Source organism: Corythoichthys intestinalis, chromosome 3, assembly GCF_030265065.1.
Source record: "Corythoichthys intestinalis isolate RoL2023-P3 chromosome 3, ASM3026506v1, whole genome shotgun sequence".
In the NCBI taxonomy this organism is placed as follows: domain Eukaryota; kingdom Metazoa; phylum Chordata; class Actinopteri; order Syngnathiformes; family Syngnathidae; genus Corythoichthys; species Corythoichthys intestinalis.
The window spans coordinates 63,736,033-63,880,211 of record NC_080397.1 but is presented as its reverse complement, the minus strand read 5'-3'; the positions used below and the strand labels follow the sequence as shown (position 1 = coordinate 63,880,211).

The window sequence follows — 144,179 nt, the reverse complement described above, 5'->3', positions numbered from 1 at the left end:
CGATTCCACAAAATAGACTGATCCGAAAAGCCGCTGTGGGTTCGACGAATAAAAAAAAATAGACGGATCCGAAACCAATATTGCAGACGCGGTGGGACCGTCGGATCCAGAAAATAGACGGATCCCTTACTTTACTGAGGATCCAGGAAAAATGTTCGGGCGCCAGTTGTAACGCGTGGTGGGTAGGATACGTGCATACAGGAACCAAAAAGGGGGAGAAGCTTCCACTTGTGCACAATTATTCACTAAAAATAATAATTCCACCTCGACCACTCACTTCACTCCCCTTGTTTCCATTTGACTGGAAATTGCATCCAAAAGCAGCACATCGTGGCATTTTACTTCGCGAGTTTAGGCAGCAATAAGCAATTGTTGAACACGCTACACATTTGGAAAGATCCCAATGACTGCGAGCCCGCAAACCATGGCGCCAACTAACGGTCAAAATATGTAGTAAATATTACAAAATATTGCCATTGATTTAACATTTTAGGTGTTTCTAACAACGTATTTTAGTACAAGACAACAATTGTGGTTTATTAGAGCCTACATGTATTTAAGGTAGAGGATCACTTAAACAAAAACGTGTAAGACACAGGAAGCCTACCATTTTAGGCTCATTTTGCCCCTTTCCAGCGGTGCTTCATTGATGAACTGCCAGATTTTTTTCTGCGTATCCAAGACCAATAGATGACGCCATCCCTCAAATATTTTTTCATTTTGTAAATTTCATGTGCCTGCAGTGTGAGGTGGCATTTGCTAGGGTGCGGCAGCTTCAAATTTTGTTTGAGGACTTGAAGTCGCGCCATTTGTCTCCATCGCTCCTCCAGGCGAGAGCACTCACTCTCTAATGCTTCCTTGCCGTTTTCATTTTCTCTGAAAGTGTGAGAGCTTTTAGCGGCGTAAACGCTCCTAAATGAAAAGGCATCTGCCGCTTGTTAAAACCAAGAACTCTCCCTCGTCAGTGAGACAAGTGTGCGGATGCCACATCAGCACTTTGCACACCAGCTACGCCATCATACAAGGGCGTAGGTTTGGTCTCAATATTGGTAGGGACAGGGATATAACAGCATAACCTGCATGTACACTTTTTGCAAGGGACGGGACATTCATAAGACCAAACATATTGGGTGAACGGGGCTACATTTCTCACCTAATTAATTGATAGGCTAAATGATTAATGCAAAATAAATCTGTATTGACTTATACTAACTTTCAAACTGCAAATTTATAACATCTTAATCTGATATCTTTTCTTAAATCTAGTCGTATAATTTTCTTCATCTTCTGTAACCCGAGTGTCAGCACCACCCCGCGTTCCGCTCCATCTATGACCAGGCTGGGCCTCGAACCCGCGCGCCACAACGATTTGACTCGGCAGGCAAGGACGGTAACCACTGCGCCAATAAACTCGAGCCAACGGTGTAGCCGTTAGCGTCCTTACATGAAGGAATCGGCGGGGAGGTTTCAACATTCCCCAACGGATACAATGTGTACCCGTTACAACTAGTTAACAGATTAATGGGTCAGATTATTCCATTTACTTGAAGTAAATATTACCATTTGTTGTTGTTAAGCCCATACATCTAAAAGTTGGTCATTTTTCACTTAAATCAAGAAGAAAATGCTTTCAAATAATATTTTGAACAACATCTATTCTGGAATTGAGAACATTTCTGATTTTTTTTTGGGATGAAATATACTAACTTTTTGCTAAAATAAGTGTTTTAAATGGCTAGCTGAAAATAATCTTTTCTTATTAAAAAAAATCAGGGTAAAATTTGCTTGAAGCACTGGCAGATCATTTCACTGATTTCTAATAGATTTACATTGAATTTAACTAGTTTTAACCCCTTCTTGCCAAATGTATCACATTTGATACACTTAGAATTTCATAATTTTGAGACTAATTCAGAATTTTGAAATATCTTTCCTCAAAAAAAAAAAAATGGATGCAATTCAACTCGTGCATCTGTAGTTCCATTAGAAAAAAAAACAGGATTTAGCAAGGTTTATAGATATTAGAGCACTTAATACACATATTTTTTTCTTTTTCATAAATTTCAAAAAAATCAAGACCTTATTTTTCAAATTTTGTGATTCTGTGACAATTGCTTCATATCGCAGGTATTAAAGGGTTAAAGAGGTGTGTTTTTGCAGTGCATATGTATTGGTTCAGGTGATACACCGTTGGATTCAAACATTTGTTTTAAAAAGCTTGCCACTCTAGTTCGAGAAATTCACACAGATTAATGTCATGCCAACTCTGATACAGGTTGGACTTTCAGTAAAAAATTAGTAGTGTGTTCACCACCCCCACAACATTGATGTATTTTTACATTAAACCTACAGTGGCTGCTGCTGGTGGAAAATAACTTCGAATAATCCTTGTCTTCAAAGGGGGCGGAGGAGGTCCCATGTGACTGGTTGTGACTCAGTGTGTGTGCGTGGGGGGTTTCAAGTCATCAGCCAATCAAACGTGTGTGTGAGGAAAAAATGGGACTGGCACATTCAGCAAGTGAAAAGGGGTCAGGGTAAGTCTGAACCTAATGAAAGTAATTCACTTTATAATGGTAGGGTCGATTCTATCCTTACAACATATGGCAAGACAATCTAAATGACTTATTTAACTGAAGTCTTTATATAATGGAAATAAAGTTGCTTAAAAGTTGGTGGGGACAAATTCAGCATCCTGAAAAATTGCTAGTGTTATGTCCCTACCGTCCCTATGCAAACCTACGCCCTTTCCATCCTTCCATTAAGGTGGGATGACTGGCAGTAGGGATGGTGATTGTGTCGTTAACACTTTTGTTTTTGTCAACAATAAAAAAAACATTTCATCGATGAACAATTTTTTTTGACGATAACGAGCTCGAAACGTGTTTTCGTCGGACGAGACGAAAATGGGCAATATTTTCCGTCATATGTTCACAATACAGTTCTGGCCAAAAGTATTGGCACCCCTACAATTCTGTCAGATAATGCTCAATTTCTCCTAGAAAATGATTGCAATTACAAATGCTTTGGTAGTAACATCTTCATTTATTTTGCTTGCAGTGAAAAAACATAAAATAGAATTAATGAAATCATTATCATTTTACACATAACTCCAAAAATGGGCCAGACACAAGTATTGGTACCCTCAGCCTAATACTTGGTAGCACAACCTTTAGACAAAATAACTGCGAACAACCGCTTCTGGTATCCATCAATGAGTTTCTTACAATGCTCTGCTGGAATTTTAGACCATTCTTCTTTGGCCAACTGCTCCAGGTCTCTGCCATTTACAGATCTCTCCACAGGTGTTGTATGGGATTCAGGTCTGGCCACTTTAGCGGTCTCCAGTGCTTTCTCTCATACCATTTTCTAGTGCTTTTTGAAGTGTGTTTTGGGTCATTGTCCTCCTGGAAGACCCATGACCTCTGAAGGAGGCCCAGCTTTCTCCCACTGGGCCCTACATTATGGTGCAAAATTTTTTGGTAGTCTCCAGAATCATAATGCCGTGCACACGCTGACGCAGTCCAGTGCCAGAGGCAGCAAAGCAACCCCCCAAACATCAGGGAACCTCCACCATATTTGACTGTGGGGACCGTGTTCTTTACTTTGAAGGCCTCGTTTTTTCCCTTTAAACTCTATGTTGATGCCGTTTCCCAAAAAGCCCTACTTTTGTCTCATCTGACCAGAGCACATTCTTTCAAGACGTTTTTGACTTCCTCAGGTAGGTTTTGGCAAACTCCAGCCTGGCTTTTTCTGTCTCTGGGTCAGAAGTGGGGTCTTCCTGGATATCCTACCATACAGGGTGACCCAAAAAAAAGTTTACACTGCCATAATACAACTTAAATGCCATGTTTATTCATCTTAGAATTAGAATTTAATCACAAATTATACATCATTGTAAAGAACATGTACAGTACACTCTATTTTTCAATGTGTCCTCCCTTAAGTGTCACAACAGCCTCCAGGCGCCTGCGGAACGCTTCTTTATGTAGGATGCTGTCATCTTTTCCCAAGATCTAAGAATGGACCTCTCCAAGGCTGCCACAGAAGTTTGTGGCTTCTTACAGGCACTGTCCTCCACAGTTGCCCATATGCTATAATCCAGGGGATTGAGATCTGGACTCTGGGGTGGCCACATATCAACTTTTTGGTCCGCACAGATCGGCACTTCCAGACCCAGGTTTTCATGAGGCTGTTCCAGTATCTTTCAGCTTCTTTTTAACTTTGTAGACTGCACATCTGGATATTCTCAGATTTGCTGCAATCTCAGTAGGTGTCAGACCGGCACGCAGCAATTCAGGTACAGCTAAAGTTTTCTTCATTTTCAGCAGAAGCACAGGAATTGTAGAGACGAGAGATTACCAGCTGCATTGAATAACTTAAGCATGACAACCTATTTAGATATGTTTCAGTGGCTTTTAAACAAGCAGTCAACTGAGTGTAAACTTTTTTGGGGGTCACCCTGTAGAGTCATTAGCCACAGTACTGTGGGCTTTACACTTATTGACTGTTACTGCGCACGGTAGACACACTGCAAGTGTGATTTAGTTATTGCCACCACCTGTTATGTGCCACAGGTAAGCAACAGGTGCTGTTAATTACACAAATTAGAGAAGCATCACATGATTTTTCAAATACTTTTGTCCGCCCTTTTTTGGAGTTTTGTGTAAAATGATCATGATTTCATGAATTCTATTTTGTATTTTTTCATTGCAAGCAAAATAAATGAAGATAATACTACCAAAGGATTTGTAATTGCAATCATTTACTGGGAGAAATTGAGCATTATCTGACAGAATTGCAGGGATGCCAATACTTTTGGACAGCAATGTACTGTTGCCAAGAGCGGCGACATCGTCCGGAGGCGGGACGAGCGGCCGTCAATCGTTTACAGCAGCCGAGGCACTTTGTATCATAATAGTGACGGTCATCACCTATGCTTGGATCAACACATTTGCTGTATATAAGACAGGAAAATGGCAAGGACAATGAGTCGGACAACAGGCGGTCCGATTGGGAGGCCAAAAAACCAAGCCGTTTAATGTCGTTGAAAGCAGTGCTAAAGCAGAATCAAAGCACCCACATTAGCTGATAACCTGCAGCCTTGATGTAGAACAAGCAGGGAGCAATTTAATCACAAGTAGGTGCTTGATTAACACACTTTGCATAAAGACACGGAGTGGGAACGCACACCATTGGCAGTAGGAAGTGTAAAAAGCATGTCGTCAAGGCTGCCTGTCCCTCTTCTTCCTCTTTTATCTAGCGCTGGTGCTTTTGTGCCACAGCCAAGGACTCGGGGATGTGAAAGTAAATAAAGTCAATGCGCCATCTTTACATATGATACACGCTTTTCACTGAAACGTATTAATGCAGTGAGCTTATTCATCATTCAGTGCCAGTTGTCTCCAATTGAAAAGTGTTCAAAATAAAATTATGTTTCTTGATTTTAGAGTTCTTTCCCTTCCAGGTATGAAATAATAATGCACCATAGACTTCATAATTGTATTGACAGGTCACACAACGCCTTCAAGCAGGGGGCCATCCCATTTTTAATTAAAAAGTTTGATTTTAGCAATCCTTTTTGTGTTTGGGCCATAATATGGGTAGGACATTTGTGTCTAAATCATTCAAGCCCCAAAAACGTTGCTTCAAAAAAAAAAAAAAAAAAAAAAAAAAAAAAAATCTAACAAAGAAAAAAATCATTTGAAAAATAAAATTGCCCTCTCCTAATTTTTTGTTGTTGTTGTAAATAATATGCAAAGCAAATGACCGTCTAAGGTGGTAGTCGCATGATCTGTTCGAAAAATAATTTTGACCCATTATAAAAATATCTTTCTTTTTCATTTCATTCATTTTTATTGTTTGCTTTAATGCTTTACAACCTTTATATATAACATATATAGGAAAGTCAATTACATGCAATGACACTTTTCGGCCACCAGGGGGGCCGAACCCTGCCCCCCCCTTAAACTCCACTTATGGCCACACCCCTCTAGTGGCTTGGCGGTGAATTACAGAGCAACGAGGCAGAACTATCGAATGCTCATTGATGCCGTTGTCGTTTCGCCGTCACCGCAACGCAGTCGCATAACTCAGGCTTAATTTTGACTCTGACTGGGAGTGATTCCCAATGACGGCGCCCCCGTATGCGGCACATTCACTTCTCAACGTATAGTGACGTGATGTGTTGACGTCAGGTAAATCCCCATTGAAGGCCCGTGTACCAAGCGAAGCCAATCTACCGCAAGCCGCCAGTGTATGGAGACGCAAAGCTTGTTTGTGTGTCAAAATGAAGAATCTACTCCAGAAGACTTTGAGGAAGATGCGCCGAGAAGCAGAACCAGCCGAGTGTTGACAAGATCCTCCGCCGAGCCTAAACGCGGCGGCACTGGCGGAAATGTACGGCCCGCCACCTTGCTGCCAGTTCCTTCCCCTTTGTCTTTCAAATGTCCGCTGTGCTTCTTCTGCCTCGTGGCTGACAAATAGGCTTTAATGCTCATCGAGGATGACGGAGCGCAACGTCTTTACACGTCCCTACAGATGCGCTCGGGTCACATGTGTCACATCAGTGCACATGCACAGATAAATACACAGTTTGACATAGTGAAGCTCAAGACGAGACTCTTGGTTTGTGAAAATTCATCATCTAAAAGGTCAAAATGCAAACTAGAAATCTGTTCTTCATTTTGACTTGCTCAGCTATGGGAGAATCATATTTAAAACAAGAACTTGGTTTCATTTGCATCATGCCTACAGTGCTGGCCAAAAGTATTCAAAAGCAATTCTGTCAGATAATGCTCCATTGGTCCCAGAAAATGAATGCAATTACAAATGCTTTAGTAGCAGGGGTGAAAGTGGGCCAGAACGGTCAGGAACGCAGTTCCGGTATAAGATTCAGGGCCAGAACGCAGTTCCGGTATAGGAATTATAGAGTAAGAGCATTCCGGCCCTAAGATTCAGGGCCGGAATGCTGTTCCGGTACACGGTGCTTTGATTCCGAAAATATGACCGCAACTGTCAAAAAGTTATGTAAAAAAAAAAAAAAAAAAAAAAAAAATACTAAGCTGCCACAAATGCATTTCAGCTCCAAGAAGAACAGAAACAACAGATGGTGGCAATTAGCCACCAGACTCACCGCTGTTCCAGCAATACTGTCTGGCAACCGTTGAGCGGATCGAATTTCTAGGGCGGCGCAAGCGACAGTAAACAGATAGCGAAGTGGACCAATCAGCGACGTGTGGACGTGATGTTGGTAAAGCGACAAGAAACTAGCGCGACTGGAGAATGGAGAAGTTTGTTCAACATGGCTAGCGTGAGACATACTGTTGTCAATGACTTGTGTCGATGTGTTTTTGCTAATTTAAAACTGATTTTACCGCGGACCGGAACATATTCTCACTCTCCAGTTCGCCATCTGTGTTGTTGTGGAGACAACGTCCGACGCGCAAGAGTGACATTGCTCGTTAAGAAGACCTCACGCAAATAATCGAATCTGATTGGTTGATTACAAGTCCATCTCCAAAGACCTCAATGTTCCTGTGTCTACCGTGCACAGTGTAATCAATAAGTGTAAAGCCCTTGGCACTGTGGCTTACCTCCCTAGATGTAGACGGAAAAGAAAAATTGACGAGAGATTTCAACGAAAGATTGTGCGGATGGTGGCTAAAGAACCTCGACTAATATCCAAACAAGTTCAAGCTGTCCCGCAGTCCGAGGGTACGACAGTGTCAACCCGTACTATCCGTCGGCATCTGAATGAAAAGGAGCTCTGCCCAGGAAGACCCCACTTCTGACCCAGAGTCATAAAAAAGCCAGGCTGGAGTTTGCCAAAACTTAACTGATAAAGCCAAAAATGTTTTGGAAGGATGTTCTCTGGTCAGATGAAACAAAAGTAGAGCTTTTTGGGAGAAGGCATCAACATGGAGTTTACAAAGGGAAAAACTGAGGCCTTCAAAGAAAAGAACACGGTTCCCACAGTCAAACAGGGCGGAGGTTCCCTGATGTTTTTGGGTTGCTTTGCTGCCTCTGGCACTGGACTGATTGACCGTGTGCATGGCATTATGAAGTCTGAAGACTACCAACAAATTTTGCAGGGCCCAGTGTGAGGAAGCTGGGTCTCCCTCAGAGGTCATGGGTCTTCCAGCAGGACAATGACTCAAAACACTCCAAAAAGTACTAGAAAAAGGGTTTGAGAGAAAGCACTGGAGACTTCTAAAGTGATGAAGTGAAGCAATGAGTCCAGATCTGAATCCTATAGAACACCTGTGGAGAGATCTGAAGATGGCACCTGTCAACATTCAGTGACCTGGAGCAGTTAGCCAAAGAAGAATGGTCTAAAATTCTAGCAGAGCATTGTAAGAAACCGGAAGCCATTGTTCGCAGTTATTTCGTCTGAGAGTTTTTCTACCAAGTATTAGGTTGAGGGTGCCAACACTTTTGTCCGGCTCATTTTTGGAGTTTTTGTGTAAAATGATAATGATAATTCAATTTTTTTCCCATTCTCTTTAGTGTTTTTTCATTGCAAGCAAAATAAATGAAGATATTACTACCAAACCATTTGTAATCGCAATCATTTTCTGGGAGAAATTGAGCATTATTTGACAAAATTGCTGGGGTGCCAATACTTTTCGCCAGCGGTAAAATAGGTAAGTTCTGAAAGTTGTCGTTTTTGCCACGGAGGTCATGCTTTGCAATCTCTGGCTATCTTCTCCAGTGTTTATTTTTTTCTTTTGGATTTTTCAAAATGGACTGTTACACAAGCGCTCCATTTTGCCAAAGCGCTCGGAGGGCTCCATGATGACGACCGGAGTGAATAATGTGCTCTAATTGACAGCTCCTCTGGCCGCCGGTGTCGGCGTGTTTGTCACTTGGGCGTCATTTTAATGGAACACAAAGACCCAGAAAAAGGAGAACACAAGGAACAGAAGAGCAAGAATGAGAAGAACAAGCAGGAAAACAACAAAAACAACAACATTAATAACAAGAAATTAAACGGACTAAGAATAAAGGATCATCACGATAATGCGGCTTGAATTAGCCTGATTGGAGCTTTCTTGGATGACTAGCGCACCGCACGTAACACGTCACCTTTGCTCATTAATATTCATGCTGTTAGCAACTGTTGCTAGGCGGGTCAACCTCCCATTTGTCCATAATAGTAAATAGTGTACGAACGAAATGTTTAATGAGCTAAACCTACTAATTTTTATTTTTTTGTATTTTTGTGTCTCATCTGTATCTCATCTGTGTATTTTGGCCTAATCTGACCAAAGCACACGGTCCCAGTTGAAGCTTTTTGTGTGAGACCAAGGGGCAGTTTACACGGGGACTCTCCGAGAAGACGAAAAATTTCACATTAGCATCTATATGGTTCCATGTTTCCGTTTCCATTCGAACGATGTCGCAATTCCGCGCGAAAACGATGTAGTATTAATGCCGGGCCCTAGTGGGCAGTGTAGTTTTACAAGGGGGCAGCCAAGGACGCACTTCCTTGACAACAACATCCATAGACCGGAAACAGCATATCCGCACACTGATAGCCATGGCGACCACTGCCACGCGTTTTTTGGTTTTGGATGGATGAGGAAGTAGAACTTTTACTACGCGCAATGTTGGATTATAAAGCTGCCTCAAAAGGTACAACAACGCAAACATTTGGCGCACTACACAAAGGACAAGCCAAAGTTCTGCCATGTTTGTTGTTGTGAATGTTTAGTAGCTGAGACTGCGCATGCCCAAAGTGACGTACGGGTGCGAGTGCCTACGTCATCGAAGCGAAGGCGGTTTTCATTCATATGAACGCGCTGCGACTCTCGAAATCGGATTCTTCCACTTTGGAAGCAGGATTCAGAATTTTTCGTCTTCGCCGACATCATATGCACGCGAGGCGAGTCCGCAACTCAGTCATTGCGTCTTTGTGTCGCAGAGTCGCCATGTAAACTGCCCCTAAGATTGAGCTTTTGATATATGTTAAATATTGCTATTGATCCTGAAAATATAGGTGATTATCTCTGCATTTGGTGATTTTTGTGCATCTGGTGTAAAATCTGAGAATTTTATAGCCATTTTAAGTTTTGTTATACTTACATAAAAAATAATTAATCGGGATTTTATTAGTGAACGACTTTGAATTAGTTAATGCCGCTGCTCATGGAGACTCCTATTTGGCTAAGGTAGGTGCCGATTTTGGTTTTAGGTCGGTAGCAGCTTTGCTTTTGTCAATAGGTTATGAAGTCTATGGGCTTCACCTTGCTGGCGTTAAACTGGTCTCTTGGACGTACGCGCAAGTTGATCCATTCTTCATTTTTTCCTCCGAGTTTTTGGTTTCGGGAAACGTATGAAGAAAAAACCCTTCATATGTCGTCATGTCTAGAGTTGTTTCTACAAGTTCCATGGCAGCAGCAGTGTTTGATCGGCATGTTCTTTTATGAATGAATGAATGAATTTATTGTCATTCTCATCATCATCATCATAATCATTGACAGTTTCAGAGTGTGGAATTTGCCCGAAAGAAAGACGATGACAGACAAAGGAAAGACGGGAAAAAGCAAATGCTTATTGATACCCGTCCCCCAACAGCCCGGGACGCACAGTCAAGCATGTTTGTGTTACAGTCCAGTTATTATCAGTTTTTTTGTTTTTGTTTTGATTTTTTCACAAATCATTCAAAAGTCACTGATTGCCATGGAATTTCACATATTGTCAATTTGAGTGGGTTCATTGTATCAGTTGATGTCCAGTTTAGCTTATTTCTATATAGCTTAAACTTCTCCTCGCAGGCCCTGTCCTTGGGAGATAAAATACTCATACAGCGCTGTTTTCTTTTTGCAAGCGTTGATAAGCGTCTTGGTCATCCAAGGTTTGTTTTGCATTCTTTGTCTCGTGGGTTTGCATTGTAAACATCATTCCAGTCTTGAGTTTAGAGATCTTTTTTCATGTTTTCATTGTTTTGATCAGTTCTGATTCTTTTGTACACTGTCTTTGTCGGATTTACGCAGTGGTTGCGTGGAGTGTAGTTTGTGAAGATAGGCAGATGGTCGGTGATATCACAGCAATGTTGTATCCGTGCAAAATAAAGTCAGTTCCTTTGTTTTCATTAAGCCAGGTTTCTGAGACGGCAATAACATCAAACTTGTTATTGAAGCTCTGTAGATATTCTTCAATGCTTTCAAAATTTTTGTATAGACTCCTGGCGTTGAAGTGGATTTGTTTCAGCTTACCGTCCACATCCATGGAATTGTAGTACTGTTCCGCTGTGTAGTACTTACAGTTGTTCGACATGTTATTGTAAAAGTTGAGGTCAGGATCAAGATTATCAGTTGGGTCATCATGGTACTCATCAACCTTGTCATCCAAAAGGTGGTAACAGGTGTCATCATTAATTTTCGAATGAGGTCAGCTCTTCCAGGCTTCTCACGTCTCTTATCTTCATGTCTTGCGACTTGACAAGGATTTTGCAATCAGAGACCCAGGTGCTGGCAATTTTCCCCTCTTTTTTGAGCTGACGTGCTTTTCTCGCTATGTGGGCATTTCGGCGAGTCAAGCTGTCATTCAGAAAAATCTTTGTTCCTTTCAGGCGGTGGCGCTGGTCAAGCAGGGCAGCCTTGCTCTTGTGGTCTGCCAACTTCACGACCACCGTCGCAGGTCCTCTCCCCCCAGTTGGGAGCAGAAAGCAGTGGCGGATGTCCTGCGGGTCCACCTGTATTCCAAATTCTTGCAGCTTGGCAATTGCCTGTTGAGCCACAGGTGGGCTTGCGGCCTCGTCATATGATCTGGGCGTCAGTTGTAATCCAGAGATGATGAGATCATTTGTGCGTCTTCCTTGGTCCAGATCATCAGCCAGAATTTCCAGCCTTTTGATGCGAGCCTCCTTCTCCTCAACCACTTGCTTGAGCTTCTCGTTTTCAGCGCGCATCAGCTGTAATTTTTTCATGACTACCCGATTCTGGCTTTGAATCAGGTTAGTCAGAGAAGCCTCCAGGTTGGTCAGAGAGGCCAATATTTTCTGGATGGAGGATTTGACTTCATCCAGTTCCTCAGGTTTCAGAGTTTTCCGAGTCATACTGGAGTCGTATTTTTCAGGCTGGTCCCGGCCCTGAGTGCTTATCAGTTAAGATAGGAGCGTGCTTTCAGGAGCTTAGAATGTGCGTCTGTACACTTCGATCGGTTAGACAGCAATGAAAGATGAAAGATTACTGGAGAAAATAAGCAGAAATAACATGGATTGTATGCAAGGGCGTGTCTACAACGACCCACTTCCGCGTTACGATGGCGACGTCGCGGTCTAAAAATAGCATTCGTGTGGTACGCTATTGCGCTAGTGTGGTTCCGGCATGTTGGCTAAAAGATCAAATTCCAACAGTGTAGATGCTATGACTGTTTATTTTGTTCGTTTTTTTTTTCCAATTATTATTTTGTGAACCGTTTTTGTGTTTTATTTTTCATTGTGTTTGTTTGTGCAACTGTTTGTGCTGCTGCCTGTCTTGACCGTGACTCTTTTGTAGAGATTTTTCATCTCAACGAGGCTTTTTCCTGGTTAAATAAAATTAAATATTGAAAATATTCTATTCTATTCTCAGGTTTAGATCATCTGGGATGACCAATATTTACGGACTTAATCCCTTATTATGGTTTTGCACAGAAACAACAAGTATCAAGTGTATTATTTGTTAATCTCATTGTTTTGTTTTTAGCAATCACACAAATTAACGTGACTCAGGATCGCCTATGTTCAAAACATTCTACATATCAATGACCAAACTAATGTCGTTTCCTATTTTTGCTTCAAATCACTGCTGTCTGCAATTAATTTCACCGACTTGCTAAGTGGGAACTCGGCGAGCAGCACGTGGCCAACGGTTACCGTGGGTTGCCATGGACTTAATGACACACTCACAAAGGGCGAAGAAAGACGTGCTGTGGCAAAACAAAGGAACCTAACTCGAAATTGCTATTTGCATGGCGAATGTTGGAAATATTTTTAAAAAATTGACGACAGCAGACGAAAAAGGCTCATTTGTTGGTTTAGTGTATGTTGAATGCCTCCTAAACTCCAGCTGTTTTCCCTGTGTTCTCTCATTTCCCGGTTTGCCTCCTCCCGTCTTCCTGATATGAAATGATAACAGAAGACGTCGCCGCTCGCCCGCGTTGCAATTTTTGCAATCAGCCGCTCGGCGTGACACTCCGGCTCGACGCCATTGTTCCGCGCCGGCGGAATCGTCGGCTTCGACCGCTGATGAATTTATGCGGCCTCTCTGAAAGCCCTCTGTGGAGCGGCAGCGACTAATAAGCGCACACAGGGAATCAATCAACAGGATGCTTGTCTAATCAAGATGTCATTGAGGTGGCCTTTGGAAATGCATTTACTGTATTGTTGTTGCATTGTTCTCATGATGAATTATATATGTGATATTTAAATATGACGACATTAGGTGCGTTTTAATCCAGAAATAGGTAGCAGCCACACTTTATCAAAGAAAATCCACTCTATGCCACATAGGAACAGTTTGACAGTGTGCAACTACATCTACACTGCTGGCCAAAAGTATTGGCACACTTGCAATTCTGTCGGAAAATGCTCAATTTCCCCCAGAAAAAAATTGCAATTACAAATGCTTTGGTAGTGATATCTTCAATTATTTTACTTGCAATGAAAAAACACAAACCAGAATGAATTTAAAAAAAAAATCATTATCATTTTACTAGGGCTGTCAAAATTATCGCGTTAATTTTTAAAATTAATCACGTTAAAATATTTGACGCAATTGACGCACATGGCCCGCTCAAACAGATTAAAATGACATCAGAGTGTAATGTCCGCTTGTTACTTGTTTTTTGGGTGTTTGGCGCCCTCGGCTGGCGTTTGGGTCCAACTGATTTTATGGGTTAGTACCATGAGTGAGCATGGTGTAATTATTGACATCAACAATGGCGAGCTACTAGTTTATTTTTTGATTGAAAATATTTTACAAATTTTAATAAAACGAAAACATCAACAGGGTTGCCTGTCAAACGATTAAAATTTTTAATCGAGTTCATTACAGCTTAAAAATTAATTAATCGCAATTCAAACCATCTATAAAATATGCCATATTTTTCTGTAAATTATTGTTGGAATGGAAAGATAAGACACAAGACGGATATATACATTCAACATACGGTAGATAAGTACTGTATTAGTTTATTATAACAATAAATCAACAAGATGGCATTAACATTATTAACATTCTCTTAAAGCGATCCATGGATGGAAAGACTTGTAGTTCCTTAAAAGACAAGTTACAAGTTATAGAAATTTTATATTAAAACCCCTCTTAATGTTTTCGTTTTATTAAAATTTGTAAAATTTTCAATCAAAAAATAAACTAATAGCTCGCCATTGTTGATGTCAATCAGTTGGACCCAAGCACCAGCAGAGGGCGCCACACACCAAAAAAAAACCAAGTAGCAAGCGGACATTACACTCTGTCATTTTAATCTGTTTGAGTGGGGCATGTGCGTTAATTGCGTCAAATATTTTAACTTGATTCATTTAAAAAATTAATTACCGCCCGTTAACGCAATAATTTTAACAGCCCTAATCTAAACCCCTAGCCACAAAAGTGAGTACACCACTATGATCGAAAGCCCGCAAACAGTTTGCTGAAGACATGTCAACATAGCATATGGATTACTGGAACCATGTCCTACGGTCTGATGAGATGGGCGGGCTTCCTTCAGAAGAGGCTTCCTCCTGGGGTGACAGCCAAGCACACCAATTTGATGTAGATGGTCTGAGCACCTCCACCTCTTCAATCTCTGCAGCAATGCTGACAGCACTCCTGTAACGAGTCACATGACATTTTGGAGGGAAAATGACTAGCAGTACTCAATTTGGACATTTAGGGATGTACATTTTTTCATACGGGTGTACTCAGTTTTGTTGTCAGGGATTTAGATATTAATGGCTATAATTTGAGGGGAAAATAAACTCTACTATATAAGCTGCACAAAGACTACTTTTCATTGTGTCAAAGTGTTCTCCCATTAAAAGATATGCTTAAATATCTGCAGAAATGCAAGGGGTGTACTCACTTTTGTGATACACTGTAAATCACACTTGCAGCCAGTTAAAATGGATTGAAGTTGACTCAACCTCTGTCCTTGTGTGTACTATATTGAGCATGGAAAAAAGAAAGAAGACCAAAGAACTGCCTGAGGACTTGAGAAGCAAAATTGTGATGATGCATGAGCAATCTCAAGGCTACAAGTCCATCTCCAAAGACCTGAATGTTCCTGTGTCCATCGTGCGCAGTATCATCAATAAGTGTAAAGCCCATGGCACTGCGGCTAAACTCCTTAGATGTGAACAGAAAAGAAAAGTTGAGGAGAGATTTCGATTGTGCGGATGGCGAATAAAGAACCTCGACTAACATCCAAACAAGTTCAAGCTGTCCCGCAGTCCGAGGGTAAGACAGTGTCAACCCGTACTATCCGTCGGTGTCTGAATGAAAAGGGACTCCATGGTAGGATACCCAGGAAGACCCCACTTCTGACCCAGAGACATAAAAAAGCCAGGCTGGAGTTCGCAAAGACTTAGCTGAGAAAGCCAAAAAACGTTTTGGAAGAATGTTCTCTGGTCAGATGAGACATAAGCTCGTGCGGTGGCGTAGCTCAGTGGTAGAGTAATTGTACCCTAACCCAGAGGTTGTGGGTTCGTTTCTCCGCCCTGATGAACACGTCTAAGTGTCCTTGAGCAAGACACTGAACCCCACGTTGCTCCTGGTGCTGCGTCTCCAGTAGGTGGATGGTGAGATAGTGTAAAGCGCTTTGAGCACCTAGAAAGGTGGAAAAGCGCTATATAAGTGAAACACCATTTACCATCAGCAAAGCTTTTTGGGTAAAGGCATGAACATAGAGTTTACAGGAAAAAAAACAAGGCTTTCCAAGAAATCAACATGGTCCCCAGAGTCAAACATGGCAGAGGTTCCCTGATGTTTTGGGGTAGCTTTGCTTCCTCTGGTACTGGACTGTTTGACCGTGTGCATAGCATGATGAATCTGAAGACTACCAACAAATTTCGCAGCATAATGTAGGAGCCAGTGTGAGAAAGCTGGCTCTCTTAGAGGTCATGGGTCTCCCAGCAGGACAATAACCCTAAACACACTTCAAAAAGCACTAGACAATGGTTTGAGAGAACGCACTGGGGACTTCTCAAGTGGCCAACAATGATTCCAGACCTGAATCCCAAAGAACACCTGTTGAGAGACCTGAAAATGGCACGCTTCAAATCTCAGAGACTTGGAGCTGTTGGCCAAAGAAGATTGGCCAAAAATTCCAGCATAGCATTGTAAGAAACTCATTGATGGATACCAGAAGCGGTTGTTCAGTTATTTTGTCTAAAGGTTGTGCTACCAAGTACAGTGGTACCTCTACATACGAATTTAATTCGTTCCAGGACCTTGTTTGTAAGTCGAAATGGTCGTATGTCGAGCAGGATTTTCCCATAGGAATACATTATAATTCCATTAATTCGTTCCAAAGCCTAAAAACATACACTAAATTCTTAATAAATTCTGCTGGCACTGTTACAAAAGGCAATTAAACATAGAAAAACAAATAAGTTATAAATAAATAATTCAGAATAATATAATAATAAGAAGAAGAATTAATAATTATTCCTGTAAATAATGTAACGAATCGGATTCTAATATGGCGGACACTTTTTACTGTCCCTGAACGCACCGCGAAGCTGACGTCTCAGTGAGATAGGTCGGTGCGGTAGAGATAATACTTTCGTTTTCTTGAGAGCAGTCAACTGCTTAAGACAATGGGCGTTTTGTGTTGGATAAGTTCTTAAATAAATGATAAAAACGTGACGAAGCTGGCGATTTCCTTGGCAATGTTACCACAATAATAATTGTCACCTTAACTTATAAATAGTGGCGAACGGTGGTCGGAAGAGGACCATGGAGCTGTATTGTTGAGCCAGTTCAGGGACGCGCACCCCAAGCTCATATTTTTCTATAACTTGCATCTTCATTTCAAAGGTAAGCATCACTTTTTTCCTTGTTTCTCCAACTGTATCAACTTTTTTTGAAAACTGTGTTGATTTCTCACACAAGAAAATCCACCGTGCGTTCGTTTGCAGTGCTGTCATGTCGTCGTATTTCGAGCAACTCGTCGGATGTAGAAACAAATGGCGGCTCAAATTTTACGTCGGATGTCGAAAAGATCGTGTGTCGAAGTGAACGTATGTAGAGGTACCACTGTATTAGGCTGAGGGTGGCAATATTTTTGTCCGGCCCATTTTTGGAGTTTTGTGTAAAATGATAATGATTTCATTAATTCTATTTTGTATTTTTTCATTGGAAGCAAAATAAATGAAGATATTACAACCAAATAATTTGTAATTGCAATCATTTTCTGGGAGAAATTGAGCATTATCTGACAGAATTGCAGGGGTGCCAATACTTTTGGCCAGCAGTGTAGGCAAACTGCAGCTTTTGGAATATGTAAAAAGGTTGTCCGCCCGACTGCCTGCCTGAGTGCTCCACTGTCCAACAAAGCCAAGGCAGCCCTGTGTTAGGTTTTGTGTTTGTTTTCTCCTAGTGTGACTTGTCTCTGTAATTGCCCATTGATTTCACCTGTTGTACCAGCTCCTAGTGTATCCTCCAACCTGAATCCTCCTGTGCTCACCTGCTCCTCGTTGTCACGTTAACCCTTGTCTGCATGTGTGTATATAAGCTCCCATTTTCTTTTCACCCTTTGTTGCGTCATCGTCAAAGTCTATGTCAGTGCCCATGTGCTCGTCAGCGTTTGTTCTCCACAGTTTTCGCCATCCAAGCCCTTGTGTTCCTCAGTAAGTTTTTGATACCCAGTCTTTTGTTAGTAACAGTTTTGTTTGCCTCTGAACTTTCTTTGGATCATCCCAGCCTTTGTTTTTGTTGGCTTTCATCAAATCATTTTTTGCACCGCCTCGCTTCCCTTTCCCTGCAATTGGGTCCACACACCACCTGCCTGCCCAAATTCCTGACACCCTGCCCTGCAAACACTCAAGATACTAATTGGAGCAATCCAACCTTGTTGTTATGCGAGTGTGAATAGACCCTACTCACGTGACGTCACAGCCACGCCCCCGCGCCATGTTGTCCGTATACTCGTCATGTTAATGCATTAGCGCTTCGTAAATTCCTCCTATTATGGCGTATTTTTCTGCTCGTTAACATTAATAATCAAAATGGTGAAGTCATGTGTGGCGGTCGGTTGCAAAAACAGAGAAGATAGACGGAGAGACTTGAAGTTTTACCGTATTCCGAGAGACCCGGAGAGGAGAGAGAGATGGACTGCTGCAATTCGACGAGAAAACTGGGCTCCAAACGACTACCACAGATTAAGCAGTAGTCATTTTATATCTGGTAAGATGCATTTAATATATATTTAGAGGGTTTTGGGCTGACAACCACAATTAAGATCATTGCTAGGCTAATCGCCGACAACATACACTCAGACGTTGTGAATGAACTACCTGAAAATATATAATTATAAGGGGATAATCAGACAGTTGTCATACAATTAATTTACAATTTCACTATTGAGGTCAAAAGCCAAAAAATAAATTCAACTAGGGACAATCTGGAGTAGTGCTATCGCACTTCATATTTATTACATATTATATATGTACTTAGTGAGAGTGCTATCGCTAAACCATATAAACAGTAAAAGCCCTAGCTCCATTGACAAATGATATGAAATACATTTGACTTGACAGTGGATGTTAGCAAGAACAAAAGATTTTGAATTGAAAATTTCGTAACTCACCTTCCCGAGCACACGATAGATTCCTGCCGAATTTTCGTGGATGAGGACCTGCTTCACCCAACCAGCAACGAAGTATTTATAAGCCTCCAAGCTCTTAAAGTTTTTTTAAACTTTCGTGAGAATAGGCTGATTTTGTGTGGACAAGATAGTTGTAAATATCAGGGTAGCTAGCAGATGTCAGGCAAAGACAGCGGCTCGAAAAACATCGATTTAGGCATCAAATATGGATCTGGCGAATGGATAAACTGAAGCGTTTCCACATAACGCCTTTTATGCAACGCATCCAATGAGTTTACAGCGTCAGATAACACCGGGGCTTCCATGAATTGCTCTATAACTTGCACGACTAATTGAAAACAATGATAATAAGTCTAAAAAATACGGACAATATGGCGGCCGGATACAGCGACACGTCATTTTGTGACGTAGGTGAGTAGGGTCTATAGGAATGACTAATGAGGACCTCAGTGCTCACAAAAGATATGCTGATTACGGTCAGATGACCCTTCTCTGATTACAAAAATCATTTGTATCAACTGATCCACCCTTGGTAGTTCTAGTAGCTCTGTGCTGAGTGATCATCAAACAGCAAATGTAACTCATAGCGTTAGAATAGCACTAGCATTAAGCGTGGCGAGCGTCATCTTTTAAAACTTTTTCTTTTACGTACAGCTCAAGGCGTCCAGGTGGGTATAATTGATTTAAAATAATATACTAAGTGTGTATTATCTAGGGCTGTCAAACGAATAAAATTTTGAATCTAATTAATCACAGCTTAAAAATTAATTAATCGTAATTAAAAGCAATTCAAACCATCTATAAAATATGCGATATTTTTCTGTAAATTATTGTTGGAATGGAAAGATAAGACACAAGACGGATATATACATTCAACATACTGTACCTAAGTACTGTATTTGTTTATTATAACAATAAATCAACAAGATGGCATTAACATTAACATTCTGTTAAAGTGATCCATGGATAGAAAGACTTGTAGTTCTTAAAAGATAAATGTTAGTACAAGTTATAGAAATTTTATATTAAAACCCCTCTTAATGTTTTCGTTTTAATATAATTTGTAAAATTTTCAATCAAAAAATCAACTAGGAGCTCGGCATTGTTGATTTCAATAATTACACAATGCTCATGGTGCATAAAATCAGTCGCACCAAAGCGCCAGCAGAGGGAGACAAAAAATACAAGTAACAAGTGGACATGACACTGCTGTCATTTTAATCTGAGCGGGGCATGTGCATTAATTGCGTCAAATATTTTAACGTGATTAATTAAAAAAAATAATTACCGCCCGTTAACGCGATAATTTTGACAGCCCTAGTATTATCATAAAGTATGTGCTGTCCTTGTAGACGCTACAATATGTGCTCACCTGTCAATGTTCCTTTGACTTTGTTGGAAACAATTTATTTTTGGACTAAAACTTTTGACTTGTTCAAACAAAAACATTTTGAGTTTTTGTCAACGACAACTCGACGAAGACAAACACATTTTCAAAACTAGAAACTGCAATTTCTGGAGAAATTACTCTGAGTCTTTGCTGTGTCGGGATACAGATCTTAGCCCCGCCCAGGGCTATCAATAGAATGGACAAGCATGCCAGTCAAGGGCATTAAACAAAGTAAATGCCATTAGAAATGATTGGGAAATTTGAACGTCCATGGCTGTCAATGGCAGCACCCTCCATAAGCGACAATGGAATGGGGGACGTTTGGGGGACACGTCCTATTGATATCTGGTCATTTCCAATTGATTTGGGGACATTGCTTTTTTTTCCCCATTGAAAATGAATGGGAAAAAATTTGGATGTCCATGGCCGTCAATGGCATCGACTTACATGTACTTACACCAAGTACATCGGCATCATATAGAATGGACAAACATGCCCGTCAATGGCATTAAAGTAAATGCCATTAGAAATGAATGGGAAACTTGGACGTCAATGGAATCGAGTTACATAGGCATTAATGGAATCCAAGTACATTTGCATCAATAGATTCGGCCGTCAGTGGCAACAATGCAAAGTAAATTCCATCGGAAATCCTATTGGAAGTGAATGGGAATTTTTTTCCATTAGAAATGAATGGAAATGTTTTTGTTTTCCGGGTAACCGTAAATTTTTTTTTCCAAATTCTGTATACAATCTTTATGCCCCTCACCATCCTGTCACACTTAGACAAGATGAGCGGACTCAGATGCAGAATTCAGTCTTTTAATAACTTAAAATGGTCAGAGGCAAGTACAAACTGAGGGCGCTCCAGGAGGAGGAAATAACGGGCTATGAAACAAAAATAATAAAAACGAGAAACAAGAGAGCCAGGCAAAATGCACTGGAGTTTACAACTACAACAAAGGAGTATGCATGAGGCACAAAATAACAAAGAGCTATGACAAAAATACTATGAACAACTTACAACTTAGAGTATCTTTGCTATGGTCTGGCTTTGGTGGCAACGAAAGACGAAGACACTTTGGCACAAGACTAGGGAGTGACAAACAATTTAAGCACATGAGGAATGGGGCACAGGTGGGAACAATAGCTAATCATAATCAGAGACAGGTGAGACAGCAGGAAGGGTGAGTGGTGGAAACAGGAGGTTGAGCCTTCAAAATAAAGCAGGACGAGACAACAATATACCAAGACATGACAACCCACACCCATGCGTGACAGAACCCACCCCCCTAGGACCGGATCCCAGACGGACCAGGCATCTCAGGATGGTCTCTGTGAAAGTCTGCGATGAGGCTAGGGTCAAGGATGAAGCGGGAGGGCACCCATTGTCTCTCTTCAGGGCCGTATCCCACCCAATCAACGAGATACTGGCGACCCCAGCCCCTGGACCGGACCGCCAACAGCCACTTGACCTTGTAAGCAGGACCACCATAAATCTTCATCGGGGGTGGCGGGGGTGGAGTTGGCAGCACGGCACTCTCCACCACGGGTTTCACCTGGCGTGCGAGGAAGGCGCAGTCGGACGGCCGCTGGTCCCACCACCTTGGAGATGGGGAACGGACCAACAAAGCGGGGTGCTAACTTCTTTGATGAGGCTCGAAGAGGGAGGTCCCGGGCGTTGAGCCAGACCCGCTGCCCTGGCTGGTAGGCAGGCGCCGGGCGACGTCGACGGTCCGCCATTCTTTTCATTCTGTCACGAAGCCGGCGCGGGCAAGGTGGACCCAAATGCAGGGAAATGTAGGCGAGGCAGATGAAAGGTGCAAAAATGATTTAATTGAAGCCAACGAAAAACAAAGTACAAACAAAGGCTGTGATAATCCAAAGAAGGCTCTAAAGCAAACAAAAACTGTCACCAACAAAAGACTGCTTTTCAAAAACTCACTTGAACACAAGGGCTTGGATAGACGTGAATACTGTTGATGAGAACTTGACATGGACTTTGACGTTGACATAGACACTTACATTGACAATGACACAACCAGGGGTGACAAGAAACTGGGTCTTTATATACACACGCAGACAAGGGGTAACGAGACGAGGAACAGCTGGGTAACACAGGTGGATGTAGATTGCAGGATACACTGGGAGAACACACACAGGTGAAATCAATGGGTAATCACAGAGACAAGTCACACTAGGAAAAACCCAACACAAAACCTAACACATCCCAGAATTCTCCCACCTCTCGGCCACCGTAGTTTGGGCTGCGTGGCGCGCAAAAACGCAGAGAAGAAGATGGTAAAATTTATAATAAAGTTGCAGAACAACACTATGTTGGCCTTTGCCAAGGCAAAGACCCAGGTAATTACTAAAGTATGACTAAGATGTAAATTAAAAGGGCTGCCAAAAAGTACACTGGATTAGGATTTAAATTGCTGCTCACAAGATTTTGTATCTCAACGTACTGTAAATTCCTCTAACTTTGCACTTGAGTGAAAGTATCGTCTATTATCGTTTCTAAGAGGCACTCCACACTTAAACTGCATCCGTGCATAGGAAGCTGGTGGGAAAAGTTTGGGGTGTGGGTACGCTTGCTATAGAGTGTGTGTGTGTGTGCATTTGTGTATGAGGGGATTGCCTGGCTGTTGCTCTTTGTTATGTGTCATGAAGAAAGTGGAGTGCAGAGGAGGAGCCAACGGCCAGGAGAAGCCCCTGGGGGAGGTTTGTGTCAACCACATGCTCCGGCTGCTTCTCTTTGTTATGCTGATGCCTTTCAAGACGCTCATGCAGTGTGTGTGTGCAGCATATGACAGAGAACATAACTGTCAGGGGTTTTCCTTCTGCTTATTCTACATACAACTGCTTCAACATATCACCTGGAGATACACCAAAATAAAATATCTTGTCTGAAGCTGAAGACCGAAACACAGAAACAGATTAAAGTAGTCTAGTAATAAATGGAGTCTTGAAAATTCAGCCGCGGTAGCAATTTTGACTTTGGCAAAAGTTGCTAAAAACTAAAGCTGATATATCTGGCCGATTTATGGACTTCTTCCCAATATCGGCCATAGGTAGATTTCAAAAAAAAAAAAAAAAAAAAAGGTCGATAACAAAGGATTTTGATCAGATATCTTTGTGGCAACTACAGCTGCCGCTGACGGTAGGACCCCGATAGTGTAGCATTTGCGTTATCATTAGATTAGCATAGCGAGTTGGCAAAGGAAATGGTTACATACATATACATACATCTTATTGAATAATAGTAGTAGTTTAGACAGTTCCTGATTTAGTGCCGTTTTAATTATAATAGTTTACATGCATTTTTCAAGATGCGTGCTGTGTAATATTACTTCAATGTCACTTAACAAGGCAAAAAAATTATACACTGCTGGCCAAAAGTGTGGGCAACCCTGCAATTCTGTTAGATAATGCTCAATTACGCAAAGGATAATGGAATTTTTAAAAAATCATTATCATTTTACAGAAAACTCCACAAATGGTCCGGACAAAAGTATTGGCAGCCTTTGATAAATCATGTGAGGCTTCTCTAATTTGTGTAATTAACAGCACCTGTTACTTACTTAAGGCACATAACAGGTGGTGGCAATAACTAAATCACCCCTGCAGCCAGTTAAAATAGATTAAAGTTGACTCATCCTCTGGCCTGTGTCCTTGTGTGTACCACATTGAGCAGGGAGAAAACAAAAGACCAAAGAACTGTCTGAGGACTTGAGAAGCAAAAATGTGAGGAAGCATGGGCAATCTCAAGTCCATCTCGAAAGACCTGAATGTTCCTGTGTCTACCGTGTGCAGTGTCATCAATAAGTGTAAAGCCCATGGCCGGAAAAGAAAAATTGACGAGAGAATTCAAAGAAAGATTGTTCGGATGGTGGATAGAGAACCTCGATTAACATCCAAACAAGCTGTCCCGCAGTCCGAGGGTACGACAGTGTCAACCCTTACTATCCGTCGGCGTCTGAATGAAAAGGGACTCTAAGGGAGGATACCCAGGAAGACCCCACTTCTGACCCAGAGACATAAAAATGCCAGGCTGGAGTTTGCCAAAACCTACCCGAGAAAGCCAAAAACGTTTTGGAAGAATGTTCTAGGGTCAGATAAGACAAAAGTAGAGCTTTTTAGGAAAAGGCATCAACATAGAGTTTACAGGAAAAAAACGAGGCCATGGCAGAGGTTCCCTGATGTTTTGGGGTTGCTTTGCTGCCTCTGCCACTGGACAACTTGACCGTGTGCATGACATTACAAATTTTGCAGCGTTACGTAGGGGCCCAGAGGGAGAAACCTGGGTCTCCCTCAGAGGTCAAAGATCTTCCAGCAGGACGATGACCCAAAACACACTTCAAAAAGCACTAGAAAATGGTTTGCGAGAAAGCACTGGAGACTTCTAAAGTGTGTCCGGACCCAAATCCAATAGAGCACCTGTGGAGAGATCTGAAAATTGCAGTTTGGAGAAGGCACCCTTTAAATCTCAGAGACCTGGAGCAGTTGGCTTCAAAAATCTAAAATTCCAGCAGAGCATTGTAAGAAACTCATTGGTGGATACCGGAAGCGATTGTTCGCAGTTATTTTGTCTAAAGGTTGCGCTACCAAGTATTAGGCTGAGGGTCCCAATACTTTTGTCGGGCCCATTTTTGGAGTTTTGTGTAAAATGATAATGATTTGATGATGGGTACCGGGGATGTGCCCCCTGGTGTTATACCGTGCACCCCTCCAGGCCCGGGGTGTGGGCCGTGGCCCTGGGTTGGCGCCTGCGCGGTGTCTCCGCTCGTCCGCGTGTTTGGTGGGGCTCGCGTATGGCTGGATGTGATTGGCTGCGTTCGGGTCGAGGGTCCTGGAACTGGCGGTGGGGCGGTTGCCAACGGGCTTACACTCATAAGAGATTCACACGATTACCGGGTTCTAGATCACAGAGCTGGTTTGTGTACATTCTACCACTCCCAATCACTTAACTTCTAGACTTCCCCACCCCCATTAATAGTTAGTGCAGGCGTTCAATGTATTTCTTGTTATTGTTTGTGTTTCTTTTGTTTCTTTTCTTCTGTTCTCCCATAACCCTTTCCTGTTTGCTGCTTGGTCATTATAAACAAGGTATGTTGAATGATCACAATGGGAGTAAGTCATACTCTCAATGTGAAACATTAAAACTGTTCAGACCAACCGGACACTTAGACTTCCATTCTCCATGTCAAACAGCTGAACAGGACAGGTTAAAAAAAAAAAAAAAAAAATGGTGGGTTTCCATCATTGCGTGTGGGCGGAGCCGGACGGCAACATTTGATGTCTTGCCAGAAAAACTGAGGGTGGGTTACCGTCGCTTCATTAGTCCCCGGCACCTGGGGAAGAGCGTAAAGAAGCTGGAGGGACAAGTGAAGTGATGATGTGAGCGAGAGGGGTTTGTCAAAGAAAAGGATAAAAGGAGGTACAGCCCCCCACCCTCTCTTGCCTGGTGTCCCTCCCTCCTTTGACGTCACTGGCTGAGGGACACAAAACAAGCTACTTGCCGCGTATCTCTTCAGTCCGCGTTCACTTATGCAGGCATACTGCCACGCGTGCGATCGTCTGATCAAACCTGAGACCGCCACGCGCACAAACACCACTCGCGACTAATTGGAATTATACCCATTGAAGACGGGAGCGATCTCAACCTCTCTCCGTTGCCTACCAGCACCCCTCATCTGGAGAACAATACCTCCACAACGTAGTGGGAGGGTGGGCTTTAGTCCCACGTTGACACACTGACCCGGGAGCGAGAGAGGCGGGTTTCAGGACTTGGACAGCTCCCGGCGACGTTCCCGCGCACGCGGGATCATGCAGACGGCGAGTTCAGTCCAGTTTACTGTGGAGTCGCAAGAAAGGAGTGCCGCCATGCTGCATCAGAAGCAGCTCTTTGAGAAGTTCTGGAAGGGGACCTTCAAGGCGGTTGCCATGCCGAGGCCGGAGAGTGTTATTGTGGCCAGCATCATCGCACGCACGAGGCTGACCCGGTGAGTACGGGAAGGGAAAAGTTAGGGGTTAAAAAAAAAAGTTAAAACATGAGCTTGTTGCTTGGACTCTGCTTCAGTGTCTATGAAAACATGGACTTGATATTCTTACTTTTCTCAGGAATGAGTGTTGTTTTTCGCAGCCTTTTCATTTTTGTATTAGTCATATTTTAGTTGTTTCAAAATGACATTTAATGTTATGACAAAGATACGTTGGTGTAATTACATATCAGTTTTACGAGTTGCAACATTGGACATGAGATGTATATATGCCACCCAGGGGCGTTGCAAGTCACTCCCAGCAGCAATCCTTGACTCGAGTCTTGAATTACTTGATTACACGTTTTCATACACTATCCACGTTGACTGATATCATCAGTATCTTCACACCTTTCACTGACGAATGTATTGAAGCATTATCGCCACCTACTGTTCCGGAGACCTGAAATCTTGTTAATTTTTTAGACTTCGACAATAAGGGGGACAGTTCGCCCTAGAAGGCGTTTTCAGTCCCGTAAAACACCAATCACCGTGAATGGGGGCTATAAATCCCTCACAGCAGGGGGTGCTGAGGATCTTTTTTAGTGTTTCCCATCCAAAAACAGCAGTTTCGGTCCAAATACAGTGGGGCAAATAAGTATTTAATCAACCACTGATTGTGCAAGTTCTCCCACTTGAAATATTAGCGAGGCCTGTAATTGTCAACATGGGTAAACCTCAACCATGAGAGACAGAATGTGGAAAAAGAAACCAGAAAATCACATTGTTTGATTTTTAAAGAATTTATTTTTCAAATCATGGTGGAAAATAAGTATTTGGTCAATACTAAAAGTTCATCTCAATACTTTGTTATGTACCCTTTGTTGGCAATAACGGAGGCCAAACGTTTTCTTGTAATTCTGTTTCCACCCCATGCTTCACAGTGGGTATGGTGCAATTCAGTATTCTTTTTCCTCCAAACACGCGAACCTGTGTTTCTACCAAAAAGTTCTATTTTGGTTTCATCTGAACATAACACATTCTCCCAGTCCTCTTCTGGATCATCCAAATGCTCTCTAGCAAACCACAGACGGGCCCGGACATGTACTTTCTTGTAATTCTTCACAAGTTTTTCACACACTGTTGGTGGTATTTTGGCCCATTTCTCCATGCTGATCTCCCCTAGAGCAGTGATGTTTTGGGGATGTCGTTGGGCAACACGGACTTTCAACTCCACAGATTTTCAATGGGGTTGAGATCTGGAGACTGTCTAGCCCACTCCAGGACCTTGAAATGCTTCTTACGAAGCCACTCCTTTGTTGCCCTGGTTGTGTGTTTGGGATCATTGTCATGCTCATCTTCAATGCCCTTGCAGACGGAAGGAGATTTTCACTCAAAATCTCTCGATACATGGCCCCATTCATTCTTTCCTTTACACAGATCAGTCGTCCTGGTCCCTTTGCAGAAAAACAACCCCAAAGCATGATGTTTTCACCCCCATGCTTCACAGTGGGTATGGTGTTCTTCAGATGCAATTCAGTATTCTTTCTCTTCCAAACACGAGAACCTGTGTTTCTACCAAAAAGTTCTATTTTGGTTTAATCTGACCATAACACATTCTCCCAGTCCTCTTCTGGATCATCCACAGCAGGGGGACACGTCTGGCAGTGCAGGATTTGAGTCCCTGGCGGCACATTGTGTTACTGATAGTAGCCTTTGTTACTGTGGTCCCAGCTCTCTGTAGGTCATTCACGAGTTCCCCCTGTGTGGTTTTGGGATTTTTGCTCACCGTTCTTGTGATCATTTTGACGCCACAGGGTGAGCTCTTGCATGGAGCCCAGATCGAGGGAGATTATCAGTGGTCTTGTATGTCTTCCATTTTCTAATAATTGCTCCCACAGTTGATTTCTTTACACCACTAGGCTACTACAAAGATGGCGTTCAATTTCACCTACAGTTTGTGTTGGAGTTTTTGTATTGGAAATTAAAGCACCCGTGTATTATCATGCGAATCCCCGCAACTAGATGGCGCAATGACACACGAACGCATTTGAAAACTAAAAGGGCAAATAAGAATCGGTTTAACACCCCCCTTTCCACAACACTAAAATAAATTGCACACGAATACCCAACAGTGCTCTGCACGGCGGCAGCTCAACAGCAACAACTAACAAAAAGATGGTTACAATGCAAGCTTGTTTTACTTATTTGAAGACAACAAAGGACAGTCATCTACATTTTCAGGAAATGTCGCTGCTTTTGTAAAGAAAAACAAAAATGGCTAATTCTCTTCTTTTCCAATAGCGCCTTATTCAAAGTGACCCGGTAGCAAGCAAGGTTTTAGATGGTGTTATCAAAAAAAAATAAATAAATAAAAATGTCAACATTTCTATTTAATCCCTAAAGTGCCTATGACAGCATTATAAAAAAATCTTAAATAGCATTATTATGTGAATTAGAATCATATTTTGAGACGATTCAACTATATACAACAATTTGGCAAAGTGCAGATGTTGACAAATTAGTCTTTTAATCTGCCCTTTAGCCCCGCCTGTCATCATAACGCTTTAGCGTCCCCAGCTGGGCTGGGTCACGATTTCATCTGATTAAGAATTCAGCCCATTGAGGGGGAAATGTGAGGGGTGTACTCACTTTTGTGATACAATGTAAATGCCTGGAAAAACTGGGGAGGCAGACAGGCATTAGTCGCGAAAATCCCGAAGGTTTGAGGATTGTCTTAACGAAAATCCCGAAGTACAAACAAAAAGACTATGGACCAAAAAGGTAGTGATGGGGCCAGTGATACCAATGCGCTGGCGCTCGCGCCGAGCTCATGGACCAACCCCTCCGTCGGTGCGCGTATCGCTACAAGAAAATCACGTGACCGATGCATGGACTCATTGAACTGTGTCGACACAGTCATGACGCGGCAAACTGGTTCAAAAGGAAGCGCGTCTGTCAACGCGATGGAGCTGCTGAAACAATCTACATCTCACGGTTACTTCCTCGTTGTCTACATGCTGTGGAAATGGACGTAAGACAGGGAAAACACACTTGTCATCTTCCATTCAAAATACAAATAATTTTAAGGTAAATCTTAGTTTATTAGTGTGACGGGTACACGCGGGTCCGTCGTTTGCTTGGTAATTTATTAGAAATCTGTAATTAAGCTATAATTTATTTTTTTGTCCACTTCAATTTCTTTCTGATGGGCTATGGTAGCACTTAGATGAGAAAGTGGGGAGTCAAGGAGGCAATGCAACTGTAGATGAAATTGCAAAAGTGCAACGATGCATGGCTGTGCCGAACATGGCACGCAATGCCGATTTTCTTCAATACTGGAGGAGCCAATGGACATCTTATCCAAACCTCTTTCAACTGGAAATTCTTGTGCATACTGGCATCGTTGGTTCCATGCGAGTGTGTTGTCCACAGCAGGCTTGTTTAAAAAAAAAAAAAAAAAAAAAGTAACCAACTAAATTTTAAACATTTAAAAAAACTATGTTTTTGAATAACATTTTATCAGAACAAAAAGTCCACAGGCATTCCTTATTCACCCATTCATTATACTTACATTTTCACATTATAATATATGTTCACATGATTTAAAGATATGGTATAATGCAATATGAATGCAAATTTGATTTTACATGCTATGTCATCAATTCAGTGTCAGTCTGTCAAGTGGGTTGCCTGTATGGATTTTTATGTCCAGCAGGCGTCAGTATTCAATGACACAGTATCCACTGTGTCAACACAATGTTTCACTGTGTCGACACGCTTCATGAGGTCTGACGGACCCATCACTACAAAAAGGCCAAACAAATATCAAGAATACTAACAAAAACTGGGAAACAAGATTACCTACCGGGATACAGGAAAACCCGGGCATGGACGCAGAGCGTGAGGGGAACAGACGCTGGGATGGACAATGACGCATAACAAGAATAAACAGCACATGGGGATCTTAAATACAGACATGGGGTAACGAGACAATGAGGAAGAGGTGGGTGACATAAGAGGCAGCGGATTGGTCAACACACAAGGAGTAGGCCACAACAGGTGAAATCAATGGGTAATCACATGGACAAGACACACTAGGGCCCACAACCAAACTCAAACCATGACAGAGTGTGTATTATCATCACCAAGTTGGCAATGCCCTTGTAGACACTATAATATTTCAATGTTCATTCCATTTATTTTTGGACTAAAATACGACTTAGACTTAAAAGTATTTGGCCCGAAAGAATGAAAATGATCAGGGCTGCCACAAGCAACACTGGTTTTATCCAAGGCCGGAGCTTGACATGGTAATAATGGTGCAGCATGACAGTAATCGCTATTAAAAGAGTGTTGATAGATGGAAAGCACACTGACATTTGCACACTTCTGTACACGAACGTGTGAAAAATGACACGAGCCTTTTAATGACACAGCCATCGATTCCCTGAATGATGGGCAGTGCTTTACCGCTAACCCGTGAAATATGTCGACGCACGCGCCCGCTGGTGGAGGCGGGCTCTCTAAGATAGATGATGCCGGCTGTCGCTCACTAATTGAGAGCTCAAAATAATCGCAACTGACAAAAACAAATCGCTTTGTCGTCTCGAATTCCTTATTAATGTGTACTTTCTGAACTGCCACAGAGGGCTAAATGGAATTGAAGCACAAAAGAGAAAGACTTATTGATACGCCATGATTCCCCTCCCACTCATTCTTATTTGCCAGATAGATAAAACAAGTAGATGCTTGTAGACAATATTATTAAAATACTAGAGCTTCTCTTTCGCAGGTAAACCCCTTGGGGTCACTGCTGATTTTGATATCACATCACTTCCTATATATTTGGGGATATTTTAGGGTCACTTCCTTTTGATATCAGGTCACTTCATATTGATTCTGGTGTATTTCAGGTTCATTTCCTGTTGATATTTTGACATATATGGCCGTCAATGGCATCAACTCCCATATGTGTCAATGGAATCCAAGTACATTGGCATCAATAGAGTCGACATATATGGCCGTCAATGGCATCAACTCACATATGAGGCAATGGAATCCAAGCACATTGGCGTCAATAGAGTTGACATGTATGGCCGTCAGTGGCATGGACGTACATAGCCGTCAATGGCAAGGAGATATAGGGCTGGCAATGGCAAGGACGTACATGGCTGTCAATGGCATGGATGTACATGCCTGTAAAGGGAATCCAAGTACATTGGCATCAATAGAATCAACATATATGGCCATCAAAGGAATGGATGTATATGGCCGTCAATGGCATGGACGTACATTGGTGTCAAAGGAATAAATGTACATGGTTGTCAATGGAATCCAAGTACATTGGCATCAATAGAATTAACATATGTGGCCGTCAAAGGAATGGATGTACATGGCCGTCAAAGGAATGGACGCACATGGCCGTCAATGGCATGGACGCACATGGCCGTCAATGGCATGGACGCACATGGCCGTCAACGGTATAGACGTACATGGCCGTCAACGGCATGGACGCACATGGCCGTCAATGGCATAGACGTACATGGCCGTCAATGGAATAGATGCACATAGCCGTCAATGGCAAGGACATACACGGCCGTCAATAGCATGGAAATACATGGCTATCGATGGCATGGCCATGGATGTACATGGCTGTCAATGTAATCCAAGTACATTGGCATAAATAGAATCAACATACTGTTTATGGTCGTCAATGGCATGGACGAACATGCCCGTCAAAGGAATGGACGTATATGGCCGTCAATGGCATGGACATACATGTCTGTCAATGACATTGATGTACATGGCTGTCAATGGAATCCAAGTACCGTATTGGCCCGAATATAACACGGTGTTTTTTGCATTGAAATAAGACTGAAAAAGTGGGGGTCGTCTTTTATTCACGGTCCAGACATTATACCCATTCACAACGCTAGATGGCGCCAGATATCATTGGAGCGAATTTGAGGAGTAATGTTCTGTCATGACAGACCTCAGCTACTCTCAAGTTTAACCAGTTTGCATTGCTTTATTGCAATGTTTTTCCTTATTCAGATTTGTTTCAAGACTACAGTTACAGTTAGACTTCACCTTGATGTTTAATGCAGTTATTGCAATTTTTTTGTTTTATCACAATAGATCAGAAGCCATTCATTACTAAAGATTCAGATATTAAGATTTTACTGAGGCAAAATAACATGCTTTTTCTCTCAAATTAATTTTTATAATAATATTTTTTTCAGATGTACTGTAATTATTTTCTGTATAAAAATTAATTTGGTGTTCAAAAAGTCTTTTTTCAAACTTGAGTCTTGAAAAAGAGGGGGTCGTCTTATATTCAGGGCCGTCTTATATTCGGGCCAATATGGTACATTGGCATCAATTGAATCAACATATACAGTATGGCGTCAAAGGGATGGTTGTATATGGATGTTAATGGAATGGACGTACATGGCTGTCATTGACAAAGATGAACATGGCTGTCAATGGCATCAACTTACTTGGGCGCCAATTGAATGTCAATAGGCTGTAATGGTAAGTTTTTAGTCAAAAATCACAACCACCCGTTTTTCTCCCATTGAAAATGAAGGGGAAATTTTGGCCATTTGAGTTAGGTTTTCCCTTTTTACATACAGGATTGTACCAACTCTCCATATGTAGCTTTACTTGTCACATACACTTCAGCAAAATTAACACTTGAAATACTCCACAGTCAGGCAAGTTTCAGTGTTTTCAATTTCACTCTATCATTCCAGACACGGCCTAAAACAAGAAGTGTGAGTGCCAAGAAAGGCAACCTGCTCCTACTTCCACTCAAAATGAAATGTCACGTCCTTAGCCCGCCGACACTAAATATGAAGCTTAACTTTTTAAAGATAAAAGTCATAAATCCTGCCTTGAATAAATTCGTTCGGGCGGAAGCCGCTCGGATCCATCGCCGGCACGCGGTCGACCTTTAATTTATCCCGCCAGACATTTTGACGACTTAATTTTGAAATATTAGTGGAAAACAAAAGGCCTGAAGAAAATGGAAGCGATTTATCTCCTTAAAGAAAATATTGATTTGGAAAACTTTTGTTTCTTCTTGTTTTGAAGGCCCATGATTTAAAGCAGGGGTGGGTCAAACTCATTTTGGTTGATGGGCCACATTTATGGCAATGTTTGTTTTTGGTCAAATAGGTTAACTTACTGGGTGACAAAAGTCAAAATGGCTTGGACGTCGAGCAACATCAGTGGGCGTGTAAAATGAGCATTCAGTCCTTGCAGTATACGTGAATTGGACGTTTACTTGAATCACTGTTGGAGAAAAATGTACTTCTAATAGTAGTTTCACTACACCTACTTTTTAGTTTAGTTTTACTTGATTAGATTTGTGAAGAAATGCTAGTTGTACTAGAGACATAAATTGTTCCTCTTTATTCTACCTATAACCAGAGGTGGATAGAGTAGCCAAACATTTACTCAAGAGTAGCATTACTTCAAAAAAATATTACTCAAGTAAAAGTAGTTATCCAAAAAATGTACTCAAGTACAAGTGATAAAGTATTTGGTGAAAAGAATACTCAAGTCATGAGTAAAATTGTGAGTAACTGCTTAAGATGTTTGAATTTTTTCCTTTTTCTTTTTAAAAAAAATAGTGTTTTTTTTTATCGCAGCAAGTTATCTACAGTGGTATGAAAAAGTATCTGAAACTTCTGGAATTTGTCATATTTCTGCATAAAATCACCATCAAATGTGATCTGATCTTTGTCAAAATCATACAGATGAAAAAACAGTGTCTGCTTTAACTAAAACCACCCAAAAATTGATAGGTTTACATATTTTAATGAGGATAGCATGCAAACAATGACAGAAGGGGGAGAAAATAAGTAAGTGAACCATCACATTTAATATTTTGTGCCCCCCCCCAACTTTGGCAGCAATAACTTCAACCAGACGCTTCATGTAGCCGCAGATCAGTCTGACATATAGATCGGGACTAATCATGGCCCATTTTTCTCTACAAAACTGCTGTAGTTCAGTCAGATTCCTGGGGTGTCTGGCATGAATCGCTGTCTTTAGGTCATGCTGGACTTTGACTTGGCCACTCCAGAACCTGTATTTTGTTTTTCTGAAGTAAATTTACTTGATCATTGTCTTGTTGCAGCATCCATCCTCTTTTTAAGCTTCAATTGTCTGACAGACGGCCTCGGGTTTTCTTGCAAAACTTTTGAATTCATACTTCCATTAAGTTGTCCAGGCCCCGAGGCAGCAAAACAGCCCCAAATCATGAAGCTCCTTCCACCATGCTTCACGGTGGGGTGTTGATGTTGGTGAGCTGTTCCATTTTTCCTCCACACATGACACTGTACGTTACTCCCACAAACTTAAGCTTTGGTTTCCTCAGTCCACAAAATATTTTGCCCAAACTTCTGTGGAGTGTCAAAGTGCCTTTTTGCGTACATTAAACGAGCAACAATGTTTTTTTTAGACAGCAATGGCTTCCTCCGTGGAGTCCTCTAATGAACACCATTCTTGGCCATAGTTTTACATATAGTTGAGATATTAGACTGTTCCAGTGATTTCTGTCAGTCTTTAGCAGACACTCTCGGATTCTTTTTTTTACCTCTCTGAGTATTCTGCGCGGAACTCTTGGCGTCATCTTTGGTGGGCAGCCAATCCTTGGGAGAGAGACAAAAGTGCCAAACTCTCTCCATTTGTAGACAACTTCTCAGACTGTCAATTGATGAACATACAGACTTTTAGAGATGGTTTTGTATCTTTTCCCAGCTTTATACAAATCAACAAGCCTTGATGGCAGGTCTTCAGACAGCTCTTTTGACCAAGCCATGATGCACATCAAACAATGCTTCTCAACAAGACAATTCTTACAAGGTGTGTGTTTTATAGTGGGTAGGGCAGCTTTAAACCACTCATCAGTAATTGGGCACGCACCTGACCTAAATTGGTTTCAGTTACTTTTTAAAATTAATCACGTTAAAATATTTGACAGAAAAAACGCACATGCCCCGCTCAAACAGACTAAAATGACAGTACAGTGTAATGTCCGCTTGTTACTTGTTTTTTGGTGTTTGGCGCCCTCTTCTGGCGCTTGGGTCCAACTGATTTTATGGGTTAGTACTATGAGTGAGCATGGTGTAATTATTGACATCAACAATGGCGAGCTGCTAGTTAATTTTTTGATTGAAAATTTTGCAAATTTTATTAAAACAAAACATTAAGAGGGGTTTTAATATAAAATTTCTATAACTTGTACTAACATTTATATTTTAAGAACTAGAAGTCTTTCTGTCCATGGATCGCTTTAAGAGAATGTTCATAATGTTAATGCCATCTTGTTGATTTATTGTTATAATAAACAAATACAGTTCTTATGTACCGTATGTTGAATGTATATACCCATCTTGTGTCTTACATTTCCATTCCAACAATAATTTACAGAAAAATATGGCATATTTTAGAGATGGTTTGAACGGCAATTAATTACGATTAATTGATTTTTAAGCTGTAATTAACTCGATTAAAAATTTTAATCGTTTGACAGCCCTAGTTATTTTATGCAGAAATGTGAGAAATTCCGAAAGGTTCAGATACTTTTTCATACCACTGTATATAAACTGTGACTATTATTCTGTACTGTAACATATTACATAACCGCATTAAAGCCACTCTAGGTAACTTTTCAACCTTTATAAAATATTTTCATAACATTTGTGATGATATGTCGACTGACAACTACCGTAATTTTTGGACTATAAGCCGCTACTTTTTTCCCTTCATTTTGAATCCTGCGGCTTATAGTCCAGTGTGGCTCATTTGTTGATTTATTTGGGTTAATAAGTAACACTTTATTTGACATCGGCTTCATAAGACTGCCATAAGACAATCATAATTATGACGTGACATTATCATGGGCATTGATGAATGCAGATGTTATGAAGTGTCAGCAGGCAAATTATGTCACCAGCTCCAATCTTTTACATCCATTCAAAAGTTTGCCCGATGACACAAAATGATGTCTGTCATAAGCATTCATTTTTTGCTAATGGCAGTGTCATGTCATAATTATGATGGTCTTATGACAGTCTTATTGTGCCACTGTTAAAAAAAGTGTTATCAAATTCCATAACTACCAATTTATGAAACAACTACAACAGTAACCAAAGAAATACCGTAATTTTCGGACTATAAGCCGCTACTTTTTTCCCTTCATTTTGTATCCTGCGGCTTATAGACCAGTGCCACTTATTTGTTCATTTATTTGGGTTAACGAGTAACACTTTTTTTTTGACAGCAGCTTTATAAGACCATCATAATTATGACATAACACTATCATGGGCATTAATGAATACTAATGACAGATGTCATTAAGTGTCATCTGCCAAATTATGTCACTAACACCATTTATGTCCAGCTCGGATCTTTTACATCCATACAAAAGTGAGATAATCACTACCACTATCAAATAAAGTGTTAAAAAATAACATAACTAGCAATTAATGAAACAACTGTAACAGTAACCGGTAAAATAATTAGCACAGAACATGAATCTGGATTGTTATTTACAACTGTAGAACTGCAATGCATGCTAGGAGGCATGTTGGACGACAACAGTGTTGACAGCAGAGGTTGACTGTCTTCCCTAAGGGAGCAGTGATGGCCAAATGAAGCTTCTTGAAGCAATGAAACTTTGCAGTCAATTAGTTCAAAGCTTCATGGTGGTTCATTTGGTCTTATGACAGTGGTATGATGCCGCTGTCAAATAAAGTGTTACCGGTTAGTATCTTTTGGTGTAAATATCCTGTAAATATCCCATAACACAGTGACGATAGCCGCGGCTTATAGTCCAGTGCGGCTTATCTATGACCAAATGTCATTTTGATGACAAATATGGTGGGTGGCGGCTTATAGTCGGGTGCGCCTTATAGTGCGAAAATTACGGTAGTTGAATTACACCTGTTTTTATATCTTTATATTGGCACTAATTAACTTTGAGGAGGGAGGCAGGAACCCTGCAACACAAAAAACTACAAAGTGCTGACTGCTTTACGGCATACTACCTTTACCGCACGTATCTGTACTTTTACTCCACTACTTTTCAAATTGTCGCCTGCGTTACACATTACTTTAAAAAAATTTTTTTTATTTGTCATTGATGTCATTGTGAATTGATAGTTTAGTTTTCAGTGTTCAGTACATTAAAAAATTCATTGTACGAATTTTTTTGACGCGTTTTCCGATTTTTAGTATTGTCAAAAAGTAGAGGTTTTTTAATGTTGTAGATTAATAATATTCCTCCATACTTGGCGCACCGTGGTTGTTTACCACCCTAGAGGCTCAATAAATTATGCCGCAGTCAAATACGGAACATATTTAATGGGAGTTGACACTAAAAAGCACGTGGAAAAAAACACTTGCACGTCTTTAGTATGCTGAATTGGGTAGATGTACTAGTACTATAAAATCTACATATTTTTTTACTGCGAGGCTTCTGTTATAGTGCCACACCCTGTAATGTTTTGTAGCCATTTCTTACTGTCCTTATTCTGCTGCTTGGGATGGATGAATGTCGTCCAAAAACATCGACAAAGGGCATATTCATGCTAATTTGATAGCGTGATAATATATTACATTACTTCCAAGGTGATCCGTAAACTTGTAAGAATAACCTCTAAGTGTATGTCAGCGTTAAACACCTGAACTGAAGTTAATATAAAATTGGAACATTGCTGATGGATTTCGTGTATGCAAGTCGTGATGTACGATATGACAATGTACAGTATATCGTCTATACATTATAACATTATCTATACATTATATATCGCCATGAGGATCTCATTTTGCCAATTTTGTGACATTTTGGGCAGAAAGTATATGTACATGACTGCCGCCCTTATGCTCTTAACGGTTGCAGTATAGCACATCAGCTATGCTTAAATTGATGTCTAATGTCTCTAAACTTTACAGTCATCTCATTACAGACCAGGGGCATCACTATGCAGGTAGATTTGTGTATTTATTATTCAATAAAAAAATGGTGCTCCAATCAAAATATATATTTTCAACGGAAAAAAAGTCACTTCAATAAAAATAAAATGTGTTTGAATGCAAAATATGAATTGGAGACTCTAAAAAAGCATTTGAAAACTATTTTTCTTTGATTTTTTCAAGTTTTTTTTTTGTTATTGAAACAACTTTTTGGACTGAAGTAATGTTGATTTGAGTTTGGGGGCACATTTTGGGTAGGACATGTGTGTCTTCAATTTAATCCAGAAATAAGTTGCTTCAAACAAACAAAAAACATATTTTCAAAAGAAAAATCACTTTGAAGATAAAGTTTTTGAATGCCAAAAAGTATTTGAGACTCAAAAATTACTCATTGAAAATGTTTTCCTTGGTTGAAGCAATCCTTTTTGTGTTTGTTCCATTTATGGGTAATTCCATCCGTCCGTCCGTCCGTCCGTCCGTCCGTCCGTCCGTCCGTCCATCCATCCATCCATCCATCCGACCAAACCCGTCCCTGGGTAATCTGCTGGGCAGGTCATTTTCCAAGATAACAATGCAAAAATAAATAAATTAATCACATTAAAATATTTGACGCAATTAACGCACATGCCTCGCTGAAACAGATTAAAATGACAGCACAGTGCAATGCTACTTGTGTTTTTGGGAGTTTTGTCGCCCTCTGCTGGCGCTTGGGTGCGACTTATTTCATGGGCTTAAGCACCCATGAGCATTGTGTAATTATTGACATCAACAAAGGCGGGCGACTAGTTTATTTTGTGATTGAAAATTTTACAAATTTTATTAAATCAAAAACATTAAGAGGGGTTTTAATATAAAATTTGTATAACTTGTACTAACATTTATCTTTTAAGAACTACAAGTCTTTCTATCCATGGATCGCTTTAAGAGAATGTTCATAATGTTAATGCCATCTTGTTGATTTATTGCTATAATAAACAAATACAGTACTTATGTACCGTATGTTGAATGTATATATCCATCTTGTGTCTTATCTTTTCATTCCAACAATAATTTAACAATTTTAATTACGATTAATTAATTCTTAAGCAGTAATTAACGCGATTAAAAATTTTAATCGTTTGACAGTCCTAGTTTTGAAAGTTACCGTATTGGCCCGAATATAAGACGGTGTTTTTTGCATTAAAGTAAGAATGAAAACCTGGGGGACGTCTTATAACTGCGGCCTAAAAAAAAACAAAAAAACTGCCGCCTAGACATATACCCATTCACGACGCTGGATGGCGCCAGTCATCAATGAATCGAATGCTGAACTTCAGTTACAGTTAGACTTCACTTTGATAATTAATGCAGTTATTGCAATTTTGTTTTATCACAATATTTTTTTCTTATTTATATTTCAAAAACCAGAAGCCATTCATTTATGAATTTGATTGCACTTTAGTTTACATATTTAAATGTTAAATGTTTAAATGTTCAGATATTAAGTTTTAAATGCGAAATTAAATGCCTTTTCTCTCAAGTATATTGTTATAATCATTTGTTTCAGATGTATTGTAATTATTTTCTGTATAAAAATTAATTTGGTGTTCAAAAAGTCTTTTTTCAAACTTGAGTCTTGAAAAAGAGGGTCGTCTTATATTCGGGCCAATACGGTATTTCTTTGTTTGTTTCTCATGATTCCATATTTTTCCTCAGAATGGAGTGATTCCATAATTATTTCCCTGCACTTGCTCTACAAAAGTAACATTTACTGACCACCACAATGTTTTCTATTCATTTCTTTTAGTGTTTTTGACTGCTAAAAAGTTGCACTTTTGAAGTACTTAATTATTTTTTCAAGCTTTTCATCTGAGTTTGTTCCACATAATAAAATGTCTGAGTGAGTGCTCGTCCGAGACTGGTGATTCCATACTTTTTGCTTGGAGTTGAATAATAGCTCATATCGTGATGGAGGGGTTTTCCCATATCGCACACGACTACACACAAGCACGCGGTTACTCGTTCCGTCGGCATTTGAACGACAAAGAGCGAGAACATTATCCGTCACGCTGGCTGGGGACGACTGATTTTGTTTGTCGGTCTTGTATTATTTTCATTATGCATTCATGGGAAGTAGGGGAAAAAAAATCTTTTTCGCAATCATTTTTCCTGCTGACTGCACAGAGGCACATTTATGCAAATGCGACAAATGGCCCACGTGGCTCTTCTTTTTCTTCCATGTTCGATTTTTCTCCAATTGGTTACAGTCTCGACTTGTCGTCACATTGATTTAAACTTCCTTTGACCTTTTGAATCCTCAGTGTTATCCGATTGAACTTAAGTAAATAAATCGTCGCGTATATGCAATATTGGCCTTCTGTTTTGAGGTTTCGGAGCACTAAAGTAAGTCGTTATAATGAATTGAGTCGGTCCGGAATTGTTTTGGGGATACGCGGCTAGCGCGGCTAATTATAAAACGGGTAATTAACGACTCTGGCAGATGAGCTCATTCCTACAGCTCGCTATCGTTTGATGGAAGCGACATCCCCAAAGTTTTGCTTTTCCGCTTTGGGCTCGAATGAAAGAACGGGTTATCGCGCTTCTCCTTCTTCATTTGGAAAAACATGAAAGTCTCTCCGATAGCCACGCAATTAATGATTTATTTTCAGCCATTCTATTTAAACAGAAAGGAGAAGATGGAAGGAGGGGAAGAGAATAGCTTTGTCTCAGTGCTCAGGAACGAGGGAATCTCACAATTAATGATTTTTCTATGATTGGACCTTTTCACCCCGACTGAGGCATCATACAGAAGGCGCACTCAATGCCAACAATTATAATATCGTATTTAAAGCGCCTTCCATTTTCTCAAAAGCCGACAGTGCGCATGATACAGGTAGTCCCCAGGTTACGAATGAGTTTGTTCCTACGTTGGCGACATAATCCGAATTTCCACGTCAGTCGGATTGAACCCTTTAAATACCACTAAATCTCAAAATAACTATCCAAAAAGTCCAAAAGTAGTGTACAGGTAGTCCACGCGTTTCAACGTACTCGACTTATACGATTTCGACTTTACGACGCCGGAGTCTTGTCCCCCTTTTTTTTTTTAATCGCACAAACAGTACCTGAAATTACCTCATAGTATCTTATCTTTGACTTTATTAACATGACTTGCTCTGTCCTTACTAAATGTGAAGTTGTTCAGCTTGACAGACAGCAAACGAAGCTTTTTGATGCTTTCTGTACACGTCTGTTTAAAACGACACACATTTTAACAATAAAACCCTCGACACAAAACGATTGGTGTTCAATTGTCCATCTAATCTGATTAATATGTTGAATTTAGTAGATTAGATTAGCCATAGACTTCATAATGTATTGACGGGACACGGGGCCGAGCATTGTTGGCGAGGCCGTCAAAGCTGACCGAGTGGAATCACAGACAACGAGCTTTTTTTGTTGAAAATTCTTGTGAATAAATGCTTCAATCCCCAAATTCTTGATAGATATGGGCATAAAACAGTCTCGGGTCTTGGTTAAAAGCAAAAAAACAAAAACAAACAACAACAACGTGCAGTTAGAATTTATTTTACGTAAGTATGTCGAAGTACAATGCTAGTCTGTTAGTGAATGTAGCTAGTGGCCGCCTGATGTAAACAGAGCTTTTCCGGTGAAAATTCTTGTGGATAAAAGCTTAAATCCCCGAATTCTTTATAGATATGGACGTAAAACAGTCTCGATTCTTGGTTAAAAGCAGAAAAAAAAAAGTGCCGTTAGCATTTATTTTAAATATGTCATATCTGTATGCCTTCTCAGTTGTTTTTTCTTTCCAGCATCTGATTCAGCTGGATGGGCGGGGCCGTGGCCGCACACCTGTGGCGCATTAGGAGCGCTCACTATTTAAGGACTCCTGTCACCGTCTGCGAGTGTCGGACTATTGCATATGCTTGTTCCTGCCTTGCTTACCGCTGTGTGCTCATCGTCATCCTCGGTGCCTTCCGACGTTCTTCGGTCGTGTTCTGGTTTGATCTTATTTACTTTTGTGCTCTTCTGGATTTTGTAGTTAGGATTTTGTACTCTGTTATATTCACGCCATCTTGGGTGCTCTTTTAGTTATACTTGTTATATCCGCGTTTTCTAGCGTGCGTCCTAAGTTGTACTTGTTATATCCGCGTTTTCTAGCGTGCGTCCTAAGTTGTACTTGTTATATCCGCGTTATCTAGCGTGTGTCCTAAGTTGTACTTGTTATATCCGCGTTTTCTAGCGTGCGCCCTTTGTTATACTAATTAAACACAAACATTTGCTCTATTGATCTCCTGGTCTGTGTTTTTGGATCCACATTAACGGCTTGCCGTCATAACAGAATAGTCCGACCATGGATCCCACAGACTCGGAGGGTATTCGCCACGCGCTTGCCGGTCATGGTCATATGATCAGCAAGCATGAACAATCGTTAAATGAACTAGTGAACGTGATCACCGCGCTAACCACTAGAATTGAAAATATGGCCCCACCTGCACAGTCCGGTGGCGTAGGTAACGCTGCCGCGGCGCCCGATCACTCCGCCCCGTCTCCGGTTGTTCCACCGGCTGCTTTCCGGGAGCCAGTGTTGCCACACCCCCATCGTTACGAGGGAGAACCCGGCGCTTGTCGACAATTTCTGCACCAGTGCTCCCTTGTATTTGACCAGCAGCCATATACGTTCGCGAGTGACAGGTCCCGTGTAGCGTATACCATGAGTCTCCTCGCCGGTAAAGCGGCCACTTGGGCAATGGCGGTAAGCAACGCTAATCCCGCAATCCGTCAGTCATTCGAGACTTTTAAAACAGAGTTTGTGAGAGTATTTGATCACCCGGTTAGAGGCAAGGAGGCAGGCAGCCGCCTGCTGGATTTTTTTCAAGGCGAGCTTAGCGTGGCGGACTACTCCATCCAATTCCGCATTTTGGCCGCGGAGTGCGGTTACGACGAGGCGGCGCTGTGTGGAATTTTTCGGAGGGGGCTGTCGTCTGCGGTGAAGGACGAGTTGGCGGCCCGGGAGGATTCCTCGGGCCTGGAAGACCTTATCTCCTTGTCCGTGAAGTTGGACAATCGACTGAAGGAGCGCGAGAGGGAACGAGCCTTGGAGCAGCGGGGCCATCGTGGGTCGTCATCGCGGTACGGTCCGGCAACGTTACGTGCAGACGGCTTCGTCGAATCACCATCAACCTCTACGCCGACGCGGAGTCCGGTCCTGGCGGGGGAGGAGCCAATGCAACTCGGCAGCGGTCGTCTTTCTACGGAGGAGCGGCGGAGACGGATGAGGGCGGGCTTATGTCTTTACTGTGGCTTGCCGGGGCACCACGTTGCCGCCTGTGACGCGATCTCTTCACGTCGTCCTGGATCTTCGGCCCCTGGGGTTCCTCTCGCCAGAGGGGGGACCAGGTTCGTACATTATGGCAATCAGTCAAATGATTTGCCTCGCAACGAGTCGATTGAACTAAAACAAACTCGAGGTGAAATGAGACTGCAATTGCCGGGAGAGGTTTCGCATGGGGGGGTTAATTTTAGGTTCACTGCTTTAATAGATTCAGGGGCAGATGAATGTTTTATGGACCAGAGTGTTGTTGATGCTCTTAAATGCCCATTAATAAGACTCTCTACTCCTAAAAAGGTTCTAGATCTCGATGGGCGACCCCTGGCGGACGTAAGGTTTATAACGCCCCCGCTTAAAACAAAGCTGTCCGGGAACCATTTTGAGGTTCGTAGCTTCTTGGTTATGCCATGTAAATCGGCTTCGGTTGTGCTAGGGCTCCCCTGGCTAAAGATGCATAACCCTAATATTGACTGGACTAAAACACAAGTAGTGACTTGGAGTTCCTTCTGTTACGCGCACTGCTTACGCTCGGCGTGCCTACTTCCGGATCAAGCCCAAACAGTTGCCGAGCCTGTAAATTTAGTAAATGTTCCTGCCGAGTACCATGATCTCGAACAGGTTTTTAGTATAGACCAGGCTAAGACCCTGCCTCCGCACCGCCCTTACGACTGCGCCATTGACTTGCAGCCCAATGCCCCACTACCTAGCTCGAGGTTATATCAAATTTCTAAACCTGAGCAGGAGGCTATGAGAGATTATATAACCTCTTCCTTGGCAACTGGCCTAATTCGCCCTTCGTCCTCACCGTTGGGAGCGGGGTTTTTTTTCGTTGGCAAAAAAGATGGGGGTCTTCGGCCGTGCATTGACTACCGGGGCCTTAATGAGATTACTGTTAAAAACAAATATCCGCTGCCATTATTAGATTCGGCCTTCGCACCGTTAAAGTCAGCCACCATATATACCAAGTTAGACTTGCGCAGCGCTTACCACTTGGTTAGGATTCGGGATGGAGATGAGTGGAAAACCGCTTTCAAAACCCCGCTCGGACATTTTGAATACTTAGTCATGCCTTTTGGTCTGACTAATGCACCCGCTGTTTTCCAGAGCCTCATAAATGATGTGCTTCGTGACATGCTAAATGTCTTCTGTTTTGTTTATTTAGATGACATCTTAATATTTTCTAGAAACTTGCAGGAACACCGCCAACATGTCCGCATGGTCCTCCAAAGGCTTCTGGAAAATAGGCTGTTTGTCAAGGCCGAGAAGTGCGAGTTCCACCGCGGGTCAATGCAATTTCTTGGTTTCATCGTCGAAAAAGGGCAATTACGGCCTGACCCAGCCAAAATTCAGGCAGTTGCAGATTGGCCAACCCCCACTTCACGTAAGCAGTTACAAAGGTTCCTCGGGTTTGCCAATTTTTATAGGCGTTTTATCCGGAACTATAGTATGAGGGCCGAGCCCCTTACCAGGTTGACCTCTAATAAACGCCCGTTTGTGTGGTCCTCTGTGGCGGAAGCCGCTTTTGTAGGTCTTAAAAGGGCATTCACTAGCTCACCTGTCCTTGTTCACCCTGACTCAGATCTTCCTTTTGTGGTCGAGGTTGATGCGTCGAGTTCCGGAGTGGGGGCCATCCTATCCCAGAGGTCTGCAGTCGACCAGAGACTACACCCCTGTGCATTCTACTCCCGCCGCCTCACCCCCGCGGAGGCAAATTATGACGTCGGCAACAGGGAGCTGCTCGCTATAGTTCAGGCTTTACAGGAATGGAGGCACTGGTTGGAGGGGACGGAGGTGCCGTTCCAAATACTCACCGACCATAAGAATTTGGAGTACCTCCGGGCTGCCAAGCGCCTCAACACACGCCAGGCCCGTTGGGCGCTGTTCCTGACACGTTTCAACTATGTGATTACTTACCGTCCGGGATCACGCAACGGGAAGCCCGATGCCTTGTCAAGAATTCATGAACCGGTGGAGGAAATGTCTTCAGAGGAGCCTGTTGTTCCAGAGAACCTGATCATCGGCGCACTCCGATGGGAGGTTGAGCGGCTAGTGGAAGACTCTCTACGGGGTGTTAGGGTGCCCGGAGGCTGCCCTGCTGGCAAACTTTTTGTTCCGGACGCTCAGCGTGCAGGAGTGCTAAAGTGGGGGCACACCTCGAAGTTTGCCTGCCACCCGGGTGTGTCCCGCACGTTCTTCCTCATTTCCCAGAGGTTTTGGTGGCCGGGTATGCGAAAGGACGTCATGGACTACATTTCTGCGTGTTCCATCTGCGCTCGGGGCAAATCGGCCCATCAAGCTCCAGCAGGACTTCTGCGTCCGTTGCCTGTTCCATCTCGTCCTTGGTCCCATGTTGCACTCGATTTTATTACTGGCCTTCCACGCTCAAGGGGATATTCCGTCATCTTGACAGTGATTGACCGATTCTCCAAGATGGCGCACTTCGTCGCTCTCCCCAAGTTGCCTTCAGCTCTGGAGACCGCTGACCTGCTGGTAACACACGTTTTTCGAACCCATGGCATTCCGTCTGACCTAGTTTCTGACAGGGGACCCCAGTTTGTGTCTCGGGTTTGGAGAGCATTCTGCAAAGCTCTGGGGGCCACGTCAAGTATGTCTTCCGGCTACCACCCACAGTCCAACGGACAGACAGAACGGGTCAACCAGGAGCTGGAGGCTGCCCTCCGTTGCGTTTGCCAACTGCATCCGGCCTCCTGGGCCTCACACCTGCCTTGGGTGGAATATGCCCACAACACCCTCATTAGCTCAGCCACTGGGAGGTCGCCTTTTATGTCGGCATACGGGTTCCAACCACCACTGTTCCCTTCTCAGGAAGCCGAGGTCGTCGTGCCGTCCGTCCAAGTGCACCTGCGGAGGGCCCATAGAGTCTGGAGGGACGCTAGGGCTGCACTAGTCCGCACTGCAGCCCGCAACCGCCTGATTGCTGACCGCCACAGAAGACCCGCTCCGGTCTATCGTCCGGGCCAGATGGTCTGGTTATCAACACGGGATTTGAACCTTGCTGGGACTTCCAAGAAGTTGGGCCCTAGGTTCGTGGGCCCTTTTGCTGTGGACTCTGTGGTGAACCCCGTCGCGGTCAGACTACAGCTTCCCGGTTCAATGAAGATCCACCCAGTCTTCCACGTGTCTCTGCTCAAGCCGGTCTCCACTAGCCCCCTGAACCCTCCACCAGTGCCTCCTCCTGCCCCTCGCGTGGTTGACGGTGGGCCGGTATATACGGTGCGTACTATTCTCGATTCTAGGAGGCGGGGAAGGGGGGTGCAGTACCTGGTCGACTGGGAAGGTTATGGCCCTGAGGAGCGCCAATGGGTCCCCCGCTCCTGGATCCTCGATCCATCGCTTTTGCGGGATTTCCACTCCCTTCATCCCTCGAAACCAGGTGGTCCGCCAGGGGGCGTCCGTTGAGGGGGGGGTTCTGTCATATCTGTATGCCTTCTCAGTTGTTTTTTCTTTCCAGCATCTGATTCAGCTGGATGGGCGGGGCCGTGGCCGCACACCTGTGGCGCATTAGGAGCGCTCACTATTTAAGGACTCCTGTCACCGTCTGCGAGTGTCGGACTATTGCATATGCTTGTTCCTGCCTTGCTTACCGCTGTGTGCTCATCGTCATCCTCGGTGCCTTCCGACGTTCTTCGGTCGTGTTCTGGTTTGATCTTATTTACTTTTGTGCTCTTCTGGATTTTGTAGTTAGGATTTTGTACTCTGTTATATTCACGCCATCTTGGGTGCTCTTTTAGTTATACTTGTTATATCCGCGTTTTCTAGCGTGCGTCCTAAGTTGTACTTGTTATATCCGCGTTTTCTAGCGTGCGTCCTAAGTTGTACTTGTTATATCCGCGTTTTCTAGCGTGCGTCCTAAGTTGTACTTGTTATATCCGCGTTATCTAGCGTGTGTCCTAAGTTGTACTTGTTATATCCGCGTTTTCTAGCGTGCGCCCTTTGTTATACTAATTAAACACAAACATTTGCTCTATTGATCTCCTGGTCTGTGTTTTTGGATCCACATTAACGGCTTGCCGTCATAACAAAATAAATATGTCGAATTACAATGCTTGTGTGTTAGTGAATGTAGCTCATGGCCGGCTGATGTAAACAGACCATTTCCGGTGAAATTTCTTGTGAATAAATGCTTAAACCCCCAAATTCTTTATAGATATGGACGTAAAATAGTCTTGATTCTTGGTTAAAAGCAAAAAAACAAAAACAACAACAACAACGTGCAGTTAGAATTTATTTTATGTAAGTATGTTGAAGTACAATGCTAGTCTGTTAGGGAATGTAGCTAGTGGTCGCCTGATGTAAACACAGCTTTTCCGGTCAAAATTCTTGTGAGTAAATGCTTAAATCCCCAAATTCTTTATAGATATGGACGTAAAACAGTATTGATTCTTGGTTAAAAGCAAAAAAAAAAAAAAAACAACAAAAAAAACATGCAGTTAGCGTTTATTTTACATATATATGTCGAAGTACAATGCTAGTCTGTTAGTGAATGTAGCTTATGCCTGATGTAAACAGAGCTTTTCCGGCAAAAAATCTTGTGAATAAATGCTTAAATGCCCGAATTCTTTATAGATATGGACGTAAAACAGTCTTGATTCTTGATTAAAAGCAAAACAAACCGTGCAGGTAGCATTTACCGTATTGGCCTGAAATGAAGACGGCCCTGATTTTAACCCTTAAACACCTGCAACATGAAGCAATTATCAGAGAATCACAAAATTTGAAAAATAAGGTCCTAATTAAACCTTTTTTTTTTTTTCAAATTTGTAAAAAGAAAAGTCAAAATGAATATGTGTAATAAGCGCTCTAATATCTATAACCCTTGCTAAATTCTGTTTCTTTTTCTCATGGAACCTGCAGATGCATGTGTTGACTTGCATCCATCATTTTAATTTAAAAAAGAAATGTCAAAATTCTGAATTAGTCTCAAAATCATGAAATTTTAGGTGTATCAAATGTGATACATTAGGCTATAAAGGGATAAGACGAACACAAAATTAATTTTTATACAGAAAATAATTACAGTACATCCGAAACAAAAGATGATAACAATATATTTGAGAGAAAAAGCATGTTATTTGGCCTCATTCAAATCTTAATATCTGAACATTTAAATATGTCAACTCACGAAAAAGAATGGCTTCTGGTTTTTGAAATGTAAATAAACCAATCTATTGTGATAAAACAACAGAATTACAATAACTGCATAAACCATCGAAGTGATGTCTAGCTAACTGTAGTCTTGAAACAAATCTGAATAAGGAAAAACATTGCAATAAAATATTGCAAACTGGTTAAACTTGAGAGTAGCTGGGATCTGTCATGACAGAGCATCGCTTCAATGATATCTGGCGCCATCTAGCGTCGTGAATGGGTATAATGTCTAGACCGCGAATATAAGACGATCCCCTCTTTTTCAGTCTTATTTCAATGCAAAAAACACCGTCTTATATTCGGGCCAATACGGTATGTATATATTTGTGTTTGTAAATCTGACTGGAAGTCAGTGCCTCACTCGTCATAAACCTCACTGCACGTTACTGATCGTGGGTCTTATTTGCAAGAAACATTCCCAGACGCTGTGCAAGCGATGCATCAGGTTGACTTTGTCGGCGTCCTCTCCTGGGCTGCTGATTGACACATTTAGCCCGGCCTCCTTCCCAGCCAACAACAACTCATCATGCCGAAAGGTAGTAGATTAGCGGTAATGTGTTATTGGCCAAGGAAGCGGAGAAGGAGGAAAGAGTAGGGGATGAGCGACAGCTCGCATCCCTGATAGTGAGATGAGGCCACTTTGATGACCTACTTTGGCCCAAGGGCTCGTCGCACCCTTTGATAATCCTGCCTTAAAGGTTGTGCAAGGGAACCACATTTATCATTTTTTTTACCATTTCACTTCCAAGTGTCACAATGTATAATATGTACAGCGGTATAGAAAAGTATCTGAACCTTATGGAATTTCTCACATTTTTGCAGAAAATCACCATCAAATGTGATCTGATCTTTGTCAAAATCACACAGATGTAAAAACAGTTTCTGCTTTACCCAAACATTTATAGGTTTTCATATTTTAATGAGGATAGCATGCCAACAATGACAGATGGGGGGAAATAAGTCAGTGAACCCTCTGCCTAAGAAGACTTAAAGAGCAATTGAAACCAATTTTTATCAAACGATTTAAGTCAGGTGTGTGCCAAATCACTGATGACAAGAGATGTGCGAAATTTCCGATTCTTAGATTATTCGCGATTCAGCCGTGGAAGATTCGAGAACGATTCCCAAACATCCAAATTCCGATTACTGAAATATGTCAAGTAAAGCGGAAGTAAAACACACTCAGCGCGCCGCGCGGTCTTCGGAACGCAATGAGGAACGGAGCGAGAGTAGCTAAACATCATGCTTGTCATTACCTGGCCCCTCAGGTAATGCCAATGCTCAGCTCACGGCTCTAGCTCAACTCATGCCGCGAGATAAAAAAACAACATACCTGACTGCTGCCGCCAGCTGCTACAAAATACAAAGTACGTCCACATAGTGACACGGTAGATATCATATTTATATAGGACTAGATGCAATGTACAGAAAGCTAGATGCGGGCGTTAGTAAACAGCCGCCATCTTAAAGCAGTAGACTTCCCTGCAAGGCTGTTGTAGCTAACTTAATTACCTTTTTATCTAAAATACTCCTAAATCGGTAAAATATTGACTTGAATCTATCTTTAAAATAGTTTTAAAACTTTCATATGTCGAAAGTAGACAAAAGGGAAATTATAGAATAACGGGAGCAGTTTTAACAACTTTAACGGTTGATTCACAACATTAAATTAATTGAATGTAGTTTAAAGCTGCTGATACAGAATGTGGATTTGAGTATATTATTTATTGTTTTTAACTGTTAACTTGATACTGAAATAGTCGTTTATTTAAGCCTGCGAGCTTTTTTAAAAATTTTATTTATTTATTTATTTATTTGGTACAGTTTTTGTAACTAATGTACAAAACATTAAAAGCAGCTAATAGCGGGGGGGGGGGGGGGGGGGGTCATCAATAATCGATTTATAATCGAATCGTAGCCTCTGAATCGTAATCGAATCGTTAGGTGCCCAAAGATTACCACCTCTACTGATGACTGATTTAAAGCTGCCCTGCCCACTATAAAACACACACCTGTTAAGAAATGTCTTGATGAGAAGCATTGTCATCAATCGACAGTCAGAGAAGTTGTCTACAAATGGAGAGAGTTTGTCACCATTGCTTCTCTCCCAAGAAGTGGCCGTCCATCAAAGATGACGCCAAGCGTTCAGCGTATAATACTGAGAGAGGTTAAAAAAAAAAGAATCCTAGAGTGTCTGCTAAAGACTTACAGAAATCACTGGCACAGTCCAATAGCTCTGTGCACACATCAACTATATGTAAATCGATGGCCAAGAATGGTGTTCATGGGAGGACTCCACGGAGGAATCCACTGCTGTCTAAAAAAAAAACATTGCTGCTCGTTTAATGTTCGCAAAAAAGGCACTTGGACACTCCACAGAAGTTTTGGCAAAATATTTTGTGGACTGATGAAACCAAAGTTGAATGGTTTGGGAGTAACACACAACATCATGTGTGGAGGAAAAATGGAACAGCTCACCAACATCAACACCTCATCCCCACCGTGAATTAGGTTGGAGGGAGCGTCATGATTTTGGGCTGTTTCTCTGCCTCAGGGCCTGGACAACTTGCAGTTGGGGAAAAAAAAAAAAAAATCCGAATAGCGTCCCATATCTCGAAAAAAAATCAAACGCGAGTCGGGTCACATATCTCAAGGCGCCACTGTGTACCGCTAACCTCTCGAAAGCAAAAGCACAAGGAGGATTTCCTGCCTGTTTCCCAATCTTGTTTATTTCTTCCCGGGGAATAACAATACCCAACACCACCACCAAAGCCCACACGCACCTCTCATAGGACCTTGACGGCCGTGGCCTCCCCGGCACTTTAAGCGTAATGAAATCATTCAGCACAAATTGAATGAAGCTCCTTTCCATAAAAAGGTAATGGACTCCTTACTTCACCCCTCTAAATAACAGGGCACGCCAGCCCGGGCCGGATGATGCAATTTGTTATCCGACTTTGTGGCCAAGGTCGCGCGCCGACCATTGATCGGCTCTCCGACAGCGTGCTGGGGGAGAATGGGGTGACCTCCGTCCATTCGTGCCTGCGACAGGACTACAGCTTTAATGTCATTTTAGGCACGAGAAAGATTCACTTTCAGTTGATCAGTTTAACACTTTTGCAACCATTTGTAGTTGTAAATAGAATCACTTTCAGGAAAAGGTGCGGGGGTGGTTCCACATTTTTGTCCAAATATATAGGAGCAGTTTTTAGCAGCGCTTCTCATTTTCGTTGTAGTCTTTTGTGCAAAAATACTTCTTAATCGTAGTCATATTTTAGTCATTTCCAAATGGGTTAGTTGTCATCTAGTTTTCGTTGATGAAAAATGAAATCTGTTTTAGTTGAATATGACTCAAAAGGAGGGCTGTCAAAACTATCGCGTTAACGGGCGGTAATGAATTTTTTAAATTAATCACGTTAAAATATTTGACGCTATTAACGCACATGCCCCACTCAAACAGATTAAAATGACAGCACAGTGCAATGCCAACTTGTTACTTGTGTTTTCTGGAGTTTTGTCGCCCTCTGCTGGCGCTTGGGTTCGACTGATTTTATGACCATGACAATTGTGTAATTATTGACATCAACAATGGCGGGCTACTAGTTTATTTTTTGATTGAAAATTTTACAAATTTTATTAAAATGAAAACATTAAGAGGGGTTTTAATATAAATCTTCTATAACTTGTACTAACATTTATCTTTTAAGAACTACAAGTCTTTCTATCCATGGATCGCTTTAACAGAATGTTAATCATGTTAATGCCATCTTGTTGATTTATTGTTTTTATAAACAAATACAGTACTTATGTACCGTATGTTGAATGTATATATCCATCTTGTGTCTTATCTTTCCATTCCAACAATAATTTACAGAAAAATATGGCATATTTAATAGGTGGTTTGAATTGCGATTAATTACGATTAATTAATTTTCAAGCTGTACTTAACTTGATTAAAAATTTTAATTGTTTGACAGCCCTACTCAAAAGGTTTTCCAATATACAGGTAGTTCGCGGGTTACGAACAATTTCCGTTCCTATGCTAGCGACGTAACCCAAATTTCCGCGTAGGTCGGAATTAAACCTTTAAGTACCCATAAATACCCTCTATCTCAAAACAACTATTTTTTTTTTTTTAAAGTACTGTATTCTATTTTGTTTAATGATGGAGGATACATTGCCCTCTGGTGGCAGCTTTGGGTCTGGCTGGACTTGTATGACTGAGAAGTAGACTCAGACATCTATGGATAACGGATAGCTGCGTTCTGGTTTAAGCCACATAAGGCTGTAAGTTGTTTTAGCTAATATATGTTTTTGTATGCATTTGTATTTAAGTGTACAGTTTAAGATTGTGGAGTTTCGTGTGAGCAATTTGCTATGATAACTGTACATATGTTAGCATTCGTAGCATTTAAGCTAGTGGACGTTTGTTAAGTAAATTAGGCTATTTTAATCAACTAATTTTAAGTACTGATCAGACTAGTTGGACGTTTGAACATCAACTGTTTTATGTCAAGTGTTTTATTATTAAAATGCATGCGTTTTGAACATAAGTGTACACTTGTGTGTTATAGCTTTGCAAATTGTCAAAAGTGAAGTCAAAAGCTTCAAAAAGCACAGTTGCCTTGTTTGTGTCTGTCAAGATGAACAACTTCACGTTTAATGAGGAAAGAACACGTTATATTTAAAAAAAAAAATAAAAATACTGAGAGGTTCAGTGCCGTAAAGTTGAAATCATGTAAGTTGGGTATGTCGTAACTCGGGGACTAGCTCTATAGATACAGGTTTCCAACAATTTGGAATGAACATTGTCAGACAAGCGCTTATTATAGCGTTAACAAGGACAACTCCAACTTGGTGATGATATGACACAATCATTACATTATGTTCAATGAATTATACCCACCTGGAGGCCACGAACTGGATGCTTTCCAAGACTTTAAAGCGACACTCACTTTGCTAAATGCTAACATGAATACAATGCTAACGTATACGAGTTAGGCTGAAATATGCTTCCGCATTGCGGTGACGGCGCGACAGCGTAGACCCTACGCCAGGGGTGCTGGAAGTCACTCACAGCACGAGGTGCTGAGGATCTTATTTGTTTTTCCCATCCAAAATCAGCCATTTTAAACAAAACAGCCACATTTTAAAATTGCGCCTTCAGTCCACCGCTGATTTTCTTTTAAATTAAAAAAAAAAATCTAAATTCAATGATATTGAACATTCATATATGAATGAATATGATGAATAATTATATATGAATGAATATGTCTATTGTGACATCCCAAACATCTGAATAATGTGTTCATTCTACAAAATAACATAAACAACAAGAAAAATAGAGCTTTTGATAGCAAAGTAACAATTTATTTACACATAACTAAACTATTGAACTGAGAGATTACGCTGCTGTGACCGCGACAGCCGGCGTAAACTTTTCCCTCATCGCCGCCTCTCATCAAGATGGATTTTTTTTTGTGGTGACCACTGCCTTGTTGCGGAGTTTGCCTGGGGAACTTGTGTTCCTGGGGGGGAACTGGTTTGGCCGTGCACGCTTCCTGCTGAGTCGCGGGACACTGGAGGGTGCGGGGGACGCGAGTGGCTGAGAACGGCGGTGCGGGCTCTGCTCAGCGAGCAGCACGGACTCAACGGGTTCGTCCGCTGCACTGGTGGTCCCGGTCGTTCTGCTCGGGCGTCAGGCGCCTGGCATACCGGGCGTCCTCTCGGTTATTCTGCTCGGTCGTCTGCCGCCTGGCATCCTGGACTCCATTCGGTCGTCTTCCGCCGGCGCCCCGGCCGTGCGGCCCAGCCGTTCGTTGCCGTTGAATTGGGTTGCGGGTCTTACCAAATTCGCTACTGCCCTCCAGTGGCCAGTTTTATTGCTTTAAAATAGATTTTCAGCATTGTGCTTTGGAGCTAAGTTGCATCAGGACCTAGAGATTTCTCTTGTGATTAAAAATGTAAAAGAACACTGAAACAATTAAAAATATAATGTATTTATACGTTTTTGAGAGCAAATGAGTTAAACAGTTGCTGTGGCAACTCATTGTGTGTAAGTGAGCAGCATGAGTGTATTTGGGTGGACTCACTCAATGAAGCATTAAATAAAGGCAAGCTTCTTTTCTTCTTCTTCTTCTTCTTCTTCTTGTTTAAAAACCTTTCGGTGGGACAGCATACTCCCATGTGATTAAAACTGTTCAGATCATAAGGACACTCAAATCCCCATTCTCCATGTCAAAGCAGCTAAACATTACAGTTTAAAAAAAAAAAGAAAAAAAAGTAACCATTTGTGATACAAAATATTGTGATATACAATTTCACCATTTTGATATATTGTCACAACGAAAATGTTGACTATTTTGAAGCTGTTCAAATTAGAAGCCTTCATAGACACGACATTAGATCAATTCAGAGCGAGATCACGGTTCCAATGATGCCTTGTTTATACTGTCAGGGGTGAAAGTGGGCCAGAATGGTCAAGAACGCAGTTCCGGTATAAGATTCAGGGCCGGAAATTTGATTCCAAAAATATTAAAGCAACTGTCAAAACGCTCTGTAAAAAAAAAACACACAAAAAAACAAATCTCCAAGAAGAAAACAATCTACCAACATCAGAATTACATACACAAGTGTAATAAAGGGCTTGTGTAGCGTAATCCGTTTCCACCGATATTTATTATTTATTTTATTCCACGGACGGCATGGAGGTTTCCCAAGCTGCTGCAGTTATCTGAGTCTTAATGATGAGTCACGTAAATATGCGAATGGATGCAGCAAAGCAAAACGCCTGGACTCATTTATCCGTTCAATTGGCTGACATACTGACATGTGATCACCAGAGATAGGCTACGTTCATACTACAGTTCTTAATGCACGAATCCGATTTTTTGTCATATCCGTTTTTTTGGCGTGCCCGTTCAGACTGCCTTTATCCATTGAGACCGTTCAAGTATTACGCATGCGCACTAATTCGCAGTCCGACACGCGCTAAGCAAGAAGACCCGCATGCGCAGAAGCATCAAAGCAAATGACAGACGTCATCCGTCATTCCAGGGATATCATATTTTGCTTTTCAAAAGGTGGACACAAATAACAGACATAAATAATCCCCGTTTAGGCTTATATTCAAAGTTTATATGGATCGATAGCATGCACGCACTGTCCGTGCACGTCACACACATATGGGCAGTTTGCCCCGACTCTCTCTCGGCCGTGTAAGCAACGTTGAAAAATTGCTCACTTGTAACAGAGAAAACTGAGCATTCTCAGGCTTATCCTCAACCCATTTTTATTTTTTATGACTATTGTCAAGCTCAGCCCTTCCCCAAAAGCCATGTTCACTGCAAGCTAGGCGCTAATAACGCACAGGTGCATCGCTACAGTAACGACTCTCTCGCTATTTGATGACGTAATTGCTGCATTAAATCCGATTTGCGGGACTGGATGTACAGACCGCCGCGACAGTCTGGAAAAATGTGGTCCAGATCGGATTTAGACCACATACGAAAGTGACCCAGATCGGATTTGAAATGGTCCCGTTCTATGCGACTTGTCACGTTCAGACCGTCAAGTTAATGCCTCACTCGAGTCGGAAAAACACGAAAAAATCGGATTCGTGCATTAAGACCTGTAGTATGAACGTAGCCATAGTTAGCTCTGATTGGTTCAAATGTGCATGTTTTTTGAAACGGCAAAAAAAAAAAAAAAAAGTTTGTTGAATTGATGCGACAAAAAAGGGCAATGCAACAGAAAATGGATCAAATCTTTAAGAGCAGGGCAAGAGTTAAGGATGCTTATTTATCATATTTAGTTTTATTTGCGCTGATAGGGCGGTTCAGAACATTTTAGCTGCCGATGTGCACTTTGGACTTATATTTGTTCATTTATGTTAGGCTACTTATTCATTTCCTTATGATTTAAAAAGGTCAATGTTTGCACGATCTTCAAACTATATTCCATTTCACTCTGCATAATATAAGTCATTTGTACTTATTTTTCTGAATATATGTTACTTTTTTTCTTTATTATTAAAAAACACAACAAAAAGTAAATGTTTACATTAACTTCAATTTTAATATATACCCTATGTTCTTAAGTAGTTAAAATTGAGATTTGGCATTTAGTATGTGAGGAAATGAGGGAAAATAAAAATTAGGAGATGGAGGTTGGGGTTATTGCTGTTTTTGTTAACTTTTATTTTGCAAATCATTAATAAAATAAAGTTTTGGATGAAAATCACTTTTTGTATGTGTTATAGAAATAACTGACCAAAACAATTTTCTTTGCATTTCAGTAGTTTTGAAGCCCCCGTGGCAACCTTCACGTCGGGGAGTTCCGCCAAGAAATTCTAACCACTTTCACCCCTGTATATAGTACAGAATATAAGTACAATTCCCACTCATTGATGTATGCGGGTGTCGTAAAAAGATTGAAAGAAATGTGTTTTTCTTTTTGCCAGAACATGGCGTTAAAACATCACAAGGCACGTCGTCAAGGGTAATGTTGTGGAGACAAGGCAGCTGTCGGCTCCACTTTGGGAGACGAAAGGCGAGCTAAGCGTGGAGAAGCGATGGTGCGGCATACCTCCTTCCCAAGTTTCCTCCTTTTCGCTCACCCAAAAAAAAAAAATCTTCTCTTCCATCCTCCTCCCGAGGCTGCGATTCACCAGTATTGTCACGGTGACTCTCATCAAGCACCGGATGAAGAACGAAATGATAAAAAAATAGGAGAAAAAATTCCATCATCGACAACGAAACACAAAAGGGAGCAAACTTGCATCACTATGACTCCTATTACTGTAATTATGGTGATCCAATCCTGGTATTTGTCAAATCCGTAAAGAGAAGACGAGCTACTTAAACACTTATTACTCTTAGTCATATTTTACTATTTTCCAAATGTGTTGGTCTTCACTTTAACAACAAGATGATCCGCTCAAAGTGACTTTTTTTCTTTTTTTTTGTCTTTTAGTCCAGCGGCAAAGGCTGACCAAACATCAGGTGACAATCAGACAGACGAGAACCTAGCTGACTCCAAGGTAACCTTGTGCCATGAAAACATAAAACACAAAAATGTTCTTTTCTGTAAAACAGGCCGCTCACAAAGTCACTGTCAATGTGGTCCTTCACTATCAGTTGACAAGACTGCTCCCACAAACACTGTGCCACGCCTTCCAGTTGGGGCAGGGGATCTGCAACCCTGGTCCTCGGGAGTCCTGCTCCATGTATTCCATGTCTCCCTCCTTTAACACACCTGAATCAAATAATCAGAATCGTTATCAGGCTCCTACAGCTGATCTATGAGCATTTGATTCAGATGTGTTAAAGGAGGGAGACATGGAAAACAAGCTGCATAGCAGCTCTCGAGGACCAGGGTTGCAGACCCCTGCGTTGGGGGCTGACCAACACAGAGCATTTGGCTTTCACTGTGATCAACTCAAACACACGCTGCATTCAAATGCTGGATTTAGGTGGCAAAATGTTTTACTGCATACAAACAGGCAGGAGTGTCTCAAGAGTGATTTGGTCGAGGATTCAAGGTAATTATTATATAAAATATCCCCATGCATGCACTTTGAAATGTGAAAAAAAATGGATGGAAAAAAATTAGCTTAACTAGCTTGCGGCCGTGGTGCAGTTGGTAGCATGAGTTGTCCTGGGACGGAAGGGTCAGCGGTTCGATTCCCGGCTATGCCTGCCCACTGTAGAAGTGCCCTTGGGCAAGGCACTGAACCCTAACTTGCCCCCAATGGGTTGGCAGTGCCTTGCATGGCAGCAGCACCATTGGTGTGTGAATGTGTGCGTAAAAGGGTAAATGTGTGCTAATGTAAAGCGCCTTGGGCATTGTAACAATGTAGACAAAGCGCTATATAAGTACACGCCATTTAACAAATATTTACGTAAAATGAATGATAACTGCGTTGTTTTTTTTTTTTTTTGTTTGTGTTTTTTTTTGCTTTTAACCAAGAATCTAGACTGTTCTATGTTTATGTTTAAGAATTTTCAACTTAGAAAACTCTTTGTTTTGTGATGGCCACCACGTTGGATGACACGATAGTGTAATTTTAGCTGTAAATATTAACATAAAATGAATGATAACCGCCCATTTTTTTTTTTTTTTTTTTTTTTGCTTTTAACCAAGAATCTAGACTGTTCTATGTTTACGTTTAAGAATTTTCAACTTATAAAGCTCTTTGTTTGTGATGGCCGCCACGTCGGATGACACAATAGTGTAATTTTAGCTGGAAATATTAACATAAAATCCATGATAACTGCCTGTTTTTTTTAATTTGCTTTTAACCAAGAATCTAGACTGTTGTGGGTTCATATCTGTAGAAATTCTGGGATGTGCGCATTTATTTAGAAGAATTTTCAGCTTAAAAAGCTTTGTTTTGTGATGGTCACCATGTTGTTTCCATACACAGTAGTGTAACTTTACAGTCAAATGATCGGGTAATTTTCGGCAAACTGGCCATTTTTTTGAAAAAAAAAAAAAAAAAAAAAATATATATATATATATATATATATATATATATATAATATATTAGTAATTTAGACATATCTCCGTCCATATAAAAATTTTGCCTTTTGTGTGTTTTATTTCATGTAACATTTCAATCTAAAAACCACGAGAGCCAGATAGCCAGCAAGACGTGCCAGGGCAACAGTAACATCGGAATTCAAACTAAATAGGTTGCGATTGTATATAGAAAAATGCTAATTTTGCTTTTGTTGAGTAAAATTAAGATGATTCCGCCCGCTTTCCTCAAGTATTAAAGTTTATGATGTGAAAATTTAGTGAGTTATTAGCTGTTGAAAACTTGCATTCAATAAAAAAAATTGAGTCACTATTTTGAGCAAAAACTTTGTTCCTGAAAATTTAGGTGATTATCTCTGCATTTGGTGATTTTTGTGCATCTAGGGTAAAATTAGAAAATTTTATAGCCTGTTTTGTTACACCTGTATAACAAAATAATCGAGATTTTATTTGGGAACGACTGAATATTTTTTGATGTCGCTGCTCATAGAGACTCATATATACCTGAGGGAGGTGTCTGTTTTGGTTTTAGGTTGCTAGCAGTTTTGGTTTTGAAATTATTGAAATTCTAAATAGGACCCCTACAGATTGTAGTTAGTCAGCTTGTATCTAGCCGTGTGCCTTCATATATCATTGTTCTTGATTTTTCTGTAATGTAATGTCTCCATTGTTGTGAAATTACTTCAGCCAGGTGACGTAGCCTACATCGACCAGAGGAAGGAGAGTGCTGTTGACTGCACAGTGCCCCCTCTTGACGGGAAGAAAAATCGTCGCCACGGCCGTCGTCACCACCACCACCGTCGTCACCGCCGCCACTGCCGGGCCGTTAGGTGAGCAACCTCATGGCTAACGCTTGAAGAGTGCAAATTACATGAAGAATCATGTTTTTTTTTTTCTTCATATGCGTGCCTTGAAAAGATTAGAGTGTTGACCATGAATGATTTTAGGACAACAAAGCTACTTGCAACTTACAACAGCTGGCAAAAATGATGGAATCTTCAGTCTCAGAGGATGGGCACTCAGTTGTTTAATAGTGTAGGCAAAAAATGCAATCATGGACATGCCTCAAAACTAAAGTCATTTTAAATGGCAGCTGTTTGGAAACACTAAATGAAACACCACCCCCTGCACATCCTATCACATACCAACACCCCCAGGACAGGGGGTTGCAGGCGGTGCAACAAAGTATTACTTATGTGTTTGCTTGATCAGTTCATATTTTTTTTTCTTCCTCTGAATTGATTGTTTCCATAAGTCTTTCCCTCTCCCGGGTCAGAAAAAGTGAACATGAAGATCAATTTTTGCCTGGTAATTAGATTTCATTTTCATTTCTTAATATTTAACCAACGTAGCATCGGTGTGCCATCTGCCTGTGTGCACCACACTGCACCCGAGAGGCCGAGACGCACACAGCAGGAACGCGACACGAAACAATCATAGGCACCGCTTCATCAAAACAAACTTGGCTTTTGGCACTGAAAGATTCGCGCGTGCACGAGCACAGGCACACACCCAGAGCGCGGGGCGCATTAATGAGTGACAAAGTGTTTTGATTAGCGTCAGTAGCTACTGAAGCTGGCTGAGCCTAATCACGTGTAATGCGTCGGGGCGCCTAATGCTCCCGAACTGCCGAAGATCTTCGCGAGGCTCATTTATTAAGAAGGCGCCTTTATTTCTGGAAGCTCTCTGAAGCCTCACCTGCTCTTTGGGCTAAAAACACCACAATTTAGGATGTTTGTCTCACATTGACTAGAGTGGTCTGATAATATCGGGTTGCGGATAAGACGGACTGATCAAACTATTTAAGATAATATCGTAAAATGGTGTGTTGGAGGAGGTGGACATGGAACATAAGCTGGATAGAGGCTCTCGAGGACTGGAGCAGGATACTCCTGTTTTAAACCAACATACATATTAGTCTAAAGTAATATTGTTATTAGCTTTGCGCTAACATCCTAAATTGCAGTGTTTGTAGCCTAAAGAGCAGGTGAGGCTACCAGTAATGAAGGCACCTTCTTAATAAATGAGCCTTGTGAAGATCCTCGGTACTTCCGGAGCATTAGGTGCCCAGACGTATTACAGTTAATGGACAAGCCTGCAGACCTTTATACAGTGCCTTGCAAAAGTATTCGGCCAACTTGAATCTTGCAACCTTTCGCCACATTTCAGGCTTCAAACATAAAGATATGAATTTTAATTTTTTTGTCAAGAATCAACAACAAGTGGAACACAATCGTGAAGTGGAACAACATTTATTGGATAATTTAAACTTTTTTAACAAATAAAAAACTGAAAAGTGGGGCGTGCAATATTATTCGGCCCCTTTACTTTCAGTGCAGCAAACTCACTCCAGAAGTTCAGTGAGGATCTCTGAATGATCCAATGTTGTCCTAAATGACCGATGATGATAAATAGAATCCAAATGTGTGTAATCAAGTCTCCGTATAAATGCACCTGCTCTGTGATAGTCTCAGGGTTCTGTTTAAAGTGCAGAGAGCATTATGAAAACCAAGGAACACACCAGGCAGGTACGAGATACTGTTGTGGAGATGTTTAAAGCCGGATTTGGATACAAAAAGATTTCCCGAGCTTTAAACATCTCAAGGAGCACTGTGCAAGCCATCATATTGAAATGGAAGGAGCATCAGACCACTGCAAATCTACCAAGACCTGGCCGTCCTTCCAAACTTTCTTCTCAAACAAGGAGAAAACTGATCAGAGATGCAGCCAAGAGGCCCATGATCACTCTGGATGAACTGCAGAGATCTACAGCTGAGGTGGGAGAGTCTGTCCATAGGACAACAATCAGTCGTACACTGCACAAATCTGGCCTTTATGGAAGAGTGGCAAGAAGAAAGCCATTTCTCAAAGATATCCATAAAAAGTCTCGTTTAATGTTTGCCACAAGCCACCTGGGAGACACACCAAACATGTGGAAGAAGGTGCTCTGGTCAGATGAAACTAAAATTGAACTTTTTGGCCACAATGCAAAACAATATGTTTGGCGTAAAAGCAACACAGCTCATCACCCTGAACACACCATCCCCACTGTCAAACATGGTGGTGGCAGCATCATGGTTTGGGCCTGCTTTTCTTCAGCAGGGACAGGGAAGATGGTTAAAATTGACGGGAAAATGGATGCAGCCAAATACAGGAACATTCTGGAAGAAAACCTGTTGGTATCTGCACAAGACCTGAGACTGGGACGGAGATTTATCTTCCAACAGGACAATGATCCAAAACATAAAGCCAAATCTACAATGGAACGGTTCAAAAATAAACGTATCCAGGTGTTAGAATGGCCAAGTCAAAGTCCAGACCTGAATCCAATCGAGAATCTGTGGAAAGGGCTGAAGACTGCTGTTCACAAACACTCTCCATCCAACCTCACTGAGCTCGAGCTGTTTTGCAAGGAAGAATGGGCAAGAATGTCAGTCTCTCGATGTGCAAAACTGATAGAAACATACCCCAAGGGACTTGCAGCTGTAATTGGAGCAAAAGGTGGCGCTACAAAGTATTAACGCAAGGGGGCCGAATAATATTGCACGCCCAACTTTTCAGTTTTTTATTTGTTAAAAAAGTTGAAATTATCCAATAAATGTTGTTCCACTTCACGATTGTGTCCCACTTGTTGTTGATTCTTGACAAAAAATTAAAATTGTATATCTTTATGTTTGAAGCCTGAAATGTGACGAAAGGTTGCAATGTTCAAGGGGGCCGAATACTTTTGCAAGGCACTGTACATGGGCTGATCACAGTTTAGCACAACCGCTATGCTTAGATTGACCTCTAGATTTCTCTAAACTAAGATGCTTGGGATTTGCTAAAAGGTACCATGGATAGAAAGTACAAAACATGTAGTTCTGAAAAGATAAATGTTAGTACGATATTGTTGATAATGAAATCCCTCTTAATGTTTTCCTTTTAATAAAATGTGTAAAATTATTTTAACTAGTAGGTCGCCATTGTTGTTGACGTCGCAGGGCGGTGACGTCACATGGGTACGCTGCCGAACTTCCACAGTGTTACTCTTTAACTACATAAATATGTCATCGGTTCCAATTTGAACCCGAGTGAAACATTAATGAGAAGGACAGCAAAAGCAAAATGAACAGGAAAGACGGGTAGCATTTATGTGTCAAGTTCTGTAGTCTAATGACATCTTACCTTATTTTTGTTACGTAAAAGTGCTGTCCAGACCAATCATCATCATGCCGGTGTTCTCAGATTTATCAGACTTATCAGATGTTGCTCCCCAAGCGACACGGAAAACAAATAAATGTATTAAACTTAGTTTGATTACTAGCTATTCGTATTATTTTCTGCCCAACAGATTATAATGACGCCTTATTTTGCACATTGAGTGATAAGATATTTATTAAATGGTTATTAAACATTTGTTTTTACCAATGAAGGCTCATAATAATGTATTGACTGCTTTAATACAGGGGTTCCTAAATTACGGCCCGCCTCCACATTTGGTCCGGCCCCCTGATCAATTTTTATTATTATTTTTAATTGTGTTATTTATTTCCTGGCTTTTTTTCTGTGAAGAACCCAGAGAGGGTTATTTGGTTATTATCTATTTAATTAATAGTGTTATTATTATATGATATTATATTATATTAAATTATATGATATGATATTATATTATTATAATTATTTTATTTACTTGTGTTCCATGAAGAATTCAGAAACGGTTATTTGATTGTGGCTTTCTGAAAAACAATAAATTTTTACATTTAGGCACTCCTGCAATCGTCAAACTTTTTCTGTTACAAACTGACTCAACCAGGAAAAAGTTTGGGGACCCCTGCTTTAATAGGATGTTCCATGATTGATTGGAGTAAAGACATTTTTGAAATTAATAACTATAGACATGTTTAGCTCTTGATAATACTGCCTTGCCATTCTGACCGGTTTAAACCGGCCTAGGTTCCACAGGTCAACTTCAATACATTTAAGGAATCATATTGTTACATTTTATTACTTGCCAAATGCTATTGCTTCATGAAAAGTATTTGATGAGAAAGTTATTAAGTTGTTATTATATATTTACTTTTATCAATTGCTGCCCGGAATGAAGAAATGCTTTTGCTTATTATTGTTCACAAAGAAAGAATGTTTTGTCTTGCCTGGTCAAGGTCAGAAGAGTTCGCTTTGCTGAAATGTGCCGACACATATGTATATAATTCCACCTACATGCACACACGTAGCCAAACAAAGACAAGAGGTGTCGCCAGCTTGCTTCCCCTTTTTCCCTTTTAGAGCAAGACACATGTCTGTTGCTTGGGCCAACCCAAATAAAAAGCGAGGTGAAGGAGGGGCTAGTTAGAACGATTGCGGGAGCTGGATAGTTTCTCCTTTTTCTCCTTGCAAGCTTTTCAACCAAATTGAGTGCCTTCTCTCCTTATTTTGGGTAATATTATAAATGTCCACCTAAGGATTTGTATGTGAACTTGACATTGAGATTTTAAAAAATGGCGATGTGGTGTAAGGCAGAGAGAAAAGCGAGTGGACACAGGCTTTCAGATTCATAGCTCGGACCGCGCCGTTTATTGACATAGGCTTTAGCAACTCCTCCTTCACAACATAAAATTGGACATGAGTATCATAGCGTGAAAATACAACACAAATAATCTCTCAAAAAAATAATGTTCACAAAAAGAAAAGTGCTTCAATCTGTATTAATGAGGGCCAAATCTCACACAGTTAACAGCAATGCAAAGAGAACTGGCATTCACAAATTTACAATCAAAATAGATATGCAGAATACACATAACACTTACACAGACTTTGGTCAAACTCTATTGAAACATTTTAGCAACTCGTTTAGCTCGACAAATACACTGGTTGGCAATATTTAGTCACAATGTACAAACTATGATGCTAGGAACCATTATCGATGTCTTACCTCCACAACATAAGGAACAATGGACCCGCACTGGGGAATGAAACGAACGCTACGGTGTCACTCAATGGACGAAACGTACTTATTGGCTTGATCTCTGAATAATTTAAAACTCGCCACTGACACCTTGTGGCGTATGTAAATCATAACCTTACATAGTTAAAGAGTGACACTGTGAGACAGCGTGGCCCTGTGACTTCACCACCCTGCGACGTCAACAACAATGGCGAGCTCCTAGTTAGCTTTTTGGTTTAAAATTTTACAAATTTTATTAAAACAAAAACTTTAGGAGAGTTTTAATATCAAATTATTGTAACTCGTACTAACATTTATATTTTAAGAACTACATGTTTATCTAGGGAAAGTCCATAATCCCTCATAGTGCACAAATCAAATAGGCATTAAATGAAAAATAATGAATTACAAACTCATCACATATAACTACTGCGTCACCAGAAAGAAATACTCACTAAGAAAAGTAATAAAACACATAATTTAAAATTAAAAATCTGTGCAAAAGCCCAGCAAAATGCATCTTGGGAACTGCCACTCATTGGCATTGTCAACACTCTGGTCCCATGATTGCCTGCCTGTATCTCTAATGCTTCGTCATCCCCTTGTGGCCCTTAGTAGTGGTGTAGTAGTAGTGGCTGTCCCAAATGATTATTTTTCTCCCGATTAGTCTGCAGACTTTTTTTTTTTTTTACGATTAGTCGTGTAGTCTAATACAGTGGTACCTCTACATACAATCGCTTCGACACACGAACTTTTCGACATCCGACGTAAAATTTGACTCGCCATTTGTTTCTACATCCGACGACATGCTCGAAATACGACGACAATGGCAGCACCGCAGACGAATGCACGGCGGATTTTCTTGTGTGACAAATCAACACTGGTTTCAGAAAAGGTTGGTACAGGTGGTGAAACAAGGAAAAAGTTGACGCTTACCTTCTAAATGAAGATGCAAATGACAGAAAAATATGAGCGTAGGGTGGGCATCCGTGAAATGGCTCAACAATACATCTCCACGGTCCTCCTCCGACCATCGTTCGCCGGTCTTTATAAGTTAAGCTGACAATTCTTATTGTGGTAACATCTCCAGAGAAATCGCCAGCTTCGCCACGTTTTCATCATTTCTTTCACAACTTATTCAACACAAAACGCCTGCTGTCTGCCGCAATTGACGGTGTTCTCAAGAGAACATTCAAAGTGAAAGTGAAACTCAAGCTCACCGGTCCGTCTCTGGCACGTGAGCCCCGCGGTGCGTTCAGGTACACAAAAAAACGTCCGCCTTATTAGAACCCGATTCGTTACACTATTACAGGAATTATTATTATTCTTTTTATTACATTATTCCAATTTTGATTTATAATTTATTTGTTTTGCTACGTGTAATTGCCATTTGTAATAGCACCAGCAGTATTTTTTAAGGATTTAGTGCAGGTTTTTGGGCTGTGGAACGAATTAATGGAATTATAATGTATTCCTATGGGAAAATCCTGCTCGACATACGACCATTTCGACTTACAAACAAGGTCCTGGAACGGATTAACTTCGTATGTAGAGGTACCACTGTACCTGTTTTACTTTTTCTTTTTTTTTAACCAGTCTTGCAATTGATTTTTTGTTGACGAATGTTAATTCACAAAAACATTTTCAACGCTTAAATTATTTATTAAAGTACAAATAAAGATTTTCTTTTTCAAATATTTACCCTGTTAAAGGATTTTTCTTTTCTTTGTTTGGACTGATAATTTATCAGTTAAAATATCGGGGTAAATGCGACAGTAACAAAAAAAAAAAGACAATTTTGATTAAGAAATATAATCACTTACCCTTGTTTTATGGCTGGGTTGAAACAAAAGCAGTTGCGCTACGTCTGTAAACGGGGGTTTTCAGGGTAAAACGGGCAAATTTAAAATAGTTCGGAGGCTTCATGCGCCATGAATCTGCCATGGCAGCATATTGACATATTGTTCCATCAAACACGAGTTCTTTTGGCTTAAAATACAGTTTATTTTAAAGAGAGGTGCAAGAGGAGAAACTGCTTTTTCAGCCTTGTCTTTGTTTTCCGCTATACATATTTCTTTAACTTGCCTTTGACTGTCGACGGGATGCTGTGCTTGTTGACGTATTTATGTCATCGAAAACGTCGACTAGTCTGGACGGCTCTAATAGATGGATTGATAAACTTTATTTGCCATTCGAGTTTGCACACGTGAATACTGATAAATCTGATGCAAATTCCAGCTATTTATTTTTCAAATCCAGACTTGATTGGTGGAAAATCCCGACCAATGTTTACTGATCCCATGTTCATTAACAGACTTAAGAGAACACAGATTTACTGTGCAAAATGGTGTGGAGGAGTAAGGCTTTTTTACCCTCTCACCGTCACTGCCTTCTTCACGGGGATTTCTCATGCTGTTGCCGACAGATCATCTCCAATACACTCGAGGATAATCTCTCTTATGATTGTTTGGAGCTGGATCTTTTTTTTCCTCATGGGCGACATTCTGATTCACTCGGTGAGTCATGAGGATTAAGCGAGATGAAGGCTGAATAGTGGCGCTTGTATGCTAATGGGAAATTTAGAAGACGCAAATGTGTCGTCAAGTGAAGAGGTCTTGTAATTGTAAATAAAAACGTAATATTCTACATTACAAAACTAATTGGAATTAATTCATCATAATTACAACATTTTAAATCTTTTTACCTCATTCCATGTAAATTCGAGCATTTTTCTCTCGTCATGAGTGACCTTTTATTTATTTATTTATTTACATTATTTTTCATGTACTTGAATTTTCAGGTTTACTTGACAATTTGACAAATAACCCAAATTTTTCATTTTTTTCAAACAATTTTATTAATTTGTCATTTTTTGCTTAGTTGTTTAAACACCCAAATTCTCATTCATACGAGAAAAGCTGGATCAAATTTCCAGCAGGGCTGAGAACGAAAAGTGATATTTGTCATGTGGCAAAAAATGGATTTTGCCATGTGGCAATTTCTTTTTTGCCATGTTGCAAAATTGATTTTGCCATGTGGCATTTTTTTGTTTTGTTTTTGGCCATATGGCATTTTTTTTGCCATGTGGCATTTTTTTTTTGCCATGTTGCAAAATTGACTTTGCCATGTGGCATTTTTTTACCATGTAGCTAAATGTATTTTGACATGTGGCATTTTTTTGGGGGGGTATGTGGCAAAATGGATGCGCTGTAATGTAAAGTGAATGGTCAAAAATCACAACCACACGTTTTTCTGCCATTCAAAATGAATGAAAAATTTGAACGTGCATAGCCATCAATGGCATAGCCTTACTTGGGTGCCAGTTGAATGTCAATGCGCTCTAATGGTAAGTGTATTGTCAAAAATCTCAGCCACACGTTTTTCTGCCATTTAAAATGAATTGAAATTTTGGACGTGCAAAGCCGTCAATGGCATGGACATGCATGGCCTGCTAAAATGCCGTATACCCAAAAAATGCCACACACCCCCCAAAATTGGCCACAAACCAAAGTCCATTTTGCCACGTACCAATGAAAAATGGCACATGTAAAAATATATTTTGCCACATGGCAAAATCAAATTTGCCATAGGGGAAAGAAAAAATCCCACGTGGCAAAATCCAATCTGTCACATGGCAAAAAAAAAAAAATGCCATGTGGATGAATCAATTTTGCCACATGTGAAAAGAAAAAATGCTACATGGCAAAGAAAAAATGCCACATGGCCAAAAAAATGTCACATGGCAAAATCAATTTTACTACAATGCAAAAAAAATGCCACATGGCAAAAAATGCCTCATGGCAGAATCAATTTTGCCACATGGCAAAAAAAAGTCACATGGCAAAGAAAAAATGCTACGTGGCAAAATCCATTTCGCCACATAGCAAAAAAAAAAAAAAAAAAAAAAAAAAAAATGCCACGTGGCAAAATCCATTTTGCCATATGGCAAAAGAAAAATGCCACATGGCAAAGAAAAAAATGCCACATGGCAAAAATAATGTCACATGGCAAAATCCATTTTGCCACATGGCAAAAAAAAAATGTCACATGGCAAAAAAAATGCCTCATGGCAAAATCAATTTTGTCACATGGCAAAAAAGACCAAAAAAATGCCACATGGCAAAATCAATTTTGCCACATAGAAAAAAAATGTCACATGGCAATGAAAAAATGCAGCACGGCGAAATCCATTTTGCCACGTGGCAAAAAAAAAAAAAAAAAAAAAAAAAAAAGGCCACGTGGCAAAATTGATTTTGCCACATTGCAAAAAACGTGTCACATGGCAAAATCCATTTAGCCACATGGCAAAAAAATGCCTCATGGCAAAATCAATTTTCCTACATTGACAAAAAAAATATGCCACATGGCAAAATCAATTTTGCAAAATGGTAAAAAAAAAAAAAGTCACATGGCAAAGACAAAATGCCACATGACGAAATCCATTTTGGTATGGCAAAATAAAAAAAAAAGGCCACGTGCCTAATCCATTTTGCCACATGGCAAAAAACATGCCACATGGCAAAGAAAAAAATGCCACGTGGCAAAAAAAAAAATCAATTTTGCCACATGTCAAAAAAAAGATGCCACATGGCAAAGAAAAAATGCCTGGTGGTGAAAAAAAAACGTCACATGGCAAAAAAAAAAAAGCCACATGGTGAAATCCATTTTGCCACATGGCAAATACCACTTTTGGTTCTTGCTGTCTCTCCAAATTTTGTCGTCATTGCTATGGTAAAATTGTTTGTCAACACAATAGGATGCATGTGTTGACTTGCATCCATCAATTATTTTGAGAAAGAAATTTCAAAATTCTGATTGAGTCTCACAATCATTATATTCTAAATGTATAAAATGTGATCCATTTGGCAATAAAGGGTTAAAAATCATAGTGTGACTTCATTTCCAGGCAAACTCAGTCTTTTTTCTTTGTTGTTGTACCGATTAAAGCTTTTCTTTTTTTGTGCTCCATTCTTGTAAACCTTTTTTTTCCTCAATTTGGCCTTTCAACCAAGTGATTTGCTTGTCACATAAATGGGGCACTTTTTTTTTTTTCAGTTTCTAACTTTTCTTCTCCCTTTCTGATACTCTTCAGTGTCTCCTTTGACGAGGGGTCGTCACCATGGCCAAAAGCCAAAAAGAAGAAGAAAAAGTTGCAGCGCAAAAGGCAGAGGAGGAGGTGATTTGCATTTGTAGCTCATACGCTGCATCAGTTTTATTTATTTTTTTCTTTTTGTCACTTCATAAAATGAATTGTCCTTAGTTTTACCCTTGTTCAATTAAACTGATATCAAACTACTTTTTGTGATATCCTAACTTTATATGTGTGGAAACATGGAGTTTTGTAGTGATTTTATAATACATTTATGAAAATATTTGTTTACTCTTGCACAACTTGATCTTGTAAAGTTATTTTACTCATGTAGAAAGTCAGTATTAAAAAAAAAGAATATCCCCCTCAAATATTTCAACTGAAAGCATTAGTGGTAATTGACTATTTTATTGACACTTACAGGTCGCACTCCTGCAGCCTTTCTCCGCTGAAAAAGAAGAAAAAGAAGAAGAAAAGCTCCAAGAAAAGCAAGCGGCATCGGTAGGTGTGGCCTGCTTCAATTTAATCATACCTGTTACAATTAACTTTTTGATAGTAATCATGAATTCTAACTTTTTCCTTCCAGGTATTCTCACAAAAAGTCCAAGCATGGGTATGTAAAAGGAAGTTTTTGCATTCATCCTGTACCAAAAAAAAAAAAAAAAGCGTAATTGCTACATTTGGAATTACTGATTCATTTCCTACTTTCTGTATCACACAAAAATCGTGGTAACACACCATGTAAACATTTTTAGAATGATCTCATCACACAATAACAAACTATTTTACCCGGAGCCACCCAGGTGCCAGGGTAGAATTTTTTTTGCATAGCTAATCTGTACCCACAGTTTACTAATCTGTGATTACATATTAGTAAACTGTGGGTACAAAGTTAGTATAACTTTACAATAGTATGTTGTGTAATCTGTACCCACAGTTTACTAATCTGTGATTACATATTAGTAAACTGTGGGTACAGATTACTAAACTGTACCTACAGTATAGTAAACTATACCCACAGTGTAGCAATCTGTAAGTACAGTTTTCTACGGCGCCCCTAAAAGGACATCGACAGCAATAAAATCAAACTATCGGGTGTGCACTAGATAGTATGTGGTGCGCACGAGAAACAATCTAGTTCGCACCAGCTAGTATGTGGTACGCATCAGAAACAATCTGCACATACCATCCACGTTCAATGTGGTGCGCACGGAAAACTATCTGGTGCGCACGAGAAACTGTCTGGTGCTCACGAGAATCAATCTGTTTCACACCAGATAGTATGTGGTGTGCACCAGGAACAATCTGCACATACCATCCACTTACTGTGTGGTGCTCACAAAAAAAAAAAAAAACGTGACGCTCACGACCAAAAAAATCAGGTTCGTATGAGAAACAACCTGGATCGCACCAGATGGCATGTAGTGCGCACGAGAAACTATCTGTGCACACGAGAAAGTCTGGTGCGCACCAGATTGTTTCTTGTGTGCACCACATACTATCTGGTTCGCGTGAGAAACAATCTGATTTGCACCAGATAGTATGTGATGCACACGAGAAACTCTGCTGCGCACCAGATAGTATGTGGCGTACACAAGAAACAATCTGGTGCGCACGAGAAACAATCTGGTTCGCACCAGATAGTATGTGGTGCGCACCAGAAACAATCTGCACATACAACCCACATACTATCTGGTGCGCACGAGACACATCTTGGTTCGTAAGAGAAACAATCTGGTTTGCACCAGATAGTATGTGGTGTGGTCCAGAGTTTCTCGTGCACACCACATAGTGTCTGGTGCGCAGGAGAAACAATCTGTTTCGCACGAGATAGTATTTGGTGCGCACCAGAAACAATCTGGTTCACACCAGATAGGATGTGGTGCGCACAGGAAATAATCTGGTGTGCACCAGAAACAATCTGGCTCACACCATATAGTATGTGGTGCACACGAGAAAGTCTGGTGCGCACCAGATTGTTTCTTGTGTGCAACCATTATGAGGTTTGCACAACAAACTATCTGGTGCGCACGAGAAACAACCTGGTTCGCACCAGATAGTATGTGGTGTGCACCAGATAGCAGGTAGCGCGCACCAGAAACAATCTGTACATACAATCCACATACTATCTGGTGCGCACGAGAAACAACCTGGTTCGCACCAGATAATATGTGGTGCACACCAGAGATGCTCGTGCACACCACATACTATCTGGCGTGTACGAGAAACTATCTGGTGCACATGAGGAACTGTTTGGTGGGCACTACATATTATCTGGTTCGCACGAGAAATAATCTGGATCGCACCAGATAGTATGTTTTGCGCACCACATACTATCTGGTGCGCACGAGAGAAACAATCTGGTTGGCATCAAATAGTATGTTGTGCGTACCACCTACTATGTGGTGCACACCAGATTGTTTCTGGCGTGAACCAGATAGTTTCTAGTGCAAACCTCATAATGGTTTGTATTTATTTCTGTCGATGTCCCTTTAGTGGCTCTGTAGTTTACTAATTTGTGTGTACATTTTGGTAATATGTGAGTACTGTTTACTAATCTGTACAGACAGTTTAGCAATGACCCAACAAACGGTAGTCCCCAAATGCGGATGGACCAAGCAAGCAGCTCCACATGAGTTACCTTTCAAAACAACTTTGTTCGTCAAGGGCAATCTGCTTGCTTAGTCTGTTGGTGTTTGGATTCTCTACCCAAACCAAAAGGGTGACTAACGTTTCCGGGTCGTTGCTAAACTAGCGTTATAAACTGTGGGTACAGATTACTGAACTGTTGTAATCTGTAACCACAGTGGGTACAGTTGAGTCATTTGTGGGTAAAGATGAGTAAATTGTGGGTACAGATGACTAAACTGTGGGAACAGATTAGGTATAAAAATATTTTTTCCTACCCTGGCACATAGCGGGCTAAGGGAAAAAAAACAATTTAAGATAGTGCATGCTCATTCCGCGTGTGTATACAGTGGTACCTCTACTGACGAACGTCTTTACATAAAGATTTTTCAGGTTAAGAAACGCCTCAAAGGGAAAATATTGCCTCTAGTTATGAAAGAAATTTCAGAATACAAAACGCAGAAATAAAGTATGGCTGGTACTCGCAGCTCCCCGAGTTTCCTGAATGTAAAATACTTCTAGCTGCGCTGCCATTGGCTATTGCCTAGCATTCCTGGCATGCAATTGCTAAGAGGGACCTCTAAGGTAAGTGTACAGTGGGGCAACTAAGTATTTAGTCAACCAGTAATTGCGCAAGTTCTCCCACTTGAAAATATTACAGAGGCCTGTAATTGTCAACATGGGTAAACCTCAACCATGAGAGACAGAATGTGGAAAACCCCCTAGAAATTCACATTGTTAGATTTTTAAAGAATTTATTTGTAAATCATGGTGGAAAATAAGTATTTGGTCAATACCAAAAGTTCATCTCAATACTTTGTTATGTACGCTTTGTTGGCAATAACGGAGGCCAAACGCTTTCTGTAACTCTTCACAAGCTTTTCAGACACTGTCTGGTATTTTGGCCCATTCCTCCATGCAAATCTCCTCTAGAGCAGTGATGTTCTAGGGCTGTCGTTGGGCAACACGGACTTTCAACTCCCTCCACAGATTTTCTATGGGGTTGAGATTTGGAGACTGGCTAGGCCACTCCAGGACCTTGAAATGCTTCTTACGAAGCCACTCCTTTGTTGCCCTGGCTGTGTGTTTGGGATCATTGTCATGCTGAAAGACCCAGCCACGTCTCATCTTCAATGCCCTTGATGATGGAAGGAGATTTCCGCTCAAAATCTCTCGATACATGGCCCCATTCATTCTTTCCTTTACACAGATCAGTCGTCCTGGTCCCTTTGCAGAAAAACAGCCCCAAAGCATGATGTATCCACCCCCATGCTTCACAGTGGGTATGGTGCAATTCAGTATTCTTTTTCCTCCAAACACGAGAACCTGTGTTTCTACCAAAAAGTTCTATTTTGGTTTGATCTGACCATAACACATTCTCCCAGTCCTTTTCTGGATCATCCAAAAGCTCTCTAGCGAACCGCAGACGGGCCTGGACGTGTACTTTCTTCAGCAGGGGGACACGTCTGGCAGTGCAGGATTTGAGTCCCTGGCCGCACATTGTGTTACTGATAATAGCCTTTGTTACTGTGATCCCAGCTCTCTGTAGGTCATTCACTAGTTCCCCCTAGTGGTTCTGGGGTTTTTGCTCACCGTTCTTGTTATCATTTTGACGCCACGGGGTGAGGAGTGTGTTGAAAGTCCGTGTTGCCCAACGACAACCCCAAAACATCACTGCTGTAGAGGAGATCTGCATTGAGGAATGGGCCAAAATACCAACAACAGTGTGAGAGTTACAGAAAGCGTTTGGCCTCTGTTATTGCCAACAAAGGGTACATAACAAAGTATTGAGATGAACTTTTGGTATTGACCAAATACTTATTTTCCACCATGATTTGCTAATAAATTCTTTAAAAATCAAAGAATGTGATTTTCTGTTTTCTTCCCGCATTCTGCCTCTCATGGTTGAGGTTTACCCATGTTGACAATTACAGGCCTCTCTAATATTTTCAAGTGGGAGAACTTGCACAATTTGTGGTTGACTAAATACTTATTTGCCCCGCTGTATGTGTGTATCCCAGCGTCCTCTTCATTCGTTACTCTATTCTTTTAAAAAAATTTTTTTTTTACATGATGCACAACTCTTATTTTATGTTTATTCTGCAATCATCTAATTGTAACATGTATTTGTTACATGTTTTGATGCATTTTTACGAATTATAAAAGATTTATGTCTGAATTCTGGATAGTTTGGAACGGATTAGGGCATTTACATGGAAATGCCCCTATAGGCTACTGACAAAATTTTCAAGTTAAGAAACTACTTCTAGAACCAATTAATTTCGTAAGTAGAGGTACCACTGTACTGGCTTTAAAGGTGGAGCATTTGCTGGTGAGTGATGTGGGTGTCTAAAAACTCCTGTACTTGATTTTATTCAAGAGGCCATAAGAAGCATTGAATTTACCAGAGCATGATATCCTAATGCAAATCCTAAAATGCATTTCTTAACGAATACTTTTTTTCTAAATCAAAATATTGTCACTCAGGAATAACGTAGCGACAGGATGCATGCATCATTTCTTTTCATGCTTCTGTGAGTGCAAGTCAATTTGCTCAGCATGTGGACAGCGAGCTAGTGCGCATGAGTTATACTGGAACAGGCTTAATGGAAAAGGCGGTCTGAAGAATCACACAAAAAGATCAGATGTGACAAAAAAATGGTATTTGTGCATTGCACTGAACCTAGCTCGTCAAACTGAGAAAAAAAAAAAGTTTGATTCCTTTGCAAGTGATTAAGCTCTTTTTTTTTTGCTTCCGACAGCTCCTCAACTTTCAAGCATGAGAGAAGGAATGAGCGCAAACGGAAGAAAAGGTCAGTCTGCAGAGCAAGCCTCAGAAAACAGGGTCGTAAACTCAGTAAATGGACATTTCCACATTTTTAATTGATTTTCGCATAAATATCGGAAAACACAGACAAGGCTGAAAAGTCAGTTTCTGCTCTTGCACCCCTTTTTAAAATAAATTGCTGTACTTTAAGCCTAAATGACTGTTGTGTTTGATAGAACAATATGTCTATATGCTGCCATAGCAGATTCATGGAGCAATAAGCCCCGAACTATTTTTAATTTGTCAGTTTTACTCTGCAAACCCCGTTTACAAATGTCGCTCAAATGCTTTTGTTTCAACCCAGTCATAAAAAGAAGGTAAGTAATTATATATCTTTTTCAAAATGTCATTTTTAGCTTAGAATCATTAAGTGATGTCTAATATTTTGTTAAAAAAAAAAAAAAAACGACTTTAAAAAAGATTCACTCGCAAACTTTTAAACAAATTACCGTATTGGCCCGAATATAAGACAGCCCTGATTATAAGACGACCCCCCTCTTTTTCAAGACTCAAGTTTGAAAAAAGACTTTTTGAACACCAAATTAATTTTTATACAGAAAATAATCACAGTGCATCTGAAACAAATGATTATAACAATATATTTGAGAGAAAAAGCATGTTATTTTGCCTCATTCAAATCTTAATATCTGAACATTTAACTATGTAAACTAAGTGCAATCAGATTCGTAAATGAATGGCTTCTGGTTTTTGAAATGTAAATAAACCAATCTATTGTGATAAAACAACAAAATTGTAATAACTGCATTAACCATCAAAGTGAAGTCTAACTGTAACTGTAGTCCTAAAACAAATCAGAATATGGAAAAACATGGCAATAAAATAATGCAAACTGGTTAAACTTGAGAGTAGCTGAGATCTGTCATGACAGAACATCGCTTCAATGATATCTGGTGCCATCTAGTGTTGTGAATGGGTATAATAAAAAAAAAAAAATTGATCCAAACAAATTGAAAAAAAAAAAAAAAAACATATAAAAGAGTATACATATGAAAAAAAATATATCTCAACCACTCCTTGATGTCTGCGATTTCTGCATCGCGGCCCTTGTTATATGACCATGTTTCACCCAAAAAAATCCCTCAAAATCCGGCTGTGGCCATTCACATCCGTGTCTTGACACTTGATAATACATACTACATGGAGTTTTTGGATCGAAACAAGGTCAGTACGCGATATCTCGTTAAAATCATGGCGTCTTTAATCATACTCTCGCTTGCTCTCACCTCTAGTTACGGTATTGCTGTTTAAATTTTTTTTTTCAAATGCCCTCTTGTTCAAAAAATTTCTTCCCACAGAATATTGACATTTTAAGCTTTCCAATGATGTATCACACATGCATATACGACAATTTTGAAATTTGGCCAAATTGGGGGTCTCAGAGCGGAACTTCAAGTCACCTGAGTGTTTTCCGCCATATATATGGCAGAAAACACTCAGGTGACTTGAATGTGTGATACATCATTGGAAAGCCAAAGGTCTTTATTTTCTGGGGGATGAAAATTTTGAACAGGAAGGCATTTTTTTTTTTTTTTTTAAAAGCAAAACCCTAACTGGAGGTGAGAGCATGAGAGAGCATAATTAAAGACGCCACAGTTTTAACAAGATGTAGCATGTATCACCGAGTCTGAAGACGCAGCTGTGATGTTTCATGTTTCATGAATCCGGTTTCCTCCCACATCCCAAAAACATGCATGGTAGGCTGATTGAACACTCGAAATTGTCCGTAGGTATGAGTGTGTGAGTGAATGGTTGTATGTCTCCTTGTGCCCTGCGATTGGCTGGCAACCAGTTCAGGGTGTCCCCTGCCTACTGCCCATAGTTAGCTGGGATAGGCTCCAGCACCTCCGCGACCCTCGTGAGGAAAAGCGGCATGGAAAATGAATGAATGTATGCAAACCATGACAGAAGGGGGAAAATAAGTAAATGAACCATCACATTTAACATTTTGTGTCCCCCCTTTGGCAGCAATTACTTCAACCAGACGCTACCTGCAGCTGCAGATCAGTCTGGCACATTGATTAGGACTAATCTTGGCCCATTCCTCTCTACAAAACTGCTGTAGTTCAGTGAGATTCCTGGAACGTCTGGCATGAATTGCTGTCTTTGTGTCATGCCACAGCATCTAAATGTGTATGATGATGTACAGTACTCAGACTAGGAGACTGATGGCTGACTTGTTGTGATAGTGCAAAGATTTTGATCTAACGGTGCAAAAATGCTATCATGACACTGCAAATATTGCATATACTGTAGCCAGATGATGCCGTACCCAGATTGAGACAAATGTCTGAGAACATATTACTTACTGACATGCATGTACAATGGGGCACATAAGTATTTAGTCAACCACAAATTGTGCAAGTCCTCCCACTTGAAAATATTATAGAGGCCTGTAATTGTCAACGTGGGTAAACCTCAACCATGAGAGACAGAATGTGGAAAAAAAAACTCAGAAAATCACATTGTTTGATTTTTAAAGAATTTATTTGCAAATCATGGTGGAAAATAAGTATTTGGTCAATACCAAAAGTTCATCTCAGTACTTTGTTATGTACCCTTTGTTGACAATAACGGAGGCCAAACGTTTTCTGTAACTCTTCACAAGCTTGTCACACACTGTTGCTGGTAATTTGGCCCATTCCGCCATGTAGATCTCCTCTAGAGCAGTGATGTTTTGGGGCTGTCGTTGGGCAACACGGAATTTCAACTCCCTCCACAAATTTTCTATGGGGTTGAGATCTAGGCCACTCCAGGACCTTGAAATGCTTCTTTACAAAGCCACTCCTTTGTTGCCCTGGCTGTGTGTTTGGAATCATTGTCATGCTGAAAGACCCAGCCACGTCTCATCTTCAATGCCCTTGCTGATGGAAGGAGATTTTCACTCAATATCTCTCGATAAATGGCCCCATTCGTTCTTTCCTTTACTCAAATCAGTCGTCCTGGTCCCTTTGCAGAAAACAGCCCCAAAGCATGATGTTTCCACCCCCAGGCTTCACAGTGGTTATGGTGTTCTTCAGATGCAATTCAGTATTATTTCTTCTCCAAACAAGAGAACCTGTGTTTCTGCCAAAAAGTTCTATTTTGGTTTCATCTGACCATAACACATTCTCCTAGTCCTCTTCTGGATCATCCAAAAGCTCTCTAGCGAACCGCAGATGGGCCTGGACGTGTGCTTTCTTCAGCTGGGGGACACGTCTGGCAGTGCAGGATTTGAGTCCTTGGTGGCGCATTGTGTTACTGATAGTAGCCTTTGTTACTGTAGTCCCAGCTCTATTTAGGTCATTCACTAGGTCCCCCCGTGTGGTTCTGGGATTTTTGCTCACCGTTCTTGTTATCATTTTGACACCACGGGTGAGATCTTGCATGGAGCCCCAGATTGAGGGAGATTATCAGTGGTCTTGTATGTCATCCATTTTCTAATAATTGCTCCCACAGGTGACTTCTTTACACCAAGCGTTTTTACATATTGCAGACTCAGTCCTCCCAGCTTGGTGCAGGTCTACAATTTTGTCTTTGGTGTCCTTCGACAGCTCTTTGGTCTTGGCCATAGTCGAGTTATCATGCTGGGGGAAGTACAGCCACTGAGTTCTATCTCCTTTTTCTCACTTTACCTACCACTTGTCTTACTTTATTTCTATTTTCCAATGTTAATATCTAGTTAACTAGTCTCTTCATCACTAGTCCCCTTTCCCATTTTTCAGCTGCAGCCTCCTGACTGTCCGAACCCTTGGCTGGATGGACGTCTTCGTTGCCACCCCCGTCTCATCTGGCTAGATGGACCTCTTCTTGTGCCTTTACTCTACTGCATCTTTACAGACTGTAACCCCATCTGCTAATTCCCATTAGCAGTCCTGGTGCATCCTGTCTATCCGTCCTGGGAGTGGATCTCTCCTGACTGTGGTACTCCCCAACGTTTCTCATTTTCTCCCAAAGAGCTTGGAGTTTTTGGAGATTTTCCTTGCCAGCATGGAGGGTCCAATGATGGATGCCCAGGACTTGAACTTTATTTATTCATCTTTGTCTACTTTATTTGCTGTTTCTGACTGTGTATCATATTGCCTCTGCAAAGCCCTTTGAGACAACTTTGTTGGGATTTAGGGCTATACAAATGAAATTGAATTGAATCGAATTGAGTTTGGAATGTGACTGACTGAGGTTGTGGACAGGTGTCTTTTATACCGATAATGAGTTAAAACAGGTGCCATTAATACAGGTAAAGAGTGGAGCCTCGTTAGAAGAAGTTAGACCTCGTTGACAGCCAGAAATCTTGCTTGTTTGTAGGTGACCAAATACCTATTTTAGACTCTAATTTGGAAATAAATTCTTTAAAAATCAAACAATGTGATTTTCTGTTTTTTTCACATTCTGTCTCCCATGGTTGAGGTTTTACCCATGTTGACAATTACAGGCCTCTCTAATCTTTTCCAGTAGGAGAACTAGCACGATTGGTGGTTGACTAAATACTTATTTGCCCCACTGTAACAATGTTGTGGCATTAGCGGTCTCATGACACTGTCTTGAGTCTGTTTCTTGAAGTTTCAGATTATGCAGTACCTAGATTGAGAAGGAAAATTGATCTGGAAATAGAATCCCCTCCCCCCTCGCTCCCAAAAAACAACAACAACAACAAGTCAAGTGGTCACGATGATATCTTTCTGTGCATGCTGGTTCTTTCTTCAGCTCCGGGACGGGATCGCGTCGAAAACGCCGCCGCAGGAGGTCGACATCGGAAGGCTCCTACCTGTCACATCCAGAGGACAGGTAGGAGATAAAATGCCTCCTTCAACCATTCATACATTTCAATTACGAAAGCTAAAATTCCAATCCGTGCCTCAGCCATTCACGAGTGTGAGTCGACGGCCAAAAGGTCTATTGGCTCTTCTCGTTTAAAGATGTTATCACTTGGATGACCGATAAAGCGGAGGTGACTCTTATCGCAGTGCTACAGAAAAGACCTGCAATACTGGCAATTTTTTCTCTCTTTTTTTTTTTTTTTTGGAGCCAGTGGTGAACACTTTAATCAATCAGCAGTTTGCAGTTACCTGTACAATATTAGCTGTTTTTTTTTTTTTATGCTGGAAACGTAAAGTATTAAAATACTTTAAATCATTGCAGAAGATAGCACATAGTGTATGTTAAGGATTTTCTCTTTTGACTCCGCCCCCCACTTTCTATTTGCAGATACCCGGCCTGCAAAAGCCGCTCCCGTGAGATGCTGGAGGCCAAGAGGACGACCGCCAACGTATCCAAATTAGTAAAAACGACGTCCTTCCTCGCAAGCGCCTCCGTAAGTACTTTTCATCACCCTAACGTCTTTTTTATTTCATAAAAGCCATTGTAGCAAAAGAATAGATGTCGGGCGGTGAGGGTCAAGGATTCACTATTTTTGCCGTTTGAGCTGAGGGATGCAAGTCTTAAAATTGAGCACATTCACTCAGAAATCCTCCCGCCAGACACGGATGGGTGAAACGTCATCAATATTTTGTCGCTTAGTTCGAAGGCCTTAAAAGGATTTTTGACATCAGGCTTAATCTTTGAGTAAACGAGGGTTTAATTAGTAGAGTTGATTTCAACAAATTCTGTGTAGTTTGTTAGTTATTTTTTAGTTTCAAGGCTCCGGAGTGGCTGTGCTAGCGTTAGTCAATTGGGCTGTCTTAGCATGCCAATAAAAAACAACATACAGTGGTATGAAAAAGTATCTGCACCTTTTGCAATTTCTCACATTTCTGCATAAAATCGCCATCAAATGTGATCTTTGTCAAAATCAAACAGATGAAAATACAGTGTCTGCTTTAACTAAAACCACCCAAACATTTATAGGTTTTCATATTTTAATGAGGATAGCATGCAAACAATGACAGAAGGTGGAAAATAAGTAAGTGAACCATCTGCCTAAGGAGACGTAAAGAGCAACTGAAACCAAATTTTACCAAACAATTTAAGTCAGGTGTGTGCCCAATCACTGATGAGTGGTTTAAAGCTGCCCGCCCACCATAAAACACACACCTGGTAAGAATTGTATTGATGAGAAGCATTGTCTGATGCGCAGGCTCGGTCAAAAGATCTGTCTGAAGACCTGCGATCAAGTGTTGTTGATTTGTATAAAGCTGGGAAAGGATACACAATCATCTCTAAAAGTCTGGATGTTCATCAATCGACAGTCAGAGAGGTTGTGTACAAATGGAGAGAGTTTGGCACTGTTGCTTTTCTCCCAAGGAGTGGCCATTCACCAAAGATAATGCCAAGAGTTCAGCGCAGAATACTCAGAGAGGTAAAAAAAGAACCATAGATAGCGTGTCTGCTAAAGACTTACAGAAATCACTGGCACAGTCCAATATATCTCTGTGCACACATTAACTATATGTAAAACTATGGCCATGAATGGTGCTCATGGGAGGACGCCACGGAGGAAGCCACTACTGTCTAAAAAAAACATTGTTGCTCATTTAATGTTCGCAAAAAAGCGATTAGACATTCCACAGAAGTTTTGGCAATACATTTTGTGGATGGGTGAAACCAAAGTAGAATTGTTTGGGAGTAACACACAACGTCACATGTGGAGGAAAAATAGAGCAGCTCCCCAACATCAACACCTCATCCCCACAATGAAGTATGGTGGAGGGAGCATCATGATTTGAGGCTGTTTTGCTACCTCAGGGCCTGGACAACTGGTTTCAGAAGAACAAAATACTCGTTCTGCAGTGGCCGAGTCAAGGTCCAGACTTGAACCCCATTGACATGCTGTGGCGTGACGTAAAGACAGCGATTTGTGCCAGACATCTGACTGAACTACAGCAGTTTTGTAGAAAAGAATGGGCCAAAATTAGTCCTGATCGATATGCCAGACTGATCTGCAGCTACAGGGGAGCGTCTGGTTGAAGTTATTGCTGCCAAAGGGGGTGGGGGGCACAGAACATTAAATGTGATGGTTCACTTACTTGTTTTTCCCCCTTCTGTCATTGTTTGCCTACTGTCTTCATTAATATACGAAAACCGATAAATGTTTGGTTGGTTTTAGTTAAAGCAGACACTGTATTGTTTCATCTGTGTGATTTTGACAAAGATCATATCACATTTGATGGTGATTTTATGCAGAAATGTGAGAAATTCCAAAAGGTTCAGATACTTTTTCATCCCACAAAACTTATAATGGCTATAAAACTCTCAGATTTTATGCTAGATTTTCAAGAACTATAGCGGTATTTAACATATAAGTTTTTGCCCAAAATAGCAACTTCAATGTGTTTTATTAAGTGCTATTTTACATAAGTTTTCAACAGCTAATAGATCACTCAATTTTCACATCATAAACTTAATTCTGCATGATTTCAGGTATTATCTTAATTTTACTCAACAAAAGTAAATTTAGCATTTTTCTATATACAATCACAACTTATTTAGGTTGAATTCCGATGTCACCATTGCCTCAGCGCGTCTTGACGGCTATCTGTTACTCGTCATTTTTACAATGTTACATAAAATAAAACATGTAAAAGCCATTTTTGGGGGGATGGACGCAGAAATGTCTTAATTACTTTTTTTTTTTGCCAAAAAACGGGCAGTTGGCCGAAAATGACCTGATTATTTGAATGTAAAGTTGTGTATGGATACAAAATCCAACATGGCGACCGTCACAAAACAAAGAGCTGTTTAAGTTGACAATTCTTGTAAATCAATACATACATCCCTGAATTTCAATGGATATGAACATAAAACAGTCTAGATTCTTGGTTAAAAGCAAAAAACTGGGCAGTTATAGTTCATTTCACGTAAATATTTCAAGTTAAATTTACACTTATTTTTTTCCCATTCATTACATTTTTTTCCAAAACATTTCAAAGTGCATACATGGTCCTATTTTATATAATAATTACCTTGAATCCTCGACCAAATCTTTCTTGAGACACTCCTGCCTGCTTGTATGCACTAAAACTTTTGTCCTGTTTCCACCTAAATCCGGCGTTAGAACGTGTGTTTGAATTTATCGCAATGAAAGTCTCCAGGACACTCTGCCTGGCCCGGCCCCCTACGGGAAGCCATGGCGCAATGTCTGTAGGAGCTGTTTGGTCAACTGATAGCGAAGTCTATTGCATAAACAAACGTATATTAGCTGAAACAACTTACAGCATTATGTGGGCCAAACCAGAGTGCAGCTGTCCTTTATCTATGTCTGACGTCTTCTCAGTCATATAAGAGGACAGTCCAGCCAGACCCAACCCTGCCACTAGAGGGCAGTGTATCCTCCATCATTAAACATAATACAATACTTTTGGACTTTTTGGATCTTAAGGTACTTAAAGGGTTAATTCCGACTTCCGCAGAAATTCTTCAAATTTTTGTCACCAGCGTCGGAACGGAACTCATTCGTAACCCGGGGACTACCTGTAATGTTTTGAGCAATATTCTTGAATTACGAATACTTCTGACAAACAAGATTTTTTTGAAGATTAAATTGCGTAAATTTTCAGCTAGATATTTTTCTTAGAAATCTGAGTAAAACTTTTTTGAAGCACTGGCACTAATTTTACTCATTTTTAGTAGGTTTACACTCGAAACAAGGGACTTTAACTAGTTTTAAGGAGGTGTGTTTTTGCAGTGTGAGAAAGAGTAATATTCGCAGTATCTGCATTATCCGTAGATGGATCAGAATGCTATTTGATCAGTAAGTTTATTCTAGTGACGTATACGCATGAAGGGCCATTCTACACAATTTGTTGGTTATTTATGAATGGGGGATTTATTTCAAAATGTTATTATTTATTTAATTTTGAGAGCAAAGACGGTTTCCCGCGCAACAAACATTGAACGGCTTGCTTTAAATCCAGGATGCAAATGGCATCGGTCGCTTCACATTTGCTGACTCAGTGACATGATCGCTCGCTGCTAATGCGACACATTCATCTTGTTCGATCAGACTAACAAAAGCGAATGAACACACAGGTGATTGGGAACGATTTTAGTTTAGCATGGCTTTCCGACAACGAGCCGTTCTCCAGAATACCGAACTTTTGTTGAAGTTATCTGAGCAGAGCATTTTGAGCTTTTTTTTTTAATGGTAAATGTTCAAAATGTATGTTTTAAATGTACAAAATTAGTTTTATTCTCATAGATAATCGTTTTTTTTGTTGTTCTTTTAACTTCGTGCGGTACATATGCATGTTTTTTTTTTTTTACTTGTAATACTGAGAAGTTATTCTGTATCATCAAAAATGATTTTTTCCCCCAGTATTTCAGCTTTATTCTCAGAACAAATAAACCCTATTTATTTTATGATGTTGCAATTTTAATTTCAAAATTTAAATGGTATTTTCTTAGAATAAAATATACCCCCCGCCCCCAATAAAACTGCAGTTTTATACGGATTACAGAAATAAAATAACTTTAAGCAATCTGGTGCGCACCACAAACCGTCAATTGTTGCATTGTTGCAATTGGCTAACTTGCATAGTGTTGGAGGCAGTCTTTCAGGTCCTCCGCGTGTTCGTTTTCAATTCAGGTGAGACGGCTAGACTGTATTGTTAAATGAAGACTGGAAGCAAGAGATCAATACTGCGCAGTTTTAATTTCAGAAATTTCTGGGTGCATTTAGTTACAGAACAAGCCGTGTAGAGAATGCACACTAATCAGGAAACTCGGCCTTCCTTATATACAAATAAGGAGGTGTGTTGCTTGGTGATTAACTCTTCTTGCAGATCTCGCAAAACAGGTCATGAGCCTTGCTGCGTTGGCAGTTAAAAGTCCATGATTATCTGAAGCAAAACTATCAGCGGTTTCTGTGAAAAACAACTTCCATTCATGGTCATGCTTGCAAGCATATCAGAAGATTGCATGAGGCGAGATGCATACTGATTTCAATAGCAAAAATCAATTGTTGCATTGTTGCAATGGGCTAACTTGAATAGCAAAAGTCCCCTAGCTTAAACGCGATATAATGCTGATGCTTACAACAATTGGCTAATTTGGCTAATTTCCATAGCAAAAGTCCCCTACTTTAAATGCTATATAATGCTAATGCTTACATAAATTGGCTCATTTCCATAGCAAAAGTCCGCTAGCGTGATTGGTATATAATGCTAATGTTTACAACAATTGGCTAACTTGCATAGAAAAACTCCTCTAGCTTAAATGCTATATAATGCAAATGCTTACATAAATTAGCTCATTTGCATAGCAAAAGTGCGCTAGAGTGAATGCTATATAATGCTAATGTTTACAGCAATCGGCTAACTTGCATAGAAAAACTCCTCTAGCGTAAATGCTATATAATGCAAATGTTTACAACAATTTGTTAACTTGCATAGCAGACGTCTGCTAGCGTAAATGCTATATAGTGCAAATGTTTACAACAATTTGTTAACTTGCATAGCAGACATTCGCTAGCATAAATGCTATATAATCCAAATGTTTAAAACAATTTATGAACTTGCATACCAGACGTCCGCTAGCATAAATCCTATATAATGCAAATGTTTAAAACAATTGGCTAATTTGCATAGCAAAAGTCTCCTACCTTAAATGCTATATAACGCTAATGTTTATAACAACGGGCTAATTTGAATAGTCCACTAACTTAAATGCTATGTAATGCTAACTTTTACAACAATTGACTCATTTGCATAGCAAAAGTCCGCAAGCGTGAATGCTATATAATGCTAATGTTTACAACAATTGGCTAACTTGCATCGCAAAAGTTTGCTAGCTTAAATGCTATATAATGCTAATATTTTTATAAAATTTGGTAATTTGCATATTAAAAGTCCCCAAGCGTAAATGCTATATAATGCTAATGTTTACAACAATTGGCTAACTTGCTTAGCAAAGGTCCACTAGCTTAAATGCTATATAATGCTAATGTTTGCAACAATTGGCTAATTTGCTTAGGAAAACTCTCCTAGCTTAAATGCTATATAATGCTAATGTTTACAACAATTGGCTAACTTGCATTTTTTTTTTTATACTTTGGGGGAGGGACTTTACATTTTATGGTAGATTCATGAGTTTATAATTCATCATTTATTGTTCATTTCATTTTTTGCAACATGAATGCAAATGGGCTAATCATCTAATGGCCAATAAGCATAACCTATTTGCCAAGCTGTGACCAGCCCTTGTACAAAGGCAGAAGACTTCTACATTCACTTCAAAGGCAACTTGCATATTGGCCCAACATTGATCATGAAAAATTGATGTCGATATTATCCACAATCATTTTAAAAGGCTTTTATCGGCTAGTCACATTAGCTGATTTTTCAAAATGGAAGTTTTGGTATAATCAAAAGGACTACAATCCGGATTCATCCTGCTTTTACATGCGACTTGTTTGAATGTATCACGTTCTCCACACAGGTTGTCAGAAAGTAATGGCCAAGAAAATGTGGCCATTTGAATAAAGTTATCCCAATTTTGGTGTTTTGCATAAAGGACTCCCCGTGCCACCCCCTCCAAACAAAAATCCAAGTGATTCTGAGTGATTGTCTTTTTCTTGCCAATTGTCAACTCTAATGATGCACTTATGTTGCCCCCCTTTTTCTTACACTTTCCCTACTTAAGGAGGAAATCTTGATTGGTAAGTGGATGCTGTCCCGCAGATTGAGGGGTGTTCATTCTAGTCTAGCCTAGGCAAGGCTAAGCTAATGGCAGTAGGAAAGGGGCTCTGTCGTATGTCCTATTTTGAAGGCTCTCTTTAGCTTACGCCCATGGCACTTTTGCCCTTTTCTTTTTCTACGTCGTCAAACCCCACTTTGTTTGTCCGACGAGGCTTCTCACGTATCCTCTCTGTTCCGCCTCATTACGGAGGTGCTAGCTTCAAGATCTTTCTTTATACTCCTTTGCTTTTTTTATCCTTTCAAAAACAGCTGTACCTTGACTTACGAGTGTCCCAGCTTATGATTTTTTAAAATTCTCGTTACGAGCCATCGTTTGTTTGATTACATTTTCTGCTTGATGTTTTGGGCAAAAATGTTCTGTTGCCAGGGAGGGACAGTACAGTACAGTGTCTGTTATCATTTTCAACTCTCTTTTAGCAGATTTGTGGATAAACTAGAGGTGGGGGGGACCTAAGTGCGAGGAGGTACAGCAGGGCCGAGAACCAAAAGTCGTATTTGCCATGTGGCAAAAGGGATTTTGCAATGTAGCATTTTTTTTGTTGCCATGTGGCAAAATGGATTTTACCCTGTGGCAAAATTGATTTTGCCATGTGGCATTATATTTGCCATTTTGTAAAACTGATTTTGCCATATGGCATTTTTTTTCTCCATGTGGCTTTTTTTGCCATGTGGCATTTTTTTTGCCATGTGGCAAAATGGATTTTGCCATATAGCATTTTTTTGCCATGTGGCAAATTGGATTTTGGTTTGTCGCCTTTTTTTATTTAAAAAAAAAAAAAAAATTTTTAGGGTATGTGGCATTTTTGGGGGGTATATGTAAGTTTTGCAGGCCATGCACATCCATGCCATTGACAACAAGTCCAAATTTTCCATTGTGTCTGTGATTTTTTTTAACCATTACAGCGCATTGACATTCAATGTGCTGTAATGTAAAGTGTATGGTCAAAAATCACAGCCACACGTTTTTCTGCCATTCTATATGAATGGAAAATTTGGACGTGCAAAGCTGTCAATGGCATGGACATTCATGGCCTGCAAAATTGTCATATACCCCAAAAAATGCCACATACCCCCCCCCCCCCCCAAAAAAAAATGCTACAAACCAAAATCCATTTTGCCACATACCAAAAAATATGCCACATGGCAAAATCAAATTTGGCAAAAAAAAAAAAAAAAAAAAAAAAACAACTACATGGCAAAATCCATTTTGACACATGGCCAAAAAAAAAAAAAAGAGAAAAAAAAAATCCATTTTGCAACGTGGCAAAAAAAATGCCATTTGGCAAAATCCATTTTGGCACATGGCAAATACCACTTTTGGTTCTCACAGTCTCTCAGGAAATAGAGGTTCAAGGTTTGGTGGCAGTTGTAATTTAATCAATCTATTTGAAAGTAAACAAAAAACAATCATAAGGAAAGGGAAGTTTAGGGCTCTCTGCTGAAACTGCTGCCCACGCGACCCGACTTCTGATAAGCGGTTGAAGATGGCTGGATGGATGGATGGGCTAATATTGTGGTCTAAAAAGTCACTTGCCATCCACCCAGTTCCTCGTAGCTGGACTGAACAGAACGCTTCACCGCCTTCTCTGAAATGGTTGCTATTACCTTGCCCAACTTCACTTCTAGTAAATTAAAGGTAACTGGCTTGAAATGCCATTTCAGTCAATTATTTATTTATTTGTTTTTTTAAGACACCAGTTTTGATTTGATTTTATGTCACAAAATGATATTTATGTTGCTGCTTGTTTCTCTCTCCTATTCGTTTGCTATAATAATTTTTGTACCAGTGTAGTACTTAAAAAAAAAAAAAAAAAAAAAAAAGTTAAGCGTTGATAGGCTAGGCTAAAATAAAGCTATATACAATAGCTAATAATAAACCTAGGTTGCTTTTATGGGCGGGGTGAAAGGGATTAGTGGCAATTGTATTCATTTCAATGGGGAAAGTTGAATCTAGATGTGAGTTTTTTGATTTTCAATGATGGTGACTGAAAGGATTTGACTCATAAGTCAAGGTACCACTGTATGTGTTTTAGCATAGAACGCTTTTTCTTCTCTATTCTGACTGCATGCCTCAAATTTGCATGACGTCTCTTCAGCGTTTCAAACTATGAGGAGTCGAGATGTACCGATATATATATATATATTTTTTTAAGAAGCAAACTCTTGTGTGTATTTTCACGGGAATATGAAGATGATTTCACAGTCAGTCAAAAAGCTAGTAGGCGGTGCGTGGCAGTTTAGGAAAATAACTGTCAGCCTCCTTTGTCTGTCTACAGACATGCTCATCAAAGCTTTTCCAAAGACGAGCGTCGAAGCAGGGTGACCGGTCGCACGACTGCGACTCCGGCAACGACACCTCGTCACCCTCGTCCAGTAAGACTGGCGCGGCCGACAGGAGCGACTTGCCGCCACGGCGGCCCACATCCTTGCCGTTCCCTGATAAGGACGGGGTGTCAGACTCTGGGAACTCACTGACCAGCTATGCATCCTTTGGCAAACCCGGCGATGAAGACGGTTTGAGTGCTGCTACACTCCTCAAGAGGTGACTTTAGTTGACCTTTTCAGACAAGTGCTTTACTTCGTTTGTTTGTAGTAAAACTTCATACATTTATCAGGGCATAGGTGAGCTAGGCGGTCGCCTAGGGTTCCATCTAGTGGAGGGGGTGCCCAATTGCGTTGGAGAAAAAAGAATATATGTAGTCCCCGGGTTACGAACGAGATCCGTTCCTACTCTGGCGAAGGAGAAGAGAGTCGATTTTTCCTTTTTACAGGTTCTTTAGTTATTTTAACGAAAAGGAGATGACGACACACAATTCAGGAACAAAAAGGTGCTGGCTAGCCAGGAGAGTCTACCAAGGTGTCTCGAATAGTAGTCTCTTGACCTGCGATATCATACAGTTTATATTTGCGTAACAAACAGTGCACAGAACCAGTCGGCTGCTTAGTCCTGCCTCCTAGATAAGATGGCGCATAAACATTTCAGGCTTAACTTGGGGAGTTGAAGGTCTCCCTGTATGACCTTGGACAGAACAAAGAGGTACTGTGGCCAGAAGTTCTTTTGTGAGAACAAAGAATTGCGTGTCGGAAATGTTAGTGCGGGTAGAGGTTATATGTCAAATGTATGGGTATATGAATAAATGGAAATGTATATCCACACGACGTAACCTGAATTTCAGTGTAAGTCAGAATGAACCTTTTTAGTTACCCTTAAATACCACCTAAATCTAAAAAAATACATGCAAAAACATACGTCATATTAATAAAAGAAGGGGTACCGGAGGGTTTGTTCCAATTATAGAGGGATAACACTTTCGAGAATGCATGGGAGTTTGCCAACTGGTCTACATGTGTTTTGTGGATTTGGAGAAGGGGTTCGACCGTGTCCCTCGGGGAGTACTGGGGGGAGTGCTTCGAGAGTACAGGGTACCAAGCCCTCTGGTACGGCTGCTTGGTCCCTGTACGATCAGTGCCAGGGTTTGGTCTGCATTGCCGGCAGAAGGTCAGATTCGTTCGCAGTGAGGGTTGCACTCCGCCAAGGTTGCCATTTGTCACTGATTCTGTTCAATTTATATGGACAGAATTTCTAGGTGCAGCCGAAGCGTTGAGGGGGTCCGATTTGGTGGCCTCAGGATTGCTTTTTACAGGTGATATGATCCCTTTGACTTCATTGAGCTGTGACCTCCAACTCTCACTAGAGCGGTTCGCATCCGAGTGTGAATTGGTCAGGAGGAAGATCAGCACCTCCAAATACGAGACCGTGGTCCTCAGTCGGAAAAGGGTGGCCTGCCCTCTACGGGTCGGGGATGAGATCCTGCCCCAAGTGGAGGAGTCCAAGTATCTTGTGTTCACGATTGAGGGTGGGAGAGAGCGGGAGATCGACAGGCGGATCGGTACAGCGTCTGCACACTCTGCACTGGTCCATTCTGATGTAGAAAGAGCTGAGCCAAAAGGTGGAGCTCTCCATTTATCAGGCGAGCTATGTCACTACCCTCACCTATGGTCACGAGCTTTGGGTCGTGATTGAAAGAACAAGATGCCGGATATGAGCGGCCAAAATGAGTTTCATCCGCAGGGTGTCTGGGCTCTCCCTTAGAGATAGGGTGAGAAGCTTGGTCATCCGGGAGGGACTCAAAGTTCAGCCGGGTTGAGATGATTCAGCTGAGGTTACTCGTGCATCTGGTTCGGATGCCTCCCGGACACCTCTCTAGAGAGGTGTTCCCACAGGCGGGAGGCCCCGGGGATGACCCAGGACACGCTGGAGAGACAGAGAGAGCTGTCTCTCGGCTGGCTAGGGAACGCCTTGGGATCCACCTGGAGGAGCTGGTTGAAGTGGCTGGGGAGAGGGAAGTCTGTGCTTCCCTGCTAAAGCTGCTGCCCCCGCAACCCGTTCCCGGATTAAGCAGTCGATAATGGATGGATGGATTAATAAAGTAAAAAATAAAATACTGTGAGGTTCATTGTCATATGCCATTATATTCAATGACTCTTCGGGCTTTACCCGCGAGTGAGTCACCTTACTGAGAGAAAAGGGTGCGGTAGAAAGAGTAGGGAGGCGAGATGGGGGATATCATTGCCGCTCAGGTCGCCAGCGTCGCCTCTCTCAATGCGAGCCCGTTGTCCGAACTAAAAAAAAACGGATCGGGACTCGCAAGTAAAGTCGGCGCCGGGGGAAAGGCAGCAGCATGAGAACAAGGAAGTTTGAAATCTCCCAGCCGAAAGGAATTACAGGACAGCGGCAATGCTGCTGGGGTAGGAGAGGATCCTGATATTTAGAACAGCAACTGGAACTACGTACTGTTTATGCTGCCCAAAAAAAACCAACAAAAAAAACGACTGTAAAATGTAAAGTTTTGCCAGCGTTTTGCTTATTGGCCGAGTTGTTGGGGTTGCGCTGCTGTGGTTCCGGCAGTTTGGCTGGCATGATTCCGGCAATTTGGCTAAAAGGTCAAATTCCTACAGTAGCAATTTGTATGACAACAGTGTTACAGTAGGTGGCAGCAGTTTTGCAAAGCAATGAAGCTTTGCAGCCATCTGGTTCAAAGCTTCATGGTGGTCCATTTGCTTTATGGCACTATCAAGTGGTCTTGAAGCCCAAGAGGCAACAGAGTTTAGAATTCTATGGCTATTTATTATTAGATTATTATTAAAATTATATGAATGTTCTTGTGTGACTGATGAACAAAATGCAACAAGTGCTATAGGTATAATTTGCCATTCATTTTTATTTTGAAATCATAGCTTTTCCACAGTGTTTTGGTTTTAAACATCACACTGTTCAAGTTGTGACAATACAACATATGCAAAATATACACATTTTTAAGGCACCTAGTCACACTAATGTGTATGGTGAAAAGGCTTGACACTGAGCCTTGAGGGATGCCCTAACCCTATAGCCCTATAGGTATAACCCTAAGCCAATTCTCTCACCTTGCCTGTTGTCGGGTTATTCGAATGAAAGCTTTACCTTGAAAAGAACTGCTTTTCTTCACAGAGGACATGGGGCTTTGGGCTCTCGACTTTTTGTGGCGAGATCTCCACAGAAGTCTTCCAGTGGGCGACTGAGCAGCAGGTGGCATCACAGACGTCGTAGGAGCAGATCATCGGAAAACTCCAGACACCCGGAACGACCAAGCTCTTCGTTGTCATCTGTCAGGTCAGAAATACCTCAGTTGGCAAATTAGTACGCTATATGGAACAATTTGGCTTAATGTGTTCTTACCAACAGATTTGATTTCTTATGGAGAGTTTTTCTTGGTTGTTGTCATTGCAGTTCCTACTCACGTTCACCCAGCTATTCACCAGATCTAAAGTGGGGGCGGGGCAGCTTGAGCAGCGTCAGCTCCAGAGGAAGCTACTCAAGATACAGATATCGCAGGTCAATTTGAATTGCGTTTATGGTTGTTTGTTTGTTTTAACCAGTGAAAGACCAGTTGATACTCAGGTCTAATTTATAATGGCAGCGTCAGGTACTTATCGCTAAATGTTTATTACACATTCAAAGAGGGAATGTACAAAATTGGTTTAAAGTGCTTCCAATGTCTGCTAATGCTAAGAGACATTTGAGCAATTTTTTGCAAATACCGCTTATGGAAATGACAAATAAAATAGGTCCCTGAGATTGAGCCATGTGGCACACCTAATGAAAATGAATGGATGGAAATAGAAAATCAAGATGCAATGACCTCCTCAGGTCGCAAAAGCGAACGTCCAGCTCCAGCGAGACGGATGCAGAGCATACAGTCAGCAGGAAAAGACGAAGGTACAGGTCCTACTCCCCCATGAGGAAGAGGAGGAGGGACTCGCCAAGCCATCTGGAAGCCAGACGGATCACCAGGTACGCGCTTCGGCATATTTAGCTATCATAAAATTATCGAAATTACTTACTATATTGTCAAAAAGAAAACTGTAAAAATAAAATTTAAGAAGGGGGAATGGAGGGTGTGTTGCAACTGTTGAGGGATCACACTCCTCAGCCTCCCTGGTAAAGTCTATTCAGGGGTACTAGAGAGGAGTGTCCGTCGGGAGGACGAATCTTGGATTCAGGAGGAGCAGTATGGTTTTCATACCGGCCGCTGGAACAGTGGACCAGCTCTACACCCTCGGCAGGGTCCTCAAGGGTGCATAGGAGTTCTAGATTTGGAGAAGGCATTTGATTATGTTCCTTGGGGAGTCCTGTGGGAGAAGCTTTGGGAGTACGGGGTACCGAGCCCCCTGTTAAGGGCTGTTCGGTCCCTGTAAGACTGGTGTCAGAGTTTGGTCCGCATTGCCGGCAGAAAGTCGGATTCGTTCGCAGTGAGGGTTGGACTCCGCTAAGGTTGCCCTTTGTCACCGATTCTGTTCATAATAGTCATGGACAGAATTTGTAGGCTCAGCCGAGGCATTGAGGGGGTCCGGTTTGGTGCCCTCAGCATTGCATTTCTGACTTTTGCAGATGATGTGGTGCTGTTGGCTTCATCAAGCCGCGATCTCCAACCCTCACTGGAGCTGTTTGCAGCTGAGTGTGAAACGTTTGGGATGAAGATCAGCACCTCCAAATCAGTGACCGTGGTCCTCAGTCGGAAAAGGGTGGCGTTCTCTCTCCGGGTCTCTCCAGGAGTTTAAGTATCTTGGGGTCTTGTTCACGAGTGAGTGTAGGAATGAGCGGGAGATCGACAAGCGAATCGGTGCAGCGTCTGCAGTAATGCGGACTCTGCACCGGTCCGTAGTGGTGAAGAAGGTCTGACCCAAAAGGCGAAGCTCTCAATTTACCAGTCGATCTACGTTCCTACCCTCACCTATGGTCAGGAGTTGTGGGTCATGACCGAAAGAACAATATCCCGGATACAAGCGGCCGAAATGAGTTTCCTCCGCTGGGTGTCCGGGCTCTCCCTTAGAGATAGGATGAGAAGCTCGGTCATCCGGGAGGGACTTGGCGTCAAGCCGCTACTCCTCCGCGTTGAGAGGAGCCAGCTGAAGTGGCTCGGGCATCTGGTTCGGATGCCTCCTGGACGCCTCCCTGGAGAGGCGTTACGGGCATGTTCCACCGGTGGGAGGCCCCGGGGACAACCCAGGACAGGCTGGAGAGAATGTCTCTCAGCTGGCCAGTGAACGCCTTGAGATCCCGCCGGAGGAGCTGGTTGAAGTAGCCTGAAAGAGGGAAGCCTGAGCTTCCCTGTTAAAGCTGCTGCGCCCGCGACCTCATCCCGGAGCAAGCGAAAGATGATGGATGGATGGATGGATGAAATAACATTACTAGCAATTAATGAAACAACTGGAACAGTAACTGTAGAAATAATTAGCATAGAACATGAATTTGGATTGTTATTTAAATCTGTAGTGCTGCAATGCATGCTAGGAGGCATGTTAAACAACAACAGTGTTGACAGCAGGTGGCAGCAGAGTTGACTGTCTCCCCCAGGGGAGCACTGATGGCCAAATGAATCTTCTTGAAGCATTGAAGCCAATTGGTTCAAAGCTCCATGGTGGTTAATTTGGTCTTCTGACAGTCTATACTGCTGTTAAATAAAGTGTTACCGGTTCATAATAGATAGAGAGAGGACAGCTGTGGCTTATCTATGAACAAATGCTGTTTTTGTGTCAAAGTTGGTGGGTAGCGGCTTAGTTCGAAAATTATGGTAGACAATATTATTACTAAAATAATGCAGACTTTTGATACTCTTTTAAAAAGATATTAAAATACATCAGTTACAATTGAATTACGACACTTCAAAAAACACTTGTGTGTTGTGCTAACATTAGCACTGAATTAAAAGCGTTTTTTTTTTTTTTTTTTTTTTTTTTTTGTGGCTTGCAGCGCCCGCAAGAGACCCGTCCCATACTTCCGCCGCAGCCCCAGTACGACGTCCTGGAGCAGCCTGTTCTCGCGCTGTCGCTCCGGAAGCCCCGCCCCTTCTTTCTCCCCATCATCGTCGTGCTGGAGCTTCACTCGTGACTCGCCGTGGCGATTCGGGGGGCGTCACCGCAGTGGCAACAGGTATTAGCTGGCCTCTGCCCGCCCTTGAAAAAATATAAGTCAACATAAAATGTGAATAGCACTGAGAGACTGTTTGCTAGCATATTTCTTTGAGGACGATTCTAACTTTCTGCTTCATTTGAATGATTCATTAGCGTTTTTCAGGGATTTATGTTGCATGTCGGCAAGAACACTATTGCTTTTAATGGTTTCGAGATATTTTGATCAGTGGTGGGAAGAGTAGTGTTACTGCGAAATGATACTACATCCCAAAAACTTACTCAAGTGAAAGAAGACTCTTAAGTCCATTCACTCGATATTTCCGAAGAAGCCAAAAAAGAAATGAACAGCGTCGGTCGTATGTTGAGAGCAGTTGAATATTTCATGTAGCTTCTCCAAAGCACATCCATATTTATGGCTTATTTCAATATTTATTGCTTTGTTGGAGTGGTCAATCTCTCTATGCAACATGTTCATTTCTTGCAAAGACAGACGCCTTTGTAAATAATTCATTGCGTCTGAAGAAAAAGAAAAAAATATTGGAAAATATAAAAAAAAAAAATGCTCTGTTGTAAAATATAAAAAAAAACCCCTAAAGGACTTGTAAAGCAGAGAAATATTCATATTGTAATTAATATCTTGGTTGTCGACGTGAATGAATGAATGTTTTATATTTTTGTTGGAAAATTGTTGAGAATGAGGGCCAAAGAAAGAAAACATAATTAGGACTACGAGAGTAAAGTTGTACTACAGGTAGTCCCCGAGTTACGACGTACCCTACTTATGTGATTTTGACTTTATGATACTCGCCTCGTCCGCCATTTTGTCTCCAGTCATTTTGTCTTCAGTCATTTAAAAAAAAAAAAAAAAAATGGACTCATAGACTTCACAATATATTGACATGACACGGGGCGCAGGGCCGATCCGTAGGGGGGCTATTTTTAAAATTTCAAGTTCAAATATTTTCAAAACGACCTAAAACCAAAACAGGCACCTACCTTAGACATATATGAGTCTCCATGAGCAGCGGCATCAAAAAATTGTGGCTCCCTTATAAAATCCCGATTAATTATTTTTTATATACGTATAACACAACCTAAAAAGGCTATCAAGATTTTACACTAGATGCACAAAAATCACCAAATGCAGAGATAATCACCTATGTTTTCAGGATTAATAGCAATATTTAACATATCATATAAGTTTTTGACCAAAATAGCAAAATACTTGAGGAAAATGTGCAGAATCAATTCCAAATAATATGTAAATAGATTAATAATAAATTCTATATAGAATCGGAAACTTATTATAGACTAGAATAGCCTTTTATTATCATTATACACTATATACTTTTAGCGAATGAGGCTAGCGGCCGCCTGACGTAAACAGAGCTTTTCGGGCAAAAATTCTTGTGAATAAATGCTTAAATCCCCGAATTTTACATAGATATAGGCGTAAAACAGTCTCGATTCTTGGTTAAAAGCAAAGAAACCGTGCTGTTAGCGTTTATATTACGTATATCGTCGAAGTACAATGCTACTATGTTAGCGAATGAGGCTAGCGGTCACCTGGCGTAAACAGATATTTTCTGGTGAAAATTCTTGTGAATAAATGCTCCAATCCCTGACTTCTTTATTGATATGGATGTAAAACAGTCTCGATTTTTATTTACAAGCAAAAATAAAACGTGCAGTTAGCATTTATTTCGCGTAAATATTGTCAAATATGAGGCTAATCAGTTACGAAAATTAGCTGCCTCCATGTGTAAACAAAGAAGAAAATTCCTGCGAATAAATACTTCAATCACTGAATTCTTTGTAGATATAGACGTAAAACTGTCGCGATTCTTTGTTAGAAATAGCAAAAAAACAGGCAGTTACGCATCTATTTTATGTATATATGTTGAAGAATGACCGTAGTAGTTCCCACTCTCCCATTGATTTTTTTCACATTTCAAAATGCATGCATGGTAGGAAAAATATAATACTGTATTATCTTGAATCCTCAAACAAATCACTCCTGAGACAATCCTTCCTGTTTGTATGTGGTACAGCTTTCGTAGTTCTTCAAAAATCCAAGCTTGAGTCCAGCTTGCAAAAATTGTCAGAACACCGTCTTGGCCTGACTATACTAAATGAAGCTCGGCCCCCTCTGATAAGGCGTGACGCAAAGAATGACGAAGTGTCATGTCAATAGGTAATGAAGTCTATGCCTATAAATGTTTGGGTGGTTTTAGTTAAAGCAAACACTTTTTTTCATCTGTGTGATTTTGAAAAAGATCAGATCACATTTGATGGGGATTTTATGCAGAAATGTGAGAAATTCAAAATGGTTCAGATACTTTTTCACACCACTGTATTTGTTTTTAATTGAAAAAAAATCCGCGATGCACTGGGGGCGTGAAGTTGGAAGGGCGTAGTACCGAAAGATCACTGTATTTTATATCTGATCAATTTAAGCGTACTATTTTTATTACTTAAAGCCATTACTTAGTAAATAAGAATATACTTTAATAATGTTTTCTGAATTATTTTCTTGGAAAAAAAGACATTTTCATTCAAAATTGTGATTGTCCTCACCAATTTCCCAATCCAAATTGTCTCAAAATGGCAAACAACTTGACAATTTCTCTTTGATTTGATTTTTGGCCTAACTGGTGCTTGTGTCAATTGAGAGAGCGTTTTGATCGGGTTCCACGGGTGCGTCAGCTTGTCTTGTCAGTTTATGTGTCATCTTGTGCTGCTTGTTCCAATGAGCAAAGCTGCTCATTAAGTTTAAAAATAAAAAAAAGTTTCTTTGCATTGCTTGTCAAAAGACTGATCTGACTTAAGTGTGTTGACTCGTCTTCTATTCGGGTGAGCGTGAGTCACTCCGGTGTTGCTTCTTTTAAAGGGGGAGACGCTGTAAAAAGTGTCCCCTCTTCGCAAGTCCCACATCTTTAAATCGAGTTTTCTCAATATGTTTCATAGGAGAAAATGGCTCTTGGGGAGGTATTGTAGCAAGCTGGAGTAGATCATGTTGACTGTTTAAGGTTTTTCGTGCCAGTTAAGGACTTTGGAGAGTTGCTGGTGGGTGACTTTTTACAGCCTTCCACGCTCCTCTGGCCCTTTCCAGAGAGTCGCAGCGCTATAAAAAGTCGAGCTCGGCTATTGGTTGCATTTGCGCCCGGGACGAGGACGGTGATGCGCCAGAGCCGGAGTTGAACTTCTAGGTCTACTTTGATCGGACATGGCTGAAGGAGACTTTTACACGGTGGGCGGGCGTCAGAGGTTCCCGCGCGACCCGTTCGGAGAATCGATGGCGTCGCGCTTCCTGGGAGACGACGATTTCGGGATGCCGTCCTTTCCGGATGACCTGTCGGCGGACTGGCCCGGCTGGGCTCGGCCCGGCCGGCTCGGCGCACGCCTGAGCTCGGCGACGCCCTTCGGAAGCGGACTGCGGACGGCCTTCCCGGAACGGCGGCGGAGACTGTCGCCGCCCTACGCCAGCGGGCGTTTCAGCGAGGCCTCGCCGAGGAGCTCGCCTACCGGCGGGTGTGCGGGCGAGCCGTGGAAAGTGTGCGTCAACGTGCACAGCTTCAAGGCGGACGAACTGAACATCAAAACCAGGGAGGGTTTCGTCGAAGTGTCAGGTGAGACGAGTATACGCAAAAAAAAAAAAAAAAAGAAAGTTTTTTCACATTTTCTAACAAGTGAACTTTTTTTTTTTATTTCCAAAATGAAATCGTGTAGAATTGTAAAATAGTAAAACATAATTTTCTCACGAAACTTAATTAACTGTAATTCTTCACCTTAAAAATTCAAATGATTCCACTTATTTTAGCTTTATTTTGTTCCAATCTTATTTTTACTTTTATTGTTATTTCACAAATTTAACCCCTTCAGACCCGCATTTTTTTCTGCTGGGGGAAAAAAAAAAAAAAAAAAATTGCGCCGATTTTTTTAGACGACTCAAACAACAGAACGAAGTCGGGAATATTTCATGCTCTATAATGGGTTATTTTTATTGTTAATATGTTTTTAATGAGAAATCAGAGCTTTACGTTATCCTTTTTAAAGTTGCGTTTCGTCAGCCATTTTCAAAGAGCAAATAATAGAAAACCTCATGATTTGATTTCGATGGGAAAAGTTTCATCCAATCATTTCCCAGGAGTGGCAATAGCAACTACATTTTTCAGAAATTTGGTGTATTTCTTGGCTTACACGAACGCGTCATGTCCTTCAGCAGCATGCTTAGGTCTGAAGGGGTTAAAACACCAACCATTTGTGCAAATTCATGATAACAATATTTAGAATTTTTTTCCGTATGGTTGCAAATTTCGTCTTGCGTCCTAAAGATTCAATGTTTCAAAAACTTTTTATAAAAAAAAGATGTTTTTTTTTTTTTAGATGTTTCTTAAATGTATTTTTTTTTTGTCACAATTTATTTCTTGGAGTGCCAAATCCTATATCAGAAAGTACCTCCAAAAATTGATAAAATTTCATTTGATTTCTTTAAAACTAATATACAGAGGCACCTCGACATACGATCGCTTCGACACACGATCTTTTCAACATCCGACGTAAAATTTGACTCGCCATTTGCTTCTACATCTGACGACACGCTCAAAATACGACGACATGACAGCGCCGCAAACGGGTGCACGTCAGATTTTCTTTGAGAGAAATCAACACAGGTTTCGAGAAGGTTAGTGCAGGTGGTGAATGGAAAAAGGTGACGCTTACCCGGAGTGTCCTCCCAGCGACGAAACCCAGAGGCGCGATAAAGGCGAGGGCCGGCCTTCAGCAGTCGGCCGCGTTGCGGAGCCAGCCGCTGGGGAAGAAGCCGCATGGGTAAAAACGCTGGAGAGCCGGCCCAGCCCCAGTCCACCCGATCGGCAGCCACGCCGGGAGTGAGAGGCCCCCGTCCCCGCGAACGGCGGCGCTTTCGCACAATTCATTTCAGCACCAAAACACGCCTACTGTCCGCTTCAGTTGACGGCAAAAACCACACATTAAAAGAAAGTAAAATAGAACAGCGCTCTATCTCACCGTCACGTCAGCCACGCGGTGCGTTCAGGTACAGCAAAAAACATCCGCCACATTAGAACCCGATTCGTGACATTATTACAGAAATTATTATTACTATTATTTTGGTATTCCAGTTTTTATTAATAATTTATGTGTTTTGCTAAGTGTAATTGTCATTTGTAATAATACCAACAGTATGAAGGATTTAGTGTAGGTTTTCGGGCTGTGGAACCAATTCGTGGAATTATAATGTATTCTTATGAAAAAAATCCTGCTTGACATATGACCATTTCAACTTACAAACAAGAGCCTGGAATGAATGAATTTCGTATGTAGAGGTACCACTGTACTTTTAAAGATGCTAACAGAAAATACAGGTAGTCCCCGGGTTATGACGTACTCGTCTTACGCGATCTCAACTTTACGATGCTTTTATCTCCAGTCGTGTTTTTTTTTTTTTAAGTTGCATAAACAGTACCTTATTGTACCTCAAAATATCTTTTTTACTTTATTAATATGACGTGTTTTGTCCTCGCTAAACTTAAAGTTGTTCAGCTTGGCAGACAGCAATTAAGGCAATTGTGCTTTATGAAGCTTTTTGACATCCTTCACTTTTGGCAATTTGTAAAGCTGTCACACACATATGTACACCTATGTTCAAAACGTCACGCATTTTCACAATAAAACACTTGACACAAAACACTTGGTGTTCAAACGTCCGTCTCGTCTGCTAAATATGTGAATTTACTCGATTAAATTAGCCTAATTTGCCTAATAAAACTCTGCTAGCTTAAATGCTACGAATGCTAACCTATTTACGATTCGCACGAAGCTCCACAAACTGTAGCTGTTAATTTAATTACAAATGCATACACAAACACGTATTAGCTGAAACAACTTACAGCCTTATGTGGGCCAAGCCAGAGCGCAGCTATCCTTTATCCATGTCTGCTGCTCAGTCATATGAGGCGACAGTCCAGCCAAGTCCAACGCTGCCACCAGAAGGCAGTGTATTCTCCATCATTAAACAAAATACAATACTTTTGGACTTTTTTGATAGTTATTTTGGGGCACGGAAATTCGGTTTTCGTCACCAGCGTAGGAGCGGAACTCGTTTGTAACCCTTGGACTACCTGTGATTGGGGAAAAAAAGCATTTAATTTATTTATTTATTTTTAAAATTTTCATTATTATTCATCCCTGACAGGGAACTTGTTTTATTCATCGTCTGCCATTGACAGCGCCAGACGCCAATAGCACTGAAATATGAGCATTCACTGCAGTTTTCTTAGTTTAAATGAATTGGACATTTATCACCATTAATGATATGCAATAAGTTAAATACTATGGGGAAAAACATTCACCTTAAGAGCATATTTTTGTTTTTATTCATTATAATCTCATTAACTTAGTATATCAGTAAATATGAATACATTCATGTTTTTTAAAATGACTAAAAATAGTTACTTGCCCTTTAAAAGGTCTTAAGGGTCAACTTTTGAATAGCTGTCCTCTGAAGTGACCAATGTCCCTCAAAGGGTTAATGGCATGTTTATTTCATTGTGTTCCCTGTAACCAATTGAATTGTCTTTTATTTACCACGCACACTTGCATACAATCTGCTTAGCAACCGGTTACAGAAAGCGTATCTACTTGAGGAATCATTTGTGGATGGCTGACGGACCTCAGGGTTCCGTCCGGCCACGACTCGGACACCTGTCGTACATTCCTAGAGCGTTGCTGTTGTTCCCTCAGAGGCGGGACGGATTTAGCATCTTGCTGTCGTCAAAGCGTCGAACGGAATGTTCCAGAAGTTCCGCGCTGTCGTCGTCCCGCTCATCGTGGTCAGTTTGCGCCTCGCTGAGTAGTGGTGCGTGGGAACCTCTGGGTAGCTCGTGAATGGGTTAGACGTCAATGGCAGCCAGTGAGCTAACATAGATACTATTCTAGTAGACGATTTTGGTAGCAAGCTGTTCTGTTTTTTTTCTTCTCTGTGACACCTTTTTAAAATGATATATTGATTCTTGACGGGAGCATTATTATAACTTCTGGAAAACAATATATCCCTATGCTATGCTAAAATGCTAAAAGTTGGGGCTTGAAATGACTAGTGAATTCTAGAGTCCCCGTTTCATTTAAATCCGCTTACATAAGTATGTCTGGTATGCCAGTTGGGTCGGTAAGTCAGCGGCTGTCACCGGAGACCCGACCTCATTCTAAAAGTGTGACACAAGCATGCTCAGAGGCCCAGCGTGATGACACAGAGCAGGAAATGGAAGCTCAAATTTTAGCAGCGTGAGTCAGACACCGGTCATCAACTTTGATTCAATCTGATTGTAGAATCAAGGTTTGAAGAAAATTCAGCCCCTAAAGCCGCCTTCACTTTGCAATATGAATTTCGCTGAGCGTGTCTCTCATGACATTTGTAGACACGCAAAAAAAAGAAGCCAAAAAGACTCTGGAAGTCAGCCATTTTGGTTTGAAGTAGGGCTGTCAAACGATTAACATTTTTAATCGAGTTAATTACAGCTTAAAAATGAATTAATCGTAATTAATCGCAATTCAAACCATCTATAAAATATGTCATATTTTTCTGTAAATTATTGTTGGAATGGAAAGATAAGACACAAGACGGATATATACATTCAACATACTGTACATAAGTACTGTATTTGTTTATTATAACAATAAATCAACAAGATGGCATTAACATTAACATTCTGTTAAAGCGATCCATTTATAGAAAGACTTGTAGTTCTTAAAGGATAAATGTTTATATTAAACCCCCTCTTCAAATTTGTAAAATTTTCAATCAAAAAAATAAACTAGTAGCTCGCCATGCCCTCCATTGCGCTTAAACCCATAAAATCATTTGGACCCAAGCGCCAGCAGAGGGCGCCAAACACCAAAAAACAAGTAACAAACGGACATTACACTGCTCTCATTTTATTCTGTTTGAGCGGGGCATGTGCGTTAATTGCGTCAAATATTTTAACATGATTAATTTTTAAAAAATAACGCCCGTTAACGCGATAATTTTGACAGCCCTACTTAGAATCTGTGAATTCTGTTTAAACATTCAAAGCATTGTTGTTTGGTCAACGATGACAATAATGAAAATTTTTTGTGACGAGACGAAAATGCGCCATGGTTTCCGTCAAATGTTCACAATGCGTGACATTTTCTCATTGTCCTTGTAGTATCTCAGCCTGCATCGTAACAGTGTTTGTATCGTGTCACTCATGTGACATGTGCTGCCCCTGCAACTGGTGTTTAGGAAGTCCCTCAAGCTAGGCTGTGCTACAGGCTTGCTTGTTTTGAAACATGGTAAGATTTGCTTTCTTAACATGAGAAGAGAGATGCAATGTTGCTTTAGCTTTAAAAGGTCTGTGCTCAGTAATCACACGCGACACTCGTCGCAATAGCATAGCTTTTGTGTTAGCATTAGCTTCAGCCTGGTGAACGTCCTCTTAAAGTTTACAGTCTGCGGCATCCATAATTATTTGAAAACAATGTATTGTTTTGCTACTGAGTAGGTATTATCATAGGAAGAAGTGCTGTGTTAGGTGGCTTGGACATAAATTGATAGCGGTTTACGTCTTGTTTTAATAATTGGTAGTAGTTTAGACAGTGCTGCTCCTGATTTAGTGCTGGAATGAACCTGGTTTTGATTAGTTTATATACATTTTCCAAAACACATGCTGTGTATTACTTATAAACAATGTTCATTCAAATGTTTCATTTTTTTTATGCTAAAACCTTTGAATTAATGTAGACAAAAACATCTTTAGTATTCATAGACTGACACAGGCCGAAATCTAGTCTAATAATTTAGTATAATAACAGGGGTGTCACTTGGTTTTAAGAACAGGGGTGGCTTAGCCCTCAGGAGAGGACCAGGACAGAAGGGAACATAGCTTACAAGCACAAGACTTCACAATCAGCGAACAAAGACTTATAATTGTCAGGAAAACGCGGGCAGGCAGGTGGACCCAAATGCAGGGAAAGGGAGGCGAGGCAGATGAATGGTGCAAAAATCATTTAATTAAAGCCAACAAAAAACAAAGTACAAAACAATGGCTGTGGTGATTCCGAGAAAGCACAGAGCCAAACAAAATTGTCAGTAACAAAAGACTGTTTTTCAAAAAAACTTGGGCTTGGATAGACATCGACTTTGACACAGACAATGACCCAACAAGGAGTGAAAAGAAAATGGGAGCTTATATACACACACACGCAGACAAGGGGTAATGAGAACGAGGAACAGCTGGGCAACACATGAGGATGCAGTTTGGAGGATACACTAGGAGCAGATACAACAGGTGAAATCAATGGGCAATCACAGGAACACACTATGAGGGAACCAACACAAAATCTAACAATAATTTGTTCATTATTACTATTATTAGTGTTGTTGTTTCAGTCATTAAAAAAAAAAAAAAAACGACAACAGGGGGAAAATGGCTACAATGGGAAGTTACTTGGCAGATAGAAGCATCAAACACGGCCGTTGTCATAACGTTTTTAAGAGTGGCAAATTGGGCTATCGCTCTTCTCTGACTCGTACAGGTCAATAAAGGTGTTAGAGTGATTATTAGTATTAGTGTATTAAACTGTATTATATTGTTTATTCACTGATGATAATCATATGTGACTGAGCTCAGCTCCTGTACTCATCTACACGTAAAGTGAGAAACACAGCTGATACTCCAGAAGGAAGTCAGCCCAAAGATAGTGGTAAAAAGAGTGCACACTTAACTCTATGAACAACCGGGACCTTCACAATGCATTTCGTACTAACTAGCTAGCAGCAGCTAAGTAGCAGCATTATTTTAGAGCTGGGATGCAACTATTGACCGCAAAACCAAAAAGGTAAGACGTGCGCAGAGATTGTCTGTAGTGTGCTAGCCAGGTTCTTATTTGTCAAACACGGAGATGTTGGCTCATTAATTACATGGGACTTTCTGCTGTTAGTCGGGGCTGGAGCTAAATGTTACAACCAGCAGTGATAAGTACTCACTTTCTTGGAAAACCTTCTTATGTCCATGCTTCATCCATCTATTCACGCCCTGCTCTATCCAGACAGCTGGCAAAATCTAACAACTTGCCTTTCATTCAACCAAATTCTAGAAACGTGCCCCTTCACATCCTCAGTAACGGTAACGGCGTTGCAAAGATGGGACAAGCAATTAATTAGATTAGTCACTACTGAGAAAAAAATGCCGTTATACTCTCACGCCGACCGGTACTGACTTCGAGCAAGGTCAAAGGGACGCGGAGTGCATTTTGAGTGATGTGGGGGTTCTCTATAGGAACAAGTGGAAGGGAATGGATAATTACGCAATGAAGGGGCTCTCTACCTTACGATATGAAACTGACAGATTTATGATCATATTTAAGTTAATAATGATAGGTTATATGTAGCAGTGGGAACCTCTTAGTACCTCACGATACGATTTGCGATACAAAGCTCACGATAACGATGATCTGACGATATGGCGATACAACGATTATCGATACATTGGTCAGGAAATCATTCTAGGATATTCTCCAAAAAACTAACAGAAAAACAAGCTTCTAGTGTGAATTGGAATGAGGTTATCACCAGTAGACGTCCAATCATTTGAAGTGGGAGGGGAATGTTCATTTGCTGCCATCCCTCCCACTTCAAACGGAATGAACGTCTATGGCTGTCAGTGGCAGTCAATGCCAGGCAATTTGGTAATTTTGGGCCATTTAAGGTCTCACTGGAACAGCACCAAACAAAAGTTCCAGCATCATCACCTCGTCAAGAATCTGCATTGGACAAGGTGTCAGTAGTCAAGAATCTGCATTGGACGAGGTGATGATGCTGGAACTTTTGTTTGGTGCTGTTCCAGTGAGATTTACAAAGATGATTGCCTGAAGAAGACATCGAAATTCCCTCAGTAAACATTGACACCTTTTTAAAACGATATCTGGATTCTTGGCAGGAGCAAATCGATAACCTTTTGGGATACAAAGTATCACGATATATCACCATTTTGATATTTTGTCACACCCCTAGTTATATGATTATTTATTTAAACTAATATTCTGGAAGCTTCATAGTGAATATGTCAGCTTTTTTGTGTAACAAGACAATACCAAACTATTTAGGCTGAAGCCCCCCCCTAAAATATGCTTAACGACACCATTGTATAATAATACAGTATATTCTAGCATTCATCGATGAAAAGTAGATAAAGGGGCCGTTTACATGGTGACTCTCCGAGAATACGAAAAATTAAATTTGCATTTGCGTCTCCATTTGAACAATGTCGCAATTCCGAATGAAAACGATGTAGTATTCATGCCAGGCCCTAGGGGGCAGTGCAGATCACAGGGCGACAGAGAATGATGCACTTTGACTCCACCAAGCTCCCTCAGCCCAGAATAAAATATGCCCGCCCACTCGAAGCTATGTCATTTTTTTGTTCAAAAAGGCACAAAAATGGAGACATTCAACATATTTAAAAATATTAAAACAGTAAATTAAAGTCGACATTCCGCCATATTTGCTGTTTTTATTGTTTAGTAGCACCGCTGCGCTCACCCTATGTGATGTGTACAAGTGCTGACGTTAACGTCCATCTCTTTGGAGATGGACTTGTATCCTTGAGATTGCCCATGCTTCCTTGCAATTTTGCTTCTCAAATCCTCAGACAGTTCTTTTGGTCTTTTTCTTTGGTCTTCTTTTCTCCATACTCAATGTGGTACACACAAGGACACAGGACGGAGTTTCAGTCAACGTTAATCCATTTTAACTGGCTGCAAATGTGATTGTTATTGCCAGCACCTGTAATGTGGCACAGGTATGTATCAGTTACTGTTAATTACACAAATTAGAGAAGCATCACAATATTTTTCAAAGGGTGCCAATATTTTTCTCCAACAGTGGAACAGTCCATCGTAGTGTGTGTGGGGGGGAATAATATAAATGCAGAATTCAAATGGCTTTCTTTTTTTGTTTTGTTATTTGTTTGTTTGGTATGCTGACATAATTATACATGATGAATAGTTGGGGGTGCTGAGCAAGGGCAGCTGGTTGGGGGCCCCCTACTGGTTGGGGGCCTAAGGTGATAGTCTACTTCACCTGAATAGCAGATCCGCCTATGCACACGCAAAAAAGATGTAGAAGGATATGATGGCAGAGCATTCAGAGGAAAAATTGTCCTTTACAAGGTGGAGATATAAACACTATTTCAAGTTGGTCGAAATTAAAGGAAAGAACATGCATGTAAAGTGTCACGGGCGGGGCACACACGGCTGGACTCAAATGCAAGAGACAACGAAAGATGCAGTTCTCAATGACTTTCATTTTACTGGCATTTAACAGGCCAGCTTCAAGGTCCAAACGAAATCAAAGTAACAACATAAAATCTTCGGCAATGTAGACTTGAAACAAAACACGACAAGAACAAAACTTACTGGAGATGGAGTCTTAGCTTCATACAGCTTCTCTAACAAGAAAAACGCACTGGCACAAGACAAGGCAAAAGAGGGGAATTTAAGGCCTGGGGCTAATGATACACAGGTGTGGGCACTCAGGTGATTAAGGGGAAGGCAAGACTAGACTGACAAAGGTAACACTGAGCAACAAAAGGGAACCCACCAAAATAAAACAGGATATGAACTGACATTAATCAACGCCGCCTATGGCGGCGTGTAACAGTAAAGTGTAATTTATGTCAATTCAAATCTGTTTATTTTTGTTGCACTTCAAGTGTAGGATAAATCTGTTGCTGGTGAGGTCCAATAGATATTAGAAGGTTCTATTACACAACTACCTGTCTGTTCTTTTCTATTCAACTGACTCGAATACTGCTCAGAAAATTTCATATTCTTTGACACACAACAACTTCTTTTTAAAGTAACGGAAATAGTTACTTTCCCTGGTAACTAGTTACTTTTACTATAGCGTAATTCAGTTACTAACTCAGTTACTTTTTGGAAGAAGTAGTGAGTAACTATAACTAATTACTTTTTTAAAGTAACCTGCCCAACATTGCTCCCGAAGCACCCCCCACAGTACTTCCAGAGGGACGCGATTGAACGCTTTCTCCAAATCCACAAAACACATGTACTGTAGAATGGTTGGGCAAACCGTGGTTTGGAGCTGGTCCATCGTTCCACAGCCGGGACGAAAACAACTGCGAGATTTGACTTCCCGACGAACCCTCCTCTCTAGCACCCCTGAATAGACTTTACCAGGGAGGCCGAGGAGTGTGATCCCTCTGTAATTAGAGCACACCCTCAGTTTTCCCCATACGTAATGGTTATGGAATTAAAATTAACGACACTTTTGCGTTATTGCGTAAGATCGTTTTCATGTAAACGTGGCATAACAAGTATTTTTGTCCAAAAGACTTAGACAAAATTAGAGCTGTCAAAATTACTGCGTTAACGGGCGTTAATTTTTTAAATGAATCACGTTAAAATATTTGACGCAATTAACGCACATGCCCCGCTCAAACAGATTAAAATGAGAGCAGCGTAATGTCCGCTTGTTACTTGTTTTTTGGCGTTTGGCGCCCTCTGCTGGCACTTGGGTCCAAATGATTTTTTGGGTTTAGGCACAATGAGTGAGCATGGTGTACCGTAATTTCCCGAATATAACGCGGACTTTTTTTCCCCAAAATCAACTTGTAAAATCATGGTGCGCATTATAAACGGGTACATGGATGGAGACAGAAATATATATATAGTACATATATATACAAACCGATTTTTTTAAATTGACACTGCCACATTGTGTTGAAGAAACATATGCGGCGACCCGTTGCCGACCATTACGGTACGTGACGTCACCATTTTGTTTCGGTAATACTTCACTCTAATCGGCCGAATGATTTCGTCCGTATTAAATTCTGTTTTTTTCACTCTTCATAAAGCACAGAATTTAGTTTCTTGAACTCATTTGAGTCAACGTTTATTGCAGCTCCGCAACTCGGACCATAACAAACGTAACAACACACTTCCTGTGTGTGTCCGTCAACTATATCTGTCCGTAGGGTAACTCAAACCCAAATAACAATAGTTCCTACTTTTACTGTCGTGTTGACGGCGATGAACTCTCACGGATTTCCAACTTAAACGTTCTCATTTTCATTTTACCGTATCAATCCATGGAAGAAACATTTATTCATCATGATGAAACGAGCAAGTTATACAGCAGCCTTTAAAAGAAAAGTCACATCTGTTTTGTTTTCTCCTAGATTCTGGTAAGTTGGAGAAGTTGTCAAATCATATTATTACCGTAAATATTGTCATGTTTTGAACTACCAATGTGCTATGCTTGTGCTGTGTCAGTGAAATGACATTTCTGTATCTGTACACGAGCTCTGTTTCCTTGTATTCTTCTATTTATTGGTGCTAAAATTAGGGTGCGCGTTATAAACGGGTACAATAATTTTCCCTAGATTTTACAAGTAAATTTGGGTTGCGCATTATACACGGGCGCGCCTTATATTCGGGAAATTACGGTAATTATTGACATCAACAATGGCGAGCTACTAGTTTATTTTTTGATAGAAAATTTGACAAATTTTTAATAAAACGAAAACATTAAGAGGGGTTTTAATATAAAATTTCTATAACTTGTACTAACATTTATCTTTTAAGAACTACAAGTCCTTCTATCCATGGATCGCTTTAAGAGAATGTTAATAATGTTATCTTGTTGATTTAGTGTTATCATAAACAAATACAGTACTTATGTACCGAATATTGAATGTATTTATCCGTCTTGTGTCTTATCTTTCCATTCCAACTATAATTTACAGAAAAATATGGCATATTTTATAGATGGTTTGAATTGCGATTAATTAATTTTTAAGCTGTAATTAACTCAATCAAAGATTTTAATCGTATGACAGCCCAAGACAAAATAGAAAAATACTGCTGAAAACAACACTGCGGAACATGTTACGCAGCACGTTTGGAATGTGTCCTCTCCCTCCTTCTGATTGAGCTCACAAATCAGCGCGCTCGTTGACACGGCGGCGAGGTGAGCGTTCTCCTGAGATTTTAACTTGCGACCGGCACTCAGGGAAGGCGGCGGGGTCGGGGAAGGCCACGTCGCCGCCGGCACAGCTGACATTTAGCAGCTGCTTGCAGGCAGGGGAGATATGAAAGACATCAAGAGCAGGAGTTAAAAAAAAAAAAAAAAAAAAAAAAAGACCTGAAGTGTTTTTGCATTCTCCGATTACTGACCCGTCTTCTTTTCGACAGGAAAACATGAAGAGAAGCAGGAGGAAGGAGGAATCGTCACAAAGAATTTCACCAAAAAGATCCAGTGAGTCATTCTGTAATTGTGCTGGTAGTAGATGAAAGTCCAATCACGGTTGTTGAAAGCGATGCCGAGATGGTGTCGAAAAAATGAGGTCATTGATGAAACCGCTCCCAAAAATAACGTTCATCACAAAGAAATACAAAATCAATGTATGAGAGGTGCTGTGTTGCCTTTTCCTATAAAGAAAAAGAAATATGAAGTTATGGTTAGTTTTCAATTATTCTTTTGACAAATATTTTGAAAAATAAAAACATGGAGGATAAATAAAAGCATGACAAAGATGTAAAAAGCTGCAAAGTGCATTCCGTTTTTGAAGATCCTACTAAATAAAAGACATAAAATCCATTCACTCAATATCAGGCTTTTAGTCATTCACTCGGTTAACTGCGTCATCTTTTTCAATGATTGGGACATACACACTCTCTATCAGAGGTACTCGAGTAAGAGAAGCATTACTTCAAAATAGTATTACTCAGGTAAGAGTAGTCATCCGAAAAATCCGCTCAAGTACAAAAATAGAGAGAGAAAAAAAAGCAGAAATGTCCGATAATGACTTTTAAACAGATTACGAGTTATGTTTCTACGCTGGCGACGTAACCCACATTTCTGCGTAAATCGGAATGAACCCTTTAAGTACCCCTAAACACCTCCTAAAGCTCAAAATAACTACCGTATTTTTTCGGACTATAAGTCACAGTTTTTTTCATAGTTTGGCTGGGAGCGACTTATGTGTGAAATTATTAACACATTATTATTAGGGCTGTCAAAATTATCGCGTTAACGGGCGGTAATTAATTTTTTCAATTAATCACGTTAAAATATTTGACGCAACTAAAGCACATGCCCCGCTCAAACAGATTAAAATGACAGCGCAGTTCAAAGCCAACTTGTTACTCGTGTTTTTTGGAGTTTTGTTGCCCTCTGCTGGCGCTTGGGTGCGACTGATTTTATGGGCTTAAGCATCCATGAGCCTTGTGTAATTATTGATATCAACAATGGAGAGCGACTAGTTTATTTTTTGATTGAAAATTTCACAAATTTTATTAAAACGAAAACATTGAGAGGGTTTTTAATATAAAATTTCTAGAACTTGTACTCACATTTATCTTTTAAGAACTACAAGTTTTTCTATCCATGGATCGCTTTAACAGAATGTTAATCATTTTAATGCCACCTTGTTGATTTATTGTTATAATAAACAAATACAGTACTTATGTACCGTATGTTGAATATATATATCCATCTTGTGTCTTATCTTTCCCACCGTGAAGCATGGTGGAGGGAGCATCATGATTTGGGGCTGTTTGGCTGCCTCAGGGCCTGGACAACTTGCAATCATTAATGGAAGAATAAATTCAAAAGTTTTGCAGGAAAACCTGAGGCTGTCTGTCAGCCAGTTGAAGCTAAAAAGAGGATGGATGCTGCAACAAGACAATGATCCAAAATAAGAAGTAAATAAACTTCAGAATGGTTTCGGAAGAACAAAATACACGTTCTGGAGTGGCCAAGTCAAAAGTCTTGAACCTCATTGAGATGCTGTGGCATGACCTAAAGACAGAGATTCATGACAGACATCCCAGGAATCTGACTGAACTATAGCAGTTTTGTAGAGAGGAATGAGCTCAGATTAGTCCTGATCGATGTGCCTCCGGCTACAGGAAGCATCTGATTGAAGTTATTGCTGCCAAAGGGCGGGCCACAAAATATCAATGTGATGGTTCACTTACTTATTTTTATCCCTTCTGTCATTGTTTGCATACTATCCTTAAGAAAATATGAAAACCTATAAGTGTTTGGATGGTTTTAGTTAAATCAGACAGTTTTTTTCATCTGTGTGATTTTGACAAAGATCAGATCACATTTGATGGTGATTTTATGCAGAAATGTGAGAAATTCCAAAAGGTTCAGACACTTTTTCATCCCACTCTATGCTTCTAGACTAAATAATGAATGCATAGACAAACCTATAAGCTCAAAGAAAAACGTACTTTTGTTGGTCTTAACAGGGAGCAACTGGATTCAGCTATGTTAGTCAAGTTATGGTATATTTACTGTTGCCACTAGATGTTTGCATACTATGCTTAAGAAAATCTGAAAACCTATAAGTGTTTGGATGGTTTTCGTTAAATCAGACAGTTTTTTCATCTGTGTGATTTTAACAAAGATCAGATCACATTTAATGGTGATTTTATGCAGAAATGTGAGAAATGTCAAAAGGTTCAGATACTTTTCATGCCACCCTATGCTTCTAGACTAAATAATGAAAGCATAGACAGACCTATAAGCTCAAAGAAAAAACTTACTTTTGTTGGTCTTAACAGGGAGCAACTGGATTCAGCTATGTTAGTCGAGTTATGGTATATTTACTGTTGCCACTAGATGTTTGCATACTATCCTTAAGAAAATCTGAAAACCTATAAGTGTTTGGATGGTTTTCGTTAAATCAGACAGTTTTTTCATCTGTGTGATTTTGACAAAGATCAGATCACATTTGATGGCGATTTTATGCAGAGATGTGAGAAATTCCAAAAGGTTCAGATACTTTTTCATACCACTCTATGCCTCTAGACTAAATCATGAATGCATAGACAAACCTATAAGCTCAAAGAAAAACATACTTTTGTTGGTCTTGACAGGGAGCAACTGGATTCAGCTATGTTAGTCCAGTTATGGCATATTCACTGTTGCCACTAGAGGGCACTATATCCATCCAAACCAACAAAATCCTCGCAGCAAAATTAGTTTCGAAGCTTTTTTCGTAATCGTATTACTCGAGTTAATCGATTAATCGTTGCTGTAGTAAACATCATTACACACTGAGGGAAGAGGAGGTACAAATTTAAGCGTTAGCGCAAGCACATTTGGTCATTTGATATAGAGAACATATACATAACATTCTTTTTTGTCTGACTAAACAATGTACACTGTTTTAAAAGTTACTAATATTGTGTATATTGTTTAAAATAAACTCAGCTGTCACTAAGACACGACCATGAATAGCCCACGTGGCTCTCTGACTCAAGCGCCTCGCGCTCCTTCGCTCTCGTCACGCCGACGGGAAGTGGCTGGCGAGCTGGCCGGCCATTTTTTTCCTCTAATGAGGAACATTCCGTGTCTAGGGGGATGTTTACATTGACTTGCCGGAGAGATGCGTCTGCCTGACAGCCTTATTTGGAAAAGGCTTTTACGCCTCCGTGCCTTTAGCTTCAACGCAAGCTTTTGAAGCTTTCGATCCATTTTTGGAGGGGAAGCCGTAGTACCACTCACACAATTACGGTGCACCAGCTTTTTTCTAACATCTTCTGTACGTGTCATGAGCGCTCAAAAGACTTTTAGTCAAGATATGACTTTGTGGAAGCTAAAATGACTGCTTCAAAATCAAATTGCGATTGTTTGAGGCATGTTGCCAAGTGGAAAAGGTTTGGGGGCAGAATTTTTTAAATCTATTGGCATCTGACATATGACATCTGCCATCTTCTGGTGCAAAGTAGTCTCAACATGTGGCACCTTGATAAAGTCACCAATGTTGCTTGTCGTAATTTTCCGACTGTCGCTTAAAGGGTTAAGTAATTAAGCATTGTTGTCTTCGTCAGTGATGACAGTAACGAAAATATATCGTATTTTTCATGACAATGACGAACTAAAAACAAGCTTGGATGACTGCAACATGACGAGACGATTGCCGAAACGTACAGTAGGGCAAATAAGTATTTCGTCAACCACCAATTGTGCAAGTTCCCCTACTTGAAAAGATTAGAGAGGCCTGTAATTGTCAACATGGGTAAACCTCAAACATCAGAGACAGAATGTGGTAAAAAAAAAACACAGTAAATAACATTGTTTGATTTTTAAAGAATTTAGTTCCGAATTAGAATGGAAAACAAGTATTTGGTCACCTACAAACAAGTAAGATTTCTGGCTGTCAAAGAGGTCTAACTTCTTCTAACGAGGCTCCACTCGTTACCTGTATTAATGGCACCTGTTTTAACTCATTATCGGTATATAATACACCTGTCCACAAACTCAGTCAGTCACACTCCAAACTCCACTATGGCCAAGACCAAAGAGCTGTTGAAGGACACCACAGACAAAACTGTAGATCTGCACCAAGCTGGGAAGACTCAATCTGCAATAGGTAAAACGCTTGGTGTAAAGAAATCAACTGTGGGAGCAATTATTAGAAAATGGAAGACATACAGTACAAGACCACTAATAATCTCCCTCGATCTGGGGCACCATGCAAGATCTCACCCCGTGGTGTCAAAATGATAAGAAGAACGGTGAGCAAAAATCCCAGAACCACACGGGGGGACCTAGTGAATGACCTACAGAGAGCTGGGACCACAGTAACAAAGGCTACTATCAGTAACACAATGCACCGCCAGGAACTCAAATCCTGCACTGCCAGACGTGTCCCCCTGCTGAAGCCAGTACACGTCCAGGCCCGTCTGCGGTTCGCTAGAGAGCATTTGGATGATCCAGAAGAGGACTGGGAGAATGTGTTATGGTCAGATGAAACCAAAATAGAACTTTTTGGTAGAAACACAGGTTCTCGTGTTTGGAGGAGATAGAATACTGAATGGCATCTAAAGAACACCATACCCACTGTGAAGCACGGGGGTGGAAACATCATGCTTTGGGGCTGTTTTTCTGCAAATGGACAAGGACGACTGATCTGTGGAAAGGAAAGAATGAATGGGGCCATGTACAGAGAGATTTTGAGTGAAAATCTCCTTCCATCAGCAAGGGCATTAAAGATGAGACGTGGCTGGGTCTTTCAGCATGACAATGATCCCAAACAAACAGCCAGAGAAACAAAGGAGTGACTTCGTAAGAAGCATTTCAAGGTCCTGGAGTGGCCTAGCCAGCCTCCAGATCTCAACCCCATAGAAAATCTGTGGAGGGAGTTGAAAGTAGGCCTGAACGATATTGGAAAAAACTATTGTTGCGATTTTTTTTTAGGTGTGCAATATATTGCGATATTATATTGCGATAGTAAAAAAAAAAAAAAAAAAATTTTTTTTTAAAGAAATATTCACTAGATGACTTGAATAGCTGTTTGGAAATACTTTGCATGACACACCGTGACCACAGTGTATTCATATAATACCGTTTCATTTGTGAATGATTAAGATTGCTGTATTATTATGAAGGGATCCAGGAAGCCATGTCTGCACAAAATAGATAATTTCTTGAACACAATATTTGACACTTCAACAGCAGCAAATACATTAAATGACAAATAAAAGAGCAGGTGCATTCGTCCCCTGAGTTTTTGACAAAATATAACAATAAATAACAACTTCGGTAAAATAACAACAAAGTTGTAAACATATTTGAACAAAAATATTAAATATGACAAATAAGAGTTGTTCACAAACTATAACAATAAATAAGAACCTCAGTAAAACAATAAAGTTGTCAACATATTTGAACTTAAATATTAAATCTGTCAAATAAAAGTGCAAGTGCATTAGTCCCCTGAGTTGTTTACACAAAATATAGTTGTAAAAATAAGTTGTAAGTTGTAAAAATATTTAAAAAATATTAAGTATCAAAACTTTATGTGCAGCTGTACTATAGTTATTTGAAAAATACGATTTACAGTTAATTTAAATATAAAAGAAACAGAAACTCAATTGAACTTGTAAATAATTGAACTGAATAACAGCAAATAACTGATGAATAACAGAACCATTTTAACTCCCAAATTTATGTATTTGTCTGCATATCGTCCACCTTCCTTGCTCAGCAATTCTCAACTGGGTCTCATAGGTTTTTGGCCAAGACTACTAGTTTATCCACCATTGCAGGCTTGAGACAACAACGTTGGCACGTAACAATGTTCCCACCTGTACTAAAAAGCCTCTGATGGGAAGCTCGTAGCAGGAATGCATAGATACCTGCGTTTTAAATGGTCCCACATGTTCGACGGATTACTTCTTGTTGAGGCAACCATGGCGAGGCACTGTCAACAGGGCTGTTTTTTGTTCCTTATATTCTTGTCGATAGCCAAAATACTTCCAAAACTCCTTTTGGAGACAGTCTTCCCTATTCAACGTGCTGCTTGATTGCTTGCTTTCACTTTGAAAACGGCCCCTCCTCCCTCCGCTCTGCTGTTCGGCCCCTCCTCCCTCCACTCCGCTCTAGCAGGGGAGGGGGAGGAGCCGATGACTGCGAGCTGGAGAGAATGAGAGACTGCACTCTCTTTCTCGCTCCTTGCTCAAAACAAACGTTTGTGGATTTAAAAAAATGAAATGAAAAAACTATCGCACGTCCTTGCGATGGGACTATTGCGCATGCGCACATCGCGATGGCGATGTTTAAACGATATATCGTTCAGGCCTAGTTGAAAGTCAGTGTTGCCCCAAAACATCACTGCTCTAGAGGAGATCTGCATGGAGGAATGGGCCAAAATACCAGCAACAGTGTGTGAAAAGATTGTGAAGAGTGACAGAAAACGTTTGGCCTCCGTTATTGCCAACAAAGTGTACATAACAAAGTATTGAGATGAACTTTTGGTATTGACTAAATACTTATTTTCCACCATGATTTGCAAATAAATTCTTTAAAAATCAAACAATGTGATTTTCAGTTTTTTTCCCCCACATTCTGTCTCTCATGGTTGAGGTTTACCCATGTTGACAGGCCTCTCTAATATTTTCAAGTGGGAGAACTTGCACAATTAATGGTTGACTAAATACTTATTTGCCCCACTGTAAATGCAACATACTTTGTCATGTGTTCACATTGCACAACATTTGCTTATTTTACCTGTAGTTAGTCTCTCCAGGCTTGGTTGTTTTAAAACACACGGTAAGATTTGTGTTATCTTGGCTAGAGAGAATATGCAATGTTGCTTTAGCCTTTAACGGTCTGTGCTGAGTGATTATCGCACACGTAACTGGTAATTTAGTAACATTAGTTTTAGCGTGGCGATCGTCCTCTTAAACTGTCCGACTTCCCCCCCCCTTTATACAGTTTGTGGCGTCCAGTTGGCAACAATTACAGGTACTTATTTTGCAAGGCAAAGGCCCTCATAGTAAAAAAAAAAAAAATTTTTTTTGAATGACATTTCGTCGTCGCACCGCGTTGCCCAAACCGTTCGACCAAACGTCACCATTCAAATGTCAAAATGACCGGAATTTTTGTGCGACGAAAGAAATTTTTTGAATGGCCCACAAAAATTTTCCGTTCGCCCGTAAACTTGATTTATATTGGGAAGAAAAAAAAAATTCAAAACGCTACTTTTCACCATATTGCATAATTTACACATCAATAATTCCAGGACGTAAGGGGCATAGAAGTTGTTAACAGAATTTGGCAAAAGAACTGTTCCCCCCAAATTCGCCCAAAACTGTCCCATTCATTTCTAATGGGATGCCATTGAAAGCCATGTACGTCCAAATTTCAATGGCAAGAAAATATAGGTTCTTGTGATTTTTACCATTATAGCCCATAGACACTTTGTGACCTGTTAGCAACAGGACGTGTCCCCCAAATGGATATCAACAGGACATGTCCTCGAAATGTCCCCAAATCAACAGGAACTGACCCGATATCGAGAACGTTTTCCGAAATGTTCCCAAATCAACAGGAAGTTACCTGATCGATCTGTATCAATCACAGCAAAGCCCCATCGTAATTTCTCGAGAAATTAGTTTCTAGTTGAAAATAATGTGCTTAGGATGTATTATCATGGCGAATTGGCATTGTCCCTGTAGACGCTACAACATGTGCTCGTCCATCAATGTACATCTGAAATTGTCGGAACCCCATATTTATTAATATTTGGACTGAAACTTTTAATCTTACAGACAAAAACATTTTGCGTAATTGTCGACTAAAACTAGACGAAATTTGTCTAAGATTACGTCAACGAAAACGAGACAAAGACAAACTAAGTAACTAAAATATGGTAATTTTACAGATGAAAACATTTTCTTTAGTCGTCAACTAAAACTAGACGGAAACATTTTGATATCCGTTGATGAAAACAAACAGACAACAAAGATGAATACGATTTGAAATGACTAAAATAAGGCTAATAAGTATTTTCGTCCAAATTCAATCGAAAGGGCTGCCAAAAACAACACCGATGCTAATCTAGGATGTGCTTGTGTTCAGGATCCCGTCGGACGTGGACCCTCTGACGGTGTTTGCCTCGCTGTCGCCCGAGGGCGTGCTCATCATCGAGGCTCGCCAGACGCCGCCATATTACCTCTTCAGCGACGACGCGCCGCCGGCACCAGAGGAGGACGCAGACTCCGCCCCTAAGCTACAGGAGGCAGCGGTGCACTAAACAAACGCTCCCCACCTCTCTCTGTTACCTCCATTTCAGACGATGTCACGTTGTGCGTATGATGAAAAAATTCTTGAAGTCATAGTGCTGCACATTGCGCAATAACATGACGTCGCGCAAACAATAAAGTTGCTCGTTATTGTGCAACACCATGACGTCATGAAATTGCTTGTCGCTTTTCTATTTTGCTCAATGCCAGCATAAGAACTCGAGTGATTGGTTAATTGATTAGGAACCTTTCTGTCTTTCTTTTCTGCTTCAATTCTCCTAAGAAAAAAAATGTTGTTGCGTCTGCGGTTTTGTAAATAGCACAAATGTGGTTTATTTCAAAAGTGTGCTGTGCATCTTTTTTCTATTTGAAGTTTGTTTGTTGCCGATGCAATAAAATGTCAAATTTGCTCAGTGGGTCTTTTTTTTTTTTTGGGCAGCAGTCATCGGGTTCATCTCATGTCTCTAATTGGAACTTTAATTGGAAGATCCCCGCTCCTCTGTTTACATGCTAGCCCTTCCCATCCGAAATTCCACTGAGGAGACGAGGACAGGAGCTAGGCAGGACTGGAGCAGGGTGGCAAGCTATATGCATGAGAAGGACAAGAGTAGTCAAAAACCTTCCTTATGTATGAGCAGCGTTACTCCTGAATAATATTCAGGGTTCCGACAGGTTTCCTCAAATTAAATATAAGACGTTTTAAGACCGGATTAAGACCAGAAAAAAAACAAACTTCATACCTATTTCAGAGCCATGTCGACGTAGAACAATAAAATCCGTGAATTTGTGTTACCGTAATTTCCCGAATATAACGCGCACTTTTTTTCCCCCAAAATCAACTTGTAAAATCATGGTACGCATTATAAATGGGTACATGGATGGAGACAGAAATATACTGTATATATATTATATGTTGGAGATGTCCCGACTAGTCGACGTCATCGATGATGTAAATGCGTCGACGGGCAAAACATACCTTCGACGGGTAATGACGGGTTTAAAAAAAATTATACGTGGATAAAGTTTAGAATGGCGGGAGCTCGCGATGCAAGCGGTTGTTACTGGCACCCAAGGGGGCCGCTGTTATTTCAATGTGACCGGCATTGTAAGATTGAAGAAAGAGGAAGAAAGTGGGCGAGCGAGAGAGAGGGAGCGAGATCGGTGAGTTGGGAAAGTGCGCGGGTAGCGCGGAGTTCAGTGGCTGCATCCCCCACGTTTTTGTTTTGGTCAATAAAAGTATCCATAAAGAGCCATCCGACGCCTCTCGGTGTTTTATGCACGCCGCCGCCTTCCTGAGGAGGAAATCGGACGAACCTGCGACAACGAGCCAAGTGAATCGCCGGTTCACTCCTCACTACAGCGAGGAGTTGAAAACACACTGTATATAACCTGGTCAAAACAGGTTATATACAGTGCAAAATAGTGAGAAAAAAATAATATATATCATCTAACACAAAAAGGGTTTGTGAAGTCAGGTATTATACCCATCACCTTATCTAAAGTATATACGTACATGCAATCAAGCTTCTCAAACACTCATCTTTATAAACATTGAAAAGATTATAGTGAAGAAAAAATATTTATAACATTGAAAAAAAATATTTTCAAAAATATTGACAAGTAGTTCAGTTCAATTCAAAATTTTCTGGCATACGACCCAATATTATTATTTTTTTTTGTTTGTGCACTCAGTAATGCTTTTGCATGAACAGGTCAAGGAACTGCGTCACACACAACGTCACACAGCCTACTCTTTCGCCGTTTGCGCGCTGCTGTCACTTCTACTCCCCGAGACGCCGACTCATCCCAGGAAAGCAACGACAAATATGGCTCATTTTCTTCCTTGAGTTAATGGAATAATGCATTAGCTTGCGCTAAATTTAGTTTTAGATTCATTCTGCTCGTTTCAAAGTCGCTCGCTCAATCCAACCGGCCATTGCTTGCTTCGCTCGGGGTGGCGTGGCTCAGTGGTAGAGTAGTTGTCCCCCAAACCAGAGGTTGTGGGTTTGATTCTCCGCCCTGATGAACTCGTCTAAGTGTCCTTGAGCAAGATACTGAACCCCACGTTGCTCCTGGTGCTGCGTCACCAGTAGGTACTGTAGATGGCAAGATAGTGTAGAGCGCCTTGAAAGGTGGAAAAGCGCTATATAAGTATAACACCATTCGCATGCCTCCTTTTCCTGAGTTGGCGCCTCGCTCGGAAATGTATTAAAAATGTCCACATTCAGTTCGTCCTTCTTGACATCACAACGGCTCTTGGGATATGTAGTCTTTTGTGCTGCTTTCGGTTTTGAAAAAGGACAAGAAATGATGGAAATATGGAGATCGATACATGGTCCATGCAGCGTTTTAATGCATATTTATAAGTGCAATAAAACTATAAAACTCAAATGACATTATCTCCCGTTTTTCTTGGTCGATTGACTTCAAATAAAAACTGGTGTGGACATCAACTTCCGCACTTTCAAATGAGACAACCAGCGGCACGTGGGTGACGTAATTACAGCGTGACGAAGCTTTAAAGACGACATGCGTAAACGCGTCGCTGCTGACACGTTCGGTGTTAAAGGGTTAAATACATTTTCCCCACTCAAATCATATTTTGATTCCCTCGCCTGGAAGTGAATTTGTAGGTTATACGGAAGGCTATCACCTGGTCGTCAATCTTGCTCAGTCAGCTGCATGACGCACGCATTAGGCTTCCGTGGTCAGAAGGCGTCATGTATCTCTTATGCCCTATGTCAAATATATTCTGCTTGTTTTCCTTAAACTATTATATAAATGCTATTTATTTTATATTGGGTACGGTCGAGTAATACAGTCAAACAGTAAATACGAGAAAAGATACTATTCCTTCAAGTTTTACCAGGATCAAGTCAACAGGGTGATACCAGCAGCATTAGAAGTGCGTCTGGGGTCTTGAATTCCAAACTATGAATGCAAATAATTTATTGTTCAAAGGGGGGGTTGTGTTAATGCTGTAATACTTGTATAGCACTTTTCCACCTTTTCAAGGCGCTTCACACTACATCGCCATCTACTTACTGGTGACGCAGCACCAGGAGCAATGCGGGGGTTCAGTATCTTGCTCAAGGATACTTAGGCGAGTTCATCAGGACAGAGAATCGAACCCACAACCTCTGGGTTGGGGGACAACTACTCTACCACTGAGCCACGCCATCCCCAACTTGTTGTTGACAAGTTTAACTGACAGCTTTATTAAAGATTTATATTACGACCAGTCCAAACGTCTGGCCGGCCCACCGGGAAGTGTCCTGGTCCTCCGGATTAGCCACTCCAGGCCTGGCTGTGTGGTGACTTCGAGCACCCCTGACTGCAGGGGTGAAAGTGGCTAGAATTTCTTGCCGGAACTCCCCGACGTGAAGGTCTCCAGGGAGCCAGAAATTTTGTTTATTTATTTTCTTTCTTTATTTTTTGGGGGGGAAAGAGGGGTCAAACCTCCTAAAAACAACTGAAATGCAAAGAAAACTTTCAGCACAGTTATTTCTATATTACATACAAAAACTGATTTTCATTCAAAATTGTATTTTTTTTTTTCAATGATTTGCAAAATAAAAGCAAACAAAAACAGCAATAACCCCAACCTCCATCTCCTAATTTTTATTTTCCCTCATTTCCTCACATACTAAATGCCAGAATTTTAACTACTTAAGAACATAGAATGTATATTAAAATTGAAACATATACTTTTGCTTTCTTTTTTTTTTAACAATAAAGATATAAGTAACATAGATTCAGAAAAATAAGTACAAATGACTTATATTATGCAGAGTGAAATGGAATATAGTTTGAAGATCGCGCAAACAATTACTTTTTTAAATCATAAGGAAACGAATAAGTAGCCGAACATAAATAAACAAATATAGTCCAAAGTGCACATTGTCAGCTAAGATGTTCTGAACCTCCCCATCATGGCAAATAAAACTAAATATGATGAATAAGCCTCCTCAACTCTTTCCTCGCTCTTAAAAATTTGATCCATTTTCTGTTGCATTACCCTTTTTTTGTCGCATCAATTCAGCTAACTCATTTTTTATTTTTTGTTTTTGCTGTTCCAGAAAACATGCACAATTGAACCTATCAGAGCTATCTCTGCTGATCACATGTCAGTATGTCAGCTAATTGAACGGATAAATGAGTCCAGGCGTTTTGCTTTGTTGCGTGCATTCGCACATTGACGTGACTCATTATCGTCAGACTCGGATAACTGCAGCAGCTGGGGAAACCTCCATGCCGTCCGTGGAATAAAATAAATAATAAATATCGGTGGAAATGGATTACACTACACAAGCACTTTAGTATGCTTGTTTATGTAAATCTGATATTGGCAGATTGCTTTCTTCTTGGAAATGAAATGCATGTGTGGCAGCTTAGCATTTTTTTTTTTTACATAGCATTTTGACAGTTGCTGTCATATTTTTTGAATCAACGCACCGTATACCGGAACTGCGTTCCGGCCCTGAATCTTATACCGGAACTGCGTTCCTGACCGTTCTGGCCCACTTTCACCGCTGCCTGACTGTCCAGTAATGATGGCTCTGTCAAATAGTTTCATTTTTTACAGCGCTTTAAAGACGCCACATGATTGAACAGGCCGGCATGATCATAGGACGTCCGACGGCAATGGATGGATTGATCGGCAAAATAAATTTAGATGAGGTTGGATCAAATTGTATTTGATGAAAAAAAATACGTGTCCTGTAAGGAGTTCAAAAACTTCCATCCACTTTACATTGACCAATTGAAATGTCATTGCAATGAAACTGATTTATGTGAAAACAAGATGGCATGCTCTTATGTAAAGTCACATAATCATCAAATGTAGGTGGCGGCACATTCCAAATATATTCTATGTCGGATGAAACAGATTCCCTATTTGGAACTACATTGTTGCTGTTGCTGCTTATCTGTGGTCGCCATGACGACAGCGAGCGCCCGCGGCTCTGTTGACTGTCTTTGCTGTCTCTTCAAAGATAAACAAGGCAATATGTTCCTCTTAACAGCGCATCCGCTCTTCACTCGCCCCCCTGCGGAGCGCCGAAAGCGCCGAAAGGTTGCGTTGCTGCACGACGCGGCTTGCTGCACGTAAGCGTTCGCGCCACCACCGTCGCCATCCGTCCCCCAAAACTGTCTCGCTCTGACACGGAGGAGATATTTGCAGCAAATTAACTCATCCATCAACACAAGACCTGCCAGGCGGGGTCAAAGTCTTGCCACTCCTGCACCTGAAACTGCTGATTTACTCAAACAACCTTCAAACAGAGAGTCGTTCATTATTAGCCAACAGGATTCAGATTCAAATTCTGCAGTTTTGTTTTAGTCTTCAGAGATGGGGCTAGCAGACAGGTAAGCCAGGCATTTGCTTGGGGTCCCGATCAATAAAGGGGCCCCCGAGGGCTGCCACAGAAACGAGAGTAATTGGTCATTTTAAATTACATTAAGTTGAAAAGGGAAACTTAACTCATTCACTCCCAGCAGGGCCGGCCCAGGCCATTTGGGGGCCCTAAGCAAAATAATGCAAAGGGGCCCATATTTTTGGCCCACCATTTCGTCACAGTGTATTGTGAAACCCATACATGCAATCCAACCCATACGTCCATATTTTATATATTAATCAGATTTTGTTGCACTGCATACTTCAAACTTCTCACCTCAAATGATTGTCAGTACTTACAGTAGATGGCGCCAAACCTTTTTCTAAAAGAGGAAAGAAGTTAAGGAAGAACTTTTTTTTTTAAAGCTTGTAATCAAGTATCAAAACTCACAAAAGTCAAATAAACCAAATTGTAGTAAACAAAATAGAATATAAATTAAACAATTGCCAGATTGGGGCCCCCCTAGTGGTCAGCGGCCCTAAGAAGCTGCATAGTCTGCGTATAGGCTCGGCCGGCCCTGACTCCCAGCCATTTTCACCGGTGCAGCCCCCTTTGCTCCTAGCCGTTTTACTGGATTTTGACTGATTTTGCAAGGTCCACAGAAAATTCAGTTCTATTGCTATATAAACATGGAATTCACCAAAAGAAAGATTAGACTCTCTTCTTTCAGCAGCAAAAGAATTTAGTTCATCTCTTTTTCCATTCTTTTGAAATCAACATTAGAAAATAGCTTAGTTTGAGCAATTTTCCAATTTCTGATGAAAAAACAGAGAAATTAAGCTTTTTGTAATAGCTTACATTTCAAACATAACTTTGACTTTAACACAGCTATTTTTTGCTTATGTGACATCCCATACATCTGAATAATGTTTTCCTTTTACAAGATAACACAAACAACCAGACAAATTGAGCTTTTGATAGCAAAGTAACAATTTATTTGCACATGGCTGGACTGTTGGGCAGGGAGATGGCGCTGTTGTGGCCGTCGCGGCTGTCTCGGCGGACGGGGTGGGCTTTTCCCTCGTCACCGCCTGTAGTGTTTCATCAAGATGGATTTTTTGAGTCTTTCTTTTGTGTTTCTTTTGAGTTCTCCTGGGGAACTTGTGTGGGGCATGTTGTATTCCAGGGGGGAACTGGTTTGGCCCTGCGCGTTTCCGGCTGGGGACACTTGAGGGTACGGGGGACGCAACCAGCCGAGCACTGCGGCGCGGGCTCTGCTCGGCGAGCAGCACGGACTCAATGGCATCGTCCGCTGCACTGGTGGTCCCAGTCGTTCTGCTCGGTCGTCCAGCGCCTGGCATCCCGGGCGTCCTCCCGGTTGTTCTGCTCGGTCGTCCGCCGCCTGGCATCCTGGACGTCCTCCTGGTCGTCGCACTTGGTCGTTCGTCGCCTGGCGTCCCGGATGTCCTCCTGATTGTCCCGCTCGGACTTCCCACGCTTGGCATCCTGGTCGTCCATTTGGTCGTCTTCCCCCGGCCGTGTGGCCCGGTCATTCGTTCCGTTGAATTGGGTTGGGTTAGGGTTAGGTTTCCAACAATTTCGGATGAACATTGATAAAATATACAGTGAGGCAAATAAGTATTTAGTCAACCACTAATTGTGCAAGTTCTCCCACTTGAAAATATTAGAGAGGCCTGTAATTGTCAACATGGGTAAACCTCAACCATGAGAGACAGAATGGAAAAAAAAAAAAACAGAAAATCACATTGTTTGATTTTTAAAGAATATATTTCCAAATTAGAGTGGAAAATAATATTTGGTCAATACCCAACGTTCATCTCAATACTTTGTTATGTACCCTTTGTTGGCAATAACGGAGGCCAAACGTTTTCTGTAACTCTTCACAAGCTTTTCACACACTGTTGCCAGTATTTTGGCCCATTCCTCCATGCAGATCTCCTCTAGAGCAGTGATGTTTTGGGGCTGTCATTGGGCAACACGGACTTTCAACTCCCTCCACAGATTTTCTCTGGGGTTGAGATCTGGAGACTGGGTTGGCCACTCCAGGACCTTGAAATGCTTCTTACGAAGCCACTCCTTTGTTGCCCTGGCTGTGCGTTTGGAATCATTGTCATGCTGAAAGACTCAGCCATGTCTTATCTTCAATGCCCTTGCTGACGGAAGGAGATTTTCACTCAAAATCTCTCGATACATGGCCCCATTCATTCTTTCCTTTACACAGATCAGTCTTCCTGGTCCCTTTTCAGAAAAACAGCCCCAAAGCATGATGTTTCCACCCCCATGCTTCACAGTGGGTATGGTGTTCTTCGGATGCAATTCAATATTCTTCTCCTCCAAACATGAGAACCTGCGTTTCTACCAAAAAGTTCTATTTTGGTTTCATCTGACCATAACACATTACATTCTCCCAGTCCTCTTCTGGATCATCCAAATCCTCTCCAGCTAACCGCAGACGTGTACTGGCTTCAGCAGGGGGACACGTCTGGCAGTGCAGGATTTGAGTCCCTGGCGGCGCATTGTGTTACTGATAGTAGCTTTTGTTACTGTGGTCCCAGCTCTCTGTCATTCGCTAGGTCCCCCCGTGTGGTTCTGGGATTTTTGCTTACCGTTCTTGTTATCATTTTGACACCACGGGGTGAGATCTTGCATGGCGCCCCAGATCGAGGGAGATTATCAGTGGTCTTGTATGTCTTCCATTTTCTAATAATTGCTCCCACAGTTGATTTCTTTACACCAAGTGTTTTACCTATTGCAGATTCAGTCTTCCCAGCCTGGTGCAGGTCTACAGTTTTGTCTCTGGTGTCCTTCGACAGCTCTTTGGTCTTGGCCATTGTGGAGTTTGGAGTGTGAGAGACTGAGGTTGTGGACAGGTGTCTTTTATACCGATAATGAGTTAAAGCAGGTGCCATTAATACAGGCAACGAGTGGAGCCACATTAGAAGTTAGACCTCTTTGACAGCCAGAAATCTTGCTTGTTTGTAGGTGGCCTAATACTTATTTTCCACTCTAATTTGGAAATAAATTCTTTAAAAATCAAATAATTTGATTTTCTCTTTATTTTCTTCCACATTCTGTCTTACATGGTTGAGGTTTACCCATGTTGACAATTACAGGCCTCTCTAATCTTTTCAAGTAGGAGAACTTGCACAATTGGTGGTTGACTAAATACTTATTTGCCCCACTGTACAGTGGTAGCTCTACTCATGAAATTAATTGGTTCTGGAAGTAGTTTCATAAACTGAAAATCAGTAAGTAGAGGCACGATTTCCATTTTGGTTTATGGAATAAGGATGTCGGAATAATGTACTGTATATTTTGTTGTAGAATAAAACCGAAAGATGTCCTTATTACATTTATGTAGGAATATTCTCGGAAAGATGGAGTTCCTGTCATTGAGTTTGCAGCAGACTAGAACTGGAAAGAACAATGTAGTTTTTCATAGAAGCAAACTTGAAAAAGCTGTTGCGGCGAGTGTGTATCCCGGAGGCAACCCACGTCTGCCACTGAATAAACTGGCCTATGCCCGATGTGCAGGTCTTTGTGTGTATGTGTGTTACCCCTTGGGGGCAATGGAGGCTCCACTTGCAAGTTGCTGACATTTGTGACTGGTGCACGAACACACATATGAGCATGTGTGTTCATTATTCATTCAAGGGTTGAGTTGCCATTTCTGTGCACTTTTACGTGACCAACTACCGTATATGGCTACCACATTTTGGTGATATGTGCACCATCTACTCTGCACTGCCTATAGATGCTCATAAGCAACACTTGAAAAAATAAGACGTAATCTGCCACTGACAGCCAGAGATGGGTCGCAAAAATTTTACTCAAGTAAGAGTAGCGTTACTTCAAAATAATATGACGCAAGTAAAAGTAGTCATCCAAAAAAATAAGTCAGTACAAGTAAAAAAGTATTTGTCACATTCTGCTGTTGATCTGGTTGCATTTCGCATTACAGGGCCTACGTGTATGGCGGTGGGCGGAGCTCCCTGCATCACACCTGCGTCAGCAGAATTATTTAAACACAGGTGATCCAAGAAATGGGTGCTGAGAAATTACTAGAGGTGTGCATCGGCACTGCCCTCACGATTCGATTCGGTTACGATTCGGAGGGCCACGATTCGATTCAGAGGGTCACGATTCCATTCGGTTCGATTCGGCAATGCATCGCGATGCCTTAAAGCCTGGGATGCATTAAAATTCTAAAGCAAAGCATATTTTTCGGGAAACATGAGGCAACGCAAGCGATCAGACATTAAACAACTTTTTATTGGCTCTTGTGTCACTCCTGGTTGAGATCTAATATATATATATATATATATTAGGGCTGTCAAAATTATCGCGTTAACGCACGGTAATTAATTTTTAAAATTAATCACGTTAAAATATTTTACGCAATTAACGCACATGTCCCGCTCGGACAGTATTCTGCCTTTTGGTAAGTTTCACGGCAAGGCTTTTTGTGCTGTCCAACAGCGAACTCTTGTGGTCGTTTTGCGACATGGTTTATTGTTTTCTTGCCAGTTCATTATGGCTGCACGACGTCTCGGGCTGATAATGTTGTGCTTATATGATCCTTGGACAAGATTTGTCCGTAAGTATGGTTGTTGTAAAGAATGTACATATTATGTTAATAAGCGAAATGTTCTATTTTTTATATGAGACGCTTTTTGTTTATGTTTAGTGAACCTGTATAGCGTGCTAAGCTAACGTTGTTGCTAATGCAATGCTTGTGTACTTTTATTTTGTAGTTTTACGACGGACTAAAGAGGTCAATGGTTTGAGGCCATTTTATTAATAAATCAGATGAAAAAGGAAGAAGTCTAAATATTAAGGCATCGTTCACTAGCTGTCTAGCTTTGGAAAAAGTAGACGCTTCGGAGTGAGGACAGCATAGACAGATTTAAATGACAGTAGAGTGAAATGCCCACTACAGTCCTTATATACCATATGTTGAATGTACAGTGGGGAGAACAAGTATTTGATACACTGCCATTGGGAAAACCCATTGGCAGTGTATCAAATACTTGTTCTCCCCACTGTATATATCCATCTTGTGTCTTATCTTTCCATTCCAACAATTTATTTTACAGAATATATGTATAATTTACAGAAAAATATGGCATATTTTATAGATGGTTTGAATTGCGATTAATTGCGATTAATTACGATTAATTAAGCTGTAATTAACTCGATTAAAAATTTTAATCGTTTGACAGCCCTAATATATATATATATATATATATTTAAAAAAAAAAAAAAAAAAAAAAAAAAAAAACAGATCACAGCATTTAATTAATGCTCTTTTTTTACACACAGTAGCAGCCTATCACACAGTGCAACATCTGAACTCCTGTGCAAAATCAGTAATAACAGTCACTGTATTTTAGTCACAACGACCCATCAATACAAATATTTAAGTAAATATTAAAGAAAACGACAAAGAAAATATTGTAGTGCAGCAGCATCTTTATCGCAATATCCAATCCAGGGATCAGTTCAGTTGCAAACAAAACATCAACTAAATTGCAATGTAGAACAAAAGTAAAATGTAGGCCTAGCCCGCTATATATGTGCAATCAACTTAGAAATGCAATCAGTAACTCCCACATAACAATAAAAAATAATGAATTAAAATGAAGTGTAGCAGCATTTTAGCAGCAATAACAATCTGTTTCAACATGAGGAAGTATCAGTTTTTTGCAATCGAGAGAGCAGAGAGATAGTAGAGGTTAGATCGGGCCTAAAATATCCAGCCCGACACGACACGGCCCGCTGGTATTGAAGCCCGTACCGGCTTGGAGCGACGCGAAGAAAAAAAACCGCAGCAGCAGCAATTTATTTTCATTTCTTCGAGATGGCAGAAAAAACGCATGTTTCTTAATGTTTAAATAGTCTACATATTTTTGTGATCATTATAGAAGCATTTACACAACGAAATAACGCTGGGAAAGTTTCGTATTAAAAAAAAAAAACATGCGATTTTGCAGACACACAGAGGAGAAGATTCAAAAGGATCACATTTGTGTTGCCTTTGTGTGCATAAATAAAAGTGTCTTTCGTAACGAATCGCAAGCGCCACAGCGGAGGAGAAGAAGAAAAAGCGGGCGGCGCCACTGCGTTCATGTGCGTGCACAAGCAAATGCACAATACAGAGAGCCTGCTCTCGGTTTCATCCCATTTTTTAAAAAAAATATCATTTATTAGTCCGGTGCGGCGGCCCGACCCGAACCGAACGTGAATGCTTAACATTTTGGGTTCGGGCACAAGCTCTAACCTCTAAGAGATAGGACATTACATAACAATGGCTGAAGCGGAGAAAGAGGGAGCGAGAAAGATTATTGATGCACCTAAGACATTGAAAGCAGACATCTGGAGACATTTTGGCTTCTACGAGGTTGGTGGGAAACTTGACCAGAGTTATGCAGTGTGTAAAAAATGAAACATGAGAATAATAATACAAATAGGGAAACAATATCCGTTGCATCACCGGAATTGCGCAGGGAAGATTTTTGAACATACTTATATATTTTAAAATGCACTGAATCGATTTGGCTCGTTGCCTGCATCCGGGATGCATCGCCGCATCGATTATTGTTGAGACCACTAGTAATGACCTAACTTGTCGCCATTGCCAATTTGTATTCTTGTGGCTTGTCATTGCTACTTGCTAGTCTTCGCTGTATGTGCATTAGGTCTTGTTTTTATTTTGCTTGTTGTCGTTTTTGTTTTGTACGTTCGTTTATTCCCCTCTCCCAGTCCAAATGGGTTGGTCATTGAGCGTTGGTGGTTGTAATTTTTGACCAAAACCATTCCATCGAAGCCCATTGATAATCGAATGCGACACTCTTCGTATATGCCATTGACGACCATGTTCCTCCATGTCTACAAATCAACAGGAAATGACCCCGAAATGCCCTTAAATCAATAGAAGTGACCACATAATGCTTCCAATTTAACACGAAATGGCCCAATATGAACAGGAAGAGACTCCAAAGCCCCAAAATCAACAGGGAGAGACCCCAAAATCCCCCCATATCAATACGAAGTGACCCAATAAGAACAGGGAGAGACCCCAAATTCAACAGAAATGACACAATATGAACAGGAAGAGACCCAATGTGAACAGGAAGAGAGCCCGAAATGCCCCCAAATCAACAGTGACCCACAAGTGCCCCCTTATCAATAGGGAGTGACCCAATATGAACAGGAAGAGACCCTGAAAAGCCCCCAAATCAACAGGAAGAGACCCTAAAATGCCCCAAATCAATAGGAAGTGACCGAATATGAACAGGAAGAGACCCCGAAATGCCCCAAAACCACAGACAGAGACCCCGAAATGCCCCCAAATCAACAGTGACCCAGAAATGCCCCCATAACAATAGGAAGTGACCCAATATGAACAGGAAGAGACCCTGAAAAGCCCCCAAATCAACAGAAAGAGAGCCCTAAGTGCCCCAAAATCAATAAGAAGTGACCCAATATAAACAGGAAGAGACCCCAAAATGTCCCCATATCAATAGGAAGTGACCCAATAAGAACAGGATGAGACCCTGAAAAGTAGTGTTTTTTGGCCCCGGTACCGATACCTGGCTATGCCGTTTTGGCCAATACCATACCGATACCACATTGTTTGAACTGTATACATATACTGTATATATGGCGGAAAACACTCAGGTGACTTGAAGTTCCGCTCTGAGACCCTCAATTAGGCTAACTTTCAAAATTGTCTGAAATGAATGTGTGATACATCATTGGAAAGCTTAAAATCTCAATTTTCTGGGAGAACAATTTTTTTTAACAGGAAGGCATTTTTGAAAAAAAAAAAAAAATTTAAACAGCAAAAACCTAATTGGAGGCGAGAGCACGCGAGAGCAGAATTAAAGACGCCACGATTTTAACGAGATATTATCGTGTACTTACCTTGTCTCGATCCAAAAACTCCACGGAGCATGTATCACCAAGTGTCAAGACACAGCTGTGAATGGCCACAGCCGGATTTTTTTTTTTAATTTTATGGGTGAAACATGGTCATATAACAAGGGTCGCGATGCAGAAATTGCAGACAACAAGGAGTGGTTGAGATTTTCTTTTTCATATAGTTACCCTTTTAAACGTTATTTTTCAATTTTTTTGTTTGTTTGTTTGTTTGGATCGATTATTTATCATCCAACAAATCGGGGGAAAATGCGACAGTAACAAAAAAAAAAAAAATACAATTAAGCGATCGTTACGAGGTAGATATCAGTGACTTTTTTACAGACGCCAAATTTTTCATGGTGACGTAATTCGTTTAAAAGTTTAAAATATGCGAGTGAATAATTTTATAAATAAAGTCATTTTTTTTTTAAAGCTAAAATTTAGACATCAATTAATGATTCTAAGCTAAAAATGACATTTTTAATAATAAATATAATTACCATCTTTTTATGGCTAAGTTGAAACAAAAGCGGTTGCGCGACGTCTGTAAACGGGGGTTTTCAGAGTAAAACGGACAAATTAAAAATAGTTCGGAGGCTTCATGCGCCATGAATCTGCTATGGCAGCATATAGACATATTGTTCTATCAAACACAACCGTTCTTTTGGCTTAAAATACAGCAGTTTATTTTAAAGAGGGGTGGAAGAGCAAAAACCTCTTTTTCAGTCTTATCTGTGTTTGGCGGAAAACACTCAGGTGACTTGAAGTTCCACTCTGAGACCCCCAATTTGGCCAAATTTCAAAATTGGCCGTTATGCATGTGTGATACATCAATGAAAAGCTTAAAATCTCAATTTTCTGGGAGATTAAAAATTTTGAACATGAGGGCATTTAATTTTTTTTTTTTTTTTTTTTAACAGCAAAATCCTAACTGGAGGTGAGAGCATGAGAGAGCAGAGTTAAAGACGCCATGGTTTTAACAAGATATTATCGCATACTTACCTCTTTTCGATCCAAAAACTCCATGTAGCATGTCTCACCGAGTGTCAAGACACAGCTGTGAATGGCCACAGTCGGATTTTGGGGGTATTTAATGGGTGAAACATGGTAATATAACAAGGGTCGCGATGCAGAAATCGCAGACATCAAGGAGTGGTTGAGATGTTCTTTTTCATATATTTACCCTTTTTTTCCCGATTTTCTTTGTTTGGATCGATTATTTATCATCTAAAAAACGGGGAAAATGCGACAGTAACAAAAAAAAAAAAAAAAAAATACAATTAAGCCATAGTTATGAGGTAGATATCTGTGACTTATTTACAGACACCTTTTTTTCCCATTGTGACGAAATGCCCCAAAACCAACAGGAAGAGACCGCGAAATGCCCCTAAATCAAGAGTGCCCCAGAAATGCCCTCATATCAACATGAAGTGACCTAATATAAACAGCAGGAAACCCTGAAATGACCCAATATGAAAGTGATCCTCTAACTTACATTAGGGATGTCAAAATTATCGCGTTAACGGGCGGTAATTAATTTTTTAAATTAATCACGTTAAAATATTTGACGCAATTAACGCACATGCCCCGCTCAGACAGATTTAAATGACAGTACAGTGAAATGCCCACATGTTAATTGTTAATTGAGTTTTGCTGCCCTCTTCTGGCGCTTGGGTGCGACTGATTTTATAGGCTTCAGCACCCATGAGCATTGTGTAAGTAATTATTGACATCAACAATGGCGGGCTACTAGTTTATTTTTTGATGGAAAAATTTACAAATTTTATTAAAACGAAAACATTAAGAGGGGTTTTAATATAAAATTTCTATAACTTGTACTAACATTTATCTTTTAAGAACTACAAGTCTTTCTATCCATGGATCGCTTTAACAGAATGTTAATAATGTTAATGCCATCTTGTTGATTTATTGTTATAATAAACAAATACAGTCCTTATGTACCGTATGTTGAATGTATATATCCATCTTGTGTCTTATCTTTCCATCCCAACAATAATTTACAGAAAAATATAGCATATTTTATAGATGGTTTGAATTGCGATTAATTGCGATTAATTACGATTAATTAATTTTCAAGCTGTAATTGACTCGATTAAAAATTTTAATCATTTGACAGCCCTAACTTAAATACATGTAGGCTCTAATAAACCACAATTGTTCTCTTGTACTAAAATATGTTGTTAGAAACACATAAAATGTTAAATCAATGGCAGTATTTTATAATATTTACTACATATTTTGACCGTTAGTTGGCGCCATGGTTTGCGGGCTCGCAGTGATGGCATCATTGGGATCTTTCCAAATGTGTAGCGTGTTCAACAATTGCTTATTGCTGCCTAAACTCGCGAAGTAAAATGTCACGATGTGCTGCTTTTGGATGCAATTTCCAGTCAAATGGAAACAGGGGAAGTGACGTGAGTGGTCAAGGTGGAATTATTATTTTTAGTGAATAAATGTGCATAAGTGGAAGCTTCTCCCCCCTTTTTGGTCCCTGTATGCACGTATCCTACCCACCACGCGTTACAACTGGGGCCCAAACATTTCTCCTGGATCCTCAGTCAAGTAAGGGATCCGTCTATTTTCTGGATCAGACGGTCCCACCGGGTCTGCAATGTTGGTTTCGGATCTGTCCATTTTTTTGATTCGTCGGTTCCACAGCGGCTTTCCGGGTCAGTCTATTTTGTGGAATCGACGGCCTGACCGCGGCTGCAACATTGCTATGGGATCGGTCTAATTCCTGGATCTTTGAGTGAGTAAAACACACGGATTTGGATTACTATTGCTATCTTTTTTGTTGACTATTCTTCGTGGGAGTTTTCCCCAAATCATACTAAATAATTAAAGCACTATGGCACGCTACAGTGAGGACAGTGACTCTGACGTGGACCTTACAACAATGTTGGAGTTCGTCAGGGAACGCGTGTTTGCGTACTGCTGAGCTCCCGAGTGAAGAGTGGTCAAGGTGGAAATATTTTTTGTGAATAAATGTGCATAAGTGGAAGCTTCTCCCCTTTTTGGTCCTTTTATACACGTATCCTACCTACCACGCGTTACAATGTACAAGACATGGATTACACAAGGTGTGCTCTTTGGCCTGTACTGTAAGCACACAACAGCTCTGGAAGCTCAAAATCTACATAATTATATTGGGATAAGTTTGAAAAAGCAATATGCTTACCTTGAATATCTGCTAATAAAACCGGACAGCATACACTCTCGCTCCCAACCGGAGTTCCTAACAGCAATCTCTCGCATCACCAGTTTTGCCCAATTTTTGTCTTATCAGGTATTTGCTGCACGCATTTTTCCCTGAAGCTCGTCTTGTGAACGACCGACAGTGCTGTCCTGCTCCTCACTTTTCAGATCTGGTTCAAATAGGAAGGGTAGCACCGATGTTGGTAAAGCTAACGAGTGACACGCTGGAATTTCGGCAACGGGCCCGGTGACGAATGGTGACCTATCACTTAAAATAATTTTACAAACTTTATTAAAACAAAAACATTAAGAGGGGTTTTAATATCAAATTATTATAACTCATACTAACATTTATCTTTTAAGAATTACTTGCCTTAAAAATAGAGGATCCATTGAACAGGAAGAGACCTCAAAATGCTCCAAAATCAAATTTCCTCAAAAATTGCATTTTTTAGTTGAAGGATAATCTACTTTCTACTTTTAAAATTTTGGCTAGTAGGCGGAATTGAACTTGGAATAACCTGAATTGAAAATGTTTTTGAGGAATATAACCAAAATATGGTGTCATTTCCAGTGCGATGCGAACTTCTAACAATGAAGTCGAAGGGGAACTTGAAATAACGTAGCTGGTAGTGGACTCCAACGTGATAAGAACTCTTGAAAACAACACACTCATTGCATGGTGAGCGAGCAAGATGTCCCACCGGCACTATTGGCTTTTACAAAGTCACCCCCCTTTGTTTTTTGTAGCCGCTGCACATTCCATTTTGATGTGACGTGAACAGAAAAGTAATTACGCGCGCTAAATAGGACAAACAAGTTAGTTATGTTTGAGGAAAGGTTACAGTTTCAAGCGAAAATGCCTTAATGAAGCCATTCATCACGCTTGTCACATTCTCGTCTTGTTCGCTACCAGCACGTAACATTAGTTCAGATGAAAGCAAGATTATGATGTATGGCATAATTCATCCCTAATTTTGTCTTGCTGGATGAATGAAACATATCGAGCCATTCATCTCGATTGTGCACTTTCATCATTGGCAGAATTGTTAAGACCGAATTTGAATGTAATTTGTAGAGGGATGAGACTTGGAAGTATGAAGTTTTTAGGGGAGTTAAACTTGTTTGTGATAGAATGGAATTCAAGGAGCAGAAATGACATGGAAGGACACCTGGGATTGTGTCGTTTGCAAGCAATTGCACGACTAACAAGTCTCAAGTCTTACCAAAGATAAGCAGGCACCTTAGCACAATCAAGTCAGAAACCCTGGCGTAATTATTGACTCAGACCTCAAATTTCATAGCCATCTAAAGTCCGTCACTAAATCTGCTTATTACCACCAGGGGTCGCGTTAGCCGAATATTTTCCGTCGTTGACCGTTTTTTTAAAACGGTGACGGAAAAAACTGAAGTCCATCTGTCATTTTGACAGGTTGCAATTCACACCCCAGACCAGAGGGTGGCGAGTGAGCATAATAATTAGCTATTGTCTCCTTTGATGCATGACGTGATTGGCCTTACTCGGAAAAATGTCAAGGCAACTGAGTGTCCGAAGTTTCTTCAAAAAGCCCCAAAACGACGATGGTGTTGATAAAAGAGGTGAAAAAAGAGGGACTGACGCAGTGGAGAATGAATGATGACAACGAATCAAGTGAATCGCTGCGGCGAGCAGTTGAAAACACCGCCAATTACCAGGAAGGGCAGAATTGGTAACGCGGTGAAAGCGGCATAAAGCCAAAAAAGCGGACCAGACAAGCCAGAGCCTGAAATTATTTCAAGGAAAATATGGAGGGTGCCACCACTGTGTCTACTCTTTTTGCTAAGCTAAGCTCGCATACCATGGGAGCACGTCGGCTATGAACGAACACTTGACGCGCCGTCACCCAGGTGTATTTCGGAAGACAACAGGAAACAACAAGCAAGTGGATTGTAAGTCCATACAACTTTCTAACGATTAAAAAAAAAAAAAAAGTTGCCTTTATGTGCGTCGTATCAACGTGCATTTTTATTTAATAATAATAAATAAATAAATAAAAATATATAATGGAATTATATAATAATTTATTATTTTTAAATGTATTAGGATCATGGTCCCACTTGGGGGGAAAAAATGTATATATATCCTGTAAAAAAAATATATGGAAGCACAGCACTGGCCTGCTTACTGTAATCCATGACTGCACTAATGTTGGTTACTTTACATTATAAAGTATTATTGTATTATCGTGTATATACATATAGTGACTGCATCAAGATATAGTCATTTTAAAAATTTAAGTGACGGGCAAAAAATTGATTATGACCGGATTTTTATGACCCTGTCAGTCAAAATGACAGACAACGAAAAAGTCTAGCGCAACCTCTGATTACCACCTAAAAAATATAGCCAGAATTAAAGGGCTTCTGACTCAACAAGACATGGAAAAACTTATGCATGCATTCATTTTCTGCAGATTGGACTATTGCAACGGTATATTTACAGGTCTTGATAAAAAAAAAAAATCAGTCAGGAAGCTCTAGCTAGTACAGAATGCTGCAGCCAGAGTCCTCACAAATACAAGGAAACTGGACCACATTACACCGCGTTTGAAATTGTTACACTGGCTTCCAGTGAGTCAAAGAATAGACTATAAAATACTACAAAACACTTAATGGCCTTGGACCAAAATACATGCTTGATTTGTTAGATTCCTATGAAACATCTAGACCCCTAAGGTCGTCTGGAAGCGATCTCCTGTATGTTCCAAGAACAAGAACCAAGCAGGGTGAGGCAGCATTTAGGCTAGGTTCATACTACAGGTCTTAATGCACACATCCGATTTTTTGTCATATCTGTTTTTTTGGCGTGCCCGTTCAGACTGCCTCTGTCCATTGAGACCATTCAAGTATTACGCATGCGCACTAATTCGCAGTCCGACAAGCGCTGAGCAAGACGACCCGCGTGCGCAAAAGCATCAAAACAAATGACCACACATGCTGGCTGTCATCCGTCATTCCAGGGATATCATATTTTGCTTTTTAAAAAGAGGACACAAATAACAGACATAAATAATCCCAGTTTTGGCTTATACTCAAAGTATATGGATCGATAGCATGCACACGTTGTCCGTGCATGTCAGACGCACATACGGGCAGTTTGCCCGGACTCTCGGCCGTGTAAGCAATGTTGAAATATTGCTTATATGGAGCAGACCAAAAACCGATCATTCCAGGCTTATCCTCAACCCATTTTTATTTTTTTTTATGACTGTTGTCAAGTCCGACCCTTCCTAAAAAGCCATGTTCAAGGCAAGCTAGGCGCTAATAAAGCAGAACTGAACCGCTACCGAAGCATCTCTCTCGCTTTTTGATGACGTAATTGCTGCATGAATCCCGATTTGAGAGACTGGACAGTACAGACCGTCGCGACAGTCTGAAAAAATGTGGCCCAGATCGGATTTGAACCACATACAAAAGTGACCCAGATCGGATTTGAAATGGTCCAGTTCTATGCGACACGTCACGTTCAGAGCGTCAAGTTAATGCCTCACTCGTGTCGGAAAAACACAAGAAAATCGGATACGTGCATTAAGACCTGGAGTATGAACGTAGCCTTGGTTATTATGCGCCTCACCTCTGGAACAAGTTACCTGAAGGTCTGAAGTATGCTCAAACCCACGGCGCGCTGCACGACGCGCTCAATATCAACAGTGCAGGGACGCTAACTACTGCGCCAATAAAGCTCAAGCCCACGGCGTAGCCGTCAGCATCCCGACTTGAAGGCATCGGAGGGGAGGTTTTCCACGAACGCGGACCTGCGTGTACCCATCACACTCACCCCCCGAAAATTTTCGCTGCCGATCCGGGTCACGGCACCAATGTAACCGGTTTAAAACGCACCGCGCCCTGACGCGATCCACTGCCACCTCTCAGACCAGGCTGGGACGCGAACCCACACTGCATGACGTGCTCAATATCCACAGTGCAGGGACGCTAACCACTGCGCCAATAAAGCTCAAGCCTACGGTGCAGCCGTTAGCGTCTCTCCTTGAAGGCATCCACGCACCGCCTCACACACGCGGACCTGCGTGTACCCGTCACATTAGACGCTTATGTTTAGCACTGCATATCCATAACTGTCTATATATTTCATTCTATTTGCTTTCTATTCTTATCTCCATTGCTGATTTCAATTATTAGCAGCAGTAGTAGTATTTGTTTTACTTTTTTATTTATTTATTTATTTTTATTCTATTGGTGATTAAATGCGATTTTTATGTATAATTTTATTTCCTATTTCAATTTTTTAAATTTATTTTTTATATTCTATTGATTTTAATGTGATTTTTCTGATCTTCATGTGATGTAAAGCACTTTGAATTGCCTTGTGTTGAATTGTGCTATATCAATAAATTCACTTTGCCTTGCCTTACCTGTTATGGGCAAGATACAGTGCCTTGCAAAAGTATTCGGCCCCCTTGAATCTTGCAACCTTTCGCCACATTTCAGGCTTCAAACATAAAGATATGAAATTAAATTTTTTTTGTCAAGAATCAACAACAAGTGGGACACAATCGTGAAGTGGAACAACGTTTATTGGATAATTTAAAATTTTTTAACAAATAAAAAACTGAAAAGTGGGGCGTGCAATATTATTCGGCCCCTTTACTTTCAGTGCAGCAAACTCACTCCAGAAGTTCAGTGAGGATCTCTGAATGATCCAGTGTTGTCCTAAATGACCGATGATGATAAATAGAATCCACCTGTGTGTAATCAAGTCTCCGTATAAATGCACCTGCTCTGTGATAGTCTCAGGGTTCTGTTTAAAGTGCAGAGAGCATTATGAAAACCAAGGAACACACCAGGCAGGTCCGAGATACTGTTGTGGAGAAGTTTAAAGCCAGATTTGGATACAAAAAGATTTCCCAAGCTTTAAACATCTCAAGGAGCACTGTGCAAGCCATCATATTGAAATGGAAGGAGCATCAGACCACTGCAAATCTACCAAGACCCGGCCGTCCTTCCAAACTTTCTTCTCAAACAAGGAGAAAACTGATCAGAGATGCAGCCAAGAGGCCCATGATCACTCTGGATGAACTGCAGATATCTACAGCTGAGGTGGGAGAGTCTGTCCATGGGACAAAAATCAGTCGTACACTGCACAAATCTGGCCTTTATGGAAAAGTCGCAAGAAGAAAGCCATTTCTCAAAGATATCCATAAAAAGTCTCGTTTAAAGTTTGCCACAAGCCACCTGGGAGACACACCAAACATGTGGAAGAAGGTGCTCTGGTCAGATGAAACCAAAATTGAACTTTTTGGCCACAATGCAAAACGATATGTTTGGCGTAAAAGCAACACAGCTCATCACCCTGAACACACCATCCCCACTGTCAAACATGGTGGTGGCAGCATCATGGTTTGGGCCTGCTTTTCTTAGGCAGGGACAGGGAAGATGGTTAAAATTGACGGGAAGATGGATGCAGCCAAATACAGGAACATTCTGGAAGAAAACCTGTTGGTATCTGCACAAGACCTGAGACTGGGACGGAGATTTATCTTCCAACAGGACAATGATCCAAAACATAAAGCCAAATCTACAATGGAATGGTTCAAAAATAAACCTATCCAGGTGTTAGAATGGCCAAGTCAAAGTCCAGACCTGAATCCAATCGAGAATCTATGGAAAGAGCTGAAGACTGCTGTTCACAAATACTCTCCATCCAACCTCACTGAGCTCGAGCTGTTTTGCGAGGAAGAATGGGCAAGAATGTCAGTCTCTCGATGTGCAAAACTGATAGAAACATACCCCAAGCGACTTGCAGCTGTAATTGGAGCAAAAGGTGGCGCTACAAAGTAGTAACGCAAGGGGGCCGAATAATATTGCACAGCCCACTTTTCAGTTTTTTAATTGTTAAAAAAGTTTAAATTATCCAATAAATTTTGTTACACTTCACGATTGTGTCCCACTTGTTGTTGATTCTTGACAAAAAATTAACATTTTATATCTTTATGTTTGAAGCCTGAAATGTGGCGAAAGGTTGCAAGGTTCAAGGGGGCCGAATACTTTTGCAAGGCACTGTAAGTCAGGTCAAGTAACAAGGTTATGTCGAGTCAAGTCGAGCCGAGTCACAAAGTTGTAAAGAGGAGTCGTGTCAAGTTCAAAAGTTGTCGAGTTGAGTCAAGTTGAGTCACAAATTGTTCCGCGAGGGCGTGGTGAGAGTGGCCAAGTCACCAGAGCAGATCTCTGTCAGGTGGGAACCAATCTACGATCCAAGTTTTTCGAGTCAGCTTATTGAGTCGAGTTTTGAGTTATTGCCTCATGAAGGGAATAGTATCTTATTATCTCTCGTATTTACTGTTCGACTGTTTGTATGACTCTAACGCAGTTAATATATTCAATCAGGGAACAGCTTCTTTCTCATATTTACTGTTGGACTGTTTGTATTACTCTAAAACACCCCATTTAAGATAAATAATTTATATCATAGTTTAAGGAAAACAAGCAGAATATATTTGACATAGGGCATAAGAGATACATGACGCCTTCTGACCACGGAAGCCCAACGCGTGCGTCATGCAGCTGACTGAGCAAGATGGACGCTGACAACTAGGTAAAGGGCAAGACACCTACAACGTCTGCAACACCATATCCCACAATAAGCTCTTCAGGACAGTTTAGAACAAATGGCGGGACGTCCTGTCCCAACACAAGGAACACGGCAGAACGCCCGATATCCAACTGATAATACGACTGGTAAGACTCCAAGCGTCCCTTTGCCGCTGAGGCGGGCAAAATCTCCCACTGCGGTTGCCCCAGTAATGGTGACTCAGCAACTCTGACGAACGAACTAAACAGCCCAAACTGGGAAAGAAGATTATCTTACATAACAGCCAAACACACCCTTCTTCCGGATCACGGCCCGCCTCACCAGAGCCTTTAAAAGACTGAATGCTTAACTAATCATTGTCATTTTTCTTGGAAACCTTTTGTTGACATGTGAAATCGCGACCCTGGAACCAGTCTGCCTCCTCGCCTGGGTCTGTTGCTGTTTTGCTTTGCCGTTTGATCGCTGTCGATCTGAATAAATTGTCAACTTGTGTTTCGAAGCCTTTTTCCAGCTTTCACAATCGAGTCAGTAAGAGGGGTTAAGACTAGGTCTGTCAAAACTATCGCGTTAGCGGGCGGTAATTAATTTTTAAAATTAATCACGTTAAAATATTTGACGCAATTAACGCACATGCCCCACTCAAACAGATTAAAAGGACAGCAGTGTAATGTCCGCTTGTTACTTGTTGTTTGGCGCCCTCTGCTGGCGCTTGGCTCCAAATGATTTTATGGGTTTGGGGAGTGAGTATGGTGTAATTATTGACATTAACAATGGCGAGCTACTAGTTTATTTTTTTAATTGAAAATTTTAGAAATTTTAATAAAACGAAAACATTAAGAGGGGTTTTAATATAAAATTTCTATAACTTGTAGTAACATTTATCTTCTAAGAACTACAAGTTTTTCTATCCATGGATCGCTTTAAGAGAATGTTAATAATGTTAATGCCATCTTGTTGATTTATTGTTATAATAAACAAATACAGTACTTATGTACCGTATGTTGAATGTATATATCTGTCTTGTGTCTTATCTTTTCATTCCAACAATAATTTACAGAAAAATATGGCATATTTTATCGATGGTTTGAATTGCGATTAATTACGATTAACTAATTTTTAAGCTGTAATTAACTCGATTAAAAATTTTAATCGTTTGACAGCCCTAGTTAAGACTAAGGTGAACGCGCGGAGTTTGTTCTTTTGGCCGTGTTGTTGGGTTTTCGCTGGCCCGGGTCGTTGGAGCTGCGCCGGCGCTGATCCGGCGGTTCGACGGGCGCGATTCCGGCAATCTGGCTATAAGGTCAGATTCCTTCATTTTCTAGCACATACCAGCAGCAACGTAGCACAAACTATTGACACAATTTTTAATCAAAATGGGGGACTGGTTGACCTCAAATTGACAGTTAAAAAAAAAAAAAAAATCTCAAAAACGATAGCAGCGCACATAAAACTGTTTTCCAGCTCAAACCTAGCACAAAAAAATGACATAATTTTTTTTTTTTAATAAATTTGCATATGATCAAGGGCCGACTTCACGGAGGTTCCAGTTGAGTGAGAGTCTTCAGATTTGTGACCCGAGTCGATTTGAGTCCGAGTCCCTGTGACTCGAGTCCAATTGTCTAGTAGTTTGCGTTGGACTAGAATTTGTAACGATGTTATCCATCTTTATATGAAATCGGTCATCTCAAAATGATGTTGATCAGAGCAGTTAACTTGAA

At 40.7% G+C, this 144,179-nt stretch overlaps 2 protein-coding genes across 2 annotated transcripts; both read left to right on the top strand.

Annotated features, from left to right (window-relative positions):
* Positions 1–25,751: 25,751 nt before the first annotated feature.
* srrm4 (serine/arginine repetitive matrix 4) lies at positions 25,752–96,920 on the top strand. Its single transcript, XM_057831372.1, has 14 exons — positions 25,752–26,208; positions 57,650–57,716; positions 59,903–60,045; positions 70,234–70,317; positions 70,654–70,731; positions 70,817–70,843; positions 75,621–75,671; positions 80,387–80,467; positions 80,888–80,993; positions 89,589–89,854; positions 92,804–92,965; positions 93,083–93,187; positions 93,503–93,646; positions 95,606–96,920. Exons 1-14 carry the CDS (start codon positions 26,033–26,035, stop codon positions 95,790–95,792), a joined length of 1,677 nt encoding a protein of 558 aa, XP_057687355.1. The 5' UTR covers positions 25,752–26,032; the 3' UTR covers positions 95,793–96,920.
* Positions 96,921–97,072: 152 nt separating this feature from the next.
* On the top strand, positions 97,073–119,770 carry hspb8 (heat shock protein b8). The gene is made up of 3 exons (XM_057831373.1): positions 97,073–99,395; positions 111,025–111,088; positions 119,213–119,770. Exons 1-3 carry the CDS (start codon positions 98,993–98,995, stop codon positions 119,385–119,387), a joined length of 642 nt encoding a protein of 213 aa, XP_057687356.1. The 5' UTR covers positions 97,073–98,992; the 3' UTR covers positions 119,388–119,770.
* The last annotated feature ends 24,409 nt before the right edge of the window (positions 119,771–144,179 follow it).

Excerpts from the sequence above, each read along its gene's own strand:
- hspb8 (XM_057831373.1), top strand. The coding sequence starts at position 98,993 with ATGGCTGAAGGAGACTTTTACACGGTGGGCGGGCGTCAGAGGTTCCCG. Across the intron at positions 99,396-111,024 it reads GGGTTTCGTCGAAGTGTCAG|GAAAACATGAAGAGAAGCAG; the intron begins GTGAGACGAGTA and ends TCTTTTCGACAG. Across the intron at positions 111,089-119,212 it reads AATTTCACCAAAAAGATCCA|GATCCCGTCGGACGTGGACC; the intron begins GTGAGTCATTCT and ends GCTTGTGTTCAG.
- srrm4 (XM_057831372.1), top strand. The coding sequence starts at position 26,033 with ATGCAGACGGCGAGTTCAGTCCAGTTTACTGTGGAGTCGCAAGAAAGG. Across the intron at positions 70,844-75,620 it reads CACAAAAAGTCCAAGCATGG|CTCCTCAACTTTCAAGCATG; the intron begins GTATGTAAAAGG and ends TGCTTCCGACAG. Across the intron at positions 92,966-93,082 it reads TCTTCGTTGTCATCTGTCAG|TTCCTACTCACGTTCACCCA; the intron begins GTCAGAAATACC and ends TTGTCATTGCAG.